A 130,212-nucleotide genomic window follows, 5' to 3' on the forward strand; every position below is an offset into this window, starting at 1 on the left:
AATCTTAAAGAAAAAAAAAAAAAAAGAATCAACCCAGAACTACCAAGCAACTTTTAGTCAGAGTCAACATGCCTGCCAAGCACAGTATCTTAAACCTTAAACTTTAAGTGAACTAAGCATGTTATCAATCTACACATACTCAAAAATTAGACTAACCCTGTCATCTCCAAACTTCACTTTCTGGTCATGCCACACGTGAGTTAGCATGATGCCCACCTGCCATGTTCCCCACTATTTCACTGTTAGAGCCCCCTCAGCTGTCACAATGTCACCTACCTTTTTTGTTCAACCCCATAAAAACCCTAAGCACTTTAACTCAGAAAGACAGATTTGTGGCCAATAGGCCTTCTCATTTCCTTGCCTTTGCACTTGGCAAGAAACTCTCTTCTCAAACTCCTGAGGTCACTTAATTGACTCACTGAAGCACATCGGGCAAGGACTCACTTTTGAAAAACAACAGTGGGTGGCCCGCAAGTTTATTTTGTTGGGGGACTTCCAGAGGTCAGTATCCAAAGGGATTTTCACAGTGACAATTTTTCAAAGAGAAATCCTTTAATCTTTCTTCTGGAGGTCTAATCCTTGTTGCCAGAAGTCTGGGGGCTAACACGAGAAAGGGGTCTTAGAGTCTGCCTTCCACGTGCTTTCCCTTAGTCCCTGTTTTCAAGGTTCATTAGTCCTCCTGCTTCCACTGGGCCTGTGTCTCTGATGCCTAAGCCACTCTGGTTCAATGTCTCCAGAGAATAAACTCCCATCTCCTGCCATAAATATCATGGATAGGGAGTAAGGGAGTTACTTACTTCTGATACATACTTTGAACCAATCTTCAGGCTTTCAGTCCTACCTTAATTCATTCTTCAAAGGTACCTAGTATCTCCAATTTTTGAGCCAATTCTGTTGTTGAAATTGACTTTCCTCTTTTTGGCATTCCCCTCTGCAGGTCCTTACATTTCAACTTTTTCTATTCAACTACTTCAGTTATTACTTCATCAGATTTTCGTTTTTAATTTTTATTGTGATAAGATATCCACAATTTAAATTTTCCCATTTTGATTATTTTCAAACATAGAATTTAGTGGTATTAATTGCATTCACAATGTTGAGCTACTATCACTACCGTACATTACCAAAACTTTTCTATCACCCCAAAAAGAAACTCTGTACCCATGAAGGAAAAACATTCCATTTCCCCTCCCAAACTTTGTCCCTGGTAACCTGTAATCTACTTTCTGTTCCTATGAATTTGCTTATTCTAGGTCTTTCATGGTGACAGTTTGAGATTATTTATGAATTCCAAAGATAGAAAGATTATGTTTATAAACTAACTATTCTGGGTGTGATACCCTTTGATTATATTGGATTTAGTTTGAGGGGTCCTTGATTAAATTAACTAGGGGCTTTGATTCGACCATGTCAGTAGGGCATGACTGAAGTTGAGTCCCCGCCCCTTCGGTGGGCTTATACAAACAGACACTCACTCATTCAAGGAGGCATATGGGAAGAGAAAGCTCAAAAGACACCGTAGGAGAGAACTTTGTCATGTAACAGAACGGAGAAGCCTCCAACAGCTAAGGCCCCAGGGAGAGATGAGCCATTTGCCTAATAGCCTACAGATGAGAGACCAGGCTGAGATCAGCAACCATCTTGCTTCAACACATGGCAAATGACTTTGCTGAGAAAGCAACCTTGCATTGGATGTTTTAGGGCCTTGTAACTATAAGCTTTTACCCCAAATAAGTACTCTTTACAAAAGCCAACAGATTTCTGGTATTCTGCAGCAGCTCCCCCTTTGGTAAACTTATACATTCATGTAAGTGTAATCATACAATATTTGTTCTTTGGTGTCTGGCTTATTTTTGCTAAATATGATGAGCCATGTTGTGGCATGTATCAGAACTTCATTCCTTTTAACTGCTGACTATTCTTTGTATGGATATGTCAGGTTTTGTTTATTCATTCGTTAATGAACATTTGAGTTGTTTCCACTTTTTGTTTTCTTCTAAGAGTTTTATAATTTTAGCAATTATATTTAGGTCATTGATCCATTTTGAGTTAATATTTGTACATGGTGTAAGATAGGGGGCCACTTTCATTCCCCTGCATGTGGATATCCAGTTTTCCCAGACCTCTGTGGTGTGGAGAGGCACAGGCCCCCACTTGGCAAACTGAAGCACCCCCCCCCCAAAAAAAAAAAAAAAAAAGACAATGATGAAACCAGATAGGAAAAAAAATCAATTTGTGGGGAACGGATGTGGCTTGAGCAGTTGGGCACCCGCCTACCACATGAGAGGTCCCAGGTTTGGTTCCCAGTGCCTCGTAAAGAAGATGAGCAAAACAGTGAGCTGACATGATGGGATGGCACAGCAGGCTGACTCAGCAAGATGACGCAACAAGGATACACAACAAGGAAACACAACAGAGACACAACAAGCAGGGAGAGGATGTGGCTCCTCCTCCCCACAAGGAAGGTCCTGAGTTCAGTTCCTGTGCCTCCTAAAAAGAAGATGAGCAGACACAGAGAACACACAAGGAACAGATGCACAGAGCAGATAGCAAGCGCAAACAAAAATGGAGGTTTAGGGGTAGAAATACAATAAATAAAATAATTCTGTATTAGTCAGCCAAAGGGGTGCTGATGCAAAATACCAGAAATTGGTTGGTTTTTATAAAGGGTATTTATTTGGGGTAGGAGCTTACAGATACCAGGCCATTAAGCTTAAGTTGCTTCCCTCACCAAAGTCTGTTCGGAGCAAGATGGCTGCTGATGTCTGTGAGGGTTCAGGCTTCCTGGGTTCCTCTGGACTCAGCTCCTCTCTTTTCTCCACAAGGTCAGCTGTAGACTATCGGGTGAATGGCTCTGTCTCTCTCCCTGGGGTTTCTGCCATGTCTAAGGAGCTTTCTCTATTCCTCTGAGTTCTCTCCTGGCTCAGGTCCTCTCTTCACAGGTCTTGCTTCTCTTTTCTCTGTGAGCTGACTTCCTGAGGCTTCAGCTTAAGACTTCAGCATCAAACTCCAACATCAAAAACCCTCAACTCTGTCCTTTGCCATGCCTTTTATCTGACATGCCCTAATGACATGGCCCAATCAAAGCCCTAATCATAACTTAATATTGCCCAGGTACAGACCAGATGACAAACATAATCCAATATTTAGTTTTTGGAATTCATAACGATATCAAACTGCTATAAAATCTTAAAAAATCAGGGAAACAGATATGGCTTAACCAATTGAGCATCTGCCCACCATATGGGAGGTCCTGTGTTCAGGTCCTGGCACCTCCTAAAGAAGACAAGCAGATGCCTGCTCCCCACCGCAATGAGAGCTAGATACCCACACCTGCTGCAATGAGAGATGCCACACCCCACCACAATGAGCAGATGCCACAGGTCAGCAGATGCTACAACTTGCTTCAACACAGGAAGTGGGTGTGGCTCAGGCTGTTGGGCATTCACGTCCCATGTGGGATGTCCTGGGTTTGGTTCCTGGTGCCTCCTAGAGGAGGTGAACAGACAGAATAATTTGGGGAAGGGAAGATAAAAGGAAATAAAATAAAAAAGAAATAAATCTTTTTAAAAAGGAAAAAAGAGGACAGCAAAATACAATGTGTGACCTTTATTTTTTTTTTAAATCAATGATGGGGAGCTGATGTGGCCAAAGCAATTGGGTGCCTGCTTCCCACACTGGAGGTTCTGATGTGTCCTAAAAAAATAAATAACAAGCAAAACAAAAAAGCAACTCAGGGGAGACAATGTGGCTCACCAGCTTCCCACATGTGAGGTCCTGGGTTCAATTCCCAGTTCCAGCACCTAAAAAAAAAAAATTCAGTGGGGAGTCGGTATAGTTCAGTGGTTGAGCACTTGCTTCCTATATACAAGATCTCTGGTTCAATCCCTGATATCTCCTAAAAATAAATAGGTTATAGATAAGTGAGTTTACTTCTTTTTTTTTTTTTTAAGATTATTTTATTTGTTTATTTCTCCCCATCCCCTTGTAGTGTTTCACCTGCTGAGTCTGTTCGTCTTCCTTGTTTCTTTAGGAAGCACCAGAAGCTGAACCCAGGTACACTGATGTGGGAGGGAGGTACTTATTCGCTTGAGCCACCTCATTCCCTGCTTGGTTGTGCCTCTCATTATATTCTTCCTCCCCGTGTCTCTTGTTGCATCATCTTGCTGTATCAGCTTGCCACACCTGCCTGTTGTGTCAGCTCACTGTCTTTAGGAGGCACTGGGCACTTCTGCTTCCTGCCCTGTTGTGTCTCTCATTATCTTTTTTCTTTTTGTGTCTCTTGTGCCACCTGCTGTCTTCTCTAGGAGGTATTAGGATCCAAACCAGCGACCTCCCATATGGTAGGCGGGAGTCCAGTTGCCTAAGCCACATCTGCTTCCCGAGTGATTTTATTTCTGTACTCTCAATTCCATTCCATTGATCAATATGTCTCTCCTGGTGCTACTGTCACAAGGTGATTACTGTAGCATAGTATGTTTTGAAATTGGTAAGTGTGAGCCCTCCAACTTTGTTCTTTTTCAAGATGGTTTTGGCAATTTGGAGCTTCTTCACTTCTATGTGAAAATTTGATGATTGGCTTTTACATTTCTGCAAAAATAAGTCTTTTGGAATTTTAACCAGGACTGTGTTAAATCTGTAGATAGCTTTGAATAGTATTGACATCTTAAAAATGTTGAGTCTTCTAATCCAAGAGCATGGGGTGCCTTTTTTTGTTTGTTTAAGTCTTTAATTTCAGTAATATTTTGTTAAATTTATTCCTAGATATTTTATTATTTTAAATGCTGCTGTAAATATAATTTTTAAATTTCTTTTTGGATTGTTTATTGCTGGTGTATATAAACAAGTGATTTTTGAGTGTTGATCTTGTACCACACAACTTTGTTTAATTTGTTTATTAGCTCTAGTAGTTATCTTGTGGATTCTTTGGTATTTTCTACATACCATGTCATCTGGGAGGTCCCGGGTTTGGTTCTTGGTGCCTCCTAAAGAAAAAACAGACAACAAGCATACAACAGAGCAAAGAACAATGAGCAGACAAGTACAAACAATGAGCAAACAGACGAGGAAGCCACCTCTGGGGCGGGGAGGAGGGGAAGACGTGGATAATCTCTGCACTAGAATGCTAAGAGCTGCACTATTCACAATAGTCCCAACTGAAAACCGCCCAAATACCCATCAAAAGTAGGACAAATTGTGACATATCCACACAATGGAATACCACACTGAATAGGATATAAATCATCTACAACACAGCAACATGTTACCAGAAAAATAATGTTAGGGAAAAGATTCCAGACATAAGAGTATATACGGTATAATCCCAATAACTAATATCAAATACAAAAACAGGCGAAAGTAAACTTGGGGGAGGGGGGTTGGAAGGAAGCCTAAGTGAGCCTTCTGGCATGTAGCATATTTCTTGGCCCAGTTGCCAATTACATGTTCCATTTGTGAAAAATTATCAGTCGGTACACTCATACTATGTACACTCTTCTGTGTATATATTTATACTTTAATAAAAACTGTTTTTTGAAAAGAAGATGTGGTTAATACGGAAAGCAACTGAGAGGTATGGAAAGAGGAGGACTAAATGTTCATTGGATGAATGAGAACTTGGAATGGTGCTGGGGACAGATGAAATTGTGAATCAATGTTAATGAAAGTCGATTGAGGGGTGAGAGTAAAATAAGCCAATCTGGAGACGTTTGTAAAGGTTAGGAAAAATTTAGTGGTAGCTAAAGGGAAGGTGAGATTGTGGTAGGTATTTTTTTTTTCTTTTCAGCTGGGATAGCTTAAGCCTGCTTAAATGTCGATGGGAAGAAGCTAGTATAAAAAAAGGAGATTCAAGATAAATGGAAGGGGATAGCAAGAGAGAGACACTGACTTCCTGAGTTGGCAGACGATCCTGTGACATGGAGCACAAGTGGACGGCCAGGCAGAGGCCTACCTCTCCCATTGTAACGGAGGATGGGGACACATAAGGTTAGCACAGGCACAGCTTGCACTCTTGTGACTGGAGATTAAGGGTGTGATCCTCTGTTGTCTGCAGTTTTCTGGATGAAAAGGAAATGAAATAATCTGAAATGAGATTATTATTTAAAATAAATTGTTATTTATCTTATTATTTAATAAATTACCTAAAAATTATTAAATAAAAATTATTTTACGACACAAACATATGCAATTTCTGGATATCAATATACAAAAGAAGGAAAGAGGACCCCTCTCTTATACAAAAATTAACTCAGAATGGATCAAAGACATAAATATAAAAACTAGAATCATGAAATTCTTAAAAGAAAATGTAGGGAAACATATTCAAGATCTTGTGGGAAGCGGGTGTGGTTTAAGTGATTGGGCTCCCACCTACCATATAGGAGGTCCCAGGTTTGATTCCCGGGTCCTCCTGGTGAAGGCAAGCTGGTCCTTGCCACGGAGACCTGGTGCAGCAAGATGATGCAACAAAGGGAGATGCGGAGGAGAGACAGTGAGAGATGCAGCAGACCAGGCAGCTGAAGTGGCTCTCTCCCATGTCAGGGGTCCCAGGATCAGTTCCTGGTGCCTCCTAAAGAGAAGATGAGAAGAGAAGAGAAGACAAGCAGACACAGAAGAACATGCAGTGAATGGACAGAGAGCAGAGAGTGAGTACAGGCTGCAAATGGGGGGGGGGGGGGGGGGGCGGGGGGAATAAATAAAATAAAAATAAACCTTTAAAAATAAAACTAAAAAAAAGACCACGTGGTAGATGGTGGTTTCTTAAACTTTACACCCGAAGTGCAAGCAATGAAAAAAAAAATAAAGAGGACCTCCTCAAAATTGAGCACTTTTGTGCTTCAAATGAATTTGTCAAGAAGGTGAAAAGGCAAACTGCTCAATGGGAGAAAATATTTGGAAACCACATATCCAATGAGAGTTTGATTTCCATGTTATATAAAGAGATCATACAACACAATGGTAAAAAGACAAGCAACCCAATTTAAAAATGGGCAAAAGACTTGAATAAACATTTTTCCAAAGAGGAAATACAAACAGCCAAAAACACGAGAAGATGTTCAACATCATTAGCTGTTAGGGAAATGCTGATCAAAACTACAATGAGATCATTTCACACCTTATAGGACGGCCATTATTTTTAAAAAAAACCAAAAAAACCACAAGTACTGGAGAGGATGTGGAGAAATAGGAACACTCCTTCACTGTTGGTGAGAACACAGAATGGTGCAGCCTCAGTGGAAGAGGGTTTGGCGTTTCCTCAGGAAGCCAAATACAGAACTATCATGTGATCCAGCAATTCCCATGACTAGGAATATATTCAGAAGAATTCAAAGTAAAGATGTGAACTGACATTTCAATGTTCATAGCAGCATTATTCACAACTGCTAAAAAATGGAAACAATCCAAGTGTCCATCAACTGATGAATGGATAAACAAGATGTGATACATACATACGACGGGATACTATTCAGCAGTCAGAAGAAATGAAGTCGGGATGCGTATGACAACATGGAAGAACCTTGAGGATATTGAGTGAAATAAGCCAGACACGAAAGGACAAATATTGTGTGGTCTCACTAATATGAACTAAGACAATGATTAAACCCATGGAGTTAAAATCTGAAGTATAGGTTTTTAGGAGATAGAATGGAGGTTGAGAAGGGGGAGATGATGCTTAAGGTATGTAGAATTTTTACTAAGGTTGATTGTAAATATGTGGAAATGGATAGAGTTTATGGTAACACATTATAGTTAACATAAACACCTCTGATTTTTAATTGTGATTGTGGCTGAAAGGGGTGGTCCAAGGATGTAAATGTCAATTGAAAGAAAGCTAGAGGATAAACTAGGGACTGTATAAAATAGTGAACCCTGTGTGTTGGTGGATGACAATTGTGGTTAGTAGTACAAATACAAGAATTTCTTCTATGTATGTCACTATTACTAATTGTTAAGAATATGATGATGCATGGGAAAATACAAATAATGTAACCTATGAACTATAGTTAATAGCATTATTGTAATAGTCTTGCATGAATGGCAAAGAAGGTAGTGTATCAATGCTAAGGACCAACAAAAGGGGGATATAAAAGGGTATGGGGAGAAGCAGGTTTGGCTCAATGGATAGAGCATCTGCCTCCTGACCCATGTGATGAGCAGGCCCACACGCAGTGCTGATGCGCGCAAGGAGTGCCCTGCCATGCAAGGGTGTCTGCTGCGTAGGGGAGCCCCACGCAAGAAGTGCGCCCTGTAAGGAGAGCCGCCCAGCGTGAAAAAAGTGCGGCCCGCCCAGGAGTGGTGCTGCACACACAGAGAGTTGAAGCAGCAAGATGATGCAATGAAAAGAGACACAGATTCCCAGTGCCGCTGACAAGAATATAAGTGGACACAGAAGAACACACAGCTAATGGACACAGGAGCAGACAACTGGGGAGGTAAGGTGGGAAGGGGAGAGAAAAAAAATAAAAAATAAATCTTAAAAAAAAAGAGTGTGGAATTGTTCCTTTCGGAGTAATGAAAAATTCCAATATTGACAGAGGTGATGACAGCATAACACTGATGAAACTGAGAGCCACTGAGTGTATACTTTTTGGGAGTAATGAAAACCTTCTAATATATATATATATATATATATTTTTTAAAGATTTATTTTTTTTTTGTTTCTCTCTCTTCCCCCCCGTAAAACCTTCTAATATTGACTGAGGTGATGACAGAACAACACTGTGATGAAGCTGAGAGCCACTGAGTGTACACTTTGGATGGACTGTAAGAGGCACAGGACCATATAATACAGTGAACCCCATGGTGGGTGATGGATTATGGTTAACAGTACAAATATGAGAACATTCTCTCATGAACTATAACAAATATACAATACTAATACATGGTGCTGATAATAGGGTGGTTTATGGGAAAATGCATTAAAAGTAAGCTATAGACTATAGTTAGCAGTAATATTTTAATGATGTTCTTTCATCATTTATAACAAATGTTCCGTAACAATGCAAGGGGTGGGTGGTGAGGTGATATGTGGGAATCCTTTGTGTTATGCATGATTGTTTTGTAAGCTCATAACTTTTCTAATAAAAATAAGAATTAAAAAAATGCATTTCTAATCCAATATGTTGTTATAGTGATTTCAATTCTAATAACCTACTACCTAAAACTTGTCAAATTACATTTCCCAAGGAAATTATAAGTAAAATTAAATATCAGGGAAGCGGACTTGGACGCCCAGTGGTTAGGGCGTCCGTCTACCACATGGGAGGTCCGCGGTTCAAACCCCGGGCCTCCTTGACCCATGTGGAGCTGGCCCACATGCCAGTGCTGATGTGCTCAAGGATGTGCGCCAGGAGGGCCACGCGGGGTGTCCCCCGCGTAGGGGATCCCCCACATGCAAGGAGCACGCCCCGAAAGAAGAGCCACCTAGCACGAAAGAAAGTGCAGCCTGCTCAAGAATGGCGCCGCACACACAGAGAGCTGACACAAGATGATGCAACAAAAAGAAACACAGATTCCTGGTGCCGCGGAAAAGGATAGAAACAGTCACAGAAGAACACACAGCGAATGGACAGAGAGAGCAGACAACTGGGGTGGGGGGAAGGGTAGAGAAAAAAGAATAGCAACCTTCTTTCTTGTAAAGCGACCACAGACACACACCACTAAAGCCATATGGTGCAGATAAAACATGAGAGTTTATTGGGGGAAGAAACCTGTAAGTAGAGAAGTAGCAGCGCCCACACCTACCCCTGGAGTCCAATTACTCCACGGGATAGGCCAAGTCCTGAGCCCAGCTCAGCAATAGGTTTGCACAAAGGGAAGGCGATGCAGAACTTAGGAAACAAAAGGACAGAAAGAAAGACACAAGAGAGAAAATAAAGATGGGACCAGGGGACTCAACAGCTTCTGGAACTGAGAGCCTCAACTCTAGTTTCCACATGGTATTTATTAGAAATTACAAAGCAGTAGTTATCTATGTTTACTTTCACGGCTACTTGTTATTAAAGCTGCAGCACCAGCAATACTAGGGAACAGGCCATACAAAGTTCAAAGGCCTCCGCATGCAAAGTTTTGGTGCTGATGAGACAGTGTTCCATCTAGTCAAGGCTGGTGTTCCAATGCCCACACTTTTCATCTGTGTTTCGGAAATGTTTCAACTTCCAGCTAGCTTCCCACGTTCAAATTCAAACTGTTTTCCCACATTTCCCCCTTTTTGTTTTTGCAAAGCAGTGAAGGCAGATTTGGCAGTTTCTTGCCGTGTTAATCCCCAGAGGGTATGTAGCATGCATCTGAGGACTAAATATATACAAAACAGACAGGAACAGATAATTAATATACCTTTTAGAAGACCCTCTCCCTAACTCTTAATTCATATCATAGGGCTCAGGGATCTTTTTTTTCTTTTTTTAAAGATTTATTTATTTATTTATTTCTCTCCCCTTCCCGCCCACACCCTGGTTGTCTGTTCTCTGTGTCTATTTGCTGCGTCTTCTTTGTCTGCTTCTGTTGTCAGCGGCACCGGATCTGTGTCTCTTTTTGTTGCCTCATCTTGTTGCGTCAGCTCTCTGTGTGTGCGGTGCCAGTCTTAGGCAGGCTGCACTTTCTTTCACGCTGGGCGGCTCTCCTTATGGGGCGCACTCCTTGCGCGTGGGGTTCCCCTACGCGGGGACACCCCTGCATGGTCTGGCACTACTTGCGCGCATCAGCACTGTGCATGGGCCAGCTTCACATGGGTCAAGAAGGCCTGGGATTTGAACTGTGGACCTCCCATGTGGTAGACGGACGCCCTAACCACTGGGCCAAGTCTGCTTCCCAGGTTCAGGGATCTTAAACCATCTGCAATTCCTGTCATAGTTTGTGAGGCAGGAAGCAATTGCAAATGAGCATGTTGAATGCTTGTTACTTGGGCTTGTAATTGAGAAATATCTAAGCTTAAATTGTTTTTATGACCATGCAAATGACGTTTCACTGATTCCTAAGGAATATCACTGCTACTGTATACACAGGGGGTCACACAAAAACTAGATATAGTCCAATCACATTGTAGGTGTTAAGCACATAGTTACAGTTTGTAATTCTTCTCCAAAGCTCAAAACTGCATTTTATACATAATCTATAACTTCAGTAGATTATACGACAATAAACAATAAGACTTCCAACTAGCAGACGTTTAATGAATAGACTTTCAATCTTCATGGGCTTAAGATTCCCAATCAGCAAGGCCATACAGGCCAATACTCGATCAAAAATGACCTCCTTTTCCCCAGTTTGTATAGTTTGAGGCATAGGCAGTGACAAATTATTGTTACTCTGTTTTGGGCTGTGGGGCACCTGGAACTTTAACCATAATGTCAATGCCTTCGTTGGTCTCGCTGTTAACATCAACTCAGTGTTGAATTTAAACTTAGTCCATTGTTTTGAGGATTCATTTTCTAGTCAGAAAATAGTAGCTGTCTTGTTATAAGAGTCCCAATGCAGTGTCTGCAGCAGTGAAAGCATACCTCATCCCTCCCAAGAGCAGAGGGGTCCAATGTCATAGTCATTGAAGAGAGCATGATGGACACTCATGGGTGAAGTCCATGAGCTGTTGGTAAGTAACAGGCAGCTGTAACTGCTGGGCTAGGCACCACAAGGTCTGGCACTCAAGATGTTTGCCTTTCCAGTGGAGCCACTCTGCTTCTTCCCTGGTCTCAAGGGTATGGCTCTGGATCTTCATGAAGGCATCTGCCTCAGCAGTCCTGAAAGGGATGTTAGAGGAGTGGACAGGGACGAGACAGTTACCTGTCATTGCTGGCAGGCGCCCCAGATGTTCCTCCACAGATCTCTCCCCCAGAGGGTGAGTCACAACAGTCCATTGTTTCTGTCTTGTGTTTAGTATTTGCAATTCATCCCTAGATAGGGATGGCAGTCTTCAGAGTGACCAGACACTACTGGATTAAGCCTTTTACTTTCAACAGGGCTTCTTATGCTGTACACAATTGCTTTTTTTATATTGTACTTTTGGCCCCTTCCCTGGGTTGTGACTAAAACCCAAGGGGTACTTGTTTAGAATGTTTCCTCTGCCACAAACCCCACCCAAAGCCAATACTGGTGCTGGCCACATCCAATTCACAGGCTAAGTCAATGTCCACCTTGTCCCTTTTTATTTTTTATCTTTTCAAGCAGCCTGCTGGAGGTTCTCCTACTTCCATGAAGGACCTTTCCCAATTAACACATACAATGATTTTAATATTTGAGCTAAGTGAGGTGTTGGAGATTTGAACCTGAAGGGTATTGGGAATGAAAGAAAAAGGGGGAAGGAACGCGCGAGAGAGCTGGGATCAGGGGGTCTGTGAGTAATAACTTCTCAGACAACTTTATTGTTTACAAGGGGCTCTCTATATACCCCAGTGTACGTGACAGCAAGCAGGAACATGTAGCCTACGTGACATCAAGCAGCATTATCCATAGTCTAAGGAATTTTAAAAAATCTTATCTCCAGGTACAAAGTCTAAGTGTTCTATTCCCTACAAAAGGTATGTGCTCATCTTTTCTTTCAGCCTTTAACAGCTTCATCCCATCTGCTGGGAACTTTTAATTACTGCATTCCTTAGGTTGTAAGCGTAGCCATGGAGACAGCACTAGCATGGAGACAGCGTGTCTCTCCTTGTGAGGCCACTGTGCCTCAGTTTCCAACAATGAGAGATGAAAGATTTTTAGTATTCCAACAATATTACAAACTACATTAACATGAGAAAACATTGTACTTTATTGATTACAGCAGAGGGTATAGTTTTGTCTTACCCATTCGAATAACATTTAAGAATTTGATAGAGCAGCAGGGACCTTGTAGCCTGTCCCAATTGTTTGCCTATTTCAGGCTCTTAAGATACTATTGTCTCTGATGTTTCTTTTAATTCTGAAAAAAAGATTACTGGTTAAGATAATGTCATCAGTAGGGTTTCAGTCACAGAGTTCTTCTAAGCAGCCAGATTCTTTGCCACCAGGCCACGGCACATGGCTGGGCTATGCACACAGCCTTGGGGAAGCATTGCAAAAGTCCACTGTTGACTTTTCTATAGGTAGGGCAGTGCGGGCTGGCTTGACTGGCTTGACTTGCCTAAGGAAATACTAAAGAAAGTCTTAGCAAGTTTTAAAACAAAGTGATAGTGACACAGTTGGATATTAATTTCTTGCAACAAACTAGCAATATTTGGGATTGCTGCATACTACAATGGTGTTACTTTAATTTACGATAAGAGGTTGTTTCTGTGATACATACTATTAAATAATTACAACCATGATCAACAACATTGTATTTTTGTCTAATATTATGCTGAAACTGGTAAATTTCCAGTAATTTTATATACTCTTTAAGTAGTCATATGAATTTTTTACTCATACTTTAATTAACAGAGGGTTAAAGAATCCTTTTAATTTTATAACACTTTTAAACAATTTCCATTCAACTTATAACATATTAAAGGAACTTAAATTTTATTACTTTAATTTTTTCAAGGTAAAAGAACAAATCTTTTGCAACAGTTTGAAATAAAAAAATACTTTTCAGGATCTGATTTTGAGAAAACAGGTTTGAACATTACATTCCTTTAAAAGTGATGACTTGTTTTTTCTTAAGAAAACCAAGGAAATGATAAGGTTAAACTACAAAAAGCTATTTTGATAAAAGGCTTTTTTTGTATACCGATTATTTAGGAGAAAAACTTTTTATAAACTTTTATTAAAACAGACTAATGACGAGAAACTTTGTCACACTAACAGTGAAAGAACAAAATTTTAACTTTGCATCAGTAGACTATGTGATACTAAAGCTTTTAAAACTTTATAGATAGACCCATCAAATCTTACTTAACTCTAACCATAAAAACTTCTTTTTCCATGAACCTTCTGCACTTTCTGTATTCATTCAGGTTTTGTCCCACATTTTACTCTTTCTTAATAACCAATCGTTTTATCTTAAGACAACATTATTTTGTTTCCTTAATAATAAAAACATATTCTATACACTTACAGACCTAAGCTACCAAAACCATTTTGGAAACTGTCTCCAGTCAAACCTTTTACAACATACAATTACCATTAACACTAAACAAACCTGTTAAAATAATAATTCAGTTTGGTTATATGCAAATATAACTTTTCTTTATTTCAAATACCTAGTAACGTAGTATACTAGAAACAGTCTTTTACACAACCAATCCAATGTCCACAGATAAAATGTGGAATGGGTGTGGGAAGGATAGCCATAGTGGCTGCTGGGTTTGGGGAATGGGAGGAAGAGATGAGATGTGGAGGCGTTTTCAGGATGAGGAGATGTCCTGGGTGGTGCTTCACGGACAATTACGGGACATTGTAGAGCCCCCCAGGGCCCACCGGATGGAACGTGGGAGAGTGTGGGCTATGATGTGGACCACTGACTAGGAGTGCAGTGATACTCAGAGATGTACTTACCAGGTGCAATGGATGTGTCACGATGAGGGGAGAGAGTGTTGCTGGTAGGGGGAGGGGGGATGGGGGCGGTGGGGTTGAATGGGACCTCATATTTTTTGAATGTAATTTTTAAAAATAAATAAATAATTTAAATTAAAAAAAAAAAAAGAAACAGTCTTTTAGAGACAAGTTGGCAGGAGAGGCTGGCTGCCAAGTTTTCCTGTTATAAAATTACTTTTTGTTATTATTATCAATTTAGTTTAATAACGACTTCTTGGAATTAGCCATTTAAACACTTTTAATTCACACAATGCTTTTACAAACTTCTTATAATTATTTATAACTATATAAACTATGATTATATTATTTTAAGACAAATTTCACCTTCACAGAACACATTCTCTTAAAGGTACCACAATACCTTTTACAACTTGTTCTATGCATTCAAGTTTTGTCCTGCATATTTCCATTTTGATTTTATGAAAACTAGCCATCTTCTTTTAGTACAAAACACTTTTCTTGAACAAACTTAATAAATTTCAGTCAGCACTCCCACAAACTTTTTACTTTCTTTAACATTCATTTAAGTTTTACATCTTTCGTTTTATCCTGTGAAGAAAAATAAACTATTCATTTCAATTTAGGCAAGAACTATTTTTTTATGAAGAGACTTATAGTAATTTCATTAATCAAGACTTACAATTTTTATTATTGTAGACATCTTATTAACATTTAAACTTATGTATTAAGTTAATATGTTAATACTTAAGAAGTATTAAGTAATTTAAGTAGCATAAGTTAAAATTTATCTATTAATGTAAGTGCTTATTTTTGACCATTTGAATAGAGCTCCTTCAGAAATTATTTATTTATTAATTTATATTACTGGGAAGCGGACATGGTCCAGTGGTTAGGGCATCTGTCTACCATATGCGAGGTCCACGGTTCAAACCCAGGCCTCCTTGACCTGTGTGAAGTTGGCCCACGCACAGTGCTGATGCGCGTAAGGAGTGCTGTGCCACGCAGGGGTGTCCCTGCGTAGGGGAGCCCCATGCGCAAGGAGTGTGCCCTGTAAGGAGAGCCGTCCAGCACGAAAGAAAGTGCAGCCTGCCCAAGAATGTCGCCGCACACACGGAGAGCTAACACAACAAGATGACGCAACAAAAGAAACACAGATTCCCGTGCCGCTGACAACACAGAAGCGGACAAAGAACACACAGCAAATAGACACACAGAACAGACAACTGAGGTGGGGGCGAAGGGGAGAGAAATAAATAAATTAATTTAAAAAAATTTATATTACCATCTGGAGGTATCAAATATACACTGACACTGAACAAACAAACACAAAAACAATTACAACACACCAATAGAAACATAAAGTTTACAATTTGACTAATAATTCTTACTTTTCTGGTATAGCTGTTTTTTAAGTTCCTCATCATTCCACATCTTAGATTACACTGCTTTTAAGATTTCTTTCGGAATTATGTTGCCTGTAACATGCAAGCTTGTTCTTGGAAATACTTTTATTAGTAATCAGCAACCAGTTAGGAAAACTTGAGCAGCATAAATGCAGGTAAGCTCTTATTTAGCAGTTTAGATAGACAGTTAACACACATTTTTTGGATTACTACTCTTTAACACTACACTGATACTTGAAGTTCAGGAGTAAGCTATTCATTCAAAACCGAAAATTCCTTTTAAAGCCTTGATAAAAATTTCGTACTAATTTTATTAATTTGGTTAAATAGGCCCAATCACAATCAGCATGGAAAGAAAACAGAACACCAATATTGCTATATTTTCCTCCTCTTCCAGCGGCTTTATTCTATCAGCCCTCACTAGCCCACAGCCATATTAATTATGTAGGTAGCAGGGGGTTTGCTCAGCTGCTGCCAGGATATTTTCTTTATAAGCATGATTTTACTTATAAGCATGATTTTTCTTACAAGCATGATTTTTCTTATAAGCATGATTTTACTAACAAGGGCCTTATTTAACATTTTTGCCTGTATGGGACATTTTATTTGTGAATTAACCTTTCCCTGCACAAGCAGCTCAACACAATTTCCCTCTGTTCTAGCCTGCAAGACGCCCTGTTGTAAAGCTGACAACTTTGGCTGAGCATCTCCGTGTATAGAGAGGGGAGGTGTTGGCGGAGGGGAAAGTGACTTTCTAAAGTCAATTAATGAAGAAGCTGAAGGCAAAACAACTTTAGATTTAGTATCAAAACAGATTTAATAATTGTCCAAGTAGGCCAAAAGTAACAGGGAGCAGAACACCTTGTATATGTAATTTTTAAACTCTTTTTCCTACTCTTTCCTAATCTCCTAATTCTAAACTTCCTATTGCTGGGAAATATGAGCAATATTTTTCTATAATCTGTAAGAGTTCTAAAATACGAGACTCACTGGCCTCGGCTCCTCTTGCCTTGAAGAGTTGGTTTAGGAGATAGACATAAGGGCGATATTTTGTTGAACTGTCTCTGTTTCCCATCGTAACTCTGCTAAAATACCCGACAGTGTCTTTACTCACCGAGGGCTTAGAAGGCCTTCTAAACCACTTGGGGATCTGTGTTATGACACCACCTTTAGTTTTGTTCAACTTCAAGCCAGGTTCCCATGTTCTAATTCAAGCTATTTTCCCACAGCCAAGCAAACAGGATTTGTACATTCTGTGGCCAAGGTTGCAGCAGGCTGGACATGTGAGTGAGAGCACCCCAAAAGAATGAGCCCTGCTTCCACATTGCCACACTTATGATGGGTTAGCTTAAGAGGGCTAGGGAACACTTGTTCCTCTAAGTAACAAGACCCAGGAACTATAAAGGGATAGTGCAGAGTGAGGGCAGTGGTCTGGATACACGGGGCCCTGGGAAAAGGCTTGCATGCCAGGGATGCTAACATCAGCCAAAGACCTTGTCTTTTCCCAGCTTCCTTAGTACACTGGAGCCAGCTCTCTGCTAGACTCCTGAAAGAAAAGGAAATGAATCTCCAGGACCATCCCGATGTGTCCCTCACCACCTTAAAACAGTCAAACACAAAAATACATTGTTATTTGCCTTTTATTATTGCTGGTTAATTCATCAAAATAATCAATTCTGCTTCCATTTACTTTAACTAATATACTGAGTAAAATCAGTTAAATTTCATTATAGGTATCAGTTAGTATTTGCTGATTTTATATATAAAAGCATGAAAAAAAGCTTAAAGTACAATTTCGTATGATTCAGCCTTCACTGTAATTAGGAATTTTGTGAAGAGGAGAAGTGATGTTTATAGGCTGAATTCCCAACAGCTGCTTAGTAGCAAACTCCCAATCCTTGCCCAGTTCAAACCGCGGGCAGACAGACGGATATTGTCCCTCAGTTCTTCTTACCCATTCACTTGCTTTCTTTATTTTCTCAAAAGCCCAGGGAATACACCTAGAATTTAAAAAGTTTCCATCAATTTCAAATATAATTACATATGAAATGTAACCCATACTAAATCCAGCACATTATCAAACAAAATGATTCTGTCAAAAATTAAGACATCAGAATACTGCTTTCACACAACTTCCCAGCACCCACTACATTTCACAGGCTTTCTTGCTCACGCCAGGACAACGCAAGCTTCTTCCTCCATGTATTTGTTTATTGTCATCTCCTCCGCACTCTTTTCAATCTCCTATCCAAACTCAAATATCTTTTTACAAACAACTTCCATTTCTCTCTCCTTTCCACTGTTCTAGGAATTCTCTATTTAATTAGTTACTTCTAGAATCCCTGAGCATAACCCATAAAACTGGCATATATTTAATTTTATCATGTAGATCAGGAACTACTTACTAGTAAAATGGGTACAACATAAAAACACAACTTTGACTTTGTGTCCACAATACGCTGTTTCTGAGATTTTTCATTAATATTAATTTGCTACTTCCTCATTTGTTTTTTTATCTGCTATAAATTGTTAGCGAACAAGCGGTAACATACACCAAAGTTTTAAAGAAAATTCTATGGGAGAAAACTTAAAATTCTGAAAATTCTCCCTGTCTTTCTATTTCTTTTTTAAAGATTTATTTATTTTGTAATTATTTCTCTCCCTCTCCCTCCCCCCACCCCCCTAGTTGTCTGCTCTCTGTGTCTATTTACTGTGTGTTCTTTTGTGTCTTCTTCTATTCTATTCTTGTCACCGACACGGAATCTATGTCTGTTTTGTTGCATCATCTTATTGCGGCAGCTCTCTGAGTGTGAGGCATCACTCATGGCAGGCTGGACTTTCTTTTGCGCTGGGCGGCTCTCCTTATGGGGCGCACCCCTTGCACATGGGGCTCCCCTATGCGGGGGACACCCCTGTGTGGCACAGCACTACTTGTGAACATCAGCACTGCACATGGGCCAGCTCCACACGGGTTAAGGAGGCCCTGGGTATGAACCATGGAACTCCCATGTGGTAGGCGGACACTCTATCGATTGAGTCAAGTCTGCTTCCCCTTCCTGTATTTCTAATCCCACCATGTGAATATCAAGAAGTGCTACCAGTATAGTGTGGTGATTAAGAGCTGGATTCAAATCCTAATTTTGCTAGTACTGGCTGTGTGATATTTTATAACTTTCATTCAACACTGGAAGCGTCAATTTCATCAATTATGATAATAATATGAGAGCTTATTAATCTCTTAGTTAATAGCTACTGAGCACAACAAAATTGATTTAAAATATTCTTACTAATTCAACTGGCCTTTCTTTAACCTGTTGACCTCTAAATTTTTATTTAACCATACCATTAGTGAGAAGATTTTGTTCACCCAGTCCCTTATAAATTATATACATGTGCTACCGCATTAATATTATATACTAGATAAGGAAATAGCAAAAAATTAAAAGTTTAAAATATATAATAGAGGAAATGAAAAATATTTAAATATTTCTATTTTATTTATTGAAAGGGCATTTGATCTCAAATAATAGTAATTTAGTAAGTGCAAAGTGATTGAATATATTTCATTATTTTTAAAAAATCTTGTTTTAATATTTTGTGTTTTGCAATTCCAAAGTCTGTTTCAAAGCTAAATTTAGGGACGTGGATGTGGCTCAACTGATAGAGTGTCTGCCTACCATGTAGGAGGTCCAGGGTTCGATACCCAGGACCTCCTGGCCTGTGGTGAACTGGCCCACGCACAGTGTTGCTGTGTACAAGGAGTGCCCTGCCACATAGGGGTGCCCCCTGCGTAGGGGAGCCCCACGCACAAGAAGTGCACCCTGCAAAGAGACCTGCCCTGCGCGAAAAGTGCAGCCCACCCAGGAGTGGTACCGCACACACTGAGAGCTAACGTAGCAAGATGACGCAACAACAAAAAATATATAGATTCCCAGTGATGCCTGACAAAAATGTAAGTAGACACAGAAGAACAACCAGCGAATGGACACAGAGAGCAGACAATGGGGGTGGTGGTGGAGAGAAATGAATAAAATAAATCTTAAAAAAAAAAAAAGCATGGTAGGGAGCAGAGGTAGCTCAAGCAATTAGGTGCTTCCTGCCCACGTGGGAAGCCCCAGGTTGGGTTCCTGGTACCTCCTAAAAAGAAGACAAGCAGAGAGCAAGTGCAAACAACAGGGTGGGGCGGGAATAAATAAAAACAAATCTTTAAAAAAATGCTAAACTTATATTATACTTGTGCAAAAGGCTATCAGAAGGGAGCAGATGTGGCTCAGTGGTTGAGTGCCTGCTTCCCATGTATGATGTCATGGGTTCAATCCCCAGTGCCTCCAAATAAATAAATAGAGGCTATCAGAGGTGGGAAATATCTGAATGGAAGCAGAACCTCTTTCGCTGTGCCTATTAAATCAAATACTGTTTTTTCAGTTCTATCCACCAGTCACTCAAAGTATTTAAGCTGATATTAATTTAATAAATTCCAATCTTTCTCAAGTAGCTGTTTTGGCAAACTAATGAGAAAGTGTTGCTTTTAAAAACTGAGGCATAATTTTTATATAGTGAGATGCTCAATTAAGAATTTTTTGGGTGGCTATTCTATGTGTGATGCTATTGGGAACAGAGAATTTAGTCTTTGTTAAAGGGTAAAAATTGGTGTTCTGATTATTTTCATTTTATCTTGAAATATTTCAAAGTGTCTCTCTAAGGGATAAGGACTTTTAAAAACATAACAAAAATAATTATCAATAATTTTTTAATACAGCAAAATATCAAGGTAATGTTTGATTTCCCTTGATTGTGTCATGTTTTTAAATACAGGAGTTTTTGTTCAAATCAGGATCCAAACAAAGCTGACATATTGCCTTTCGTTGATGTGCCTTTTACTCTTTAGGTTCCACTCTCCCTCCATTTTTCTCTTGCCATTTATTTCCCCATATTCCAGACATTGCTGATTGCATTCCCATGGTAGAACATGTTCCTCTATTCTTTGTTCTTTCCAATTCAAGGTTAGGATTCAAATGGTTTGCTTTTTCTCTTAAGTGAAAATACTAGTTCCTGAATACATACATGTTCCAAAATAACAAAAATAAAATGTATTAACCTAAAGAACTCTTTGTAATTCTTGTTACCCTTAGGATATATTCCACTAGGGAGGTATAGTCAAATTGCTATGTTTTAAAGTCACCTGAAATAATTCCTCTTTGTGTGGTTAAGCCACCAACTTGATCCACAGATTCATTTGTTCTATTTTGCTTTCTATTACTAGGGATTATTTGTTTCACTACTGTATTTAACTTTATTATTATGTAAAATATTTACATGCTTCCAAAATTTAAAAAAACAGCTATGACTAGAAGAAGCTTAGCTTCCATCCTTGTCCCTTCTACCCTATCTTAGCCTTGCCCCTATAGGTAATGATCTTTTTTATGAGTTTTATTAGTTTTTCCTCTATCTTGTCTTTAAAAAAAAAACAACATAAGCAAGTCACATATGTCTGTGTGTGTGTGTGTGTGTATCTATCCATACATATGCACATATGTACGTGGGGGGAACACTCTGGCTCTCCTCTAGCCAGGCCCATCTGTGGGATGAGGAGTCCACAAGGACAAGAGGATGTGCTCAACCAGAGCCCAGGCCCTCCTTTTTAGACACTTGAGTCCCAGCATCCCTTCACCAAATGGCCCTGAGTCTGCTCCAATGTCCTCCTGATTCTGAGCCATGCTGCCATATCACTAGGTTCACAGAGTGGCCAAGGAGCATGGGTATGAGTGACGTTTTGATGGGCAAGATAGGGTATTCATTTGTGCACTCAAAGCCTCTAGTGGTGCTAGCCAACGGCCAAGAGCTAGGGCCTCACCTTCTCTATGTGCTATGTTTTGCATGAAAGTCGAAGGAGTCACTTAATTCAAAATTCCCAGATTTTATGAAGTTGTATTTGTAAAGGTAGGAGAGTAAAAACATATTTAACATTTGTTAGTTTTGATTTTTAATTTTTAAATACTTATACGTATGGTCTGTGGGTTTCTCTGTATTCTTTTTTTTCCCCTTAAACTTTTTATTTTGAAATAGTTTCAGATTTACAGAACAGTTGCGAAATAATACAAAACCCATACAGAGGACTCCGACATAGCCCTCCAACCCTCTGCTGATTCCCAGATCTACCAATTTTAACATTTTGTCACATTTGCCCTATTATCTATCAATATAATCACCAATCCTATCTATCAATCATCTATCACTGTCTATCATCTATTGTCATCTGTGTATTTGAGAGTAGGTTTCATACATTATTCTCCTTGAACAAATACTACTTCCTTGTACATTTCCTAAGAACGAGGATATTCCCTTATATAACCACCTTAAGTAAAGTTAACAAGTTTAAGAAATTCTATATTCCATTTTCTCCATTATGTGGTGCTGCAGATAACATTATGAGGTTGCAGAAGAGGGTCAGTCTCCAGGTGGAACTGTCCTTGCACCACATCCTTCCATTTCATAAAGGACAGAGTAAATTGGGGGCTTTTTTCTCCTTTTGGGTAACTCTGGACTTTGGTTATTTTTTTTTGCTGCCTTCTTCTCTTCCTGGGTGGTTCTTCGTCTTCCTTAATATCATTCTCTTCTTTCGCTTTTACCTCTACTTCCACTTTAATTTCCTTCTTCTCTTTCTCTTTATTCACCTTCCCCAATTTTCTTCTTGGCTCTGAGGCTTCCTTTTCTAAGTGAAGTTTGTAGGTCTCATCTCTTGGGTCACCCTTGAATGGAATTTCCTCCTCACAGCTCCTCCCCCTCTTCTTCATTACTAATGCCACCTGGAGACTGACCCTCTTCTGCAACCTCATAATCAAGCTGATTGGTATTTGTTTCTGACTTGCAGATGAGGTGCAACGTATGGCCAATAGTCTTGGACCTAAAGCCTAGGGTGTTCTCTGTGTTACGATGGGCGGGTGGGGGACAGATGTCCTGCTACTACTGCGCCAGCCACAGCTAGGTCTAGTTGCAGCAATGCAAATGTTCCTTCATTCACAGGGCAGAATCTTCCTTCTCATTCTTTTCCTCGAATTCTTTATCAGTTGTTGCTTTTTCTACCATAAGACTCGTGGACTCTTGCCCTGACCTGGAGTTGGGAGCTTCTTCAGCCAGGGACTGCTGCCCTGAGGCTTCGGGAGGCCTGGCCAGGGCTGCTTCTGCTGCCTGTGGTTCCCGCAGCGCTGCCCTGGAGCATCGGCTCGCTCCTCCCTTCATGCCTCTTCTCCTTCCCCTCCGCCCTTCTCCGAGGGCAACCCTCACTCGGTCCTCCCCACTCAGGGTCGGCTGCCACCACAAGTGACATCTTGAACACGATCTCCTAAGGTAGGCAGGGCAGACACAGTGGCTGTGCGTTTGGGGTTACACAGATCCTGGGGCTCAGAGCTTTGAAGTGTAGCCTACATTGGAGCCCAGATCTTGTGGCTCCTGGTCTAGTACTCTTTTCACCATAGTACATTGTTATCTGCAGCACCACATTAAATACCGGCATTTGCTGAAGAAGAAATACGCATATCCCATCCCTCGTGTGGAGGATCCAGAAGCAACTTCTGTGACATGCCAAACATCATACAGATCAAAGGTATGATATTTGTGAATATGATGCTTGGGCCTTCAAGAGTTCCCACAATCTGGCAGTGCATCAGATGATTCACAGTGGCGCAAAGCCATTACAATGTGAGATCTATGGATTTACTTGTTAACAAAGGCATCACTTCACTGGCACATGAAGAAGCATGATGCAGACTCCTTCTACCAGTTCTCTTGCAATGTCTGTGGCAAAAAAATTTGAGAAGAAAGATAGTGTAGTGGCACACAAAGCTAAAAGCTTTGGTGTTGATTGGAGAAGCTCTGGCTGCCAGTGCAGGTGCCCTCATCACCAGCACCGCTATCTTGGGCTCTAACCCAGAGTCCCTGACATGACCTGCAAATGGTCAGGGTCTTCCTCTTCCTCCTCAACCCTTGAGAAACTCAACTTCTGGAGCAGGGCTTCTTCACCTCTTTTGTTCCACGGACTCCTTTGCCAGTCAGGTGAAAACCAGGGGTCCTTTACTAAGTCCACACTACAGTGTATATTATTTAATAAATTTATCACACCTACACCAACACGTCCCCACAAGAATTTTTTTTTAATTTACCTCAAGCTCATGGACCCTTAGGTAAGAACCCCTGCTCTACTGTTTGAAAATGAAGGGATGTCAAAAGTCATACTGCAGTGGGACAGAACAGGTGAGCCTAATGGCTGATGCAGAGATCTTTGTGGGAAGCGGCAGTAGTGGGGGCACTGAAGGGCTGGTCATTTACTCAGATATCCTCAGTGCTACCACAGAAGTTCTGATTGAAGATTCAGACTCTACTGGACCTTAGTGGGAGAAAGATTTTGGGCACTGGGACAGCTCAGACTTTGTATTTAAAAGATAAAAGGACAAAAAAAAAAAAAATTAAAGCATTTAAAATCTAGTAAAGGGAAGTGGATGTGGCTCAACTGATAAGAGCGTCCACCTACCATATGGAGGGTCCAGGGTTCGATCCCCAGGGCCTTCTGACCCGTGTGACAAGCTGGCCCATGTACAGTGCTGCTGTACACAAGAAGTGGTGCCGCACTACGCAGGGGCACCCACACGCAAGGAGTGTGCCCCGCAAGGAGAGTTGCCTCGTGTGAAAAAAGCACAGCCCACCCAAGAGTGGCGCCACACACATGGAGAGCTGACGTAACAAAAAAGAGGCACAGTTTCCTGGTGCTGCCTGACAATGCAAGTGGATGCAGAAGAACACACAGTGAATGGACACAGAGAGCAGACAACGGGGTAAGGGGAGAGATATAAATAAATCTTTAAAAATAAAATCTAGTAAAATAATGAAGGGCAAAAAAAAAAAAGTTGTGAAAAAATTCTCTTTGTACTTATAAAGGTAATAATTCCATGTAGCTTCTTGGAAGGTATGGTGGCTTGGAACTATGTACCCCAGAAAAATATGTTCTTCAACTGAATTCATTCCTGTGGGTGTAAACTCTTATAAATAGAACCTTTTTTTTTTTTTTTTTTAAAGATTTATTTTTTTTATTTATGTAATTCCCCCCCCCTCCCCGGGTTGTCTGTTCTCTGTGTCTGTTTGCTGCGTCTTGTTTCTTTGTCCGCTTCTGTTGTCCTCAGCGGCACAGGAAGTGTGGGCGGCGCCATTCCTCAGCAGGGTGCTCCCTCCTTAGCGCTGGGCGGCTCTCCTTACGGGGCACACTCCTTGCGCATGGGGCTCCCTACGCGGGGGACACCCCTGTGTAGCACGGCACTCCTTGTGCGCATCAGCACTGCGCATGGGCCAGCTCCACGCAGGTCAAGGAGGCCCGAGCACTGCGCAAGGGCCAGCTCCACGCAGGTCAAGGAGGCCCGGGGCTTGAACCGCGGACCTCCCATGTGGTAGACGGACGCCCTAACCACTGGGCCAAAGTCCGTTTCCCTAAATAGAACCTTTTGATGAGGTTCTTCAGTTAAGGTGTGGCTCACCTTCATCAGGATATGACTTAATCCTATTACTGAAGGCCAGATAGAGATGGTCACACAGAGAGAGAGAGGAGAGAGAAAGAGAGATAGTTGGCACTATCCAGAGGCTGAAGGTCAAAGAACAGAGAAGCCAGGAGGATCCGGCATGTGCACTGCCATGTGACAGAAAAGCCAAGGCCCAAGGATGGCCCACAGCCAGCCACAGAATGCCTTGATGATGCCTTGATTTGAACTTCTCCTAGCCTCAAAACTGTGAGCCAATAAATTCCCATTATTTAAGCCAAACCATTGCATGGTATTTGCTTCAGTAGCTAGGTTGTTTATTCCTAAATACAACAGAAGGTTTATTTAAGAAATGATTGGAAATATCACTGAGTTGTTTAACATTACAGTTTAAAGTCACCTGGAATTGGAAGTGTCATCCAATTTCATCAATGATTTGAAGACTATTCCCTCTCGTGTCAACCTGGTGCGAACGAACTGTAGAACCAGAAATGTGGCAATCAGGCACAGGAGACATTCTCTTCCTTTTAGACCTAAAATGAAAAAAAAACAAAAATCCTTTGTGTATGTTGGAAACTCTGCATATCAAACTGTGCCTATTTATAAAAGCACTTTTAAAGAATTAGAATATTTTTAAAACATAACACATTAGCAGACATAAAACTCTATATAATATTCTTCAAGGTCCTGCTATTTAAATAAAAAAAGAGGAAAACTGGAGCATGTGCCTATCATTTTATCCTGATGGCTGCTAGGAAATGGAGTTATCTCCAGAGCTCCCCTCCCTATCATCTTCAAAACCAGATGAATGTGAAGAATGAGGACAGAAATTCAGTTTCTAGACTTCTGCTACAAATAGCTCAGAAGAGTAAATTTTAAATGTACAACAGATAAACAACAGATATAGCTGATTATACTGCCATGTATCGAATTATCTCTAGTGAATAGTACCTATGGGTAACCAATGCTATTTATCCAAATGAAGATATATTACTCTATTATGAGATTCAAAAATTTAATATGAATGTTTAGGTATATTGAACCTAGAAATTAGCATAATTCTTTTTTAAATAATAAAAATAATATTTAAAATCATTTTATATAAAAGATTAGTTTTCAAATACTGAAAATGATTTTATTCAAACTTTTCATATCTACCTCCATTATTATTAGAGCCAGAGTTAGTCATCTGAGAGTTTCCCAGGTAAATCATTTTTATTTCCATGGAAGATGCTTGATATGCAGTACTATTTGTATCACCACAACATAACCACTTAATGTATTGTTTTCTTGATTATTAAATATTTTAAGCATACAGAAAAGTAGTGACAATATGATGAATGCCACTATCCATCAACAAGCTTGTCAACTCTTAACATTTTCCCACATCTGCTTCAAATTTTTCTTGCTGCTTTAAAATAAACAAGTTATAAAATTGAAGTTCTCCCTTGTTTATTGCCTCCAATCCATTTCCCTTCAAGGGAAAATAGTATTCTAATTTTGGGATTTACATTCCCATAATATATACTTTGCTTTTTTAAAACAGTTTTTAAAATATATTATTTACTTTCAGTGTGGTAAAACATTCATTACATAAAATCATTTAACCATTTTATGTGGAAAATTCTTTGACATTAAGTCCATTGACAATAATGGGTAACTTTCACCATTATTTCCAGATATTTTCATCATCTGAAACCAAAACTCATACTCATTTAATGTAACCATCTATTTCCCCTCTTCCCACCCTCCGGTAACTCTATGATGCTTTCCCTCTCTCTCTCTGAATTTGCTTATTCTAAGTATTTCATATAAGAGGAATTATATGATTATTTGTCCTTTTGTGTCTGATTTATTTCACTCAATATGATGTCTTCAAGGTTCAGCTGAAATCTCTGCTCAGCTCTTTAACTTCCTATATGATGCTTTTTTCTGTAATCCTTTAAATTGCAGCCTGTGCATGTATAGGTTAGAAGTGAGCTAATAATCTGAGGAAAATTTGTAGGCAGACTTTAGAGCACCCCTCCTTTCTAGGGTTTCCAGGCTCAATTTCCAGTCACTCTGGCAGCCTGGAACTCTGACCCAGGCCCATCCCATGAAGACGGTTTCTCTTTCAGTTGTAATCTTCCTCGTGCTTCGTGAACTGAGACGCATCCTTGCACACGTAGCTGGGTCAAGGTGGCACTCACCGAGGTTGCTTCCCTTCTTTTAGGGATTTGCCACCATGAGTTTCTGCCTATTTTTGGTTGCTCTCCAAGTCTGCAAACAATCGTGTCTCTTATTTAATATTTTGTCTGGAGTTTATAACTTGAGTTAGGTACAAGCTCTTCCCTTCTACCATTCCAAGAACAAAAACCCTCCCCTCATCCATATTTTCACCATTCCTTTTTAGTCTAGTGTAGGTCAACGGGTTAAGAATCTGCTACTCCACCTAGCCTGGAATATGAAAACTGTGACATTTTAGAGGTGGAGGTATAGGTAGTCTCAGCTATTCAGTACATCTATGCACATGTGTAGTCCTAAAGATTTTTTTCTTTTATAAAAAATCTCCTAACCCAGGGCTAGCATTTGGACTTCAAGCCACTTATTGGATGTCCAAGACCTCCTCATCCATTCTCTTCACTCTCAAGAAGAAGAAACCAAGATCCAGAGAGGTTGAATGATTTTCTCTGGCAGACAATGTGTATCTGGAAAGATACACATTCTCATGGATTGAATCATGTCCTCCACAAAGACATGTTCAACACCAAACCCGAAGTCCTGTGGATGTGAACTCATTTGTAAACAGGATCTTTTGAAGATGTTATTAAAGTGAGACAAGATTAAATCAGAGTGGGCCTTAAATCCAGTTATGACTGCAGTCCACATAAGCAGAGGAAATTTGAACAGTCAAAAGGAGACGGCAGGGAGAGTGATGGCCATGTGACAGAGGCAGAGGCTGAGTTATGGAGTGAGCTGGGAAGCCATCACCAGAACCCTGTCAACTTCAGAGAAACCACGATCCTGCCAACAGCTTGATTTTGGAATTCTAGCCTTCAAAACTGTGAGACAATACATTCCTGTTATTTTAGCCAACCAGTCTGTTGTACTTTGTTACAGCAGCTCTGTATTTATTCCCAAATTCCAAACATCCCTTTGATGTTTTGCCACCACATCAGCCCCACTTTCAGGGCTCATGTTCTAGCTGCTCTCCTGAGCTAAGGAAGCCTAAGTCCCCCTTACCCCCACGTATAGAGGCCCCCGTGCAGTTATGTGAGTGTGCCAAATTCAAACGGCCACCAATAGGATTGCCCGACTATGAACTCCGACTATAGACTCCAAGGCAGGCTGAAGTCTTTCTCTTTGTTCTCTCACTTCCACAGGTCCTGCATCTGGTTGTCCTCCTGGAGGCCCTGCATGGCTCTGCATGGCATGCTGTGTACTTCTCTGCAAACTGTAACCAATAAATCTGACCTGTTTCAAAACTTCTCTTGTCGTCTCTACACCTGACTTTACCATACTTGAATAATTTAAGTCTTTAACATTCTAAGATAGGCTCTGGCAAAGCAGGCACTCATCAAACCTGTTTTTATCATCCTGAGCAGCCCTTTGTATCTGAATGGGGCTAAGTGATTAGTTCTTGCCACATTTTCTCTTTTCTTTTTTTTTTTTAAGATCATTTATTTATTTCCCCTCCCCCCCCAGTTGTCTGCTCTCTGTGTCCATTTGCTGTGTTCTTCTGTGACCACTTCTATCCTTATCAGTGGTACCGGGAATCTGTGTTTCTTTTTGTTGTGTCATCTTGTTGTGTCAGCTCTCCGTATGGGCGGCGCCATTCCTGGGCAGGCTGCACTTTCTTTCATGATGGGCAGCTCTCCTTATGGGGCACACTCCTTGTGTGTAGGGCTCCCCTATGCAGGCCAGCTCCACACGGGTCAAGGAGGTCCAGGGTTTGAACCGCGGACCTCCCATGTGGTAGGAGGATGCCCTAACCACTGGGCCAAGTCCGCTTCCCTGATGCTAATAAACTTGTGCAGGTAATACCTTAATTAGTGGTAAAGACATGACTAGAGGGAAGCGGACACAGCTCAACTGATAAGAGCGTCTACCTACTATATGGGAGGGTCCAGGGTTCAATATCCAGGGCCTCCTGACCCGTGTGGTGAGCTGGCCCACACGTGGAGCTGCTGTGTGCAAGGAGTGCCATGCCACGCAGGGGTGCCCCCACATGGGGGTGCTCCATGTGTAGGAAGTGCCTCCTGCAAGGAGCCGCCCCGCGGGAAAAAGTGCAGCCTACTCAGGAGTGGCACCGCACACACGGAGAGCTGATGCAGCAAGATGACACAACAAAAAAGAGACACAGTTTCCTGGTGCCGCCGCCGAGGGTACAAGCAGACACAGAAGAATACACAGTGAGTGGACACAGAGAGCAGACAACGGGGCAGGGGAGAAGGGAGAGAAAAAATAAAAAATAAATCTTTAAAAAAAAAAAAGATATGACTATAAACTAGTCCCCTGAATCCTTTAATGGGTAACAATTATAACTTCATTTATATATAAACTACACAATTATTACATTAGTACAATAATTTACAAATTGCTTTATAACAATTAAGAGCATTCCATTCAAAAAGTGCTAGAAAGACAGTGACTTACCTAGAGATCGAATGCCTTTTTCTTCAAGAAAGCTATTTAAAATTTTTGTATTAAGTTTTAATATAAATCCCAGCTCTGGGGTAAGTTTCCAGAAGCCATCCTATGAAAAAAATTAAGTCACATTATTGGGATCGCATCACATAAGAAATAAAATAAGTTTTCATTCTTTTTAATTCAGTTAGCTAAAGCATATCTAAAACTTTTATTACTATAGAATCAAAAGTTTTTCATAGACTAGTGACAAAGTGTTTAGAATCTCATAAACACTATGCTGCATACTAAGTATCTAGTGGCATTTGTTAAAAACATTGGAATGAAGTGAATTTTAAAATGCAACTACACGTTTTTTTCTAATGATGTTTTGAGCCAGTGTTTCTTAAATATCATGATTCCTTTTGTGCAACATAAAAATTTTGCCCTTTGGTAGTCTGAAACTTGAAAATGACATTTTAAAAAATACAAAATTGTAATATGGAATGTGCTTTTTAAAACTACATTTACCCTTTCCCTGTATCCACCCCCTGTGTGCCCCGCTGCTAAGAGGCACTGTTGTAAAGGCTGAGCTTTAACACATGCTTATTGAAAGCGTGGTGAAGCCTGAACCTGGGATCCTAACCTTGAAGTAGACTCCAGATTCTAGGGGAACTAGGTAAGGAACAGAAAGGAGGATGCAGCTCTAGGCAGGTGCACAAATTAAAGGATCTATGACAACAGTTTAAAAAATAACAAGAGTAATGCATGTGCCAACCCAAACTGAGCTAGTGTCAGGTACTCATCTTTGATCTTTACAGCAGTGTTTTGCGTAGAGTCTATTATTATGCCCACTTTGAGGATCAGGAAACCGGGACACCGGAAGGTTAAGTAACTTGTTCAAAGTCACACAGCTAATTATCAGCAGAGCCAGGATTTAAACCCTGACAGTCTGACTTGGGGGTCCACACTCTTCAATGTCTGTGTCCTGTTTCCTATCCTACTTTCATATACATTGTCTCTCTATAAAGAAAGGTAGGCAGCTGTTACTCTCCTGTCTACACCTAAAAAATCACTCTATGAGGTAGATACTATTATTATCCCCAATATATGGATGAGTTAATTCAGAAAGGTTATCAAATTTGCCTAAAACCACAAAGTGGTAGGGCTGGGACTCAAAATCACCTTTTACTATATCAAGTTGTCTTTCCACTTTACTAAACTACTTCACATCAAAGCAAATAATTATAGATGAGAGTGCATCTTAAGGTGTTACTCCATGACTTGTGCAGGGTTATTAATTTTCACCTAGGAATATTAACATTCATTAGCATGATGTTCTAGTGTAACAGTTAATAGACTGATACCAGTGAAATACACTCTCAAGCACACTGTAGTTCAGCTAACTTTTTTTTGGTACAACAGTTTCTCAATGAAGGAAGCAGTGTGTTTTTACATTTTGGCACAAGTCCCTACTTCACCAAGGTGCGATAATAAACAGTTCCCTGACTAGCTGCTTTGAGTAGAACTGTTCTAAACTATGAAGCTAGCTAACTACAGATTTAAAGAGAATTAAGACCAAGACCTCAGTTTGTAGATTGAAGAGTTCAGTCCAAGGCACAAAATGCATCCAGCTTTGTTTGTAGACTCCGTCATCTTCAATTTTGCGTGATTGAAAGCTTGAGGTAAAGTCACTGCTTGTTGCATCAGCTTTCCCCACCATCTTTTGCAAAAAACAACTTGGTAGAAACACTGGTCTTTTATCACCGTTTTGTGTTTCAGGAACGCGTTCATCATTTGAGTCAGTCCAAACATGATGTTGGGGAGAATTTAATACTTCACCTATGACGGAAATATCCGATGGGGAAGAAAATCCTGGCTTATCATGAAGCACAAGTAAATCACTGGGTTTGTCACTAGTTCTTAAGGAAACTGGGGGACTTTGAGATGAAAATAAGAAGGAAGGAGAACGAAGAGGAAAGCTAAAATCTCTGGCAGATTGAGCTGTAGGAACTTGCCTGGGAGGAAAGTCCAATACATGGAAACCAGCACAACTGCTGACCTCTCCTTCTAGACGAATTCCAGAGTGTTTGGAGCCAACCACGGCAAGGAATGGAGCAGAACCAGGAGGGGAGTCAGCAGGGGGGCTCTGGGCAGGCAGCCTGAGAGAAGGGGGCAACCCCAGGGAACCAGCACAAACTCCAGGTGTTTTAGACTGTTGGGGGCCAAAGGAGGCAGGGAAAGAAGAGGAACCAATGCAGCGGATGGGAGTAAGTGGCCTCTCGGTAAACAGCCTTGAAGGAGAGAGCAACCGATCAGAAGAGGGCGGCCTGGGAGGAGGGGGTAACTCCACAGAACCAGCACGAACTCCAGGTATTTTAGACAGTTGGCAGCCAAACGCAATTAAAGAAGAACCACGGATGGCGGCACCAGGTGGGCTCTGGGCAAGAGGCATGGGAGGAAGGGGCAACGCAGGAGGAGAGGGCAGCCCGGGGGGAGGAGGCGGCAACCCAGGAGAAGAGGGCAGCCTGGGGGGAGGAGGGGGCAACTCCAGGGAACCAGCACAAACTCCAGGTGTTTTAGACTGTTGGGAGCCAAAGGAGGCAGGGCAAGAAGCGGAACCGGGGATGAGGGGACAAGGTAGGACCTGGGCAAGAGGCATGGGAGGAAAGGGTAACGCAGGAGGAGAGGGCAGCCTGGGAGGAGGGGGCAACCCAGGAGAAGAGGGCAGCCTGGGGGGAGGAGGGGGCAACCCAGGAGGAGAGGGCAGCCTGGGGGGAGGAGGGGGCGGCACAGTGTGAGGGGGCAGCGCATTGTGAGGGGGCAGCCTGGGGAAAGGCAGCAACCCCAGGGAACCAGCACAAACTCCAGGTGTTTTAGACTGCTGGGAACCAAACCCAGCTAAAGTAGCAGAAGCAGGGAGGAAGCCACCAGGTGGTCTCAGGGCAGGCGGCCTGGGAGGAGAATCCAACTGAAGGGAGAGGTCAAAAAGAGTAGTCTGAGGAGCTAAGTGGAGAGGAGAGAGGGAATCCGAATCAACACCTTGGTGGCAACTACTAAGAACTGTAGTAGCAAGAGGAACAGAAGACCTGGAAAAGACGTTTTGTGGTAAAAAGGATATACTACGTTGCTCTTTAATTTCTGTTTTTTCAAATGAATCCATCCAACTTAAATCCAATGGCTTCTCCATACTTCTGTATCCATAAGTGTGTGCTAAAGGTTGTACTGATTGCTGTGAGCCTAAATTAGCCACTTCCAAATTTTCAGAACCTCTCTGCTTGAATGATTTCAATTTTTTTCTAAAAAGAGGTTTATGTTGCAATTCTTCATTCCATTCAGAGGATGCTGAAACAGACTGCCCAAAAGGGAAAATTACAATGTAAAGAAAATGTAGAATAAAACTAGAAATCAAACAAACATACTTAAGACTTGGCTGTAATCAAGCAGTTGTTTACCCCAGAGGATGAGTCCCAGAATGAATCATTGACATGGGCAGCGACATTCACAATAAAGCCCAAGAGACCCTTAAGTTCATTTAAATACAGCCCTCTCATTTTATAGATATGAAATCTGAGATCTGGAGAAAATATCAGCAATAAATACATCAGGTAATTGGTACTTAGAGATCTTGATCTCTCTTTGTTCCTACAATCACAGAATTTTAATCATCCTTCATTTCACAGATGAGGAAACTGAGGACCATACAAGTAAAGTGACTTGCTCAAGATTTTACAATTAGCAGTACCACAGTGTGTAAGTTAGCCATAAAATAAACTAATGATTTGAAGTAAATGATTCTAATCATTTATACTGCTTTACAGTGATGTTATGAAAATGAGAAAATGGAAAAGATATTTGGAAAGTTTTAGAGTAAATAAATGAATGTATCTTTATACCAGATTATGAACAATATGTAAAACAAAGAGGAATGAATGTTTATGTTACCACTACGATTTGAATCTAAATGTAAAGAGTGGGAGACGGATTTGGCTCAACTGATAGAGCATCAGCCTGCCATATGTGAGGTCCAAGGTTCAAACCCAGGGCCTCCTGACATGTGTGGCGAGGCTAGCCCGCGTGCAGAGCTGGTGAGCGCAAGGAGTGCTGTGCTATGCAGGGGTGTCCCCCGCGGAGCAGAGCCTCAAGCACAAGGAGTGCACCCTACAAGGAGAGCCGCCCCACGCGAAAAAAGCACAGTCTGCCCAGAAGTGGTGCCATACACACGGAGAGCTGATGCAGCAAGATGATGCAACAAAAAAGGACACAGATTTCCAGTGCTGCCTGACAAGAATGCAAGTGGACACAGAGAATATACAGTGAATGGACACAGAGAGGAGACACCAGAGTGGGGGGGGGGAAGAAAAAAAAAAATCTTATAAATAAATAAATAAATGTAAAGAGTGTTCCTTTAAAAACTGCATATAAACCTTAAAAATTGCATATAAAAAGTTTCACAAAAGTTGCATATAACAGCTTTAAATGGATGATAAGATCTTGAGAGTTAGGTTACTGTTAACAAAAGGAATAGCACCTTCCTAGCTCAGTCAAGTATACATTTGAGTAATTAATTTTGCAGGGCATATGACAAAACACAAATTAGGAAATAATATTCTTAAGATAATGCTTACCTCGTTCAAAAACATTTTTTCCCTGGAATTAGACAAGCCTACTGGAAAAAAGAACAATAGCGATGCACAAGACCTATCAGGTTTTTATAAAACTGTAATAGTTAAACCTGACACCCTCATTTGATAAGGTTAATCACTTTAATTTTAGACATTCTAGTGGGTTTGTAAGTTATCTTGCTGTGGTTCCACTTTCTATTTCCCTAATGATTACTGAAGTTGAGCATCTTTTCATATGCTTGTCACCTGTATATCTTTTTTTTTAAAGATTTATTTTATTTATTTCCCCTCCCCACCGCCATTATCTGCTCTCTGTGTCCATTCACGGTGTGTTCTTCTGTGTCTGCTTACATTCTTTTCTGCGGCACTGGGAATTTGTGTCTCTTTCTGTTGTGTCATCTTGCTGCATCAGCTCTCTGTGTGTGCAGCGCCACTCCTGGGCAGGCTGCGCTTTTTTTGCGAGGGGCGGCTCTCCTTGCAGGGCGTCCTCCTTGTGCATGGGGCTCCCCTATGCGGGGGATACCCGCGTGACACGGCACTCCTTGCGTGCTCAGCACTGCACATGGGCCAGCTCACCACACAGGTCAGAAGGCCCTGGGTTTGAACCTTGGACCTCCCATATGGCAGGCTGATGCTCTATCAGTTGAGCCAAATCCGCTTCCCCTCCTTAGATTCTAAATTCCAAACTTTTGGAAATTTTACTTCTCTAACCCAAGAATCACATTAGCACGGTTTTGTTCCTTTGCTTTCCAGTTTTCATTTAAATCACATTTCTTTATTTATACTATATTTCTGGTTTGAAAACTGACAGTGTAGGGAAACGGACTTTGGCCCAGTGGTTAGGGCGTCCGTCTACCACATGGGAGGTCCGCGGTTCAAGCCCCGGGCCTCCTTGACCCGTGTGGAGCTGGCCCATGCGCAGTGCTGATGCGCGCAAGGAGTGCAGTGCCACACAGGGGTGTCCCCCGCGTAGGGGAGCCCCACGCGCAAGGAGTGCACCCATAAGGAGAGCCGCCCAGCGTGAAGGAGGGAGCAGCCTGCCGAGGAATGGCGCCGCCCACACTTCCCGTGCCGCTGACGACAACAGAAGCGGACAAAGAAACAAGACGCAGCAAAAAGACACAGAAAACAGACAACCAGGGGAGGGGAGGGGAATTAAATTAAAAAAAAAAAAAAAATCTTAAAAAAAAAAAAAAAAGAAAACTGACAGTGTAAAGCATTACAAACTTTAATAAATATTGGTGTTTACTTTAGATTATTAAATGGGACTTCAATTAAAAATTTCATGACAAATTTAGATTACCTACAGGACAAGGCCTTAAGTTTCTATATTACAGTTTGTCTATGAATGAAGCATAATCACAGATGTTCTCTTATTAGTGTAATTTTACAGTTACACTGAGACCATCAATTATATATCATAATGTATATATTATGGTGGTTTTCTCAGTAATACAATGTCATTTTAAAAAAATGTACAAATTGGGAAACAGATGTGGCTTAAGTGATTGGGTTCCTGTCTACCATATGGGGGGTCTGGATTCGTTTTCCGGGGTGTCCTGGTGAAGGCGAGCTGGCCCGTGTGGCATGCTGGCCTGCAGGGCATACTGGCCCACGGGAGAGTTGGCCCATGCGGAGAGCTGGCCCATGCAGAGTGCTGGTGCAACAAAAAAGAGACAAAGAGTAGAGACAGTGAGAGACCCAACAAACTGGGGATCTGAAGTGGCTCGAGTGACTGAGTGCCTCTTTACCACAGTGGAGGTCCCAGGATTGGTTCCTGGTGCCTCCTAAAGAGAAGATGAAGAGACGACAAGCAGGCATAGAGAGCACACAAATGGACGCAGAGAGTAGACAGCAAGTATAAAACAAGGGGGATGGGGCAGAATAAATAAAACCATAAATAAAATCTTAAAAAATATATGCAAATATTTTTCATCATTAGAGTGATTAACACTTTGTGTATATACAAGTAATAGGGTACAATTTTGCTAAGAGCTTCCCTTGCCATCTTGAAAGTATGGAAATACAATATCAACTTACTTGGTAATCAACATTTACCTGGGTTATGCTGGCTTCTGGTTGCTCTTCCTGCCAACTCATGTATGGCAGAAAGTCCACATCTTCTTTGGTAATAAGTTCCAGAATGTTTGGATTATTAGGAAGAAGTGACTCATTACCATCCTATATTGAAACACAATTGGGTGAAACCAAAACAGACATTATTATCTTAAATAACTGCTACACATTCTAAACCCTTGTGAGTGTTTGGGTGGAATATGTTCATGTAAGATTGGATCATTTGACCCAGGTCACAAGTAGGGGGGGATATAGATACACTCAGTAGGGGGACTTCCCCACTCCTGAGCACATTCTGGGTGCTGGGCATGGCACTAAGTCCTACAGATGGATTTCCCTCTTAAACTTATGAAAGAAGGGCATCTTGGAGGTAAGGGAAGCCCAGACCTTTTCTATTTTTTGAGGAGCTTGGAGTAATAAAAAGACGAGAAATGCCAAAATTGTAGGACATCTTAAAAATACAAATGTAACTAATTAGTAGTTGTAACACTAAAATAACAACATACTCAGCTGGGGAGATCATCATATGTCCACATACTGCAACCCTTTGTGAACATAAGCCCTGGCTTGGTGGCTGGACCTCCTGGGGTCGCTCTGTCCCCTCTCCTCACAAGCCATGGAAATGGGCATTGCTGCTAGCCCCATTTTACTGAAGAGAAAATTGAGGCTATGTAACATACATAAAGCCAGTAGACGTAACTAGAATTCAAGTCCAGGTCTATCTGACTTCAAGGCCCTTACTCTGTTGTACTATTGTACTACATCTACATTGTAAAGAGTGAAGAATCATTTGTTTTGGGACTCATTCTTTCATGTGAACTGCAGATAACCGAAGAGAGTTGTAGTCCAACACAGCATTGAATTTCTCTAAAAAGAGGTGATAGTGAAAATGCTGCTTGTCTTCTGGAACTGCTGTGGTGCCTGAGTCACAAGGTGGAAAAGGAGCTGCTGACTTTGTGGGACTGCTGTCATTGGACTGGCACTGCAGGCCTGTGTGCAAAGAGGCTGCCTCCAGTGCAAATACCACTAGCTTTCTTCTGCAGTAGTCAAACTATCATTCTGTAAGCTCTTAGAGGCATTAAAAACTCAGACAGTGATGGGCAAGGAGCAAAATAAGTAAAATCGCCAAGGGGAAAGTAACCCAGCACAGCTCTTGTGATGTTGGAAGAGAAGCTGCTACTCAGTCTTGCCACGTAATAATGGGATGCAGAACGAGGTGATTGGATTTTTCAAGAGAATTAAGAAAGCTTGGTTTTGGGGAACAATCTCCCATGAGTGTAAGTAATTAAACAGTTTTTGAAAATGCTGTCAGAACAAATAAAACACATCTGTGACCTGGATATGAAGAGAGCCACCACCCCATTTGATTCCACCTTAGCATTTTTAGGTCTTATCTAAACGCCTGGAAAATTTCCTAGGGAGGCAGGATAACATGGGTAGCTGTGCACGGCAGTCTCCGATTTTAAAAGGAGTTGCATATTTCTTCCTGCTAGGACAGAAGGCAATCCTCACTCAGCGAACAGGATGCCATTGCTGAGGAGAGCTATGACAAGTAGCTATCTGGAAAGTACGTTGGTATAATCCAACTCTATCAACTTCAAACTTCTAAGATCGCAGGAATGGGGAAGCAAAGTTCTGGGAATTTTGAGTGTGGAGTTAGGGAATTGGTACTTAGGAGAAATTTGCACTGGATGAAATATTAAAATAATAAGATTAAAATTCCTATTATGCATGAATGACTTGTATACAGAATTACAATTCTCAGCAAGGCTAACTCTGGTCTAGCCACTTTTTATTTTTCACATACAAAAGATACACTAGTGAGGTCTACTCAAAGATTTTTCCCCTTTATAATGTTTCTTACAACTGATAATGGAAATAAACAGACATTGATATGAACTCAACAAAAATGCATATATTAAAGTTAGGGCTAATAAACACTAAACCTTATAACATTACCCCAAAAAAATCCTTCTTAAAATTGTCATTTCAAATGTTATTCTAATGCATGGAAATGAAATTTCAAAATACCAATGGGGGGAAAAAAAGTTATTCTACAGTTAAAGCCATAACAATAGTAATGAGTAATGGTTTAATCTAAGTTGTACTTTTTTTATTGTTTAAGATTTAATCAGACTGAAGCTCATGTATGATTGACACTAAAACCCATGTGCTCTCAACTATGCCACAACACAGAAATGTGTGTTGCCTCAGTTGGAGGCTCATTTTTTCCCGTGAAGAGCAGATTAATAATCACAGCAAGAGTAATTTTCTTAATATATTAAAATGAATAAAATAATTTAACCATGAATTAACTACAATACATACCCTTTTCTCAACAGCCACAAAGCTTGTAAATTGTGTTATGAGAGAGTTTTCTTTACTGATCTTAATAATCAGAGACTTCAAGATTTGCTTCTTCATCTAGGATAGAATAAAACCAATGAATTTATACCCTATTTTATTTTTATTTTTTACTATTTAGCCATGCATGGCCAATTTGAAAAGTATTAGATAATCTACAAAGGTTTTTTTCTATGACAAGTAAATCATTTTATAATTAGTATTTCAAATTAAATTTTGAGTCATTGATTCTATCTAAACATATTAAATAGGTGGCTTAGTGTTCCCTACAAAATGGGATCAACTGACTAGCCAAGTCATAGGAAAAATAATTCATATTTATGTAGCTCTTTGTAGTTTACTCTCAGCTACAGTAAGCTTTCTCATTCTTTTACAGATAGTCTGTGTGTCGACATTCCGAGGAGGCCAAGTCTTGGTGAGATGAAGGGGCCTGTTTGGTAGTCAGTGCAGGGCTGGGCTGCCTCTCAGAGATAGAGGGGGGTCTTCGGAAAGATGGACACAAAGGCTGAGAATCAAAGGACTTCAGTGGGTGCAGTGAAAAATCACGAGGCAGTTCATCATCTGGCTGATGGTCTGCAAGGGCATCCAGGCCCCCCAAATGGCACACTGGTGTCTCCGGCTGGGATGGCATCAAGTACTAACACTAATGCCCCCCACTTCCACAGTCCATGACCAAAAAATTGAAAGCAAATACTTGTTCACCACTGTTCACGTAGTAGTATTCATAATAGTCAAAGTGTGGAAACGGCCCAAGAGTCCATCAACAGAGGAATGGATAAACAAAACGGTATATCCAAACAATGGAAAACTATTCGACCACAAACAGGAAGGAAGCTCTGATAAATGCTACAACATGGATGAACCTCGAAAACATCATGTTGAGTGAAATAAGCTAGGAAAAAAAAGGCAAATATTGTATGATCTCACTTATATGACATGACTAGCATATGCAAGTTCCTAGATAGAGAAAGTAAATTAGAGGTCACCAGGGTGGGGGTAGGGGGAAATAGGGAGTTACTGCTTAATGGACACAGTTTCTGTTTTGGGTGATGAAAAAGTTTTGGTAATGGAGGGTGGTGATGGTAGCACAACACTGTGACTATAATACCGCTGAATTGTACTTGAAAGTAGTTAAAACTGGAAATTTTATGATGTATATATGTTACCACGATAAAATTTAAAAAAAAAGAAAATGAAAAGATCATAGCCCACGCGAGGTGAGTGGGGCAGTCGTGCCGGTGGGGGCTGAGAGGGCCCCTCAGCACAGTGAGGAGGGCACAAGATGGGCTGTGGTCCCACTGTGTGTTCTTAGGCAGGTCACCCGCCCCTTCTCTGCCTGGCTTTCTTCACAGGTAAAATGGTCGTCCTAACACCAACACCACAGGGCTACTGTATGACTGAAACAACGTCCATTATGGGCACTTAGTAAATGCTCTTTCTGGCCTCTTTCTGGTGGACTAAATTAACACAAAATTCTCAGAAACCACTGCCATTCTTTCTTTAGTTAATTCATTCTGTCAACATTTATTGAGTGCCCCGTGCTCCATTACAGGGTGCCACAGACACAATCTTGAGCCCTCTCCAACACCCACATGAATCTCCATGTGGCTATCCCAACCTTCCACTTTCAGGGATAAATCAACTTAAGAGTAACAGAGAACAATGCATACTGGTCTTTTACTATGAAAACAACAAACCTCATGGTGAGTTTCATTGTCATGGAGAATGCCATCTTCATAGTCCCTGATGACAGCTCGCGCCGTCAGTTTGTGAATCATCTGGGTGTAAGAAACAAAGGGAAGAAGAGTCAAATGGCTTCGAATGAAAGACTCACAAAGCACACCCATTTAAAATCTGAGGTATCATTTATGTACAGAAAAATTCACCCTTTTAACATATACAGTTTGATGAGTTTTTATTTTTTTTAGGTACGGGGGTGGGGAATGACCCTGGGACCTTGTACATGGGAAGACAGTGCTCAATCACTGAACCACATCAGCTTCCCTGACTTGTCTTTTTCGTTTGTTTTGCTTGTTTGTTTTTTCAGGAGGCACCGGGAATGGAGCCCAGAACCTCCCACATGGGACCCGGGAGCTCAACCGCTTGAGCTCCATCTGCTCCCCAGTTTGATGAGTTTTAATAAATGCATACAGTTACGTAATCACTAATGAAATAAAGATACAGAACATGTTCTTCACCCTAAAAAGTTCCCTAGTGCCCCTATTCAGTAAATATTCCCTCCCCCAACTCCAGGTCCTGGCAACTACTTATCTATTTTCTGTCCCTATAGTTTTGCCTTTTTTTATAGGAGGCCATTTTGCCAATTCAATTTATTTCAAAATTTTAAGGCCATTTTACTACTGTAGAAAGAGCCAGTTTAGCCCTATAATACCTGATGTTAACATGTCATCCATTCCCAGGTAGGAGCAGCAAACATTACACTACAAGGGATTTTCTCTCAAATGATGATGAAACGCAACTGATACTAAATGGTACAATCTACATTAGACGATAATTTCAACTCTTGTGATTTTGTTATCAGTAAAGCTGCAGTTCACAGAGGAAGCACAACTATAGCATTGTAACCTTACAGAAAAAGATTTTTTTCTAGATAAAACCTTTTTATTTTATTTTCCCCTTATATTCAATTTTTAAAGCAATATATCAATTCTCTTAAGTTCTATACATAAATCACTGGCAGGTAATAAGTCAACAGTTATTGATTCAGTGATAAAAAGCAAGCCATATTTTATAAATAAAAACTTCAACAATGTCTGGGAAATGGCTTATCCGGTATACAAATACTCCTCTTAATAGCATGGTACATATGTAGCATACATAGATAAGAATTTTCAAAGTCAAACTACAATGGGGAGGGACCAGGTGAAAACTGGGGATTGGTGGGTATGTGGTTTTAAGTACAAAGTTGAGAACGTTCTTATGGCAATAGAACCAGGAAAGTTATTGGTTTAGGATGTTGGATGGGGGAGCATTCAGGACAGGGCGTGCCTGGAACAGGCTTCTAGGGAGTATGCGAGTGATCATTTTGTCACAGTGTGTTGTATCAGGGGCAGAGTCCCACATAATGAGTGGGAAGGAGCTGGACTCCCATCCTGGGGGTGACCAATATGCTCTCAAATAGAGGGGCGGGAGTCTCTTGAGCGCATAGGCAGTTCCTAATGGGGGAGGACAAACCAGTGTGTCAAGGGCTCATTGTTGCTGCGAGTAACTATGAATCTTGTCATCCAAGAAGTGAAGGCAGGTGGTTGCCATGGGCCCTGAGAGGAGGGGGTAGAGAGGAACAGAATAGATGGAACAGGGGGTATTTAGTAGGCAAGAACTGTTCTACATGCTCTTGTAATGATGGACACAGGCCATGTTAAATATCATCAAAATTTATAAAAGTGTACAGTCTAAAATATAAACCATAAGGTAAAATTGACCATGCTTAGTAGCTATGTTTCACTATTTGTATATTGGTTGTAACAAATGTACCATCCACATATAAAAAGGTATTAATACGGGGAAGCGATGTGGCTCAAATGATAGAGCTTCTGCCTACCCTATGGGAGGACCTGGGTTCGATCCCTGGGGCCTCCTGGTGGAAAAGAAGAAAAGTGTTCCTGCATGGCAAGCCAGTGCCCGCATGGTGAGTGTGAGGCGTTGTGAGCCAGTGCCCACTGCGTGGTGCCTGCGTGGTGACCCGCGCAAATAAATCAAGCAGCAAGATGAAGCATCAAAAAAGAGACAAGGGGAGAGTCAAGGTGAAGCTCAGCAGAAACCAGGAACTGAGGTAGTGCAATTGACAGGGAACCTCTCTCCTCATCAGAGGTTTCCAGGATCGAATCCCAGTGAATCCTAGAAGAGAGGAAATGAGAAGAGAAGACAACACAGACAGCAAAAACAGCAGGGCAGGAGGAGGGGAAGGGGGGGAAATAAATAAATAAATGAATAAATAAAAGGTATTAATATGGGAAGGGGGAAAAGGGGGAGGATGTTGGGTATGGGAGTCCCCTATATTCTGTATGTGACTTTACTGTGACCTAAACTTCCTAGAAAAAAAAAAGAAGGCATTGGTGAATGGAAGAAAATGTCACTATACATATAGGACAATAGATATTACAGTGATGAAAGGCAAAATGTCAAGAAAATTTTTAAAATATTTTTCTTTATTTTTAAATATCTCACTTTTTAAATTTTATTTTATTTTTAGTTTTTAAAAATTTTTATGCATTTTATTTCTTATATTTATTCATATTTTTATTTCATTTTCCTATTAATTATATTTGGCTATTTTATTGGCTTCATTTTTGAAGAAGTTTTGGATCACAGGAGGGTTATAACTGGGGCAGGGGAGGATCATTGGTGTGGAATGTCAGTAATGGGGATACATGGGAGGAAGTTCACCTGGGCATACATACAAGGTATATATATGTATTCAAGTGTTCACAGGGTATTGCCACAGTGGGTAGAGATTCACACAACAACCGAAAGAATACTGAATTCCCATCCTGGAGAGCTCTGCTACATTCTCTAATGGAACATCAACAATCCCCCTGAGCCTCAGTAGAGTTGCAACAACTACTTTCCAGTTCATGGGACTCACCCAGGACAACTAACAAGGTGAGGATGTACAACTACCATACCAAGGAAATAAAAGCTTACAACTGCAAGCAAGAGAGTCCCATTGATTGGCTATATGGGATCAAAGCCCCCTCTCAATTAGAGATGGAGTGGACATCACCATCCCAGAATCGAAAGGATTGGGGAATGAACTATGGACTAGAGTGGACTTCTGGTATTCTACTATAGACTTATTGTGATTCTAGTAATGGAAGAAATTACAACATTGATGTGGAGGCAGTGGCCAAGGAGAGGGAAAAACAGGTGTAATATGGGGGGAAATTCAGGACTTGGGAATCGTCCTGAATGACACTGCAACAACAGATATAGGCCATTATATATCTTCCCACAACCTACAGAATTGTGTGGGAGAGAGTGTAAACTACAATGTAAACTATAATCCAGGCTCAGTGGCAATGCCCCAAAATGTGTTCACCAATTGCAACAAATGAGGATATTGTTTATGTGGGAAAATGTGGGAGGTATGGGGAGTGGGGCATATGGGAATCCCTGTATTTTTTAATGTAACATTTAAGTAATTTAAGTATCTTTAAAAAAAAAATTTAAAAAAACTATAGTGGAGTCAGCACTAATGTAAATATTGCCAAATTTTTGGTGATTATTCATTTGCTTTTAATCCAAAAATGGCAAAAACAAACACATCCTCAACATACAATATGCTTTATTTTTCATCTGGGACTGTATTATTTAATATTTAAAAAATAAAAACAAAACATACACAGGTATACCTGTGGCACTTAACTTCTATTAGTCATGGCCCTCTTTGAGAATCTCCCTAGAAAAATTTTCATGCATAAGATGCCATATTTAATTTCATTAATTCACACCTATTGAAGCCCATCTCAGGACACACTCAGACTCAAAAACCCAGGTGAAAAACATGTCCATTAGAAATTGAGGGACAGTATCCGCATTGGTATAGGTAACAATCCTCCACATTACAGACTGAAACTTTAACACAGAAAAACAATGACAAAGGAATAAGTCCATGAAAGGTTATATATTAATATATAAAATTATGACTGTGGAACAATAACCCCCTATTTTAAGTTTTGACTCTTACAGTTCCAGTTGTCTTCTGCAGTTCAGTTGTTGACACCATCGTACAAAATTCCTTCTTTTGAATTAATGCACACAGAGTTGCCTAAAATGGGAAAATGCAATTCCTTATTAGCATCTCTACTCCATGGTGTCTCGGTTAATTTACCAGCGCTCTCCTCTCCCATTTGAAGTGGAAATTAAAAGGCTCTGGGGCATCCCTGGTGAACTACCAGCTTTGTTCCCAATAGGAAAAAATTTGCCAATAAATTTTGATTTGCAGGAATAGGGAGGAAAAAGAAAACAAAAAGGGAAAAGAAAATGACTAGCATAATTCATTGATCTTCCCACAGAAAAACAAACGCTGTGCCTTCCTACCTGTGTACAGTGAGGAATAAATCCGTAGACGAGGAGCCGGTCGTTGTGGAACAAGGACCTCACCTGGGCCGGGGCCTGCACGGGTCTGGGGGAGTTTGTACTCAGTTGTTGCCATTTGACAGAGATAGAGTGGCAACTCGGAGATCGGACTCGAGTCACTTGATCCTCTACCTATTAATAAAAGAGAAATTACTTCTCTTTCTATTTTTGCATCCAGAAAATAGAGTTCTTGTGATAGAACAACATTTAAAATACATTTACATTCTATCCTTGGGGATTTTGTAGTTCTTTGTTTTTTTTCCTCCTTTCTGCTGCAGGATACTTTTGCAAGAACATTTTAAATACAATTTTTAAAAATTGCACTATCACATCACTTAAATTTACAAGGGATCCTAAAATTATTTCACTAGCTAACACTTCCAACTTCAGGGATGGAGTAGATTCCAGTTACAAAAATTAATCCTAGCAAAATACGTATGATATTTCACTTTTAAAAATCAGTCCATGACACTTCATAAATCAGAAATAAATTATTAGCAAGGAGAATGAACTGTTTACTGTGTTCCTGTTAAATGCGAGAGGAAGGTACACAGACATTCCCTAGGCTTTCTAATCCCATGACTGAAAACACAGAAGTTACTGTAACTAGCCTTGTAAGAAGATAACGTTTCTATACATAAACATATGAATAGAGATAATACGTTTAAAATACATACCTGTTTTTTCCAACTATGTTTGGATTTTGAGTTAAAATACTCAAATACTCCAGCACCACACTGGGACAAAGTCCTTAAGATGTGACGATTTGCTGTAGAACTGAAGGCATTTCATGTTTTAATTTTCAAGACATTTTAGAAAACATTTTGAAGTCTATGTTTTCAATGTTGACAAAGCTCAAAACTCAAAAGAGGATACCTATGTTACCACAATGAAAAAAAAAACCTTAAAAAAACCAAAACTGTATCTGAGGTTAAAGAGAAAAAGTGCATACCAGTATGAAACATCTGAACCATCTTTGCATAATTTAAGGTCCTGCCTCTCAGAGTATGTATTCAACTCTGATGACAGCAATACTAGACAAAGAAGAAATTCTGGGTAATTGGGGGCCTAGAGGTTCAAGGGCACCGAAAGTAGGCCTTTCAACCCAGAAATGGCATAGCCCCACTCCAGGGAAGTGCCAAGGGGAAGGCATGGGAGGGATGAGACGGCTGCCATGCAGTGCCTCAGAACAGAGGGCTCTGAGCAAGTATTCGGAAATGGAAACTGTGTGTGGGAAGTACCTAGGGCAACTCCAGGGCAAGTACAGGCAGCATGCCCTACGCAAACACTGCTCTGGCCCCTGCTGCTCACTAGTTTCCTTACACTTGCACCACATGTCTCAGTGCAATCAGAAAAAGCAAACTGCAGTTGGGGAGGGGCTTAATCCCAACAACGAGAGCGTTTTAGACTCCATATAGCAAGATGCTATTTACACTACAGAGTTCGACAATTCAAATGCTCACAGCAGCCAGGAGGATGATGGGAACGAGCCAGGTCAACTGGGTGGGAACTAGGGCACTCTGGCCAGCACTGCTGTACTTGAGCAGGGGGTGTGCCCATCATTTAACAGATGAGAGGTTATACCACCTGCCCAAGGTCATGGCTAGTAAGCGGTTTTCTCCAGTTTTGAAAGCCAGGCAGTCTGGCCTCTAAGTCCTTGCCGCTCACCTCTAAGGTACACAGCTTCTGTATACCAGTATCAACCTCAAAACCTGCAAAGATCCTATGCAGGTCAACAAAATTAGCTGCCTGCAGGCTGCCATGTTACCCCTGGTCTCCCCACGTGATTAAATCTCTGACACTCACCCAACTCCACAGGTGAACAGCCTGGTGTGCTGGACGTGTCTCCTCACAAGCTGCAGGGTGAGGCCCTCATTCTGGACATGCCCATCGGATATGAGGAGAATGTTGCGTAACCCTTGAGAAGGGTACAGCAAACTTAAGTATCGGAGTGTTTTCCAGAAGTCGGTATTTCCCATGGTAGGTGTAGCAGACTGGAGGAAAGGAAGTGAAAGATGATGGTGTTCAACTTCTATAAGTCTACACGGTCGTGGACGAGATGTTCCTGGCCAGCGAGATCCGCGAGACCAGCCAGACGAAGGTGCTGAAACAGCTGCTGATGCTGCAGTCACTGGAGTGAGGGCCCACGAGCCACCCCCGGCCCCGGCCCATTCCTGGACTTGCCCGCTCGCTTGCCCCGCCCGGGCCTGGGGCCCACCCCCAGCAGCCCCCCTCAGCTGCCCAGGAGGAAGGGACCAGCCAGGTCTTGGACACAAGGGCAGAGGCTGCCTCCCACTCCCCGCTGGGCCCCAGCTGGGGGGCCGAGGTGTGTGCCGGGTCACCGTCCCGTTGTCCTGTGGTGCTGTGAGGGTGTGTGTGCAGCTCCAATAAACCCGCAGTCCCTGCCTGCCCCAGACATCTCTGAGCCCTTCCCTGGGAAGCACAGACCTTCAGGAGGCCACACCTCGCTCTCCTGCCTCCCTTTTGCCCTAATAAAGACACTTTGATGGCAAAAAAAAAAACAAAACAAAAAAAAAAACATGTCTTCCAATGCTGGGTTAAGAGATACCGTGGATGAAATGATTATTTTTCTAATTATACATTTGTGGAACAACTGAATTTATATCCTTTTAATTTATTTTCATATCACATGGTAACTATAATATTACCACTTTGCACTTAGTTACTTCTTTAAAGTTTTCAAAGATCTACCACATACATTTCATTAAAGAGAAGGAATAGCATATAAAAGCACCACTGAGTTTACCTGCTTAACTGAGGTGGTGACCAATTTTTCTCAGCTTGCCCCATTTTAAGGGGAAGAAAAAAAAAGAAGAAAGCATTCCCAGACTGTGAATGGTAGTTGCATTTAGGTGATGTTTTCTTTCTTTTTATTTTTTATTTTATTTATTTTTAAAGATTTATTTCTCTCCCCTCCTCCTCCTGCCACTTGTCTGCTCTCTCTGTCCATTCTCTGTGTGTTCTTCTGTGTCCACTTGTTTTCTTGTCAGCGGCACCAGGAATCTGTGTCTCTTTTTGTTGTGTTATCTTGCTGCGTCAGCTCTCCGTGTGTGTGGCACCACTCCTGGGTGGACTGCACTTTTTTTGCACGGGGTGGCTCTCCTTACAGGGCGCACTCCTTGCACTTGGGGCTCCCCTATGCAGGAGACACCTCTGCGTGGCACAGCACTCCTGTGCGCATCAGCACTGCGCGTGGGCCAGCTCCACAAGGGTCAAGGGGGCCCTGGGTTTGAACCCCGGACCTTCCATGTAGTAGGTGGACGCTCTATCAGTTGAGCCAAATCCGCTTCCCTGTTTTCTTTCTTTTTAATTTCCAATTTTTCTTTAGTGAGTACATACCACTTTTATTAATCCTCTATCTATTAGTAAAACACATGAAAACTGAAGAACTAGGGCAGTTCTGAAGGTGGCCTCACAGGGAGCACATCCTGGACAGTACCACAGAAAGATGGCAGAAAAAGACTCAGGAGACAAAGATGGCTGTGTTACTCACCATAATGAACTCTGTTGACATATTATTGCTTGTGATGGACTTAGGATAGGTAAATAATTCCTTGTAACCTGCATGATAAGATTGGCATAAGGTGTTGCCATGAAATATTCACTATATTGGCCATTAATAAATGATAATCCTACTTTATATCACCACTGTTTTCTTGAAAAATATATTGCATGCTTATTTGCATATGTTATTTCATAGAAAATTAATTCTACTTGATAAATTCAATGTACACAAAATTCACTAGTGTATTTCTTTAAATTTAAATTCTAGTGCACTCAAAATATGCACTTTACTATAGAAATGTTAAAAGTATTTCCTTCTAAGGTTTTCCACTATGGATGCAAGAAAATAGATGCTCTGATATGGCAGCTAAGATTGAAGAGGGGACTATAAAGAGGACTAAAAAAATTAAGGGGGGAGATCATTTTTGAGACTCAGAAATAACCTTGTAAACAGGGGAGAGCCTGCTTTCCTCCATAAAAGGAATCTTAAAATTTGAATTTACATGAGAAGTGTTGGAAAATTATTTCTCTGAAACCCTTGCCATCTGGTTGAATCCGCTTTAAAAAAGGTAAATTTTAATTTAGATTAAAAGCCAGTGATTCTTTCATTTGATGCTATGAAAGCAGGGTGAATTCAGTGACTTGACAATCTGGAGTTTGCCCTTGTGACTTCAAAGTCCATAGGTATTAAGCCTGGAAGCTTGATTAAGCAGGTTTTTACCTTGTGAAAGAATTGGTGATGACAGGTTTTACTAAGGAAATTTTGTCTCTAGACAAAAAATAAGAAAGTTATATGTGTCCAATTAAATGTGTAGGCCACAGTTCTAGACCATCACTCTTATGTAAAGTAGGTGCAGGGGTGAATCAAACAGCACAGGCGGTATGGCCCTGGAAAAGGGCACATTCTCCACACTTGGGGTGTCCCTGCAATCCACCCTGTGCTCCTTCTCTTGTCCCTAGAGTGCCTTCCTCCACTGGCTGGGATATCACTGAGGCCCTGCTGGAGAATGGGGTTTTCTCCTAATTGTGCTGATTGTAACATTTCCTGAGCCCATTCCTTCTAGACTTTCTGGGACAGTGCTGATTTCAAATACTTGGTTCTTGTTAAGTCCCTCATACTTGCTTTTGGTCCAGTTAGTAATAACAGTTTAAAAAGCAAGGGTCAGGCTTTTGGTTCAGCTAGTGGAAATAAAAATAGTACTATTTATGTAGCTCTTTTCATGGCACAGGCACAGATTAAAGCACTGAACTCAATCATCACAGCAACCCTATGAGGTAGGGATGGTTATTCCCATGTTACAGTTGAGGAAACAGGCACAAAAAGCTCAAGTAACTTGACCATGGTGCCACGTACAGCTAGTAAGTGGCAGAGGTAGAATTTGAGCTCAGGCCATCTGGCTCCAGAGCTCTTGTTCTTAAACCCGAGACTATGCTACCTCTCACTCTACAGATGAGTTCTGGTTCAACAATACTCAAGGGTTCTACCCATGAGTGTGCTAATACATTAAGAAGGAAGTGACTTTGGCCTAGAGCTGCAGAGCACTCACCTGTGCCAAATTTGATAATGTTTATTTTTTGCTTCTTATCCAGCAGGGACAGGGCATATAAGGCAATTTGCTTGGCTTGCACGAATGCTGCACCCTCCATAGAATTGGAGCAATCAAGACAAATGATTACTTCACTCTTCTCAGCTATTTCAGGGAGGGTATCATTGAAATCTGGCTGAAAGACAAGCATGCAAGCCTAAAAAGAGGAAAAGAAAAGGTTCATTATTACTGCTTCCTATCATTTTAAATGAGTCTGACATGTTTAGATTTATACAAAAAGGGACCAAAAAATTTCAACCTAAAAACCCACCCACACAATTTTTCTAAAAGGTGGACAAAAATTAAAGGTATGTAACTGGGATATTAAAGAGTGGCCCGCTAAAAACTGGTGAGGAGCCACCTGGGCTCAGGCAAAACACTATAATGGGATTTCAAACGCTGGTAGGTGTGTGCCACTTGCCAGTGGTAATGGCTGGAACGAAAAAGCCCATAGGCCTCACAGAAGGGAGACACATACCCCTACCAGGGTATAAGTATGTGTATGCATATATATCATATACATATACATACATGTATGCATATACTCCTTTCATTTAAAACATACCCAATGTGTGGAAACCTATGTTTACAGAAAAATAAATTAAAACGTGCTCATTTATTTTACTAAAAGGGCCGTCAATTTTTATATCCTTTAAATATCATTTCCTTCTCTATGTAAAAGCAGTTTCTGCCTAGTTTACTGTTCAGTTAACTTCAGTTTAGTGACTTTTTAAAAGTTGGCATTGTAAATAAAAACAACTTGGAAAAAGTTTTCTGAAATAGAAAAAAAATAAATAAATATGCACCACTGTGGCATTTGAAATATGCTGTAATTTATATATGTCATGTTTCAGGCATATGTCTAAGGTATAGAGCAAGATATAAATATAGGTATGGTTTGCAGAACTTGCCATAAATGTGTAATTTTTATTGGAAAAAGTCTATTTGTAAAATATGTAAAATTCAAAAACTGTCTAGTAAGGTTAAACACTACAATAAAAACAAAAAGAATAAGATTTAGTCAATAACAAGATGGTCTACTAAGAGTTCAAAAAGAAAGTATAATGCCAGAGTGCAATTTTCCCACATGGAGGTCAGAAACTCTGGAAAGGTCTAAAATTAATATAATGGTCTGAAAAGTCATATGTGTACCAACATTGCCTGACACACACACACCACACACTCACTTACCCACCCATCCACAGTTCTAAAAAGAATATACATGCTATTGTGATTACTAAAATACACCTTCCTACCTTTTATTTTATTAAGCAACCAATATTTAAAATACAACTACTATCACGTGTCAATTTTTATTTTAACTTAAGAGATCTTTCTTCGCAGTCACACAAAATGATCTTTAGTCATGAAGAAATTTTTGTTTTTACAGTTTCAATATTTAAAAACTATAAGAAGTATATAGAACAACTAATGCAATGTCTGGTGGCCGATTTTCTTTTTGTTGGAGATTACAGTAACAACTATAATCTCTACAGGGAATTATGCCACATGAGAGTTTTGGGTAAAAACTCAGAAGTTTGTTTTGGCTTGACAGCATAAATATTTGTAGTTGTGGAATCTTGGGGTGATGAGAGTTCATTTAATAATGCTCGTTTTTCAGGACTATCAGTGATTTCAAATTTTAAAAATGTATTTATTCTGAAATAGTCCATACCTCGCTTTCTTTCTCTGGATGTTTTTCAACCCACATTCTTGGAAGATATGCATCAGACAAACTGATGTGGAGAGAAAATCCATTGCTATCTATGGAACTACCTTCCATAGTGCTAATTACAGCTTTGCAGTCTGTCCTCTACAAAACAAAGACAAACAAACCAACATCAGTAACAATAAAATAGATGATGGGATATTATTTTATCAATTTTCACTTATCTATCCAAGTTTTGCATAATTATCTTAACAATTAACAGTGTAGCCACAAATAAATGACAAAACCATGAAATGTAATTTTGTAAGTGCTATCATATCAGTTACACTCCTGAAATTCTGAGGTTAAGTTTACTTAGTTAAATTTAGGTAGAAAGACTCAGTTTAGGAAATCAAGAGACAGCAGTATATTGGAAGAAAAAGCTAGAACATTCTGCAATGGTTCAGTCCCTGGGGGCTGGTCTGCAGGAGCAGAAGAGAACTTGCTTCTTTTGTTAGAAGGTGCTATTACTATTAGCTAGCTTTTTAAACCATTTTCATGTATGGCTTTGATAAAATAAAATTAACTTAAAAAATAAGAGTTCTGGGAAACGGACTTTGGCCCAGTGGTTGGGGCGTCCGTCTACCACGTGGGAGGTCCATGGTTCAAACCCCGGGCCTCCTTGACCCGTGTGGAGCTGGCCCATGCGCAGTGCTGATGCGCCAAGGAGTGCCGTGCCACACAGGGGTGTCCCCCGCGTGGGGGAGCCCCACACGCAAGGCATGCACCCATAAGGAGAGCCGCCCAGCGCTAAGGAGGGAGCAGCCTGCCCAGGAATGGCGCCGCCCACACTTCCCGTGCCGCTGACGACAACAGAAGCGGACAAAGAAACAAGACGCAGCAAAAAGACACAGAAAACAGACAACTGGGGGACGGGAGGGGAATTAAATAAATAAGATAAATCTTAAAAAAAAAAAAAATAAGAGTTCTGAAGAAATAAGAGATTTACTAACCTTTTGTTTCAGTTTATGTGTATCACTAGAAATGAATCCAATCACATATGGCATCTCAATGGACAGACTCAAGGAGAAGCTATCAAACATGAAGAGAACATTACCTTAGCCTAATGTCTTTGATTTTTACTCGTGCTTTTTCGAATGATTTTAAATGAAAATTTAAACCATATTGGTAATGTCCACTGAATGATTAGTTGACAGGTTCTATATTTTAGATACTAACCTTTGCTTTGCTCCTATTTCCTTTATACATATCTTCTCTACCGTTTCCTGTTCAAAGAAAAAAATAAGTGTATATTAAGTTTCACAATGAGACTCTAAGCTGAATGTAATTTAAGCAGGGCCCCCAACTGCTAGCAGCAACAATACAGCTGATTTCAGCTGATGTATACACAGAAACACAGTAACTTCTAAAATTCAACTGATATGGAGGGGTGGTGATTATTTATGACCATTTTGATAAAGATTTTCAACTACACATGTGTGTGTATATGTGTATTTATGGATATAAAAATAAGGTATACACATATAAAAATAAGGTATACACATTTAAAATGCACATACATACACACACCTTTTATGAATACATAAATAGTAAGACCTCTAGAAGAACAGCCAGTTGTTCTCTCTGGGTGAAGGAATTAGGATGGTTTTTATTTTCATTTGTTTGCATTCTGTATGTGTACCTAGATTCTTAATTTCTTATTCTGTTATATTACTGAACAGAATAAAAATATCAGGCCCATTGAGTCTATCTGACTCCTGGTCATTTTACAAACATTACGCCTATTTAAATGCTATAAACATTTGCAGTATTGATTAGATTACTTTAGATATTTTCCCCTCCCAATGCATAAATCTAAGAAACGCTTCTTCCAATCGCATCTTAAGCGCACTGACCTGGAGGTTTTCGTTCAGGGCTTTGTCCTGTTGCCAGGGGGCGACAGTGGCCGGCATGAAGAAGATGGCAAGAGGCCCTTGCAAGCTGAGTTCAGTGATGTAGGTAATTTTGATAAGAACCTTAGCCTTAGGGGGTAAGTTTCCAACACTTACAGTAAAAACATCCTGAAATAGAAACATTATTACTTAGTTTGCAATTCAAAATCACAGCCAGGGAGCAGATTTGGCTCAAACAGTTGAGCACCAGCCTCCCACACGGGAGGCCCTGGTTCCGTGGTGGTGCCTCCTGAAAAAACAAAAAAGGCAAACAAGCAAAAGAAGCAAACAAACAAAAAACTAATTCAGTTCAGTGGTAGAGTGCTGGCTCCCCACATAAGAAGTCCAGGGTTCAGTCCCCAGCCTCCCCGTACCTCAAAAAAAAACACAACAAAACTCATATTACATAACGCTACTTGAATTACAATCTGCCCGATTCTTCCTCAGAAAATGGCAATGGAACTCAGAAGACAAGTAGTGGTGGAGCCACTCAGCAGTGGTGGGGAAAGCGTGATGTCTATGGAGGGCTGAGGGCAAGGCCCCTCGGCGCAGAACGCTGTCCCGCCTGGGGAGCGTCCCCCGCGCACGCCCCACTCCAGGGACTCCCAGTCACCCTGCCTTGACCAGGGGACTCCCCACACCAGTGGCTCACCTTAACTTGTTTCTTTTATTTTTCTGGATGGTACCAGGGGATTGAACCCCGATCTTGTATGCGGGAAGCCAGCACTCAACCACTGGAGCCAAACTGGCTCCCCTGAGCTGGCTTTTTCATTTGTTTGCTTGTTTGTTTTTGTTTTTAGGAGGCTCCCATGTGGAAAGCAGACCATCACCTGCTTGAGCCACATCCACTCCCCAGCTTGATTTTTAAATGATTTTTCAAAAAGCCAAGCAAATAAATGGAATTAGTGCATTCCAACCAGAGGAACAAAGGGCAGAGAGAGAGCACAAACGGCATGATGTGTGGGGGGGAAAACAAATAGCTCAGGCTTTTTCAAGTATAAAGTGGAAGGAAGAAAGGGGTACAAGATGAGAGTGAAGAATCAGGCAGGGCCAGGTCCTGGAGGGCCCTCTGCACCGTACTAGTGAGTCAGGGGACTCGCTGGTGGGTACTACACTAAAGCCATGGCTATAGAGAGGTGGCAAGATGGGGCAGGTTCCACAGGTGCTTAGTAGGAAAATTCAACAGATGATTAACCGGATATGGACGAGAGGCACCGGGAGAAACGAAGGATGACTCCCTGACTCCTCCCTTGGCCGACTGCATAAAGGTGAAACCCGTCCTAGACAAGGAGTACAAGGAGAGGTGATGACCTCAGTTTTAGACATAGCACTTAGTAAGTGTGTGTCTTATTTTTTGTGTTTTTATATTTAATTATTGATTTACTTTAATGAATACCCCACTAGGTTCTTTGTAACCTGACTTCACAGTATATTAAATGAATGATTTATATACATACCAAAAGTAGACTAATATAAATTTGATTCTAGTAAATTACACAAAGACTCTTTTTGTACCTCAATCCAAGGACTCTTAGAGAAAAACAATGAACTGGATTAGCCTCACAGAACCAATAACATTGTCAGGGCACTTTCCCTAGCTATGGCAGCTCAGGTTCTTTTCTGCTTCCCCTTCTACCACCCAAAGGGCATCCTTCTACCACCCAGGGCAGCGTCCTTGGCTCATGCCCAATCTCTGTCACCAAGCCATCACAGAGACTCCCATGGTAACTCCTAGATGTCCACCTCCTGTTTAGACCTTGCTCCTGACCATATAGCCAGCTGCCTCAAGGACACATGCCCACAGTGTCCCATCAATTCCTCAGAGTACTTCCCTCCTCCCACCCCATCACCTCCATGCCCACATGGGATCTGCTGGTCTTAAATCCCTGCCTTGAAGCACAGCGAGCAGCAGCTGGTTACCAAGCCAGAACTGCCCAAGCACGGTTCTTGACTCCCTTCTTGCTGCTGCACACATCCCCAATCTTTAACTGGCTGTCCAGTCCACGCTGTAGCATTTTCGCATCTGCTACACCCTCTCCGCTTCCACTGTCACTACCGCACTTCAGGCCCTCGTTATACCTCTTGCTGTGATCTCCACAATGGTTGCTGAACTGCTCTCCCTGCCCCAAACTGCTCGAGCTGCTCCCCCTTTCTCTCTGCCACCTCAAAGGCAAGTCTCATCCATGGAGGACGAGCCAGGCCAGATTTACATTTTCTCAAGGAACTGTTCTGCCCCAGGGCTTTCACAGCTTGTGTACATGTGTTCCTTCTGTTTCCAATGCCCTTACCTCTTAGATTACCTGAGGAATTCCTATTTATCCAGTGTCTTTGTCCCGGGGAAGGCTCCCCTGACCCAGCAAAGCTGACTTATCCATCACACCGTGCCATTATTATATTAAATGCATGTCCCTTTTACTCTATCACTCCTCATACTTACTTGTTTAGTTTGCTTTCCATACAAGACAGTGAAGGTCATGTGTGGTCATTATACTATTTTTAAACCACAGCATCTGGCATAAGTACTAATATTGGTTTAATTGTTGAATTAAAGAAAGGGGGAGCCAACAATGTCAAAACTACAGAGGGGTAACCTAGAATGGCTGTTGTTTTGGCATTTTGGAGCTCACAGGAAATTGCAGTGGGAGCATTTCAGTGGCCTTGTGGGGAAATCTTTGCAGTATCCTGAGAAGTAAATGGCAAGTAAGAAAATGGTTAAGTCTTTTGCTGAAAGGAAAGAGAAAATGGGGTGACAGTCTGAGAGGAGAAGGAGTAAAGGAAGTGTTTCTTCTTATTTTCAGGCTAGATAGACCTGGAAATATAAATGAAAGGAAATAGCTGATGGAGCAAGGACTAGGAAAAGATGACTCAAGACAGGATAAAGAGTACAAGAAAAGGGATTAGCATTAGAAATAATTAGGGAGGAAAGGAAAGAGGAAACTGGAGGTATTTCTGCATTGGAGAGGAGGGGTGCTGAAGGAATTCACAATTTTTAATGGATTTCACTTGAAATAAAAGGGGTCACTGAATGATAGTAATGGAAATAGAGATGGGATTGCTAGTTTAAGGAGAATGATAAAGGACTGAAATAGTTGCTGCTGAGAATAAAGAATGGAGAAGAAGGACTGTGGCAATGAATGTGCGATAAGTGTACAATGAGAAAGTGCACTGCAGTGAGGCACTGCAGAGAGCGGAATGGGGACTCAGGCTCTTCAATATAAGACATACTTCTGACTTCATCCACATTTCTGACGTGTTCATTTGTAACCTCAATGTCTGCCTAACATTATGAGTACAAGTGATTTCATCTCAATCCCTTGGATATCTAAAGCCAATTTCTTAGTCTTCTGATAACCATGGTCTCATTATTGGCATTGGCTGGCAAAATACATTCTGGGGGCCCTGAAGGATCAGATTAGCCCTGGTTCTGAACAGATTTAACCTATAGACAATAGCATCTGTGAAGGTTGTTTTCCTATGGATAATATTGCTAGGGAGATATGCTAGCATCAAGGAGTAAAACATTTAGAGCAACTCATTTATGACTATAATCTTACACCTTTAAGTGGCAGTTTCTCAAATAAACCTCAGGCTTTTAGACATCCACTTCATTCAGGGGTAGCACTATTAACTGCTTAGTAACCGTCTCTTCATTGTTCATTGCCATTCTGCCAAGGGACAGTTCCAATGTCAAAAGTTAAGAGTTTATCCCTTAAATCTCTATTAATTATAAATACTGTGCACATCCATGCTAAACATTAAATTTTCATGATACTATGTCAATGTACCACCCTCTGAGGTGATACCTGAAGCATATGGACCATCTTTAACTCAACTAAAATATCTGTACTAGTGATACTGGTTAGAAAATGACTGGAGACAATCTAGCACCAGTCAAAGGCACATTTAAATGTCCTTTATTTAAGAAAAAAAAATCCAGTGGATATTATAATTGTTTCTTCTTCCAGATTCTTCTGATAGGTTCTATATAAAAGCTTATTTTATATAAAAGCTAATAATCCAAAAGCAAAGAACCCAGACCTCTCTCAGTACCCTGCAGAAATGTCCTCCTGAGTTTTAATTTGGTGGAAAAATGGGTATCTCTCTAGGTGAGCTTTGTTTCAGAAAAGTTTATCCTATAAGTATATAATAGTCTTTATCAGAAGATAAAAATTAGGTAATCCAAATGTTTTCTTTTTGTTGTCATTTTTGGGAAACCCATTAAAGAAATAGCTCTTGTTATTAGTCTAGCAATATTTACACCATTTCCTCCCTCATTTAGACAAGTAAAATATTCTGCCCAGCTTGACTTCCTAAAAGCAAACAGAACTCCAGGGCCTCAAATAATATAAATTATCTTGGTGTCTAGTATGAATTACGTATTTCAAGTCATTTTCCAATTTTTCCCCTTTCTAAGAGATATACTAGACTAATGGTTTAATCTCAAGTCATACAGGTGCATCCTGATCCATCAAGTAAGCTCCGTGGCCTTGAGTGATGGCTTCTCGGTATTCTCGATGGGCTTCTTCCTTCTCTTTAATCTGGAAAAGATGATTTTGCATCAGTCATAAGATGAACTGTGACTTCAGATTTTAATAAGGAAAACTTTATTAATTTTTATTAAAACTTAGACAAAAATGAAAAACTAAGGGGTACGCAAAACGTTCATCAAAATGTACTTGTTTGGTAAGAATAGGAACCAGAAAAGACCAATTAAAAAGAAGTCTCTAAATTGGGACCAAAATATTTCGGTCAATAATGGGAGAAAAAAGTTTGACCGAGACTTTATCTTGAACAAAAAATAATAAATTAAGCTTATCTTAAATGGGCTAATTCTTAGAGTAAACAAAGAATGAATCAACTGTGATTTCTTTTGGTACAGTTTTTCTTAAAAAGTTATAAAAACCTTCACTTCAGTTTGACTTTGTGGGGGAACAGTTCTGCAAAGATATGTAAGGACTTCACCAACTTTCCAAACGGGACTCTCTTACACTTTTGATAATTGAAATCACTCATTGTTGAAGTGCAAAAGCAAAGAATTAGTGAGACACTGGCCTACGAAGGCTGGACAGAGAGCAAGAGAAACCAGTTAACCAGAGAAGGATGTCTGAGTGGAGACTAATTATGTAAGTGCTTGGATCTTCAAGAGTACTTTTGTTTTGTGAAAAGGTTGTGACCCAACCTTATAGCTGTGGGGACTCCGATAATGAAGATTTGGGTAGTGAGAAACCGATTTTGAAATCAAAGTGTAGTCACAATGAAATTTCTCTCCTTACCTCTCCTACTATATGCTTCCCATTGATGAAAGCTTCAAAACCACACACAGCTGCCTTATCGTCCAAAGGAAAGATATATTTTGCCTCAATAGGCACATGACTTTGATTTGTGTATGTTTGAAAAACAACGACCTGAAGAAGGAAAAAAATCCATATACTTGATGAAGCAAATGGAACAATATTTGTAGGAGCAAATACTAATGTTAACTACTATGCATATTAGTTTCAAATTCCTTGAATATTTTATCATATCCCTCAAATTTCTGACTCTGGTTGGAGGAGATACCACTGCAACGCAGAGCCTATGTCACTTGATAAAATGTACCCAGATCCAAATTTCAAAAGTTCATTCATGTCCAACTGGAATATAAACCACTTAGGTATTATAAACGCTTAGCAGACACAAAGCTACTACTGTTAAGCTGGCCAGAAAAATACAGCCCCTTTGGTGTTGTAGGCCTTAATAGCTTCTTAGGGTCACGGAGACCAGGATACTATTGCAGAATGGTCCATCTATCCAACGTTGTTGTGTCTTGGTATTTTCTCCTTGGAAATGCCTCTTTGGCGTTGACCTCTTTCTACCAGTCTTCCTGCGGCTTTTCTAGTCTAAATCCTCATCTCTTTCTGCCTAGATGACTCCTGAATCAAGCCTCTCCCACTCCAATCTATCTTGCTGTCCATATTGTTAACAGAGTAATCTTTCTAAAAGAACAGTTTCATACATCACTCCTTGCTCAAGAAAAGGTAGGAATTGTTAAAGATTTGAAAATTGAAAAACAAAACCAAACAGACATATAATAAACAGTAAAACTGTAAACATGTTGCAATAATACCTGGAACCCAGAGAACAAATTGAAAAACAATTTTTTAATTAAAAGCTAACCTATTCCAAAATACTGTCCACAACTGAATTTTTCGTTCATAAAAAATTAAGTGTTGTAAGTTGGGTTGCCCCCATATGCCCCATATGCCCCATATGCCCCCTGTGGCTGCAAAGGGCTCTCCCTACATTCCTCCTTGGACATTAACGCTTTACCAAATTGCTCGAACACACTTTTTCTTGACCTGCGTTGGTGAATATGGTCACCCTCTAATCATACCCTCTAAACAGTCAAGTTTGATGTCTCCATCCTACTCCGTAGATTCCTGCCCACATGTACTTGACATACTTGTCTTTGCCGTGTGCTTGCAAAGTGTGGGGCTGTGTCAGCTCGACCCTCTCTGTTTTCACAGAGGATAAATGAGCAACCAAAACATGGAATTTTAGATGATGATGAACATACTTTCACTAGGTCTTAGAACAGAAACTAATCCACTCTAAATTTTTTTTGACATCCCGAGTTTTCTTCGTTAGAAGAAACTATTATATAAATAAGCCAAAAACATTCCATTCATTCCAAGAAGAGTCAAAACATGTAAGCCAAGCACATACAACATCCCAGCTGCTCAGCCTCCACTTGGACACTTGAAGTCCATTCCCAGGCCTGCTGTCTAATCATAAATTAATGAAAAATTCACTGCTAAATCATGCACTATTTGGGAAGCAAACTTTCCCATGAAGGAGGCTGCATCAGGTTTGAATTATCGAATGGTGCAAGTTTTAAAACCCAAAAAATAATATGTGGAGGATTTATGCCCCTCCTTCTAACATAATCATAATTTGTTTTGCATCTCCTACATGTCGAAAAAATGCCCTAAGTCCTCTGTCTTCATTATATCTAACAGCCACAACACAGCAAGCAGTTATTAATATTTACATGTGAAGAAACTGAGGCACAAAGAGGTTAAATGAATCCCTGAAGTCACAGCACTAAAGAAGAAGGAAGCCAGGGTTCAAAGCTAAATCTTTCTGGCTCCAAATCCTTTGCTTTATTCAATCAATACCATACCACACTACAGTATAGTGGTTAGGAACCTGGACTCTAGAATCTGAGTGATTTGAGCTCAAATTTGTGTTCTGCCCTACTATTTCATATTTCTGAGCATTTGGCCCACTTTTTTCAGCTACTGTCTCATTTTCTCTCCTTTCCTTCTCATTGCATCAGGCTTTCACCCTACCACTCCATCAAACCGGTATTTGTCAAGGTCACCAATGATCTCACTGCTAAATTCTGTGGTTAATTCTCAGCCTTCATTTTCCTTGATCTACCGGCAGCGGCTGACACAGCTGGTCATTCTCTCCTTGTTCAACTTTCCAGAGCACCTGGTTTCCCTTACCTAAATCACTGGCTGCTTCTTCTCAAGTTTTCTTAGCTGAGTCTGCCTCATCACCTGATCTCTAACTGCCTAATCAACATTTCCACCTGGATGTCTAAGCACCATTTTACAAAAATATGCCGAAGAGGAACTCCCCTCCAACATGTTCCCTACAGCCTTCCTGACTTCATAAGTGGAAACTCTATTCTTCCAGTCACTCAGGCCAAAAACCTTGGAGTTAACCTTGACTCCACTGGCAAATCTTACTGCTTCTACCTTCAGTCCATCGCCAGAATCCAATCACTTCCTACCACCTCCGCTGTCAACACTGTGGTCCTAGTCACCATCTGCCTTGACTGAATGACTTCAATAGTTTCCTGTATTTGATACTGCTCAGTTCCTCTGCAGGAACTGTCCTGGGTCAGGAAGAACTCCTCATCCAAGGTTATGACCCCTCCCCAGGCACAGCCCATATCCCATGATTGCTCCCTGAGGGGTACAAAGCCAACCCTGTGCATCTCGGCAGGGCCATCCCAGCTTCAGGGCCACCTCTGAGCTTGTGTGCGGTCGCTGCTGTGTCTGTGTCATGGTTCATCTTTTCCCCTACCAGGTCCTTCCTCCCTCTCTCCCTTAGGTGTTGCTTCCGAGAGCATCCCCAACAAACATCCTGCCAGCAAACTTCCATCCAGGGTCTCTTATCCAAGGAACTTGGCCTACAATGTCTCCTAACTGGTCCTCTTCAGACTCTTGTCAACAGGGCAACCTGAGCCATCTAGTTAAAACACAGGTATGATCATACCACTAATCTGCTAAAAATCTCCTAAAGCCCTCCACTGCACTCAGCCAGAGTCCTCTGACCTTACATCAGCAGCACTTTACCATCACCTCTCTGACCAATTTCCCGTCTACTCTCCCCTGCTAACTCTGCTCCAGCCACAGGAGCTCTTATGTCCCTTGACCACATCAGCTTACTCCACCTCAGGGCCTTGCCCTGCTGTTTCCTCTGCCCAGAACAAGCACCCCCTGACCTCACCAGGTATTCACACGGTTCAGTCTCAGCCTCCTTCAGGTCTGTACTCAGATGACACCTTCTCAGAGAAGCCTCCCTATTTAAAAGTTCAATTCTCTTTCCTCCGGTGTACTTCCTATTCCCTTCCAAGGTTGATTTTTCTTTTAACACCACCAACACACATATATCTACTTATATATCATACTTATAGTCTATTCCCCAATGGAATGTTTGCTTCATGAGGCCAGAGTTATTGTCGTCTTCTTTGATGTATGCCGAGAGCCTAGAACAGTGCTTAGCATATACTAGGTGCTCAATGAATTGTTCAATAAGTGAATTTTAGAAAAATACATATCTTGTTCAGTACATGCAACTGTAATCAATTCTCATTTATGGGGAAGTGGATGTGGCTCAAATGAAAAAGCATCCATCTACCATATAGAGGGTCCAGGGTTCGATCCCCAGGACCTCCTGACACATGTGGTAAGTTGGCCCACACACAGTGCTGTCATGTGCAAAGAGTGCAGTGCCATGCAGGCACCCCTGCATAGGGGTGCTGCATGCAAAAGGAGTGCTCCCCTAAGGACAGCCGTCCTGCGTGAAAAAATGCATCCCGCCCAGGAGTGGTGCCGCACACATGGAGAGCTGACGCAGCAAGATATGCCAAAAAAAAAAAAAAAGAGAGAGATGCAGTTTCCCAGTGCTGCCGGATAATGCAAATGGACACAGAAGAACACACAGCAAATGGACACAGAGAGCAGACAACAGGGGGGAATGGGAGAGAAATAAATAAAATGAATCTTTAAAAAAAAAAAAATTCTCATTTATGGAGTCAGAATCTAGAATATAAGTTACCAGGGGATAGGGAATAAGGCTTTAAGGCTTAAAATGTACAGTTTGTATTTGGAACAATGAAAATATTTTGGTAATGGATGGTGGTAATGGCAGTACAATATTGTGAATAATTAACGGCACTGGATTATATATCTGGATGTGGTTAAACGGGGAAATGTTAGGTTGTATATATGGTATTAAAATTTTTTTTAAAAATTAAAAAAAAATTCTCATTTATGATTTATGTCCATTTAATTTAACTCTCATAACCATAAATGGCATACCTGGGCTACAAAGTCTATTATTCTCCCCTTGATGTGGACGTCTTCAAGAGGCACTGAATTCCCGGAGATATCCTGAAGGCCGGCTTTGATGTTGCTGAAAGGTTTGCTATCTGGTAGTTGGTAATCTACATATTAAAAATTTTAACATTAGCTTTAAAAACATTACCGCATGGTCTATTTTTGTTGTCTCTATTCTTCCTCCTCTCCTTTATATGTTATACTGTAGATCAAATGGACAAACAGCACTGTATGAATTTCAATGGCAAATTCTGAAAAGTGAACTCAAAAATCATATTAGGAGAAAAATGGGGCAAAGTTTTCAAAAGACACTTTTGTCTTTTTAATCAAGAGACTTGGGGGAATCATTGCGAAAATGTAGAACTATGCTATTACTTGAAAGACATAGATTTAAACACACACACAAATATACAAAAGGTCTTAACACCTATAAATAAATGCAGCTTCTACAGGAATCTAGATATCTGTATGCATGGCTTGAAATATGGATTAGGTAGTCATTCTTATTTATTTTGCCACAAAAGCATTTTTGGAACAACAAGAAATGACATAAACTTTCAATCTAAGGAAGACTAAATCAAACTCCTAATAGAGCATATTGAAAAATGTTCAAGTTCAAAAATATAGACATGGTTAGATGTAGAAATACATACTGCTTTGCCAGACATTTCCTTTAATGACTCCCAGAGAAAAAGCTGGAGCTATGTTCTTGAACATACATGAGTTCATACACTTCTGAATTGAAAATTTTTTTATAGTTATGTGTTTTTATAATCCTAATAATATTAAAAAGTTTGGTGTTATAAAATTTTGGATTTTCTGAGATGCTACTGTCCTCCCATATATTTGTACTACTAATGATATACAAACCACACATGGTCATTAATGCAGTGCCTTCACTTATCCCATTCAGTCCAAAGAGCAACACTGTGAAGCAGGTCTTGCTATGATCACCATAACAAAGAAGCTGAAGCTCAGAAAGATTATGCAGTTTGTCCCTGATACTAGAGCCTAACAAGTAGCAGGCTTGACACACAAACTCAAGCTTCTGGATTCTAAAACTGAGTCTTCCTTCTTTTCTACCAACCCTCAATATATATTTTACACTCTGACATCTTAAAATAGTTCAGTGGGTTTTAGGATTGGCTCTTGGGACACAGACAGGTTAAACTTTCAATTTTGAGGTCACTTAACGTCTTTCAAGCATCCTGGATTTAATTTGTACAAACTAAAAAAAGAAATGCAATTTTTAGGTATGGTGTCTTAAATATACTTACTAAACATGAATATAAAGCCCACTGAAAATATTCTATAAATATTATCACATAAAACAACATTTAAGAAAATGATTTTACCTTCAACCTTTGAAACATTTGAAAACTCAGGTCTGTCTTCCTCTAATTCAATATTATGACCAGGATGAAAGTCCTTTATTGGATCTCCAGGAATGCAAAATTTAACAATATATTTCATTTTAATCTGATTGGTTTTATATACAACAAATTCATCATCCTAGGGCATGCAGAAATTAACAGGTGGTAAGACAAACCTTTATTGGCAGATGCTCTCATAAAAGCACAGCTTTATGTTAGCTGATTTAGAAAATATTGAATTCAGACAATAGATGTACAATAATCATTTAAACTAAGCATATGTAATAAAAAGAGAAGCAAACAAGTTGAGGGTCTGCTTCGGTAATTCAGGACACTGTTTGCCTGTTTCTGGATATAAATACCTCAAAATCCGTGATTACAGCTGCTTTTTCTGAAACTCCATGCACACTGTCATAACCAGGTGGTGCTTCAGTCAGTGAGAAATCCTTTTTGTATAAGTCCATACACTTTCCGAGGGCTACATCACAAATGACCAAGAGCCTAGTGCCCTCTGTCTCTCCTGGGTGTGAGTACTTTATACTTGTGCTGCATGGGAGAGGAAACAAGCATATATTTATAGTTTATAGGGAGATGCCAATAACTTTATTGTATATAACATTTTATTACACATACAGGACTTTCCTGGAGAACATTCCACTTTTAACAGTTATCAAAATATCTCTGAAGGGAAACGGACTTTGGCCCAGTGGTTAGGGCGTCCGTCTACCATATGGGAGGTCCGTGGTTCAAACCCCGGGCCTCCTTGACCCGTGTGGAGCTGGCCATGCGCAGTGCTGATGCGCGCAAGGAGTGCCGTGCCACGCAAGGGTGTCCCCCGCGTGGGGGAGCCCCACGCGCAAGGAGTGCGCCCGTGAGGAAAGCCGCCCAGCGTGAAAAGAAAGAGCAGCCTGCCCAGGAATGGCGCCGCCCACACTTCCCGTGCCGCTGACGACAACAGAAGCGGACAAAGAAACAAGACGCAGCAAATAGACACCAAGAACAGACAACCAGGGGAGGGGGGAAATTAAATAAATAAATAAATATTTAAAAAAAAAAAAAATATCTCTGAAGATTCAATTTAGAATGTTATTAACTTAAAGTTTTTATTTAAGAAATCCTTATGATGTACAAGGCAGTGCTTAAAGCACTTTGTTCCCAGGACACATGAATTCTACTTGTTCCTTCAAATCTTTATTAACTACTAAAATAAAAACCTTTGGCTACAGTAAACATCATGGTGATAAAAGAGAAGGGGAAATGGGAAGCAGACTTGGCCCAATGGATAGGGCGTCCGCCTACCACATAGGAGGTCCGCAGTTCAAACCCTGGGCCTCCTTGACCCACGTGGAGCTGGCCCATGCGCAGTGCTGATGCACGCAAGGAGTGCCCTGCCATGCAGAAGTATCCCCCCCATAGGGGAGCCCCACACGCAAGGAGTGCGCCCTGTAAGGAGAGCCGCCCAGCATGAAAGAAAGTGCAGCCTGCCCAGGAATGGCGCCACACAAACGGAGAGCTACCACAAGAAGATGCAACAAAAAAACACAGATTCCCAGGGCCGCCGATAAGGATAGAAACAGAAGACCACACAGAGAGCAGACAACTGGGGGGGGGGGGGGGCGGGGAGGAGAAAAAAAAAGAGAAGGGGAAAAACAGCACCTCATTAATTAGGAAAAAATAGATTAAATTCTCTGCACTAAAGCGCAGAAGGAACATTAAGACCAAGTAAGACCTGATCAAAGGGAAAGGCAGGCTTTGAGTTCTCATGAAGACTTCTGACTTCAAATAGAAAAATAGTATTTCAAATGAAACCTGAGTGAGAGGCTTTTTTTTACCTTTCTTTGAGACTCAGCTGTTTAAAGTATGTCTTTCCATTAGGAGTGACAGGCTAAGACACACTAATGGGAGCAATAGTTTCAGGACCTGCCTCAGTTTTTTTTTTAATATAAAGACCAAAATGTAAAAATGCAGCCTGAATGCTCTTCTTTGCTCCATCCTGTTAAGATTACTTTTTTTTTTTCAATTTAAATTTTATTTTTTAAAATCAATCCCTCCCTTCCTACTATAAGCCTCTCTGTTTCTACAGGCTCTTCCCCTCTAAGCATATTCTTTCTTTTATAGTTTTGCCACATAGGTATGTGTCCTTCAACAATATATTGTTTTGTTTTGTTTTTTTAAAGTTGAGGTGAAATTCACGTAACAGAAAATGAACCATTTTAAAGGGCACAGTTCAGTGGCATGTAGTATATTCACAATTTTGTGCAACTACCATCTCTACCTAGTTCCAAAACATTTTCTTTTTTTAAAATAAATCAATTTTATTGATACATATTATTATATAGTAAAGCATAAAATCCATCCAAAGCATACAATCAATGGTACTTGGTATAATGACATAGTTGTGCATTCATCAACTCAATCATTATTAGAGCATTTTCATTATTCCAATAATAACAATAATAATAATAATAATAATAATAATAATAATAAGCAAACAAAAACTCATCACCTCTCAATCTCTCTATGCTTCCTGGAAAACATTTTCATTACCCCATAATAAAGCCCATGCAAAGTCCTTAGCAAACACCAATCTGTTCTCTGTTTTCATGGATTTATGTATTCTGGGTATCTCATATAAATGAATCACACAATATGTGATATTTTGAGCCTGGCTTCTTTCCCTTAGTATAATGTTTTTGAAGTTCATCCATGTTGTAGCATGTGTCACAATTTCATTCCTTTTTATGGCTGAATTATATGATAGTGTATGGATATTCCATGATTTGTTTATTCATTCATGCACTGATGAACATTTGGATTGTTTACTTTTTTAGCTGTTATGAACAATGCTGCATTGAACATTCATGTAGAAGTATTTGTTTAAGTTTCTAATTTCAGTTCTTTTGGGTGGAAAATTGTCAAGTCATATAATAATTTATGATTAACTTTCTGAGGAACTGGCAAACTTTTCCACAGTGGCTGAACCATTTCACATTTGCCCTAGCAAAGTTTGAAGGTTCCCATTTCTTCGTATCCTTGTCAACACTTGTTTTTCTCCTTTATTTTTTTATTATACCTATCCAAGGGGTGGGTAGGGGTATCTCATTGTGATTTTTATTTGCCTTTTCTAATGACTAATAATGTTAAACATCTTTTCAAGAGCTGCTAGACCATATATCATTTTTGGAGAAATATCTATTCAAGTACTTTACTCATTTCTTTTTTTAAGATTTATTTTATTAATTTATTTATTCCCACCTACCCCTCTTCATTGTTTGCTCTCTGTGTCCATTTGCTGTGTGCTCTCTGTGTCTGCTCGTCTTCTCTTTAGGAGGGAGGCATCAGGAACTGAACCTGGGACCTCCCATGTGGGATAGAAGCCCTCAATTGCTTGAGCCACCTGTGCATTCTGCTTTGTTGTCTCTCTCACTGTGTTTCTTCTTTCTCTCTCCTTCTTGTGTCATCTTTTTTTTTATTTATTTATTTATTTATTTTTTTTTTTTATTGACTTTGTAATAATATTACATTAAAAATATATATGTGATTGTGTCATCTTGTTGCATCAGCTCACCATGCCAGCCCATCATGCCAGCTCACTGTCTTGCTTGTCTTCTCCAGGAGGCACTAGGAACTGAACCCGGGACCTCCCATGTGGTAGGCGGGAACTCACTCACTTGAGCCATTCACTTCCCTGCTCAATTTTTAATGCGGCTGTTGTCTTATCTTTGAGTTGAAGTGTTCTTTATATATTCTAGTTACTAGGCCCTATAGTTTTCAAATATTTTCTTCCTTGTGTAGGTTGCTTTTTCACTTTCTTGATCATGTCTGTTGATGTACAAACGTTTTTAACTTTAGGGGAATGGATGTGGCTCAAGTGGTTGAGTACCTGTTTTCCACAGGAGGTTCCGGGTTCAGTTCCTAGTGCCTCCTAAAAAACAAACAAAAGAAACAAAACAGGCAAAACAAACAAAAGGGTCAACACAGAGGAGCCAATCTGGCTTAGTGGTTGAGTACCAGCTTCCCATATACAGGGTCCTGGGTTCAATACCAGGCCCCTGCTACCTCAAAAAAAATTTTTTTTTTAAATTTTAATTGAGTCCAGTTCATCAACTTTTTCTCTTGCTCCTTGCAGATTTGTTGTCATTTTTAGGAAGCCATTGCCACTTACAAGTTCATGAAGACTTATGTTTTCATCCAGGAGTTTTATAGTTTTAGCTCTTATATTTAGGTCTTTGATCCATTTTAACTGAATTCTTTTTTTGGTTTTTAAAATTAATTGAAGTATATCACTCAGACATAAACATACATAAACAGTAAGTGTATAGTAATAGTTGTGAACTTATAAAACAAACATATGAAACATACAGGGCTTTCACACTTCACCCTACCACCAATACCTTACATTGTTGTGAAACATTTTTAACTAATGATAAAAGGGCATCCTCAAAATATTTTTGTCAGTTCACAACTTTTACTATATGCTTATTATTCATATGTTCATGTATAAATGATATAAAAATAATAATAGGGTGGGTTGGGGAAAAAATACACCAAATTTAAGATACTTTGGCTAGTAGCAAGATTTTCAAATTAATTTTTATATATGTGATGGCCTCCAAATTGGGAAGTGTGAGTCCTCTAGATGTGTTCTCTTTCAAGACTGTTTTGGCTATGGGGACCCATTGCAGTTCCTCATGAATTTGAGGATCAGCTTTACCATTCCTTCAAAAAAGACCACTGGGCAGAGTGGTTAGTTCAATGGTTGAGTACATGCCTCAATGTACGAGGTCCCAGGTTTAATCCCCAGTACCTCCTAAAAAAAAATACCAAAGAACCATTAGAATGTGATAGAGTGGCGCTGAATTAGTAGACTGCTTTGGGTACTATTAGCATCCTAACAATATTAAGTCTGCCAATTCAGAAATACAAGGTATCTTTTCATTTATTTAGACCTCCTTAAATTTCTTTCAGCAACTTTCAGTATACAAGTCTTTCACCTATGGGGCTAACCTTATTCCTAGGTATTTTTATTCTTTTAGATGCTACTATAAATGGATTTTCTTAATTTTCTTTACAGATAATTACAGATAATACACTTTTGTATTACCAAAAGTGTATTACAGATAATACACTTTTGGTGTATTGAAATAAAAATGATTTCTGCAAGTTAATCTTGTACACTACAACATTGCTGAATGTACTCTAGTAGTTTTATTGTTAATTCCTTGGGATATTCTATATAAAGGATCTTATTTTCTGTGATTAGAGATTGTTTTACATCTTTCTATTTTTGTATGCCTTTAGTTTATTCTTCTTGCCTGACTGCTCTGGCTAGGACTTCCAATACAATGTTGAATGGAAGTGGTGAAAGTAGGCATCTTGTTTTGTTTCTGATTTTAGAGGAAATGCTTTCAGTCCATCACTGAATATGATGTGAACTGTGGGTTTTTCATAAATGTCCTTCAGCATGTTGAAGAAGTTTCCAAGTTTGCCGAGTGTCTTTATTTTGAATGGTGTTGAAATTTATCAAAGGCATTTCTGCATCGATTAAAATGATCGTGTGGGTTTTTCCCTTGGTTCTATTAATGTTGTGCACTACGTTGATTAAATTTCTATATTGTACTACCCTTGCATTCCTGGTGTCATGTTGTATAATTCTATTAAATGTTGTTTGATTCAGTTTGCTAATATTGTGTTGAGGATTTTCACATCTTATATATTTATAAGGGATATTGATCTGTAGTCTTTCTGTGATGTCTTTGTCTTTGGTATTAAAGTAATGCTCAACTCAGAATGAGTTAGGAAGTGTTCCCTCCTCTTCTATTTTTTGGAAGAGTTTGAGAAGTATTGGTGCTAATACCTTGAATGTTTGGTAGAATTCTTGCTGAAGTCATCTTAGTCCTAGACTTTTCTTTGTTGGGAGGTTTTTGATTACTGATTCAATTTCCTTATTTGTTATTAGTCTATTCAGATTTCCTATTTCTTCTTGAGTCTATTTTGGTATTTTATGTGTTTCTAGGAATTTAGCCACTTCATCTAGGTCTAATTTGTTGGTGTGCAACAGTTCAAAATAATCTTTATTATTCTTTTATTTCTGTAAGGTTGGTAGTAAGCTCTCCACTTTTCTTCCTGATTTTAGTTATTTGCATCTTTTTTCTTGTTTTCAGTTTGGCTAAAGGTTTGTCAATTGTATTGATCTTTTCAAAGCATCAACTTCTGTTTTCATAATTCTATTATTTTTCTACCTTCTAGTTCACTTATCTGCACTCTCATCTTTATTCTTTCCTTTCTTTTACTGGCTGTGGGTTTCATTTGCTCTTCTTTTCCAAGTTCCCTAAGGTGTAATGTTAGGTTACTGCTTTGCGATCTACTCTTAATGTACGCATTCATACCTATGGATTTTCTACTGAGCACTGCTTTCACTGCATCCCATGAGGCTTAGTATGTTGTGTTTTCATTTTTGTTCATCTCAAAGTATTTCCTAATTTCCCTTGTGATTATTTATCTGATTCATTTGTTGTTTATGATGGTATTGCTTAATTTCCACATATATGTAGATATTTTATTTTCCCAGATGCAAAAAACAATTATTATACAATGGGCTGGCTTAAATAGTAGGAATATTTTGGCTCACAGCTTTGAAGCTAGGGGAAGTCCAAAATCAGAGGCATCAGCAAGGTGATACTTTTTGCCCAAAGACTAGTATTCTGAGACCGATTGCTGGCACACCCTGATCCTTGGCTTTTCTGTTACATGGCAATGCAGATGGCAGGCTCTTCTTTCTCTTCCAGGTTCCACTGAATTCTGGCTTCTAGCTGCTCCCCAAGGTTTCTCCTTCTGTGTCCAATTTCCTTTACTTATAAGGACTTCAGCCATAATGCATTAAGGTCCACCCTCATTCGGGTTTGGGCACATCTTAACTAATAACATCTTGCAAGTCCTATTTGCAAATGGGTTCACACTCATAGGGCTAGGGCTTGCAACCTGAACATGCCTTTTGTGGGGGACATGATTCAATCTCCAATGGTAGATTTTCCAGTTTTCCTTCTGCTATTGATTTCTAGTTTCATCCACTGTGGTCAGAGAAGATATCTGTATGACTTCAATATTTTTATATTTCGAGACTTGTTTGTTTTGTAGCTTAATAAATGGTCTGTCCTAGAGAATGTTCCATGTGCACTCAAGAAGAATGTGTACTTTTTTGTTGGTAGGTGTCTATATCTGTTAAGTCTACTTGGTTTAAAGTGCTGTTCAGGGAAGCGGACTTGGCCCAATGCATAGGGCATCAGCCTACCACATGGGAGGTCCGCGGTTCAAACCCAGGGCCTCCTTGACCTGTGTGAGGCTGGCCCATGTGCAGTGCTGATGCGCGCAAGGAGTGCCCTGCCACGCAGGGGTGTCCCTGGCGTAGGGGAGCCCCACACGCAAGGAGTGCGCACCGTAAGGAGAGCCGCCCAGCACGAAAGAAAGTGCAGCCTGCCCAGGAATGGCGCCGCACACACAGAGAGCTGACACAGCAAGATGACGCAACAAAAAGAAACACAGATTCCTGGTGCCACTGATAAGGACAGAAGGGGTCACAGAAGAACATACAGCGAACGGACACAAAGAACAGACAACTGGGGAGGGGGCTGGGGAAGGGGAGATAATAAATAAAACAAATAAATCGTTAATAAATAAATAAAGCACTGTTCAAGTGCTCTATTTCCTTATTGATCTTCTCTCCAGTTTTTTATCCATTATTGAAAGTGGGCTATTGAAATCTGCAATTATTATTGTCTATTTCTCCCTTCATTCTGTTAATGTTTGCTTCCTATTTTGCGGGCTCTGTTGTTTGATGTGCATATATTTATTTTAAAAGATTTATTTATTTATTTATCTCCCCCTCCCCCCGACCTCCCCTACCCTGGTTGTCTGCTCTCTGTGTCTATTTGCTGCATCTTCTTTTTTGTCCACTTCTATTGTTGTCAGCGGCAAGGGAATCTGTGTTTCTTTTTGTTGCGTCATCTTGTGTCAGCTCTCTGTGTGGGCAGCACCATTCTTAGGCAGGCTGCACTTTCTTTCATGCTGGGAGGATCTCCCTATGGGGCGCACTCCTTGTGGGGCGCACTCCTTGCGCGTGGGGTTCCCCTATGCGGGGACATCCCTGAGTGACAGGGCACTCCTTGCACGCATCAGCACTGCGCATGGGTCAGCTCCACATGGGTCAAGGAGGCCCGGGGTTTGAACCGCAGACCTCCCATGTGGTAGACAGATGCCCTAACCACTGGGCCAAGTCCACTTCCCATGTTGTGCATATATTTATGACTGTTAAAGCTACTTGATGAATTGACCCTTCATCAACACAGAAAATCTTTTTTTTCAATAACAATTTCTGACAAAGTCTATTTTATTTGATATTAGTATAGCCACTGCAGCTCTCTTTTTTTTTTTTTTTTAAAGATTTATTTATTTATTTAATTCCCCCCTCCCCTGGTTGTCTGTTCTTGGTGTCTATTTGCTGCGTCTTGTTTCTTTGTCCGCTTCTGTTGTCATCAGCGGCATGGGAAGTGTGGGCGGCGCCATTCCTGGGCAGGCTGCTCTTTCTTTTCATGCTGGGCAGCTTTCCTCACGGGTGCACTCCTTGCGCGTGGGGCTCCCCCACGCGGGGGACGCCGTTGCGTGGCACGGCACTCCTTGCGTGCATCAGCACTGCGCATGGCCAGCTCCACACGGGTCAAGGAGGCCCGGGGTTTGAACCGCGGACCTCCCATATGGTAGACGGACGCCCTAACCACTGGGCCAAAGTCCGTTTCCCGTGCAGCTCTCTTTTGATTACTATTTGTATGGAATATTTTTTCATTTTACTTTCAATCTATTTATGTCTTTGGATCTAAAATCTTATAGACAGCATATTGTTGAGTGATATTTTTTAAATCAATTCTGCCAGTATTCAATTCTGCCAGTATCTCTTAATTAGTGAGTTTACTCCATTTAAATTTAAAGTGATTTCAGATAGGAAAGGAGTTTAAATGTAGTTTTCCCAAATATTCACCACAAAGGCTGTCCTTTTGTTCATCAATAATTTACTGGGAAACTGGTTGATTTCCATGATCTGTTTCTTAGGTGAGAAACTCCCACAGAAAGAGAAAGAGGATATGGCAAGTACTGAATAATAATTCCTTGGAGATGAGTGTAACATGATTAAGGATAAAACATACTAACCTGAGTGAATCACTGAAATATATCCCACTCCCAAGATTTCCAATGTCTGTTCTATTCACACCATGATCTTCAATGACTTTAGGTAAAAGCAACCCTCTGAAAAGAAAAGGGCATTAAAATGAAGAATTAGAAAAAAAAGAATCTTGTATTATACCTTCTAGCATGGACAGATGCTATTTCAAAAACATGAAATGAAAAAGAAAAATACATTCAAAGTAATCCCAGAGAGAGAGTACTATTAAAATGTAAGATGTTATGGTTGGGTTTCTCATCATGAACTTGACCAGCTGTGGGCTGCCAGCCATTTTTTTCCTGTCTCTGGGCTCTGCCTACTTCAGGCCAAGGCCCCCCAGTACTCAGGAGCACACTGCTTTAAGCCTTGTGCTGACTACAATTCTCCCTTGCTCAAGAACTTATGTAGATCCTTATTTGGCATCTAGCATTCAAAGAACTCTCTGCAATCAAACTGTAATCATGGCTATCTTTGGAAAGGTGGATGAAGACATCTGCTTTATAATATATAAGCATCAATTGCTTTACTTTTATATTATGAGATTGAATTAATTTTGTAAAATGGCTTTTGAGTTTTGGTTCTCCTTAGTTCATTCCTACACAAAAATTATTTTAAAAATATTTTCCCATTTTTCATTTAGTACTTTTATGGTTTCATTTTAAATATTTAAACGTTTTCTCTAGTTTATTTAAGCATGAGGAACAAGGTAAGAATCTAACTTTTATATTTTTCCCAGGTGGTTACCTATTTATCTCAATACATAGTACTGAAAAAATTACATTTCCGCCCCAAAGATGAAAGCTATTCTATCATAAGCTAAATCCTCTATGTTTTTGCATTTATTTCTTTATTCTGTTGATTCATCTATTTAAGCATCACTTTTTAAATTAATACAGCCTTCAAAGATGTGTTAATGTCTGGTTAATTCCCCAGCATTACTCTTCTTTTTCAGAATTAGCTAGGTATTTTCAAATATTTAAAAAATATATACAGAATTAGTTTATTTCTTTCAAATAATCTTATTGGTACTTTTATTGTGATGGCACTAAATTTATAGATTAATTTAAGGAACACTGGCATCCTTCTGATTAATGCAGTTTAACGTTTTTTTCAGAAGGGTCTTGTATGTATCTTTTTAAACTTCTTAGATATTTAATTAAGGATCTCAATTTAATCATATTTTCCCGTCCCTATGACTTCAGTTTCAGCCCTAACATTAGCTGGTTGTTCAAAGAAAGCAAAAAATTACACTTATGTTTTGAATAGATAATTACATTAAATGGGTACTCTAATTTCTAGACTTTTCTCTTTAAATATTGTATTAAAAAGTGTATACTTAGATACACATGTAAGAGTCATGAAATACAGAATTACCTTTCTTCATATGATATTGTCTTCAAGAAGCAATTCATATCTAGGTACTATATTTTAAGAAGATGTATCATAATAAATATATAATTTAAATTACACACTTAACAATAATTTAAAAGGGAAAATTTTCCTCCAGAATGTAACTAGCTGGCTTCTTTTAACTGAAAAGATCCAGGTAGTATAGAAAAAAAAAAGCAAAACACTTCACATTTGTGAATCTAAAGTTTTGGAAAATAAAACGGCATGCTCTTACCGGGAAAGGATTCCTACAATGTTTCGTACGGATGAACCATGCAATAGGGACTTCACATTGCCAAGTTTGCTCAGAAACTCTGTAGTTTCATTCACTTTGCCAACTCTAAATATTTGCAAGATGTCCACTGGACTTTTACTGGAAAGAACGAGAAAAAGATTAGGAAGATATCACTGAGGGAGAGAGTTGTGGAGTAAGGAAGGGTTACAGGAGCCAGTCATGCATGTCACAATTCATATTAAGTGATTTCACATTAAATGATATCACGTGGGCAGCTTGAAATTTGCTGTGGTGGGAGCATTTATACCACAGAAATCGGCAAATGTTACAAATCAGGGTTTTTATTTCAGACAGCTGGTTTACCAGAACACCACTGAGTGAGGGGAAGAATCAAAAGTTCAATCTGGGGGACACGGATGTGGCTCAACCAACTGGGCTCCCATCTACCATATAGGAAGGAGGTCCAGGGTTTGATGCCCAGGGCCTCCTGGTAAGGGCAAGATGGCCCATGCAGAGTGCTGGCCCACGCAGGAATGTGGCCCTGCATGGGAAAGCCGCCCCGTGCAGGAGTGCCAGCCACACGGAGAGCTGGCGCAGCAAGATGATGCAACAAGAGACACAGAGGAGAGAGAATAAGAAGATGTAGCAGAGCAGGGGAGATGAGGTGGCGCAAAAGCGTAATTGCCTCTCTCCCACTCCAGAAGGTCTAGGATCAGTTCCCGGAGCCGCCTATTGAGAATACAAGCAGACAGAGAAGAACACACAGTGAATGAACACAGAGAGCAGACAATGGGAGGGTAACAAGGAAGGGGGGAGAAATAAATAAAATAAATCTTAAAAAAAAAAAAAAGTTCAATCTGGGATATGTTCTACACCAAAATAGTAACAGTGGCTTGGTTATGTCTGGGTGTTGAAATTTTGGGTGATTTTTAAATTTTTCATATTTTTATGTATTCCCTAAACTTTCAGCAAAGAACATGAACAATTAATGTGAAAAAAGTCATCATTAAGTGAGATGAAATGGAGAAAATCTAATTTTTCATAGCACAGAATCTCTCCCCAGGGAAAACCCACTTTTTCGGTATTACTACTTTAGTATTGGTTGCTAGATCTCCAAGGGTTTGCTTAAGTTACATTAGATAGTTGTTGAACTATAGCTCCCCTCCTCAGGGCTTGAAGATAGCTCTTTGTTCCCTTCAACTCCCTGGAGAAACCCAGTTATTGTTCTCCTGATTTCTACCTGCACTGTCACTAGTCCTTTAATTAGTGTTAGATCCCAGTAGACATCTGGGGGAAGGGTAAAAAATAAAATAAGAAGATTTTAATACTATATAAAAGCATAATCTGGAAAAGGTCTGTGAGAATGATTTTGAGGGTAACAAACCAACAAAGGCAGTCGTTAATTTTAGATAGGTCTGAACCTGTCCACCAAGGACAAGTGGCTCGGTGTGTTTCTAGTGGGATGATGGAAGACCAGCTCTCAAAACAAATGACAACAGCAAAACCCACACACAGTCCTAATTTCTAGCACTGGCTGATTTCCAAGGTGTAAATACTCCCATCATAGTGGATTTCAATGGTTTAACAGGCAGTTTTCTTAATTCCTAATAATCTGACAATTGTTTCCTGGGAGCTGGTACAAGCTGGCTCCAGGAACCACTGTTGCTTCTAAGGAGTTTAAGAGGCTGGTGAAGGTTAAACCTGATGTACTATAGAGAGAACTGAAATGCCAGAAATGCCCAGGAAAAAGACTTTTAGGAGTGGAATGAATGATAAAGTCAATGAAATTCAGCCCCATCCCCTGGAATAATCAACAGAATTAGTTTCTGTATGGTAAAGCTGAGTGGAGACTTGGGGCCAAGGTCACTCTACAGAGAGGTAATGACACCCAAGGAGGCCTCATCTGAGCAGCTGACCTATTTACATCTGTTATCATTTCTGCCACGTGTTGTAGAATGCAAGTGAGCATAAGAATGTGGATACATGCAGTCTGTGGGGGAAAAGTTGGAGATGACATTTAGGGATGCCTCATTTTCATGGTATGTTTTCCAAGTTTCCAACTTCATTTTTTCATATTTTATTTTAGAGGTTGCCACACACATGTTCTTGCCATTTTAATCTTAATTTAAGTGGATTTTCCTATGTAATACTCTTTAGTACACAAGCTCAACTGCCCTTTCTCTTTAAATTTTAAATTTAATTCTCAGCAAGAGAGGGTAACCTTGAAGTTAGAGTGAACTAATAAGGGGTATTTTCAAGCATAGAATATTGCCCCCGGCCTTACTATAGACACAGAAAAAAGTAATTTGTCATCACAACATAGTTATCTTGCTAGTGAACATGAACTTATCTAGGTATTGTGGTGAAATAGCATTACCTAAAAATGGATCTGAAGATATTTTCTTCATGCTTACCTGTGATTATTCTGCAATACCTGTTCTCTAACACTGCAAAATTCTTCAGTGTTCTGATCAACATGCTCAATTTTACATCTCAAAGCTCGGTATTTGGCAAGAGATGGTGGATTAGGTTTGGACAAATTAGTTTCACAGACATTAACCATGTCTCTTATTAGCTGTTGATGGAAATGATAAACAAATGTTAGAATAACCACAGAACAAAATTAATATTACAGTAATATTTTACCAAAAGTTTGGAAAAAATAAGTCCCCCCCCCCAAAGTTTTAGATCAATATCTTCCTGCACAGCTAGTGGTACATTAAAGTTAATACAGGCAGTGGACTTGGCCCAGTGGTTAGGGTGTCCATCTACCACATGGGAGGTCCACGGATCAAACCCCGGGCCTCCTTGACCCGTGTGGGGCTGGCCCATGCGCAGTGCTGATGCGTGCAGGGAGTGCCGTGCCACGCAGGGGTGTCCCCCGCATAGGGGAGCCCCACGCGCAAGGAGTGCGCCCGTAAGGAGAGCTGCCCAGCGCGAAAGAAAGTGCAGCTTGCCCAGGAATGGCTCCACACACATGGAGAGCTGACACAACAAGATGACGCAACCAAAAGAAACAGATTCCCTTGCCGCTGACAACAATAGAAGCGGACAAAGACAACGCAGCAAATAGACACAGAGAACAGACAACCGGGGCGGGGGGGGGGGGGGAGAGTAGAAATAAATAAATAAATAAATAAATAAATCTTTAAAAAAATAATAAAGTTAATACAGTTGCCTCAGGGATACAACAATATATAATAATAATATACTTCATTAAAATAGCACATTAGTGCTAATAAAGTACTTTCAAATATGTTGTTTTATTTCATTCTCATTATGACACTGTAAAGTAGGCCTTATTATCCTCATTGTACAGAGAAGGAATGAGAGGTTTTGAGAAGTTAAATCAGTTGCTCAGGATCCCCCAGTTAGGAAGGGAAGGAGACACTTGTATCCAGGTAAATGGGGGAATTCCTAGGGCCACACATGCATTTCCAGGAGCAGATGCATAGGCAGAAGCAAAAAGAAGGACTTATGCTCTGGCCTGGAGCTATTCTCCTAACTCTTTGCACATATAAACCCTGAAGGAAAACACTTGCACCCACGGGTCAATCTTCAAAGACAAGAAAAGGCGTTTACTTTTTTTCCTTTTTCTCCTTCCTCTTCTTCCTCCACCTTTTCCTCCTCTCCCCTCCCCCCTTCTTGTTAGTTCTTAGCTTTCAGGGAAAGCTCTGTCATACCACTAGCTGGCTCCAAGCTTAAGGAACAGAAGCCTCAGAGTCTAAACTCCAGCAATAATACCTAAAGCATCAAATATCCGTGTCATCAAAAAGTGTTTTTCAGCAAAAAAAAAAAAAAAACACGTGAAGAAACAAGACGTGAGGGCAAAGGGGAAGATTAGAACCTTAGAAAGAATCAATGAGCAGGACCAGATTTTCAACATACAGGCTAGGACTTTTAAAAGATGGTGCTAAAGGGAAGCAGATGTGGCTCAAGTAATAGGGCTTTCACCTACCATATGGGAGGTTTGATCCTGAGGCCTCCTGGTGAAAAAAAAAAAGAAGAAAAAGCATGCCCCTGTGGCAAGCCAGGGCCCACTTGGTGAGCCAAGTGCCTGCATGGCGAGCTGGGTGCCCACTGAATGCCTACACCATGAGCCAGTGCCCACGCAAGTGAGTCATGCAGCAAGATGATGATGCAACACAAGAGAGACAAAGGGGAGCGTCAAGGTGAAGTGCAGCAGAAACCAGGAATCTGTAGTGGTGCAGCTGACAGGGAACCTCTCTCCACATCAGAGGTCCCCAGCATCAAATGTCAGTTAAACCTAGAGGAGAAAAACTGAGAAGAGAAGACAAAAAGAGAAATAGATACAGACGATCACACAGGGAATGGACACTGTCAGCAAAAATAGTGGGGGAGGGGGGAGTAGGGGAAATAAATAAATAAGAAAATAGGAAATTTTTTAAAAAGGTACTAAATATGCTCAAAGAGCTAAAGGAAAACATGGACAAATAACTAAAGGAAATCAGGAAAATGACAGATAAGCACAAAGAGAATATCAATAGAGAGATGGAAATTATGAAACTAAACCAAACAGAGCTGAAGACTACAGTACAGAAATTTCTCATTGGAAACCAAAGAGGAAAAAAGGCAGTGGGAAGACATACGTGAAGTGCTGGAAGCAAAAAACTGCCAACCAAGAATTCTATATCCCTCAGAACTGTCCTTCAAAACTGTGCGAGAGATTAAGACATTCCCAGAGAAGCAAATGCTGAGGGAATTCATCACCACTAGACTAGCTTACAGAGATCCTAGAGCATGCTAAAGAGAGTTCTGCAGGTTGAAAGGAAAGGACAATAGGCAACAGATCAAAGCCGAATCAAGATCTCCAGTAAGGGTAACAACAGAGGTAAATATAAATGTCAATACTATAATATTTTTGGCTTGTAACTCCACTTTTTATTTTCTATAGTATCTAAAAGGCAAATGCATAAAATGTAATGATAAATCAGTGATTCTGAACTCAAAATGTGTAAAAATGTAATCTGCAATAAGAACTACATAAAGGTGAAAGGACATAGAGGATGGGAGCAGAGCGTGTGTAAACACTGAAGTTAAGTTTATATCAAGCAAGTAAGTTTGTTATAGGTTAAGAATTTAAATTTAAGCCTCATGATAACTACAAAGAAAATATGGGAGAATAGGTAACTCATAGAGACTTAAGTTAGGGTACTGGTTGTCGGGAAAGAGGGAGGAGAGTTAATACATGTGAGTGTAGGGTTTTAGTTTGGGGAGATGGGTAAGTTTTAGTAATGGAAGGGGATTAAGGTACTGCAACATTGTGAATGTGATTAATCCCACTGAATTGTATACTTGGGAGTGGTTGCGATGGAAATCTTTATGTTGTATGTTCCCACAAACGAAAAGGGGAACTAAAACAACAATGACAATTAAAGGCAATACACGACCCTAGATGGATCTAACAAGGGAGGAAAAAAGGCTCAAAAGGACATAAAAAAAATTGAGATATAGAATGTACGCTATATATCAATGTTAAATTTCCTGAACTTGATAACTGCCCTTAAGGTAGATACGTGAGTGAATATCCTTCTTCTTAGGAAATGTACATGACAGTATTAAGTGTTCAAAGAACATGATGTATACAACCTAGCCTCATGTATTCAGAAAATCAATTAAACAGACAAATGAATAGAGAGAAAAATGGATGGATAGACTGACTGATTGACAGAAGATTATGGCAAATGTGACAAAATGTTGAAATTGATTGGTCTAGGTATCTGGAGGGCTGGACTATTCCGTGTGGGGTTTGTATTATTTTTATAACTGACCTGTAAGTTTTTAAGTATTTCAAAATAAAAAGTTTAAAATTTCAAGCAAGCAAAAGAAAATATTTGGATGGGCACCACACATGCCCTTTCAGTCTTAAGACCAGTGCCTGAGGTTCTTTTTGTTGAGTGTTAGGCAACTAGTGACACTGGGCCCCTAGATAGTTAAAGTCATGGAATTTTTAATTTGGAAGGGACCTTTATCATCTTATTTACTGGTACACATCCTTAATTGGTTCTTCAGTTTTCAGATTATAGACTCTTTTGGGAATCCATCAAAGCTATGATATTCTCCGAACATACAATGACATTTTATATCTCCAAATTCCTTTGATGCCTAGGTTAAGGACCACCGATCTTGTCTCAATTCTCCCAGACACTCATCAGGCAACGCAGATGCAGAGAATAATAACTTCGGCCTCTTTGGAACAGTGGTACACTGTGGCTGCCTTACTCAACATTCCTTTCCACCCTCATCCCTGCCAACTGAGTCCTGATTCTGTTTCCCACACCACCCAGGAAAAGATAGTACATTTCTGTGTCAGTTGGGGTAATTCCATTTCTTTGCTAATGAACAGATACGATTCACTTATAACAAAGTAAGAGTCTGCCAGGGGCTTCCTCTAAGAGACATGAAATATTGCAAGACGTGATGATGTGAGCTACTGAAGCCATATCCTGATACTAATGTAGGGGGCAGGATGACAGTGGCACCCCTTCCTTTATTGGAAGAACAGGGAGATGAGAGAAGCTGGTTTTTTGACGGTGAAACTGAGTCTCTGTCTGAACTGGACCAGCAGCCACCCTGCACCTGAACTTCTTATTATATAGGAGAACACATGTCTTCACTGTTTAATTCAGCCAGTTGAGGTTTTCTATTTCTTGAGCAGAAAGAATTGTAAGTCATTTCATTATCTGGAAAATTATTTTACAATTGTAGCGATTCTAAACAAATTTCTGCATTTGTACTATACCAACATGTTCATGTTCAGAAACACGGTTTTAGAGAACCTCTTTAAGGACCCAAAACATTGTAAAGTGGTGCAGTTACTTTTTTTTTTTTTTAAGGAGGCACTGGGATTGAACCTGGGAGCTTGCACAAGGGAAGCAGGTGCTCAACAACTGAGCCATACCCACTCTTCAGTAATTTTTTTTTAAGATTTTTTATTTATTTCTCTCCCCTCTCCTCCTCCCCCCCGCCCACCCCACCCCACCCCCCGTTGTCTGCTCTCTGTGTCCATTCGCTATGTGTTCTTCTGTGACCACTTCTATCCTTATCAGTGGCGCTGGGATTCTGTGTTTCTTTTTGTTGCATCATCTTGTTGTGTCAGCTCTCCGTGTGTGCAGCGCCATTCTCGGACAGGCTGCACTTTCTTTTGCGCCAGGCAGCTCTCCTTACAGGGTGCACTCCTTGCACATGGGGCTTCCCTATGTGGGGGACACTACTGCGTAGCACGGCACTCCTTGCACGCATCAGCACTGTGCATGGCCCAGCTCCACACGGGTCAAGGAGGCCCGGGTTTTGAACCGGCCCTATCCATTGGGCCAAGTCTGCTTCCCAGTAATTTATTTTTGTGTACAACTATAGACACACCTTTTGTGGTTCAGTGTTATTTTAGTCATCAGATTTTTAAAGACTCCCCAAATAGTTTTAAGTTGAATTATACATTTCAGAGATTTACCTGGCAGAGGTCCTCTTCCTTAGATAATAGTCTTAGGCTAACTTCTTCAGTTGTTGCACCTTTGTGAGGTATTAATCTGTAGAATTCAGCCATTATCTTTTGCAACTGCCCTGTCGTTTCTCCATTTTTCAGAGCAGTCTTTGCTAGAAGAAGAATACCCTCTGCCTTGCTCACCTTTAAATGTAAGGTCAAACAGGATTATTAAAATTAATTCTTGGTAATCAGAGAAAACATAAAGGAACACATATAAAAACATTTAAATAATTGTTAAACATGTCACAGTAATCATGCCATAAAACAAATGCTGATCCTTATTGGGGATGCATTTCAATTGTGAAGATGATCCAGGATATTTTCACTAGCGGGCTCAGCTCAACTAGAAGAAAGAACCAAATTCTTATATGTCTATACATATATGTATAGACACTTACAGACACAACTACAGGAGACTTGTTTTACATACAAGAAATTTAGAAAGATGTCAGAATCAAAATGGGAACAAAACCCTTGGAACAAGTTTCTAATTACCCATGTATGTTTCTAATTACTTTCTAATTACTTTACCCCCAGGAAACCTTTTCCCCCCTGAAATAAATGAGTTTAATGCCATAGAGGAAAATTTTCTGTATTATTATTACTTTTTAGATTTGAATTATCAGACTTTATTTAACATACTGATAGTTTATCATGGTAATAAATTAATATGTACAAATAGAAAGAAATGTTGGGCACTTTCCAAAGAAAATGTTTTTGGAGGTGTACACTAAAGTATATGTAGAACCATTTAAACAGCTGCCTTTACAATTTTCAAATTCAATAGTGTGGTAACATCAAGCTTTTGAAGAATACAGTCTCTTCCTCTGTAATTTCACCATTTAGATCGTTTGAATTTATAACAGTTTCATATGCCATTTTAGTTCCTGCAAACTACCCAATCTGACATAGAACTGACAGTTCAGAAAGCCTCTGAGCCAATCACCTATCCACTGGCATTGCAAAAATTATAAGCTGATAAGAGGCAGAGCCTGGACTACAAATAGGTTCTTAGAATTCCCCGGAAATGTCTGTTGGGCTAAATAAGGCATATACATCACACAGACCTCTAGTCATCTCTAAAACGACCCTGGTTTTGCTTTATTTTTAAACATAGGATTGAATCCTGATGGTTCTTTTGTGGCTCACAACCAAATTTAGTGATTCAGTTGCCCTGGCAACAAAATCATTCCCACCACTGTACGTTATTACCAATCACTGATTGCCAGTGCTCTTTTCTTTTCTCCTGGGATGGTCCAACTTTGGCAACTGTTCTTCCTGTTCCTCTGTGCTCATTATAGACCTACATAAAGGGTGTCTGTTCTTGTTTCAAATTCAACAGCAGCAGAGGGAGCTAACGTTATCAATATCTAAAAACCATCAACATTTGAGTTTGGGGCAGTTAATTCTAATCAGAGTTATCATGTATTATGCTGTGCCTATTTGGAAAGTCAATGGTTCTGAGACCGGCTTTTGCAAAGCAGCTGTGGATTACTTCAGGGGTGTCAGTGTCCCACATAGCAATGAGATTTTTCAGGACATCAAGAATATGCCATGCAATGTTTCCCATGATATACCACTGTGATTATTATGTCTCAGCCTAATGGATGCACATAGCCATGGTGCAGCAGGCAAAAGGCTACCCACTTGTTTTAATTTAAACCCCAGTAAGTATGTGCAGCATACTCATCAATCAATAAAAGAATGTTCAAATTCTAGCAAGCCATTTTTCTCTTTAATTGCAGAATCCATTTCCCAAACAACCTGCCAGGAATCAGTTCATTTTACCAATTTTATATATACACAGAAAGTTGCATATATAAAGGAGATTTTTGAATTTCCATATTCTAATTTTGTGCTACTTCTCAGCACTGGAGCAAAGGAAGACTAACGGCTTATCTTTACATATTTCTTTTTCTCTGGGGGAACATTTCTCTGTAAGAGTGTGTGTCTAGTTTGGTTGTAGGTTATGGCACATTAAAATGTGTCCCCATGGACGTGTTTATTTGGAATAGACCTACGATTTTCAAGCTCTTCTTCGGCAGCAGTGTAGAGGTTTCACCTTTTAGCAGTAATGACATGATACTGTAATCAAGCTGAAAGCACTGCCTCCAGCCATAAAGGCTGCGCATTAACCCCACATGCAGTTCAATTTCATTAGCCTTTTTTAAAAAGAAACAAACAAAACCCAGATAATAGAAGTGCTATTTGCTGAGCTGGCAAAATTATTCAAGCATCTCATTTGCTAAGTTGACACGTTTGGTTCCTCTCATTCTGCTACCAATTTTGCAAAGAAACTTGATATTCTTTGACCATTTCACTTTTTTACTTTTCTTTCTTATTCACTAACTTTTTAGCTCGGGAGCTATTATGACCTCACTGTATTTTCTCTTTAATTCCACAACCAGCACTCTATACATGAAGCATAAGAGAAAAGGCCTGCTTAGCAAAATGTGAACATTCTAACAGTGAGGACACTAGTCTGGTGCAGGAACTAGAAATGCAGTACTGACAAGACAACAAATTTTCTTAAGTTTAGAATAGCAAAGTTGAGGTAAAATTTCAAAGGAAGGGCTCATTTTAATAACCAAGTAAAAAATACAACCCTTTTTTTTTTTGTCAAAGAATACTAATGACTGAGGTAGATGATTCTGTTATCAGATACTGAAGTAATTAGGTTTAAGATATAAAAAAGTTTTTTGCATGAAATCCTGGTATGTTATGCTGTGGACTGCTTCTTCATTTGATGGTGAATGTGGCAGTTTTCTTGGCTGTTTCTCTTGTCCTTACTGCACTCCATGTTCCCTTTTCTCCAGAATAAGAGGAAAAGCAGTGATGAATGAGGTCAAGAGTACAAGACAAATGAACAAAATTTGACCAGCACTAAAACGTGTTATTAGTTAAGCTAATACCAGGAGAGAAGGCTCATCTTGTTAGGGGTTATGCTTCAATAGCAAGCTTGACTTACGTCATTAAGACTAATTCTGTTCACTGGCTTCAGAAGTGTGTGCTCCAGATGGCCGAGAGCTTCTGTCCAGATCATCTCCACCAAATCACTCACCTCTTGGCTCAGAGTACTTGAACTTATTACATCCTCCAAAAGCAACTGCCACAACAAAACGGCAAAGAAACATCCATGAAAAGTCATCATGAGGGAGTTTGTTTAACAGCTACAGGGGGAGATGAATGGAGGTGTGAGAAGAAATTATTACAGCCCAGAGAGAGATGCCCCAGCCATGCAACTGCTGAACCTCTAGAACTCTCTTTTCCTCCACATCTTCATACACTCTTATTTCTCCCCACCCCCTTCCTTCCCATGGTATCTTTCCTTTTGCCCTTTTTCTGCAGTGGCATTAAATACCTGACACCTGGCCAAGGCCTTTTGAAAACTGTGAGGGTTTACTGCTGAAATAAGCAATGAGCTTTGTCTGGCTTCTCCTGGAATTCACTGCCCACTCAGCTTCTGCACTTCTGTGGGTTCACCTTTCTTTTCTATTAACTCCTCCTCTTCTCTCCCACCAGTTCTTTGTTTTGTTTTGTTTTGGTAATAAAGGAAACACTTCTTTAAAAAATATTAAATCAATAACAAAAGTATTATCGCCACAAGAACAAACACATGAATCAGTCTTACCGCCTGCAAATTTTCAGATGCTAACTGGGTTGCTTTGGGTGTAAAATTTTCTCTAACTAGAAATCCTCGTTTCTTCAACTCTTCAATGTAATTTTCATAGTATTCACATGCATCTGCAGAGGTTTTCTGTCGAGAGAACTGTCCTCTAGTCTGTGAATGAGAGCACAGATTGAAGTGTTAGGATATGAACTAATAACATACCAATCTTTACTGAATGCCTACTATGTACCATGAGAGAATATAAACATAAATAAGTCACTAGATCCCAGACATGAAGGAGTTTAGAAACCAGTTATTCAAATAATTATTTAGATCTTCAATTCTTCACAGAACAGTCTAAAACCTAGAAGTAAGGGGCTAGAAAGAGACACTGAATTCACAGGAGAGTCACTCAGAGGTCCTTCCATTCTAAGCCTGCATATTCTTAAACTCTATGTTTTTTTTTTTTGAGGTACCGGGCTGGGGATTGAACCTGGGATCTCTTATGTGAGAAAAGGCTCTCAACCATTGAGCCATACTGGCATCCCTGAGTTGGTTTTTTCATCTGTTTGCCTGCTGTTTTGTTTTTGATTTTAAGGAAGAACCGGGGACCAACCCAGGACCTCCCATATGGGAAGCAGGTGCTCAATCGCTTGAGCCACATCTGCTTCCCTGTGTTCTATTTTAATAAACTTTGAAGTCTGGCTTTCTAGCTTTTAGAAACTGAGAAAAATTAATTGGGGGAGGGAAAGAAAAGAAAAACACTTCAAAAAGGAGGTGTTAGGGACAGGCACACAGTCAGAAAGAAAGACCAGCCGAAGGCAAAGGAAAAGGCAGGGCACAAGGACACAAGCGACTTGGTGGAAGGCACAGAGGGAGGGGTCCATGGCTCAGGACATCAGCCCGGAGACTCTTTCCTTCCTTATTCCAGCCTGCCTATGAATGTGGCATCCTCCTCTCTTCATGCTAATCTCTGCCCCACAGTGGCCAGTTCTCCTAACATTAACCCCAGGGAATATGGGAGCGCCTGTCCCAGCTGGGCACCCTGGCGTCCTCGTAGGTGTCAGCCAAACCCCTGGCTCTGAGTGAGCACCCGGGAGTGGGTGTTGCTGCTCAGGACTCTTGATAAATCATCTTCCTAGAATGGCAGATAAAGGATGTCTCCAAAACTTGGAAAAACACTCCTCCACTTAAGAAGGCAGCACTTCCCCTTTATTTGAACCCATAAGCAGCACTACATCCATTAAATGTCTGTGCCAGGGACTTAAGTTTTTGGTCTGTTCATATGCCAGTTGAGCCCTGAATCTTAGCAGAGTTAGAGCCAACACCCCACTCTTCAATTCATTGGACTCACCCAGGATAATTAACAAAATGATGATGATGAACAATCCCCATCTTTAAAAGCAGAGTATCTACAACTGCAAGCAAAAGGGTTCTTTCCATCAGCCCCATAAGAACTAAACCCCCTTTCAATCTGAAGCAGAGTGGACACCATCATCCCCAAATCCTCATAAGGAATGAACAAACTTAAGGAGACTGCATCATGGGCCTACGTAGACTTATTACTATTGCAGAACTTTTAACAGTGATATAAGCAGGGGGAGGGAAGAATAGGTGGAAGATGGGGCATTTTTAGGGCACTGGAATTGTGCATGATATTGAAGGACAGATACAGGCCATTATATACATTTTGTTAAAACCTGTAAAATTGTACAGTATAATATGTAAACCATAATGTAAACTACAGACCAGGGTTAGTAGCAATACTTCAATATTTTTTATCAGTTGTAATAAATATATCACACTAATGTAAGATGTTACCAATAGGGGGAAATGTGAGAGGGGGGTGGAGTAAATGGGAATCCCCTATATTTTTATGGAACTTTTCTATAATCTAAAATTTCTTTAAAAATAAAGGTAAAAAAAAGAAAAAAAAGTGAACTATATGGTATTTTAAAAAAAGAAGGTAACACTTGATGTAATTTTTTCTTTATCTGGTTGAGTCACTCTCTTGAGAAATGAACAAAAACAAGGGGGGAAGTGTAACCGCTGACCAAAGTAGATTTATTGTTATTGTAGTTACCTTGTGTTAACTGAGTAACCTGTAAAATTGATATAAAAAATAAATAAAAAAAATAAAACCTCTTCTCCTTTTTGGACAGATTTGACATTGGATTATCATTAGCTTTGTTCTAATGGAAACCTGATAAAGGTGGAATGTCAGCTGTGGTATAAGGAAAGCTGCTTAGGTAATAGTGACCTTGGATTGGTAATGTACATCTGGACTGGGAGTTCTAGGTTTGAACCCTAAGCACCTGGTAAGAGGCCTCAGCATTGCACTAAGAGCCCTGACTCCAGTAACTGGGAACTTCCCAGCGGCATCTGGAAGCTGGGCCAATGTCACTAGAGATATTGGCTCCCGTGGGTGGGGCTTCTATGCCAGCAGCATCCTGTACCATATGAGGTCTGTCTCCTTCCCCAGCACCTGTGCCGACTCCTGGGGCAAATAGCTCTTGAGCCTCCAGGAACTGCTGAGGACCCCCCCCATGCCCTGGTGCTACTGGGACCTGCTTCTCCTCGGCCTTTACCCCTCCAGTTACCATGGGAGCCCATGGTAGATTTGAAAGTCGGACAGCCTAATTCAGAAGACATCCTGATGGGAGTTGCAACATTTTATTTGAACTTTAGGCACTGACTTTGAATTTATTTTATTATTTATTTTATATTTTTGCTGGTGAATTCTGTCTTTAAGTTTTAACAGTCAAAAGTAATGCATGTGGGGAAGTGGATGTGGCTCAACTGACTGGGCTCCCACCTACCATATGGGAGGCCCTGGGTTTGCCTCCCAGGGCCTCCTTGTGAAGGCAAGTTGGCGGGCGCCCATGGAGAGCTGACCTGCGGAGAGCTGGTGCAGCAAGATGACACAACAAAGGGAGACAATCAGACACAGAAGAACACACAGCGAATGGATAAAGAGCGCAGACAGCAAGCAAGCCACAAGGGGAGGGGGGGTGAGGAAATAAATAAATAAAATCTTAAAAAAAATGTGATTATGCAGATGTGTTTAAAATAAATGTAAAAATCAACATATCTCTGAATTTAAATTTGCTTCATCACTTTAGATTGGAATTGTGCTCTTGACTTGATATTGACCTACTTCAAAGGGCACAGTCCTCTGCAAAGCCTTCCTTGACTTTCCCAGGCCATCTTTGACCCATGAGCTCACAATACTTGATATAAAATGCAATACCATACAACTTACCATGGATTATAATTATCATTTTTGTTCCCTCCCAGATGGTAAATTCTAAAAGGCAGGGTGCCATGTATTTTTTTTAACTTTTGGGTCTCCTATGAGATTGCTTAGTACATAACAGATGCTTAATAAAGTCTACTCAATGAATTGTTTCTAGAGATGTATATATTGGGAAATATTTCATCAGCGATTTGGCACATGCACTGCATACCAGTAACTGATTTTCTATGAAAGGGACCCTGTGCTTTTCTGTTCTCTTTATCACTTCAAAAGAGGGCACATTTTCTCTTCCCAAAACTATTTACTAGGTAGGAGGTAAAGATGTTAACAGATGGGTTGTTCATTAACCAACTGTGTGTATGTGTGTGTATGCGTGTACGTGTATGTAGTTCTATACCACTTCATTGCATGTGCAGATGTGTGTAACTGTGAAGTCAATCAAGATAAATAATTAATCCATCAACACAAAGAGCTCCCTCCTGCTACCTCTTTCACCACTCTACTTCCCTCACCATCCCTAACATCATCTCTGTAATTCTGTCATTTCAATAATGTTGTATAAATGGAATAAGGTAGTATGTAGCTTTTTGAGATTGGCTCTTTTCATTTAACACAATGCCCTGGAAATTCATTCAAGGTGTACATATCAGTAATTTGTTCCTTTTTTTTTTTTTAATTTTTTATCATGGTAACATATATAGAACACAAGACTTCCCACTTTAACAATTTTAGTGTACCACACAGTGCTCTTAACTGCATTCACAATGCTATGCTATCAGCACCACCATCCATTTATTTTTTTTTTATTTATTTATTTATTTATTTTTTTTAAATTACATTATGAAAACATTTATTTTTCATCACCCCAAATAGAAACTCTACACCCATTAAGCAAGAACTTCCCCTTTCCCTGCCCCATGTCCCTTGATAACTTCTAATCTAACCCTCCCCCTCCCCCAAATCTTCTTTTAACTTTATTTTCAAATGATCATACAATTAGTTGACTTATTTGGTGTATAGCTCTGTGATTTTTTTTCTTAAACTTTTTAAAAATAACTTCAAACTTAAGGACAGTTGCAAAAATAATACAAAACCCATTCAGAGAGCTTCAACATATACTACTGCACCCCCAAGTTACCCAGATCCACCAATCCTAACATTTTGCCGTATTTACCGTATCATTCTATCTCTTTCCATCTTTCTATTATTCCATTTATCACTCTCTTACTCTCTTTATCTACCAATATTCTAAACATTTCAGTGTAGGTTGTATATATCACACTCCTTGAACACACAGTATTTCCATATACATTTCCTAGGAACAAGGATACCCTCTTAATGTAACCACTGTAAGTACAGTTATCAAGTTCATGAACTTTAACATTAGCTTACAGTTCCAAACATAAAGATTATAATCTATATTCCAATTTTTTCATATGTCTCAATAATGTCCTTTGGGGCTTTTTCTCCTCCATGAGTAGATCCAGCCCAGGATTATGTATTGCATTTAATTGTCCTTGTCTCCTTAATTGCTTTTCTTATTAAAAAATTGTGGAAACGTATCTACAATATTAACTTTCGCCCGTCAACCACTCCCAAGCAGTTCAAATCAGTGGGATTAATTCCATTCCCAATGTTGCACTGCCCTCGCCACCCTCCACTCCCAGAACTTTCCCATCACCCCAGAGAGAAACCTGACATCCATGAGGTGTTCATTCCCCATTCCCTTTTCCCCTAACCCCTGGTAGCCAGTACTCTACTTTCTGTCTCTATGAGTTTGCATATTTCAGCTATTTCATATAAAAGAATCGCACAACTTCATCCCTTTGTGTCTGATTTATTTCACTCAATGCGAGGTTTTTAAGGTCATCCATGTGGTGATATATATCAGGCTTCCAATCTACTTTCTGCCTCTATCAATTTGCTTATTCTGGATGTTTCGTACGATGGAATCACATGATATTTGTCCTTTTATGTCTAGTCCTTAACTGCTTTTTAAGGAAATTAATGATGGATAGGGTGAATAAACACATAGGACTCAATATAAAGACAATTACCTCAGTGCCATCAGCTGAGAGGAATTTTGCGGCTATGAGGAAAGAACGGTCTTGGGGATCCTGAGAACACTGTAGCTCTACCACCACGATGTTCTCACCTTCCCTTGCCCCAATCTGCAGAAACAGAAACTACATTAGTTACGCAGCAAACCATACAGACCATTTTAAAATATTTTACAATATAAAAGTTGCATTTGTCCATTTGGAGATGTAATTTAGAAAATACAGAGAAGTGTGAAAGAAAATAAAAGCCACCTGAAGTCTGGCTACAATATATAATAACTATTAAAATTTTGGTATTTTCCCTATCAATACATTTGTATATGTTTAAACTGTATCACTTATCATGCTTTCTTTATTTAAAGGGAAATGTTATTTTCAAATTATATTTTATGAATATATCTAAAAAATAAAAATGGAGCTACATTTTGAACTCTAGCATTCATTCACATTCGTGTGATTTTCAAAGAAGTTTTTTTAAAATTTGTAAATGCAAAAAGGATTGGTCATCAATACTTGGGTGTCAAATCTACTTTTAAAATACAAGAAATTAACTAAGAGGAGGAATTTTTATTTTTAATGTTATAGTAATATTCTTTGTTTATATTTTATTTTGAGCATATATTACTTTGATAATAAAAACACTAAAAATTAAAAATTACATTTAAAATGCAAAAGTTTTCTTGACTATTAAAACCCAGCTCTTATAGATTAAGGAATAGTTATTCAGGATATGAGCAGTTTTTCAAAACAATGAGAAAATTATTGAACAGGAAAGACAATCAGGAGACATTCAAACAAGTTTATTTTTTCCCAAAAGGAATGAGGGACTTACTTTTTCCAAAGCGTTATATTTTGCAACTTCAAAATCATGAGGAAAATAAGGAATTTCAGCATTTTCTTCATAAACCCTGAAATTGACCATGATTAAATTTTTAACATTAAAATGGATTTTTTCAGCAAACAGAATTTTTATAAATTTTTTTTGTGAATCTCCTAATTCCTTACAAAATGAAGTATAAGTCTCTAACTAATGTCTCCTTTTAGGTAGTCTAAAAATGGTTAAAAAAAGTGTATGAAATGAGTCAATTCCTAGTCTACAAATTCTCCAACTCTGATTAAAAATACTGGGAAGTGTGCATTGTAAGGAAGTCTGTATTGCAAGCAGGAGACATAGAGGAAAGAGGCCAGCTGGGTAAGGAAAGATACAGATACAGACACCTGTATCCTTAGCCAGTACAAAGTGAGAAGGCTTCCCAAAGCTCATCGCCAGTGATTTTTTTCTTTTAAGACCAATTAATCTAACAATTATGTCCAATCTCATATAGAAATAAAAGATAGAAAACAATTATTATTCTAGTAGTTGAAGTAAAGTCTTAAATAAGATATGGAAAATAAATCAAAATATTACAAAAAGTAAATTCATATATAAAGAGTGTGCTAACACTGTGCTTAGGTTTACAAAACATTTTGCCAACACTGCACAGAGTCTTAATGATCAGAAATAGATTATTTGGCAGATAACTCAGAAGTTTGGCACCCTGACAGTGGGCCTTACCTTGGAATTTATGTTCCCAGTGTGACAGATTTGGACTCATTTGTGGTTTCCCTACACATGGCTCTTCTGCCCCTTCTACATGAACCTAGAGTTAGTACCATACTTGATAGGTGTATGTCCAAGAGACTTAAATCTTTGGTCATCCATGTGCCAGTTGGGCCCTGAATCTCAGCAGAGTTGCAACACCTACTCTCAGTTCACTGGACTCACCAAGGACAACTAACAAGGAGATTATGGCAGACAAAGCCCATCCCAAGAAACAGAGAGAGTCTACAACTGCAAGCAAGATAGTTCCATCCATCTGCTCCACAGGATCTAAGCCCCTTTCAATTAGTGGCAGAGTGGGCACCACCATCCCCAAATCCTCAAGACTGGGGAATGAACAATGGATTAAAGTAGACTTACTATTATTCTACTATAGACTTACTGTTATTCTAGCAATGAAGAACTTTTATCATTGATGTGGAGGCAGTGGCCACCAGAGGTTTGGAGGAGAGGGAGAGGAAAAACAGGTGTAAAATGGGGGCATCTGTGGGACACTGGAATTGTCCTGCATGACAGACATAGGCCATTATACATTTTGTCATAACTTAAAAAATTGCGCAGAGTGTAAACTATAATATAAACTATAATCCACAGTTAGGGGCAATGCTTCAATATGTGTTCAGCAATTTTAACAAATGTACCACACTAATGCAGGATGTAGTTAATGTGGGAAAGTGTGGGAGAGAGGAAGTGGGGCATATGGGATTCCCCTATACTTCTTATGAACATTTATATAATTTAAAGCTTCTCTAAAATTAATTAACTTTTTTTTTAAAGAAATGTTAGTGGTTGCTTAGGACTGGGGCAGGGATAACGGAAGGATAGTGGTACCAAAAAAAAAAAAAGGGGGGGGAAAAAAGAAATAGATTACTTGGCAGGTTCTACAACGTTTTCCTTCTCTGTTGAATTGTCCAAGGATAGATCATCTGTTTCCAAGTCTAAAATTCAAACAAACAAACCACTTGTTTAAAACAAAATATGGAATATACACACTATAGAATATTATTCAGCTGCAAAAAAGGAATGGCATTCTGATAATTGCTACAACATGGATGAACGTTGAAAACATGTTAAGTGAGAAACGCCAGACAAAAAAAAAGAACATTGTATAATTCCACTTATAGGAAATATTTAGACTAGTCAAATTCATAGTCAGTAGGTAGATTAGAGGATTCCAGGGGTTGGTGAGAGATGAGGAATGGGGAGTTATTGTTTAATGGGTACAGAGTTTCTGTTTGGGGTGATGAAAAAGTTGCAATGGATGGTGGTGATGACAGCACAACACTGTGTATGTAATTAATATTACTGAATTATATAGTTAGGATTGGTTGAAAAGGGAATGTATTAGTCAGCCAAAGGGGTGCTGATACAAAATACCAGAAATTGGTTGGTTTTTACAAAGGTTATTTATTTGGAGTAGGACCTTACAGACAGCAGATCATAAAGCATAAGTTACTTCCCTCACCAAAGTCTATTTTCACATGTTGGTGCAAGATGGCTACCAACATCTACAAGTGTTCAGGCTTCCTGAGTTCCTGGGTTCCTCTCTTCTCAGGGCTTGCTTCTTTCCAGGCTTAGGGTTCCTCTCTTCCTGGTTCTTCAGCTTACGGCTTCAGCATCAAACTCCAACATCAAACTCCAAAATCAAAAACCCATAACTCTGTCCTTTGCCATGCCAATGCCCTAATGATGTGGCCCAATCAAAGCCCTAATCATAACTTAATCATGCCCAGGTTCAGACCAGTTTACAAACATTATCCAATACCTACTTTTGGAATTCATAACTATGTCAACCTGCTACTGGGAAATTTTGTGTTCTATGTATTTTACTACAAAAAAAATTTTTTTTTTAAATTCCTGATGTCTGGAGGGTAGGAAGGAGCAGTTATTTATCACTCAAAGACTGATTATCATTAGTTACGAACAGTCAAAATTGCTAAGATTATTGAATATGGAACACATTTTTCATATCATACTATTTCTTAAGATGTCTTGTGTTTTCAAATTAGCTGTAGTTATTGGTGATTTAAGGGCCATACAATGAGAAAACAGGAGTATAAGATACTGAGAAGAAATAATTCTACTTTAATAGGCATAGAGGAAAAATCTAATGTAATCTGAATTATTTGAAACACATTGATAGGCTTAATTTTTTTTAGGATAAAAAGAAGTTTATTAGGGGTAACACCTAGGAAAAATTAAAGGGGGAGGAAAGAGGATTGGACAGGCAAAATCTTCATTCAATAAGGCAGATCTGACCACTTCGCTAACTTTATAATAGCTACAGCCTGCTGACCACCCAAGAGTCCTCTTCAAATGTCAAAATGATTGTCCAAATGGAGGAGGCTGAGGCAGTGAAGTCCGTGAGGGAGACGGTATCCCATATCTCAACACTGGGGATGAAGGGTGATTCTGAGGAGGAGGCCCTCTTGCTGCCATATTAACAGCTTCTAGAGATGCAGCCAAAGATTACAAACTGGGAATGGAAATGCCCTCATGCTCTGGGGAAAGTTTGCCTGCCCTCTTGTGTCTCTTCAGCAAGGAATGAGCTTCTAGAGGTGCTGTTCCTCACAGGAGCTGCACCAGGTCCTGGATTTTTCATTGGAGGGTCCTGAGAGTCAAGTCTTTCCCTCTGGAAGCTTATTCGGGGCTATTTCTAATCTGTGTTCCATGTAGGCAGCTTCCTGGGAATGCTCAACCATTGCTTTCTCTAAAGCATGGGATCAGAGTTAGTTCTCATGAGCTTTCTTCCCTTGAAGAGCAATCCAATGTCTGAATGAGCTTTCTGCTTGCGGTGGTTTTATTCCATTTCCTCAATTCTTCACTTGCAGTTCTTGACTTTTACAGCCATATTGGCTTTTTCTTCTGCAGCTGACAGTCACATCTGGCTTTCCTGCCTCTCATGCACTTTCAGTTTCAGTTCCAGTTCCGCAGCCCTGCTCACAGATTTTCTCAAGAATCTCTACTTCCAGCCTTAGGGTTTTGCATTCTGCTTCTCTTGCAGCTTTTGCAGAACTCAGTAAAAAGCATTTGCCTTCCAATACCTCTTTATATTCTTGCAGGTTACATTTAGTGGACATAAAGGCTCTTAGCTGAAATTTTAATTGTTTCACATCATCCTTAATTGCTGATATGGTAGTTTTTGCCCGACATCCATCATCTCTGCCATTTGAATTTTCATCTTCCTGTTTAGGTCATGTTTTTGTTTCCTAGCTGCCAAAACAAATACCATGAAATGGGTTGGTTTAAACAATGGGAGTTTATCGGTTCACGGTTTTGAGGCTAGGAGAAGTCCAAAATCAAGGCATCATCAAGGTGATACTACTGCCCTAGAAGACTGTGGTATCTGGGGCTGGCTGAGGGAAATCCTTGGTGTTGGCTTTTCCATCACATGGTAAGGCACATGGTCACCTCTCCAGAGTTTTCCTTTCTCTCCTTTCAGCTCATGGCTGCTTCCTCTGACGTTCTCTGTGATCCTCCCTATATCACCTTCAGTAATAGGAGTCAGTTGGGCCTAAATTGAAGTAACCTCATCAAAAGGTCCTATTTACAATGGGTTCACACCCAAAGGAATGGATTAAGTTTAAGAACATGCTTTTCTAGGGTACACAGCTCCAAGCCACCACAGGCCACCTGCCTGCCAGTTTTCTATTCATGCTGTGTTTGTCCTGAGACACACTTTCATAGACCCAATCCATCTGGAAATGCAATCAATAAAGCACAGTATTATTATCTTTTTTAACCAGGAGCTCCTTCCAAAAGTTTCTGCATGTTTTCTAAGGCTTTGATTTGTTCCTATAACTCAGTGTGCCCTTTTCTCTGGCATTCAATTTCCTACTGCAAATGCTCCTTCTTGGTCTTTAGCTGAGCATTGACCTTCCATACCCTTTCACCTTCTGACTTAGTTTTTGCCTCAGTGATTACAGCTTTGTGAAGGGCAATTTTGACCTTGGTCATGCCCATGGCAGTAATCAAAATACATCATTTCACCTTGGTGTGATTTTTTTTTCTTCATTATCAAGTCTTGATTGTTTATATTCAGAAGTCTCTCATTATGCAGGGTAGTTTGGTATACTCAAGGATGGCCCCCAGCATTTCATTCCTCCTTTCAAGGTCCTGAGCTTATCCTTAAATTTATTTATTTCATCAGATAGACTCGTTCTGCCTTTTCTCTAGAAGTTTGGTGTTTTCCTCCACGGATTTCATTGACTTCAACAAAACTGGCTGCTAATTGGCATGATATATTTGAGGCTCTATAGCAAGGACAGAGCTCCGGCTGAAAAAAAAGCAAATAAAGCGATTCCCAAGTAGGCAGCAATATGACAGGCTCCCAAGGAACTCCAGAAAAATCGGGACCAGGATGAAAAATCCTCAGGCAGAAGATTATCAACCAGATTGATTGCACTGAATGTGAAGCATAGGCCTTCTTTTATATAGTCATGAACTACATGAATAAAATCCTTTGTAAAATTTCCAAAAATACACTCAACATTGGTGGTTAGGTGACCTGGAGACCCATGCAGGAATATCCAGAAGCACATCAAGGGCATCTTCATATCCTGGTCCCCTGGGGGGCACTTAGGGTATGCAGGAGGAGGTAGAGCAGGGCTGGGGAGGAGTCTAGGGTGGGGATGTGGCCATGGGCTGGGATAAGGAGGTGTGTGAAAAGGAAGGGGCAAGGGGGCTTGAGTTTCTAAGAGAAGAAAGAGGTGGGGGTGGGGGGTGATCAGGGGAAAGGAGTGGGGTATATGGAGTGGCACAAAATTTTTCGAATAGCGTGGGGTTTTTCCCCCAAAGATTATGTCACACATGGTTATGAAATGCATTTCTAACATACAGTAGAACCAGGATGGGTTCCTGAGTATTTTCATGCCACAAATGAAGCTACTGGGAACTGTTAGTTTAGAGAACAGAAATTCAAGGTTCCCACATGAGGCTGAGCCATTTCTACTTTATTATTTTTCTTATAGAAGAACAATAACACTATCACATTACAGTGTAGGAATAACTTTTAATGTAAGGGCTTTTTCCTAGTTTTAATTATATCATCAAAATTTCAAAGATCATCAATTTATTTGTAGCAGTCTGAATCTGCTTGTATTATTCTGGATGTTGAAAAACCTGTTTACAATGTGAAAAGAATCTTTATCCTGCCCAATTCTCCTTTAGCCACCATTCTCTGAGATAGTAAGAAAGTCTGATGACAATAGTCACATGTCTGGACAAGTGTCTGTCTAAAGAGGCTTTGCCATGCCAGTGTATTTATTATAATATCTATCAAATATGTGTTTAATATAAATTAATATTGATCAGACTGGCTTGACTTATGATCTGATTTAGTAGAAATGCATTTCTCTATGACCAAAAGACTGTCTCTTCTTCTTGGCCAGATTCCAAAATAGAATCTGAGTTAACAAAATGCTGATCATAAAATTTCCACAGTCATTAGGTTCTGGTGATAATTTTCCAACACTAAGTGTATCCCCCTCCCAGCTAAAAGTACTCCTCAAGTTTTTTGAGATTGTCAGGGTCTTTGTAGTCATTCTGAATCTGACCACACTAGACTGGATGTTGAGAAATCTACAGCCATTCTCATTATTCACAGATTCTGTGCTTGCAAAATTGCCTACTCACTAAAATATTTGTAATCCCCAAATCAATATTTGTGGAGCTTACATGGTTTGTTGTGGACATGGGCAGAGTAGCGAAAAATCTGAATTACCCTACGTGCATAGTCCCAGCTAAGGTCAAACAGAGCCACACTCTGCATTCTTGTTTCAACATTCAGGATATAAACAAGCATCCTTTTTCCAGGATATTAGGTGCCATATTTTCATATTTTTGTACTTTTTGTTGGTGATTTCACCGTGTAAAATGGTCCCCAAGATGGGAGACAAATGTGGCTCAAGCAACTGAGCTCCCGCCTACCACATAGGAGGCCCCAGGTTTGGTTCTCGGTGCCTCCTGGAGAAGATGAGCAAGACAGAGAGCTGGCGTGATGGGCAGGTGCAGTGAGCTCATGCAACAAGATGATGCAACAAAGAGAAACAAAGAGGAAAAACAATGAAGACACAGCAAACCAGGGAGCTGAGGTGACTTAAGCAATTGAGCACCTCTCTCCTACATGGGAGGTCCCAGGTTCAGTTCCTGGTGCCTCCGAAAGAGAAGACAAGCAGACAGCAAATGCAAACAATGAGGGGAAGAAAAATAAAAAAATAAGTCTTAAAAAAAAAAATTGCCCCCAAATATAGTGCTGAAGTGCTGTCTAGTGCTCCTAAGTGCATGAAGCGTGTGATGTTCCCTAAGAAGAAAACACATGTGTTAGATAAGATTTGATCAGGCATTAGTTATAGAAATAATGTTAATGTTAATGAGTCAATAATATACATTAAATAAGGTGTCTTTAAACAGAAACACACACCGAAACAAGGTTATGTATTGACTGGTTGATGAAATGTGACCAGAGGCTCACAAGAACCTAACCACGTATTTCCCTTAGGAGCAATGGTTCACTAATTCAGTGTTTGAGGCAGCTTTACAGAACATTAACTAACACAAATAACGAGAATTGGCTGTATTTCTATTGCTTAAGCAGTCTTTTGTCTTTCACTATTTTTGCTGCCCATTTTCTGAAGTAACATGAAGTCTATTTATTAAATTTGTAGCATTTTGGAAAATCCTTTATCTACAATATCTTCAACAAACCAAAATATTTACCATAGCATCTCTGCTATATTTAATGTGTAATGTGAAATAAATACTTACCTAAATTTCTTGCTTTTTGACCAGGAGGCAGCATGATGTCTAGTGATCTATTAGTAACATAATTCTTGACATCCAAAAGTCTCCTTTCTTTGATAGATTCCCATATAAAATCTGGGTTTGCAATATGGATATGTTTTTTTTGAAGAGATTTCAGTTGATACTCACTCAGAACATCAACATTGTCTAAGATCACATGTGTGCACTAAGAAAAACATAATCAATTCATTATGCATTAGTAGAATCAAAATTTAAATAAATTATTTGCATCTATAATTTCCACCCTTAAAAAGTCTTGATTTCTAAAAATTTTATAAATAACATAATTTCCATTTACATAAGAGTTAAAAAAAAAGTTTTAAAGAGTATGGATGTACCATAATTGATTAAGCAACTCTAGATGTTGTTTCCAAATTTTCACTGTTGTAAACAATGCTGTGATGAACATCTTTGTGCACTTGTTCAATTATTTCCTTAGGAATGAAATGAAAGGTTCACAGGGTATTTATTCTTTATCGTTTTAATTTGATAATTAGTCACCACGTTAATTTATTTTTGACTAAATAGTATGTGCACATTGTAGAATATCTAAAAAGTAGAATAATAACAGTAATATATTAACACCTTCCCCACCTCAGTTCCCAGTTCCTCTTCCCAAAGTTTCCTTTCCTGGTATACTCTTTTAGAGAGGTTCTATGCATAGGCAAAGACATAAATACAGAGCACTTTTTTTGTTTTTAACTGAAATAGCATGCCATACACACTCTTCTGTTCTCACTTTTCCACTCATGATTTATTTTGGCGATCAACCCTCGTCATGACCTATAGAGCTGTCTCCTTCGGAGTAGCTGGTTTACAGATTTCAATGTCTATAAACACTGACAAAATAATCTCTAAATATGTTGCACTACAGCAGGTGAGAGTTTCTAAAAATTAGGGACTTTGTTGGCATGCTCCATCCAGGAGATAAACTGGAAGTTACAACAGGTGGAGTTATTGATTCACCTTCAGAAATGGTAACAACAGGTAACTGAGGGTGGCCCTGTGAGGGAAGTACATCAGTTATAGGGACATTCCATTTCTGATATTCACAGGCAAACCACGAAACTTCAAGAGGCTCCACCTCCTGCTGGAGCTGAACTTGATTCACAGAATCTACAAGGTCTGCCCATGCTGAGCCCCCGGGCTGTGGGTTCTCAGGAAGGTCAGACCCCTGAGCTGGCCAGATCAGCTGAGGGGAGAACCACTGAAGGCCAGGCCCTCCATTCCCAGCCCAGTAACTCACCCCTTTAGACTTCAACTTTTATTTTTTGAAATGAGGTGGTTAAAAAAAAAAAAAAAGAGGTTGGCCTTGATTATTTTCAAGATTTCATCCAGCTGTGAAATTCTATATCAAAACTGTCAGGCCTACAGTTAAGTTCAAGAAATGGAAGATAGCTTCCTTCAGCCTTTAAACAAACAACATGAATAGAAATACAAAGTTTGGTTTACACTGCGTTTTTCTATCCTTTAGGACCCACACTTATAGGTATCACTCAGCATTAATAAACTGTTGAGTGACCACTGCGTTATTTTTGAAAATGCTGTGCACTATGGCTTTTCTCCTTTGAAAACAGATTTGGTTGGCCTGAAGTTGTTACAATTTGTGTCTTCAGCTGGGCTCTAATATCAGATCCACAGGCATCTAGGATTGTCTGACAGTGAACCAAAGCTGAAGATGGGGCAAGCTGTGTCCCCTCGCCTGCCTCTCCTTGGCCTAGCTTCTTGCCTGCTGCTGCTGTCAGTTTCTCTTGATTCCTAGGCACTCTTGTGCTGCTACATTTCTCTGCTCACTCTTACAACCATGACCCATGCTCCCTTTAATGCATGATGTTGAACATACAGTTCTTTTGAAATTTTCTCGTACCGGAGGATTTAGTAAAAAGGAAATTTTGCCACCATTTTTGTAAATGTCAGTCTGCAGCTTTTGCTTCTGCTGACGCGGTAAGTGCTTGACTTTCAAACAGAAGGTACAATCTGCAAAGATTCCCACAGTCATCCTGTAGAAAAAAAAATTTAAGGCACAGTTTTTAAGGATTCTCTTTTCAGTGAATCTAAATGACAGTGAATTTAGTATTGTTTTCATGCAAACTGTGGGAAAATTGGCAATTTTTTTAAAAAGATAGCAGTCATGTTATAACCACAAAAACTGAACATTATTCCTTCTGGCTTGCAATATGTACATTAGTTTTAGAACCATTTCTAACTTTTATGGATGATATTATGACACCAAAACTCCCTTTGCACATGCTTTTAATATATATCATAATGAAAACAGACAAATATCAGTTGCAGATCAAGTGTGGCTGAAGAATATAAAAACACTTACAAAATTTCTAAATTAAAAGTTAAAATTACGTGATAGTGATACCATGGATTTTTATATATAACCCTTCTATAAATTCAAAGGGGCTCTTTCATTAGGTATTACGTGGGTTTCTTTTAAGCCATCCTGCAGAAATACTGAACAATTAGTAATAAAGAAAGCAACTTATGTTTATTTCTTTTTAAAAGATTTTTTTATTTATTTCTCTCCCCTTCTCCCCCCACCCTGCTTGTCTGCTCTCTGTGTCTATTTGCTGCATCTTCTTTGTCCGCTTCTGTTGTTGTCAGCAGCATGGGAATCTGTGTTTCTTTTTGTTGCGTCATCTTGCTGAGTCAGCTCTCCATGTGTGCAGCGCCATTCCTGGGCAGACTGTACTTTCTTTCACTCTGGGCGGCTTTCCTTACAGGGTGCACTCCTTGCGCGTGGGGCTCCCCTACACGGGGGACACCCCTGCGTGGCACAGCACTCCTTGCGCGAATCAGCACTGCGCATGGGGGCCAGCTCCACACGGGTCAGGAAGCCCAGGGTTTGAACCACGGACCTCCCATGTGGTAGATGGATGCCCTAACCACTGGGCCGAGTCCGCCGCCAACTTACATTTAGACAGCTGTATATTTTTGAATGTACTCAAAGGTAATTTATTTGACTGTATCATACATTCCCACATACAGAAAAGAATTACTTCTAAGAAAAATAAACCTATTTCTAATTGAAAGAAATTTTTAAGTGGATTTAACAATAGACTAATAAATGGTAAATTATTCTGTTTAATTCTCAATGGTTTTAAAAATTATAGTCATTTCTAACAGAGTTACCCAAAGTAAGCTAATTTTACTTGAATAGTGTTTCCTTGGACTAAAGTTACTTTAATGGAGGTCAACAAGTGTCCTTTATGGTTTTCTTGCCATACAGGGCAGCGTTACTCTCCCCAGGATATGCAGTATTTCCCAACCTTCTTGGGCACTGTTCTGGAACAAACCATGTCCCCCACAAAAGGCAAGTTCAAGTCCTAACCCCCAGTCTTGTGGATGTGAACCCATTTGTAAACAGGACCTTTGAAGATGTTATTAGTTAGGTGATGCCAAACTGAAAGAGGGGGGACCTTAATCCAGTATGACTGGAGTCCTTATAAGCAGAGGAAATTGGATGCAGGGGAGAGGAAGAGACAGACAGGGAGAGAGACAGAGGCAGAGACTGAGGAATGGTTCACAAGCAAGCCGTCACCAGAATGCTACAGACTTCAGAGGAAGCATGGCTTTGCTTATGCCTTGACTTTTTACTTCTAGCCTCCAAAACTGAGAAAAAGAAATTCCTGTTGTTTAAGCCAACAGTTTTGTTACCTTTGTTCTAGCAGCCCTGGCCAACTAAGACAGGCACAAAATCCCTGACGCTAGAGTTGATGATGGCATATGTAAGGTTCTTTGCCCCCCTTCTCCTCTACCTGCACTCCAAACATCCAGTTCTTCAAGGCTGAACTCTGCGCTCTATTCCCTTGGCTTAGGTCACAGCATTCATTCCCAGAGGTTCTGGATCACATCTCTGACAACTTGCACCCATCTAAGTCCTGACCCAAGACAAATGCCCACTGCCTCCCTGGAAACCATCTCCAGGCTCACAAGCACCTCCCGTGACCCTATCCCCTACCTGGGCTTTTCCCCAGTGTCCCTTTGGTCCATGCCTGCCACTATCCAACTGGCTGCTCAAGCCACAAACCTGGGTGCCAGCCCTGATTTCTCCCTCCCATGTCCCTTTAGCCATCAGCATCCCCTGTCACCACTACTCCTAAATGCAACCTAATTTATCCACAATTTTCCAGCCCTGCTGCTGCCACCATGGTCTACATGGCTGTGGCAGGCTCACCTGAACCACGATCACCATCAGTCTTGACCTGCCTCCCTGCTCCTGCTCATTCTCTGCCTCCCATCTTTTTCCAGCCTGCAGCATGAGGAATCCTCTGTGAAATTACATTTCCAATAAGTTGCAAATTCCTTATCCCCATTCAAGTCTGGCCTCTCTTTCCAACTCATCCTGCCCTTCTCTCCCACTATTTCCTGGCAAAGGGGTCCATGGAACAAAAAAGGTTAAGAACCCCTGCTCTAAGTATATGTACTGTAATGGACTATATTTCAAACTTGAAATCATACTATATATACAATACCTATTCTGATTTTGTTATTAAACATTCTTGTAGAAATTTTTTAATAGTTTATTTTAGAGCTATACCATAAATGAACTATTTCTCTATTGTTGGACAATTAAATTATTTCTAATTTTTGGTATCACAAAGGTGGGATGAACATCTTTATATGTAAAGCTTTGTTTGTATTCCCAGGGATTTTCTTAGAAAACAATTCTTAGGTAGAACTACTGAGTCAAAGAATTTGAAAAATTTTTATTCTTACTTAATTGTATTACTTTTCATTTTGCTTACCTTTCCTAATACATTAGAAAATCACTATACATTTATCTTTTTCAAGATAGCTTCCTCCCAAATATGTATAGTTATAGAATATAAAAAAAAAAGGAAAAGCACCCACAGTGATAGAAATTTTCTAAACTGATTGTGGGGATGGTGTACAACTTATTAAAAATCATTGTACATTTAATTTAAATGAATGCATTTAATGGTATGTAAATTATGCCTCAACAAACTTGTTTAAAAAAAAGGATCCATATTCCCTGCATCCAGAGATAATAACTCCACTGTTGATATTTTGATAATTCTTTTCACAGTATTATTTCCTATAGCATTATATTTATTGTTAGTTTATGAAATATAAACTACTGATTAATATTACACATTTAGTTTTATAGATAGTTTCTTTTTGGCTTTTATCAAGAAAATCCCCAAATTACTAAATATTCTTTGAAAATATTTTTGGTGACTATATAAGCTTTGTTTTTATTTAACTCCTCCCAAGTCATCAGCTATTGGTTTATTTTAAATCGTTCAGTCTTATAAATTCACTTTGGGGGAGCTGTTTATATACACATTTTGGGGGTGGGGAGTATATGGGGACCTAATATTTTTTTAATGTAATATTAAAAAAATAAAGACAAAAAAAATATATATATATATATATACATTTTGACTAAACCTGCCATTGTTTCCACAGAATGGATGGCTAAAAATGGAATTACCAAATCAAAGAGTATAAACATTTTTAACATAAATCCCTGGCCTGTTTTTTGCACCTGAGGGGACATAGGAAGTAGAGAAACTGAGGCACTGAGTTTTGTGAAATCTCACAAGTCTGGCCTTGACTTCATTTTTTTTTTTAAGATTTATTTATTTATTCCCTGCCCCCCCCATTGTCTGCTCTCTGTGTCCATTTGCTGTGTGTTCTTCTGTGACCGCTTCTATCCTTATCAGCGGCACTAGGAATCTGTGTTTCTTTTTTGTTGTTGTTGGGTCATCTTGCTGTGTCAGCTCTCCGTGTGTGTGGAGCCATTCCTGGGCAGGCTACGCTTTCTTTCACGCTGGGCGGCTCTCCTTATGGGGCGCACTCCTTGCGCGTGGGGCTCCCCTACACCGGCGACACCCCTGCGTGGCAGGGGCCTCCTTGAGCGCATCAGCACTGCGCATGGGCCAGCTCCACACGGGTCAGGAGGCCCGGGGTTTGAACCGCGGACCTCCCATGTGGTAGGCGGACGCCCTATCCATTGGGCCAAGTCTGCTTCCCTGGCCTTGACTTTTGTCATGCTACAGTCTCCCCATCTCTCCAAGCCCCCTTCACCTTCAGCCCACTGCCTTGGCGCAGGTCTGGGCTCAGGCAGACACTCAACTGGACTAGCATAACACCTCCTGACAAGCGGCTACCAGTAGTTTCTGCCTTTCAAACCACTTACACAATAGCCAGAGGTTGTTTATGTTTTCACTGACTACCTGTTACGTGCATAAAGATTTGCACAGACACTGGGGAAGGCCTCAGTCAGGCTCTACATCTACATCTGCACAAGTCACTCCGGTCCGCCCCTTCCCGGCCGGTTTCTGAAAGAACATTCACTGAGTGTCTTGCACCCCTCAGGCCCTGTTCCAGGGACACAGGACAATAAGGTGTGGCCCCAGCCCAGGAGATACTCATCACCCCCCTCTAAAAAATCCCTGGCTACTCTATCTATAAACAGTTGCTGTTGGGAGCAAAAGGCTTATTGCTTCCAGAGTCCCCAGTCTTAGAACAGGCATTTCCTTCTCTCCCACAGCCCCAGGCATTACGTTCTTAAAGAGTCAGTTCCGGGGTGGCCCCATCCAGAAAGTCTTTCCTACCTGCTGACTAAGCTGCCCAGCACCCGGTGGCTCCAGGGCCCACAGTGTCGTCACACACCACTGTCCAACCACAGATTCTGCAGGAAGGCCAGGGCTATGTGAGGGGCCAGGCCTTGTTCATTTTGTAATTCTAGAAGCTAGACCACTTTTGGTATACAGTAGGCATTCAATAAAACCTAGACTTAGAGAAAACCCTTCTGACACTATTTGCATATTTGGACTCGAAGGGGATTTCTACCGCACCTCTCTACATGGCCTGCTGAACCCCTAAGAAGCAAAGGCATCGCTTTGGTAACACTCCCACCCCCACGCCACCCTGGGCCTCAGCACAGATCAGGTCCAAGGGAAGCACCGCGCAGTACCCTAGCTGATCCTAGTTCCTTTAACAGCTCCCTTATCCTAGCACCACTTGGAAAGTGCCAGAGCTGGAACGTTCCGCTGAGCCTCTTTGCCCGGAAGCTGAAGTCTACTGGCTTTCGTGACTCTCGTGACTCCACAAGTGAGTCATGGTGCCTTCTTCACAGGAACTGGCTAAGTGATTTAAAGGTTTTCGACTTTGTATGTGAACAAGTACGTTGCGTGTTCCTATTATTGTTTACCCGATTACTCAAGACCCGTTTGGATTATGTTTCCCGATGAAATACTGTCAAAATTGTACTTTGGCACACATTTCCTTTGAAATCTAGCTTTCGTTTTTGCGAGTAGGGGAGGGGTCCCGGCCGGCGTCCGACTGCACCCCTCCGCGTCCTCTGCGCGCGGGGCTCGGCCTTGCTCGGGCCGCGGTCCCTGGGGCGCACTGAACTTTCCGACGGTTCTGGAAAGCCCGGCCGCGCCGTCGCGCCGGCCGCCCAGGCCAGCAGGCCCCTAAGGCGCCAAGGGCGGAGCGCAGTCAAGACGACGGCGCCGCAAGGTGGGAGCGGAAAGCTGGGGCGAGCGCGCTTCTCCCCGCAGAGGGCCCTCCCGCCCGGGATGGCTGCGACCCGGCCCACTCGGACGCCCACACACCTGGCAGAGGGTCCGCGCCTGCTCCAGGTGCTCGGGTTCTGGCGCGCCCGCACTCAGGGCGCTTCCAGCAGCCGCCCGATTCCCGGCGCTCTCCGCTCGGGCGCGCGCAGCCTCGCGCTCGCAGGCTGACCCGGGCGCGCCGGGCTGGGCTGGGCTGGTGCGATCCCGCGGAACCCGCCCCTGCCGCCGCCACCGCCGCTCCGCGCGTCCCGAGGGCCCAGCGCCCGGCGCTTTTGGTTTCACTTCCAGGGTCAGCCCGCGGGTTCTGGACGTTTTCAGTTTCCCTTTTTAGGCCGGCTATTCCCAAGGAGGATAAAACTCCAGAATTCAACTTGGGACGGGCGGGTGGACGTTACTGCCATTTAACTACAAAATGAGGGAAATTCTGGAAGCGGGGAAGAAGCAAATTTCGGACTGGGGAAACAGGAAGATAAGATAAGGGATTTAGTTTAGGATTCCCAGCATTCGAGGTTTGTGGTTGTGTATTTAGGTGGAAATAAGTATCCACGACCTTAGATAGGTGGCAGCTGGAGAAGCAGATCTGTGTTCATTAAGTAGAGGTAAAGTAGTGGAAAGAATCAGATTCCCCAGGTACTGAATAAAATAAGAAAAGACAAGCACAAAATCTTGGATCAATATAAACAGGTGATGTGGAAATTTTGTTTTATATACATATAAATAGATAACCAAACTAAATTTTTTAAAAGTTGTTATGAGATAAAGAAGGAAATTTTATGTTCATAAGAGTATATCCATTGAGAAGATACAATTATGAACTATACATACCCAACAGCAGAGCCCCACAATATATGACGCAAAAATAGACAGAAATGGAGGATTGTGAGAAGATGGCAGAGTAGGGAGCTCCAGGAATCAGTTGGTCCACACCTGAACAACATTAAGTATGCAGAAACTATCTGAAACAACTCCAGGGACAGTAGAACACTGTACAGCATTCAGGGAAAAGCATGCGGAAGAAGCTGGTAAATTATGGTAAAGACCAGTAAATTTCTCTCTTCACTCAGGGGGTTACTGGCACCCATCCCCCACTCTTGCAGCAGGCAGCCCTGGTGTCCTCACTAGCTTTCTGGTGACAGAAAGGGGCATAAAAATCTTTCCTAAGACCAGGGATGGGCACAGCCAATCGCTGACGGTGCCTTTTGATGAGTGACATTGGATGGCTGGGAGTCTGGTTCTGAGGGCAACCATTGTTCCAGCTGACCCCAGACAAAGGGATCAGTAGGAGACTTCAAGATACTAGCCTCTTCAGAGCTGCAGGGGGACAAGTTCAAGGTCTGCTTTTCCAAGCAGGTCAAGATAGTTCATCTTTGGGGAGCTGTGAAAGAAGCTCCTGGTGCCCTTCCTGATTCCCTTCCCATGGCATGTTGGAGCCTGTCTGCAGCCCCTTCCTGGGTCCTTGGCCCTGTTCTAGCTGGGAAAGACTGACCTGGAAAGTTCCTCTCAGAGTGACCCCCTACCAGAATTTGCCCTCCAGGTGAAAGCAGTTTGAGACACGAAAGGAGTATGAGAAACTAAAGAAGCAGAAAGTCTGGGGCAAAGGCTTGCCTGTTTTAAATACCTGGGACAGGGAGGTCTGTCTCCTAGGAAACAGAGCAGGTGTTCAAACTCTTGTAAACAGAGGAACACCAAAATGACTAATAGGCACAAACCCAGGACAAGACATAGGAACAGAAAAGACAGGGAGGACCCTAACACTGCATTCACCTTGGTCAGACCTTCCTGATAGGAGAACTGAAGCTCAAGAAAATCTCTCTCTGGTCCACGGTTCAAACCCCAGGCCTCCTTGACCCATGTGGAGCTGGCCACGCGCAGTGCTGATGTGTGCAAGGAGTGCTGTGCCACGCAGGGGTGTCCCCCATGTAGGGGAGCCCCCCACACAAGGAGTGTGCCCCATAAGGAAAGCCGCCCAGCGTGAAAGAAAGTGCAGCCTGCCCAGGAATGGCGCCGCACCACACGGAGAGCTGACACAACAAGATTACACAACAAAAAGAGACACAGATTCCTGGTGCCGCTGATAAGGATAGAAGCCGTCACAGAAGAACACACAATGAATAGACACAGAGAGCAGACAACTGGGGGAAGGGGAGGAAAGGGGAGAGAAATAAATAAATAAATCTTTAAAAAACAAAACAAAAAAAGAAAATCTCTTATCACCAGCTACTTACAAAATCAAGAAGCAGCCATATTAGGGATAAACCCCAGAGTTCACATTTTAAAATATTAAAATGGACAGTGTGCAACAAGAGTACAAAACATACAGGAAAGGGTGGCTCATCCAAAGGAAGAGGATAAAAATACAGAAAAATCAATGAAGAAGACCAGAATGTGGACATACCAAAAAAGACTTTTGGGAAGCAGACTTGGCCCAATGGATAGGGCGTCCGTCTACCACATAGGAGGTCTGCAGTTCAAACCCTGGGCCTCCTTGACCCATGTGCAGCTGGCCCATGCGCAGTGCTGATGCGCACAAGGAGTGCCGTGCCACGCAGGGGTGTCCCCCGCGTAGGGGAGCTCCATGCGCAAGGAGTGCGCCCCTTAAGGAGAGCCGCCCAGTGTGACAGAAAGTGTGGCCTGCCCAGGAATGGTGCCACACACACGGAGAGCTGACACAACAAGATGACGCAACAAAAAGAAACACAGATTCCCGTGCTGCTGACAACACCAGAAGCGGACAAAGAAGATGCAGCAAACAGACACAGGGAACAGACAACCGGGGTTGGGGGGGGGGGGGCGGGGAAGTGAGAGAAATAAATAAATAAATAAATCTTTAAAAAAGAAAAAAAAAAGACTTTTAAAAAGTGATCTTAAAAATGCTCAAGGAAATTAAGTATACAGAGAAAACCTAAGGATATCAGGAAAACAAAGAATGAGCAATATGAGAATCTTAGTAAAGACATAGAAACTTTAAAATGGAACCAAAGAGAACTACTGGAGTTGGAGACTACAATAACTGAAATGAAAGATGTCCAGTAAATTTCAACAGTAGATTAAAGCTGGCAGAAGAATCAGTAAACTTGAAGACAAGACAATGAATTGAGTCCGGCAGAGAAACAGAAAGAAAAGAATTATAACATGTGCAAAGAGCCTAAGAAAATCTGCAACAACACCAAGCAGACCACTATATCCATTATGGGAGTCCCAGAAGAAGAATAAATAGAGAAAGGGGCAGAAGCCCTTCCTTCCTTCATTTCTTTATTGAAAGAAATGACAGAGAACTTCCCAAATTTGGCAAAAGATGTGAATATGCACATCCAAGAAGCCCAGAGAACACCAAACAGGATAAACATGAAGAAAAACACACCCTATCATATACTGATCACACTATTGAATGTAAAGGACAAGGAGAGAGTTCTGAAGGCTGCAAGAGAAAAGCAACATGTTACGACAAGAGAGTCTCAGTTAGATTGAGTTCCAGTTTGCCCTCAGAAACCATGGGGGCAAGTGGATGGTTGGTCGAAATACCTAAAGTGGTAAAAGAAAACCACTGCCAATCAAGAACTTTATATCCAGTGAGACTGTCTTTGGGTATATAATATACAAAGATATAAGTGGTAATATGTATCAAAAAAAGTGGAGGGGTAGGGATTTAGGAAAAGTATATATATATGCTGTTGAAGCTAAGTTGGTATCAAACCAAGTATAATTGTTATATATTCAGGATGTTACATTTTAACCCATAGTAATAACAAGGAAAATATATGAAAAATATAGTCAGATAGAAAAGAGAAGGCACCCAATATGTTACAACACACAAAAATCAAATAACTATGAAAGTAGGCACAGGGAAGTGGACTTGGCCCAGTGGTTAGGGCATCTGTCTACAACATGGGAGGTCTGCGGTTCAAACCCTGGGCCTCCTTGAGCCATGTGGAGCTGGCCCATGCACAGTGCTGATGCGCACAAGGAGTGCCATGCCATGCAGGGGTGTCCCCCTGTAGGGGAGCCCCATGTGCAAGGAGTGTGCCCCATGAGGAGAGCCGCCCAGCGTGAAAGAAAGTGCAGCCTGCCCAGGAATGGCACTGCACACACGGAGAGCTGACACAACAAGATGATGCAACAAAAAGAAACACAGATTCCTGTGCCAGTGACAACAACAGAAGCAGACAAAGAAGAACACGCAGCAAATAGACACAGAACAGAAACTGGGGTGGAGGGGAGGGGAGAAGGAGAGAGAAATAAGAAATAAAATAAATAATAATAAAAAAAGAAAGTAGGCATTAATGGAAGACTTGAGAGACAAAAAAGATGTGAAGACTTGCAAAGTATAAGTAGCAAAAGGGAAGAAGAAAGTCCCGTATTTCAGTAGTAACTTTAAATGTAAATGGATTAAACTCTTCATTCAAAAGACTGACGTTAGCAGAATTGATAAAGAAGCATGACCCAACTATATGCTATCTGTAAAAGACTCACCTTAAATTCAAAGATATAAGTAGGTTGAAAGTGAAAGGATGGAAAAAAATATGTAAGTAGTAACCAAAAGAGAGCTGGGTTAACTATAATAATATCAGATAAGTAGATTTTAAGTCAAAAAGAGTTACAAGGGGCAAGGAAGGTCATTATATACCAGTAAAAGGATTAATTCAACAAGAAGATGTAACAATTATAAATATATGTGCACTGAACATTAGAGCCCCCCCCAATATGAAGCAAACACTGACTTTAAAGGGAGAAATAGAAAGTTCTACATTAATAGTAGGAGACATTACTATACCACTTTCAGTAAAGGATAGAACATCCAATCTAAGATCAATAAGGAAATACAAGACTTAAGTGATAATCTAAACCAACAAGACCTAACAGACATATTTAGAACTCTTTATCCAACAAAAACAGGATATGCATTCCTCTTGATTGCACATGCATATTCTCCAGGATAGACCATATGTTAAGTCACAAAACAAGTCTCAATAAATCAAAAAAATATTGAAATTATATGATGTATCTTCTCTGACCACAAAGGAATGAAGGTAGAAATCAAAAGAGAGAGAAATGGAAAATTCACAAGTATGTGGAAAGTGAAGCGTGTACTTTTAAAAAAAATTTAGTGTATAGTAAAAGTTGTGAACTTAATAAACTGTGTACTCTTAAACACCAATAGGTTAAAGAAGAAATCACAAAGGAAATAATGAATTATCTTGACAAAAATGAAAACACAGCATACCAAAATTTACGGGATGCAGCAAAGGCAGTGTTGAGAGGCAAAGTTATAGCTCTAAATGCTTACATTAAAAAGAAGAAAGACTTCAAATCAGAGAAGTAACTTCAAAACTGGAAGAGCTAGAAAAGAAGAGCAAGCTAAACCCAAAGTGAGCAGAAGGAAGGAAATAATAAAGAGTAGAACAGGGAAAAATGAAATAGAGAGCAAAAAAACAATAGAGAGAATCAACAAAACCAAATATTGGTTCTTTGAAAAGATCAATAAAATTGACAAACCTTTGGATAGACAGACACAGAAAAAAAGAGAGGGGATACAAATAAAATCAGAAATGCAAAGGTTGACATTACTACTGACCCCTCTAAAATAAAAAGGACCATAAGAGGATACTGTGGACAACCATATTCCAATAAATTAGAGAACTTAGATGAAATAGACAAATTCTTAGAAACACACAAACCACCTCCACTGACTCAAGAAGAAATAGACCATCTTAACAAAGCACGTACTAGCAAAGATATTGAGTCAGTAATAAAAAAACCTACCAAAAAGGAAAACCCAGCATCAGATGGCTTCACAGGGGACTTTTACCCAAAAATCCCAGAAGACAACTTCAAGTCTGCTTAAAATCTTCCAAAAAATTAAAGAGGAGGGAATACTCCAAACTCATTCTATGAGGCCAACATCACTCTGATAACAAAGCCAAATAAAGATACCACAAAAAAAGAAAATTATAGACCAATAAGTAATGAATATAGACACAGAAATCCTCAACAAAACACTTGCAAACCAAATCCAAATGCACATTAAAAGAATTATACACACAAGCAAGTAGTTTTTATCCCAGGTGTGCAAGAGTGAGTTCAACACAAGAAAATCTTTTAGTGTAGTGCACCATATTGATAAACTGAAGAAGAAAATTCACATGATCCCCTTGATTGATGCAGAAAAAGTATTCAACAAAATACAACACTTTCTTGATAAAAACACTCCAACAGATAGGAATAGAAGGAAGCTTTCTCAATATGGGAAAGTGCGTATGTGAAAACCACAGCTAGTATTGTACTCAACAGCGAAAGCCTGAAAGCTTTCCTACTGAGATCAGGAACAAGACAAGGATGTCCTGTCACCACTGTTATTCGATTTTGTGCTAGGAGTTTTAGCTAGAGCAATTAGGCTAGAAAAATAAAATAAAAGATACCCAAATAAGAAAGCAAGAAGTAAACTTCCACTATCCACTGATGATATGAGCTTATATTTAGAAAATCCTGAAAAATCCATAACAAAGCCACTAGAACTAATAGACAAATTCAGCAAAGTGGCAGGATAGAAGCTTAATACACAAAAACTAATAGCATTTCTAGGGAAGCAGATGCGGCTCAAGTGATAGGGCTTTTGCCTCTCATATGGGAGGACCTGAGTTCAATCCCTGAAGCCTCCTGGTGAAAAGAGGAAGCATGCCTGCGTGGTGAGCCAGTGCCCGTGCGGCAAGGTGAGTGCCCGTGCGGCAAGGTGAGTGCCTGTGCGGCAAGGTGAGTGCCCGCCCAAGTGAGTCATGCAGCAAGATGATGACGCAACAGAAGAGAGACAAAGGGGAGAGTCAAGGTGAAGCGTAGCAGAAACCAGGATCTGAGGTGGTGCAGCTGATAGTGAACCTCTCTCCACATCAGAGGTCCCCAGGATTGAATCCTAGAGGAGAAAAAATGAGAAGAGAAGGCAAAAAGAGAAATAGATACAGAAGATCGCACAGCAAATGGACACAGACAGCAAAAACAGTAGGAGTGGGGGAGAAGGAGGGGAAAAATAAATAAGTCTTTTTAAAAAATGTATGTGTAAATTCAGAAAAAAAATTTTATTAAAATAGCATTTCTATGCACTAGAAATCTGAGGAGAAAATAGAAAAAAATTCCATTTATAATAGCAACTAAAAGAATAAAATATTTAGGAATAAATTTAACAAGGACATAAAGGACCTGTATCCAGAAAACTACAAAACATTGCTTTAAAAAAAATGAACAAGACTTAAATAAATGGACAGATATTCCATGTTCACAGATTGGAAGACTAAATTGTTAAGATGTCAATTCTACCTAAACTGATTTACAGATTCAATGCAATCCCAATAATAATCCCAACAGCTTTTTTTTTTTTCAGAAGTGGAAAAGCCAAATTTGAAATTTATTTGGAAGGTTAAAGGGACCCAAATAGCCAAAAATGTCTCTTAAAAGTAACGAAGTTGAAAGACTATCACTTCCTGAGTTTAATGCATATTACTTAGCTACAGTGGTAAAAAGAGCATGATCAGCATGATACTGGCATAAACACAGACAGATTGACCAATGGAACCGAATCGAGATCTCAGAAATAGACTCTAACATCTACAGTCAAGTGATTTCTGACAAGGCTGCCAAGCCCTCCCAGCTAGGTCACAACAGTGTATTCAACAAATGATGCTGAGAGAACTGAATATCCGTATCCAAAAGAAAGAAAGAGGACCCCTGTATCACACCTTATACAAAAATTAACTCAAAATGGATCATGAACCTACATATAAAATTAACAACCATAAAACTCCTAGAAGAAAATGTTAAGGAAACATTATCAAGATATTATAGTAGGTGCTCATTTCTTAAACCTTATACCCAAAACATGAGAACTAAAGATAAAAATAGATAAATGGGACCTCCTCAAAATTAAACACTTTTGCACCTCAGAGGACTTTGTCAAAAGGGTGAAAATGCAGCCAACTCAACAGGAGAAAATATTTGGCAATCACATACCTGATAAGGGTTTTAATATCCATGATATATAAAGAGATCATACAACTCAACAATAAAAATACAAGCTACCAATTAAAAAATGAGTGAAAGATTTGAAAAGACAGTTGTCCAGAGAAGAAATACAAATGGCAAAGAAACACATGAAAAAATGTTCAACAACACTAACAATTAAGGAAATGCAAATCAAAACTACAATGAGGTTCATTTCACACCTATTAGACTGGCCACTATTAAAAAGTCACAAAACTATAAGTTTTGGAGAGGCTGTGGAGAGATAGGAACACTTATTCACTGTTGGTGGGATTGTAGAATGGTATAGACACTGTGGAGGACTGTTTGGCAGTTTCTGAGGAAGTTGAATATAGACTGTGACCCAACAATACCATTCCTGGGTACATACCCAGGAGAATTGAGAGCAGTGATATGAACAGACTTCTGCACATCAGTATTCACAGCAGTGTTATTCACAATTGCCAAAAATTGGAAACAACCCATGTGTCCATCAACAGAAGAATGGATAAACAAACTGTGATGCATACACACATTCTAACACTATGCAGTAGTAAGAAGAAATGAAGTCGTGAAGCTTATGAAAATATGGATGAAGCTGAAGCACGTTATGTTGAGTCAAGCAAGGCAGGCACAAAAGGACAAATACTGTATGATTGTGCTATAATGAACTAAATATATTATGTAAAGTCATAGAGTTAATCATTAGAATATAGGTGACCAGAAAATAGAATGAGGGTTAACTTGTGAAGAATTGGTACAAAGGTTGTTTTCAATCTTTGGAAATGAATGAAAGTGGTGAAAGCACATCATATGTTTTTAACTAGCAGAGCCATTACATGGGTATGACAGAGTTGGGTTGAAAGGATAAGTCTAGGGTCATGTATATTACCAGAAGGAAAGCTAGAAGATGTATCATGGGACTGTGTAGCATAGTGAAGTCTAATGTAAAGTACAAATATGGGTGATATTGAGTATATAGGTTGTTTTTACAAAATATAAATACAAATAAACTAGAGAGACAGAAACAGAATAGCAGTTATGTATGGCAGGGGAAGCATGGAAGGATTGAGAAGTGATTTTTTTTGGTTAGTTTTTTGTTTATTATTATTATTGAAATAATGAAAATCCTCTAAAAATGCTTGATGTGATCAGTGCATGACTGTGCGATTATACTGAATACCAGTGATTGTACACTTTGGATGGATTTGTGCATTATTAATATGTATCAATAAAATTGATTTATTAAAAAAATCAGTTGAAAAGAAAAACTTAAAAAAAAATAATAAAGCAAGAAATTTGAATAGACATTTTCTCCAAAGAAGATACATAAATGGTCAATAGACATATGGAAGTTTTTCAACATCATTAGACATTCAGAAAATGCAAATCCACAACAAAATACCACTTTGCCCCCACTTGGATAAGTATAATTAAAAAAATAAAATGGAAATAAAAGTGTTGGAGTAAAAAAAATAAAATGGAAATAAAAGTGATGGAAAAACCAAACCAAAATGAAACAAAACAAAAAGCTCCCAACAATGAAAGCCCATGACTGGATAGCTTCACAGGGGAATTTTACCAAATAGTCTCCGAAGATAACTCCAAGTCTGCTCAATCTCTTCCAGAAAATTGAAGAGGAAGGAATACTCCCTAACTCGTTCAATGAGGCCAATATCACTCTTATACCAAAGCCAGATAAAGATACCACAAGAAAAGAAAATTACAGATCAATATCTCTTATGAATATATATGCAAAATTCCTCAACCATATACTAGAAAACTGAATCCAAAGGCATATTAAAAGAATTATACACCATGATCAAGTGCAAGGGTGGTTCAGCATAAGAAAATCAATTAATGTAATACACGACATTAACAAAACAAAGGAAAAAAACTGCATCAATTGATGCAGAAAAGGCATTTGACAAATTCCAGCACTTCTTCATAAAAACATTTACAACAGTAGGGATAGAAGGAAACTTCTTCAATAAGAAAAACCCATGGCTAACAATGGTAAGAGACTTAAGGCTTTCCCTTCAAGATCAGGAACAAGCCAATGAGGCCCACTGTTACCACTGTTATTCAACATTATACTGGATATTCTTGCCAGAGCAATTAGGCAAGAAAAAGAAATAAAAGGAACCCAATTCAGAAAGGAAGTAGTAAAACTTCCCGCTTGCAGATGACATGATCCTATATACAGAAAATCCTGAAAAATTCACAATAAAACTCCTAGAGCTAATAAATGAATTTGCCAGAGTGGTGGGGTACAAGATCAACACCTTGAAATCAGTAGTGTTTCTATACACAAGCAATGGACAATCAGAAGAAGAAATCAAGGGAAAAAAAATTCCATTTATGAGAGTAACTAAAAGCATCAAATATCTAGGATATTTTTGCTAAAATATTCCTAGATATACTTACTCAAATATTGTTGCTAAAAGAAACCAAAGTAGATCCAAATAAATGGAAGGACACTCTGTGTTCACGGATTGGAAGATTCAATATTGTTAAGATATATATCCAAAAAGATCTATAGATTCAACACAATCCCTATCAAAATTCCAAAAAACTGGGAAGCGGATGTGGCTCAACTGATAGAACATCTGCCTAACATATAGAGGGTCCAGGGTTCGAAACCTGGGTCCTTCTGACCCACGTGGTGAGCTGGCCCAAGCACAGTGCTGCTGCGCGCAAGGAGTATGCCCTGCAAGGATAGCTGCCCCAAGTGAAAAAAGCACAGCCCGCCCGGGAGTGGTGCTGCACACACAGAGAACTGATGCAGCAAGATGACGCAACAAAAAAAAAGAGATGCAGTTTCCTGGCGCCACTTGACAATGCAAGCAGATGCAGGAGAACACACAGCAAATGGACACAGAGAGCAGACAACAGTGGGGGAAGGGGAGAGAAATAAATATATAAATAATAAATCTTAAAAAAAAAATTCCAAGAAACTGGGAAGTGGATTTGGCTCAACTGATAGAGTGTCTGCCTACCATATGGGAGGTCCAGGGTTCCTGACCCATGTGGTGAGCTGGCCCATGTGCAGTGCTGATGTGCACAAGGAGTACCATGCCACTCAGGGGTGTTCCCCACATAGGGGAGCCCCATGTGCAAGGAGTGCACCCTGCAAGGAGAGCCGCCCTGCGTGAAAAAAGCACAGCCTGCCCAGGAGTGGCACTGCACACACAGAGAGCTGACGCAGCAAGATGACGGAACAAAAAGAGACACAGATTCCCGGTGCCGCTGACAGAGAATGCAAGTGGATGCAGAAGAACACACAGGGAATGGACACAGAGAGCAGACAAGGGGGGAGAGGGGAAGGGGAGAGAAATAAATAAAAAATAAATTAAAAAAAAATTCCAAGAAACTTTTTTTGCAGAAATGAAATTACCAATCATCAAATTTATATGAAAGGATAAGGGGCCCTTGAAACCCAAAGCTATCTTGAAAAGGAAGAATGAAGTTGAAGGACTCACACTTCCTAATCTTAAAACTTATTACAAAGCCAAGGTAATCAAAACAGCATGGTACTGGCACAAGTTCAGATGTATAGAACAGTGGAAATGAATTGAGAACTCAGAAATTAACCCTCACTTTACGGCCAATTGATTTTTAACAAGGGGGCAGAGACCACTCAATTGGGAAAGAATAATCTCCTCAGCAAATGGTGCTGGGAAAACTGGATTTCCATTTGCAAAAGAATGAAAGTGGACCCCTACCTCATACCCCACACAAAAATCAACTCAAAATGTTGATTAAAAACCTAAATGTAAGAGCGAGAACTGCCAAACTCCTAGAAGAAAATGTAGGGACGCATCTTCAAGACCTAGGTTAGGCAATAGTTTCTTAGACTTCACACCCAAAGCACAAGCAACAGAAGAAAATATAGAAAAAAACTTCTGTGCTCCAAAGAACTTTATCATGAAAATAAAATGACAACCTACATAGCGGGAGTAAATATTTGAAAACGACATATCTGATAATGGTTCAATATCCAGAATATATAAAGAAATTCTTCAACTTAACAACAAGTAGACAACCCATTTTAAAAAATGGACAAAAAACTTGAATAGACATCTCTTCAAAGAAGATATACAAATGGCTAGAAAGTTCATGAAAAGACACTCAACATTATTAGCCATCAGGGAAATGCAAACAAAACCACAACAAGATACCATTTCACATCCATTATAATGGCTGCTATTAAAAATAGAAAAATGGAGCAGCTTTAGCTCAGTGACTGATCGTCTACTTCACATGTATCAGGTCCCAGTTTCAAACCCCGGAACCTCCGAAAAAAGAAAAAAAAAAAATGTAAGTGTTGGACATGATGTGGAAAAATGGGAGCACTCATTCATTAATGGTGGGAACGTAAAATGGCGCTGCTGTTCCAGAAGACAGTTTGGTGGCTCCTCAAAGAGTTAAGTATAGAATTACCATATGACCTGACAATCCCACTAGCGTTTATATCCAAAAGCATTGAAAGTAGGGACTCAACCAAGTATTTGCACACCAATGTTCATTGTGGCATTATATACAATTGCCAAAAGATGGAAGCAACCCAAGTGTCCATTAATGAATAAATGAATAAAAATGTGGTAAATACATACAATGGAATATTATTTAGCTATAAAAAGGAATGAAGTCCTGATGCATGTAACAACTTGACAACATCATATTGAATGAAATAACTCAGTCAGAAATATTGTATGATCTCACTGATATAAAATAATTAGAATAAGAAAATTCATAGAGTCAGAATCTAGAATATAGATTATCAGGGGACTGACTAGGGATTAAAATATACATGCTTCCTATTTGGAATAGAACTGTTTTGGTGATGGATGGTGGTGATGGTAGCACAACATTGTGAATGTAATTAACGACACTGAAACATATCCCTAAATGTGGTAAAAGTAGAAATGTTAGGTGTATATATACATATATATGGTAGCAGAATAAAAATTTAAAATATATATATAGAACTACACTACACAAACAGTGGATCCTAAGTTAAGCCATGGGCTGTACTTAATAGTACAATTTTTAAAATGTGCTTTCACCCATTGTAACAAATGTTCCACACTAATGCAAGGTAATAATAGGGTGGTATATGGGAAACCTGTATTTTATGCATGATTGTTCTGTGAACCCACAGCTTCTCTAATAAAGAAAACAAGCACAACAAAAATGTGAGGAGAAATAGATGTTTTTATAATAATATGTGAAATCTTCAAATTGCACTTTAATAATAGATATAAGTAGTAGACAGAAGATTAAGGAAAAAGAGTTTTTGAACAACACTATAAACCAAATAGACCTAGCAGACATATATGTAACACTCCACCCAATAGCAAAATACATATTATTCTAAATGTATGTGGAACATTCTCTAGGTTAGACCACACAACAATTCTCAATAAGTTTAAAAAGATAGAAATCCTGCAGAGTATTTTCTTGATAATAATGAATGAAACTAGAAATCAATAAGAGAAGGGAACTTGAAAATTCACAAATATATGAAAATTAAACAACACATCATTAATCTATGGAAAAAAATCACTAGGGAAAATTAGGAAATACTTTGACATGTGTGAAAACAATAACACAATCTATGGAATCTTATGGCATGCAGTGAAAGCAGTACTCAAGGATATATTTTAGCTATAACTATAGGCCCTAAATTTAAAAAGAAATAAGATCTCAAGTTAGTGACCTAACTTTATACCTTACTGTGGTGGTTTGAAGCTGTATGTACCTCAGAAAGGTATGTTCTTAAATTTAATCCATTCCTGTGAGTATGGACCTATTGTAAGTAGGATCTTTTGACATGGCTACTTCAGTTAAGGTGTCACCCATCTCATTGAGGATGGGTCTTAATCATCTTATTGAAATCTTTTATGAATGGAATGAATATACAGAAAAAGCCACAGAAGCAAGAAGCCGAAAGCAATGAAAGCCAGAAGGAAAGGAAGAGACCAGAAGACACTGCCATGTATCTTGCCATGAATTGCCAGTCTTTCAGAAGAAAGCATTGCCTTGATGATGCCTTGATTTGGACATTTTTCTCAGCCTGAAAACTATAAGCTGGCTCTCTCCACCAGGCGCATTATGGGGACCCAGGCCACTGTCACTTGAGGGAAGTGTGAAGAGGCCATGACAGGGAGAAAACACTGGATTTGCCACCTAGAGGACTGGACTCTCCAGCAGCTTCAGCTAGAGAGGCTGGCCCGCCCGCTCACCCTCTCGCCGGCCCCTAACCATGATCACATTGCAGCCTGCTCCTGCAAAGTGGTACAATGGAAGGGATTATGTCTTGGTTGAATTTTGTGTTGAAGACAACAAAGATGTTAATGTAAATTTTGAAAAATCCAAACTTACATTCAGTTGTCTTGGAGGAAGTGATAATTTTAAACATTTAAATGAAATTGATCTTTTCCATTGAATTGATCCAAATGATTCCAAGCATAAAAGAATGGACAGATTGATCTTATGTTATTTACGAAAAGGAGAATCTGGCTAGTCATGGCCAAGGTTAACAAAAGAACGGGCAAAGCTGAATTGGCTTAGTTTGGACTTTAAAAATTGGAAAGACTGGGAAGATGATTCAGATGAAGACATGTCTAATTTTGACCATTTCTCTGAGATGATGAACAAAATAGGTGGTGATGAGGATGTAGATTTACCAGAAGTACATGGGGTAGATGATGATTCATAAGACACTGATGATGAAAAAATGCCAGATCCGGAGTAAGGAATGTTGTCATCACTGGGATTTTGAGAAAGAAAAATAACTTCTTTGCAAGATTTCATTATTGATAGAACTTCTGAGTTGATAGCTCTAAAGGCAAATGCTGTTTTGCCTCCTTTAATCCATTTTTTTCAAGCTGTTTGTTTTACTAAGGGTTGATATATACTTTTGTATGGAGCAATTTTAAGTCTGCTAAGGCAGTAACCTTATGCAGGAACAAATAACATTTCACCTAAGTCTCCTTTCTTCATAACGTTGATACTGGCATGATGGGAAGTTTAGAGAAAAGTAACCAAATTTTAGATTTTAAAACAGGGACTCAAAGTGGCTGAAACAAATTGGCTGACACCTTAAACTGTTAACCTGCTATTCCTCTGGTGTATTCTTCAGGGTTGCTCCATTAAAGTTTCATTTTCCAAAAAATTTACTTCACATTATTGTATGTAAGTGATCACTTGTCAATGTTCCAGATGTATCTTAGCTAAAACTAGTGAATGCCCTAACTTAGATGGTTTTTGAAGCCTGTATGTTCTGTATTGTTTACTGTATAATGTTGCTTGAGGGTGTATATTAGATCAAATTTGTATTTGCACTGACAGTATGGCAAATGAGTAAAAAAGATGTTAAATACATGATTGGATTTTTTTTGTTTCTTTTTTTTTTTAATTCAGATTATGCCAGGGCTGAAAAACCTCAATTTGTGCTCTTGACAGTGGGAATTTTTTTAAATGTCTACATTCTTTCTAATAAGCCGTTGGAAAACTTCTTGGCTGTCCTTTTAAGTGTCTGGATTACTGTAATTTCATGTATTATTACCATTTACTGGAATGGAGGTTTTATTTTTACTTGAGGAAGAATTTGAGAATATTCTTCTGTTTGAAAAGAGGCTTGATGTAATGTTCATAAGAAACCTTTTAAAAGTGGATCTGGGGAAGCTGACTTGGCCCAATGGATGGGGTGTCCACCTACCACATGGGAGGTTCGCAGTTCATACCCTGGGCTTCCTTGATCCGTGTGGAGCTGGCCCATGCGCAGCGCTGATGCGTACAGGGAGTTCCCTGTCATGCAGGGGTGTCCCCTGCGTAGGGGAGCCCCATGTGTGGGGAGCGCGCCCCGTGAAGAGAGCCGCCCAGTGCGAAGGAAAGTGCAGCCTGCCCAAGAATGGCGCCCCACGCGCAGAGCTGACACAAGATGACGCAAGAAGGGGAAACATGGATTCCTGGTGCCGCTGATGAGGATAGAAGCAGTCACGGAGGAACACAAAGCAAGTGGGTGCAGAGAGCAGACAACTCAGGGCGGGCGAGAAATAAAAAATAAATCTTGGGAAGCGGACTTGGCCCAGTGGATAGGGCTTTCGTCTACCACATGGGAGGTCCGTGGTTCAAACCCGGGTCTCCTTGACCTGTGTGGAGCTGGCCCATGCGCAGTGCTGATGCGTGCAAGGAGTGCTGTCATGTAGAGGTGTCCCCCATGTAGGGGCAAGAAGTATGCCCCGTAAAGAGAGCCGCCCAGCGCGATAGAAAGTGCAGCCTGCCCAGGAATGGCACCACACACACAGAGAGCTGACACAAGATGACGCAACAAAAAGAAACACAGATTCCTGGTGCCGCTGATAAGGATAGAAGCGGTCACAGAAGAACACACAGCGAATGGACACAGAGAGCAGACAACTAGGGGGGGAGGAAGGAGAGTGAAATAAAAATAAATAAATAAATAAATCTTTAAAAAAAGTCTGACTAGACCTAAAGCAAGTAAAGAGATTGAATCAGGAATAAAAAAACCTTTCAACAAAGAAAATTTCAGGATCAGATGGCTACACTACTGTATTCTACCAAATATTCAAATGAAAATTAATACTAGTCTTTCTCAACCTTTTCCAAAAAAAAAAAAAAAAGGAGAGGAGGAAACCTTTCTTAACTCATTCTGTGAGACCAGCATTACCCTGACACCACAGCCAAATAAAGACAATATTTCTTATGAATACAAATGCAAAAATCTTCAACAAAACAAGCAAGCTGAATTCAGCAGCATTTTATAGCTATTATACATCATGACCAAGTGGGATTTATATCAGGAATGCAAGGAGTTTTCAACATATAAAAACCAGTGAATGTAAAATACCAGATTAATATAGTGAAGATAAAAAATCTTATGGTTATCTCAATTGCTGCAGATAAAATCCAACACTCTTTTATGATAAAGATACTCAACAAACTAGGAATAGAAGGAAACTTCTTCAACATGGTAAAGGTCCTATACAATGAAAACACAGTTGACATCATACTCACTGGTGAAAGGCTCAAGAAAGCTTTCCCCCATTAGATCAAGAACAAGAAAAGGAGTCTTACTTTTACTAGTTTTATTCAACTTTGCACTGGAAATTCTAGGCAAAGCAATCAGTCAAAAAAAGAAAGAAAAGGTATCCAAATTGAAAAGGAAGAAGTAAAACTATATTTGCAGATAAAATTATCTTATATATAGAAAATCCTAAAGAGTCCAGAGAAAAACTATTACAGCTAATAAATTCAGCAAAGTTGCTAGGGACAAGATCAGCAAACAAAAATCAGTTGTAGGGAAACGGACTTTGGCCCAGTGGTTAGGGCGTCCGTCTACCATATGGGAGGTCCGCGGTTCAAACCCCGGACCTCCTTGACCCGTGTGGAGCTGGCCATGCGCAGCGCTGATGCGCGCAAGGAGTGCCGTGCCACGCAAGGGTGTCCCCCGCGTGGGGGAGCCCCACGCGAAAGGAGTGCGCCCGTGAGGAAAGCCGCCCAGCGTGAAAAGAAAGAGCAGCCTGCCCAGGAATGGCGCCGCCCACACTTCCCGTGCCGCTGACGACAACAGAAGCGGACAAAGAAACAAGACGCAGCAAATAGACACCAAGAACAGACAACCAAGGGAGGGGGGGAATTAAATAAATAAATAAATCTTTAAAAAAAAAAAAAAAAAAAATCAGTTGTATTTCTATAGACTAGCAATGACCAATGCAAAAGCAAATTAAGAAAATTTCATTTGCATAATATCCAAATGAATAAAATACCTAGGAATGAATTCAATCAAGGAAATGAAAGAGTTGTATACTGAAAACTATAAAACATGCTGACAGAAATGAAAGAAAATAGAAATATATGGAAAGACATCCTGTGTTCATAGATTGGAAGACAATATTATTAAGATGTCAATATTTCCCAACATTATCTACAGATTCAGTGTGATCTCAGATCAAAATCACAGTACTTTTTCATTTTGAATGGAATGGAAAAGCAGAATCTACAATTCATATGGAATTGAAGTGGCACCTGAATAGCTATAAGTATTGAAAACTAAGAAAAACATTGGAGAACTCATAGCTTCCCAATTTGGAATTTTACTTGCAAAAGTAAAGTGATCAAAAAGGTGTCATACTGGCATAAAGAGCGACAGAACTGAATTTAGATAAACCCATATATCTATGGTCAATTTAGTTTTGACGAGCCAAGAGCATACAATAGGGGAAAGAATAGTCTCTTCAACAAATGGTACTGGAATATCTGGATATCCACATGGAAAAGAATAAAGCTGGACTTCTACCTCATATCATATATGAAATTTAACTCAAAATGATTCAAAGACCTAATTATAATAGCGAAAAATATGAAACTCTTAGGAAGAAACTGTGGGAGTGAACTTTGTGATATGACACTAAAAAAATAAGCAACAAAAGAAAAAATTATATAAACTGGACTTAAAGAAAATAAAAAAATTTTTATCATTCAAGGAATAAAAAGACAAGAAAAAGAAAAGTTAGCCTCCAGAATGGGAAGAAATAGTTGCAAATCACTTATCTGATAATGGTCTACTATCCAGAATATAAGAAAAACTCCTGCATCTCAACAATTAAAAAATAACCTAATTAATAAATAGGCAAAGGTGTTACATAGACATTTCTCAAAAAAAAAAAAAGGTACAGATGGACAAGAAGCATATGAAAACATAATGTCATTAGTCATTCGAGAAATGCAAGTCAAAACCACAATGAGTTACTACTTCACAATCATTAGGCTGGTTGTTATTAAAAAACAAAAAAAAACAAAACAAAAACAGGATGCGTTACAGAGGATGTGGAGAAACTAGAACTCTCATGCATTGCTAGTGGGAATGTACAATGGTGTGGATGCTGTGTATAACACTTCAGTGGGTCCTCAAAAAGTTAAACATAGAATTACCATATGGCCTGAAAATTCCATACCTAGGTGTACACACAAAAGAACTGAAAACAGGGTCTCAAAGAGATACTCGTTTGTTTGCATACTGATGTTCATAGCAGCATTATTCACAATAGCCAAAAGGTGGAAACAACTCAAATGTCCATCAACAAATGAACAGATAAACCAAATGTGGTATATACATACAAAGAAATATTCAGTTATAAAAAGTGATGAAGTTCTGATACATTCTATAACATGGATTAACCTAGAAAATATTAAGCTAAGTGAAATAAGTAAGACACAAAAGACAAATATTGTATGATTCTACTTAGATAAAATATATAGAATAAATAAATTCATAGATACAGGAAATGGATTCGAGGTTTTCAGGGGCTGGGGTCAGGAGAAGGGATTGCTTAATGGGTATAGAGTTTGTTTGGGGTGATGAAAATGTTTTGGAAATGAATGATGGTGATGATTATACCTTGTAAAGGTACTTAATGCTACCAAATTATATGCTTAAGGACAGTTAAAATGACAAACTTTATTTTATATATATTTGACCACAGTAAAAACATTTAAAAGGCTAAATGGTAAAATTTGTTACGTTTTTACCATGTGCAAAAAATATAAACTTAGAGAAAATATGTGAAAAATGCCTGACATGTAGGAGCCACTCAAAAATATTTTAAGGACTGTGCAGTGGAACAAATGTGAAAGTTTTTTTGGACAAGCTTGGCCCATTGCAGTTAAGGTATACTTAGGATGTGCCCATCACTGGTAATTTTTGTATTTGTGGAAATATACTGCTTTAAAAATGTGTAATAGAAACCTATAGTGTGCTTGAAGAACCACCGTTTACGTAAACATTTCAATTATCTTGAAGGAGAAAGTAAAAAAATATAGGAGTGACAGCTATCATGGTATTGCTCTTCTGTGATCACAGCAAAGATTCAGGCCAGAATTCTCCTTTATTATCTCAACATCATTGGTCAGTCATTCTAGACTGTAGTGGATGTGATTATTCCTTTGTTGGATAGATGCTTAGGTTTTAATGATCCTTTGCCGTAAGTTCGGTGTGCCAGCAAAAGATCTATCTGCATTAAATAACCAAGATTTTCAAAGAATGTCTTTTGGCATCAAATGTTGATGTTAGAAATTTTTTTACTAAGGTAAAAATTATAGAATTTTGAGGTTTGGGGGCCTCGGTGAGGAACTCTTCTTTGCTCTTAAACACAGGTGAGGTGGGCTATGTGCTTTCTTGCTGTTTGACAAGAGGCTGGGTACTTCCATCTCTCAGTGAGTCTCCCACCTGTCCGAGTCATCCTTTCTATCTTGGATAACCCAGGTTTGGGGATCATCTCTTGGCCTGGCCTGCACTTCCGCCTTCTCTTGATAGAGATATCAGTGCGACTTCCAGGTCAGCAAGGAAAAATTCTCAAGGAACATCTTTCATACACAGGTTAACTATGTTAAATGAATAGTTATTACCAAATTGAGAATAGAAAAAGTGTTATTTCTATCTTGCAAAACCATTTGACATGACCTGTAAGACTGGGCTTTGGCAGACAACCTGCCAAAGTTCATCATCTGCTGACGTCATGCTAAGGATGAAAACACCTGTTTGTTGAATTTTTAGGTGATAGGTGTTGTGCTAAGTTTTAAAAAATATATACTTTATTTTCATTTAAGCATCTTGACAACACCTGTATTGTTATCATCCCCATTTTGCAGATGAGAAGAATGCGTTTCACAGAGGTTGAGTGATCAAGACTATTTTTTTTAAGTTTTCAAGCTTGGATTTGATCCCAGGTCTGCCTGACTCCAGAGCATGTGATTTTTTTTTTTTTTTTAAGATTGATTGATTTATTCCACGCCCCCACCCCCCTCATTGCCTGCTCTCTGTGTGTTCTTCTGTGTGTCTGCTTCTCTTCTCTTTAGGCTGCACTGGGAACTGATCCTGGGACCTTCTAGAGTAGGAGAGAGGTGCTCAATCTCTTATGCCACCTCAGCGCCCTGATCTGCTGTGTCTCTTTTTGTTGTGTCATTTTGCTGTGCCTACTCTCCGCTTGGGCCAGTTTGCCTTGTGGGGCAGCACTCCTCTCGGGCCAGCTCACCACATAGGCCAGTACTCCTGCGCAGACTAGCTCACCATGTGGGCCAGCACTCCACTCAGGCCACCTTTCCTACGTGGGCCACCTCGCCTTCACCAGGAAGCCCCAAGAATTGAACCCTGGACCTCCCGTATGGTAGACGGGAGCCCAATCGCTTGAGCCACATCTGCTTCCCAGCATGTGCTCTTAACCATTACATTATAGTGCCCTCCTGACTCCTACAATGCCATAAAGGATTGTATCAGAATGGGCTATTTGTTGCTATAATCCCTGTGAGGGAGTTCTTACTCTAACCTTGCTCTATAGCAATATTTGCAGATGCATCAAGTATAGGAGCAGCTGATGAAGTTGAGCCTTTCATTGTCTGGCAGAATAGAATTGGAAGTTCCTCTCCACTCCTTCTGTGATGTAATGGATTTAGCAGACCCTTCATGCTTAGAGGGCAGTTTTGAGAATTATGTGGGCTATAGGTGAAAACATATAGATCAGAACCTAAATTTAGCAGCTGGATAAAACTTGAGTGCAGTAAAGGTCCATTTATTCTATCAGCAAGTCACGTGAAGAGCGGTACTGAATACATTATTTGAATAAAAATATAAGAATATAATATTGGCACAAAAGAGAGGATCTTGTGACTGTCCTCAAAGATACATAACATTTTAGAAAAACAATGAGACTTTTTGGGCAGGTTCTCAAGACAACTGCCTATCTTAAATGAAGATGAAACTGTTTGGGTCCTAAATTGACAGGAGTTCTAGTCCTTGTCTGGCATCTTAAAATAGTTGTGTGATCTTGGAGTTGTAGGCTCGAGCATCCTCATCCATAATGAAAATTAAGCAAAACCTCCAGCAAAACCTAAACCTTGATTTAGGGAAGCAGGATTGTTTTTTAAATAGAAAGTAAAAAAATTATTTTTTTGGCGGGGAGTGAATTTCTATGAAAAAGTTAAATTTATTTTAGTTTTGGTGGTAATTTGCAGCAGCATACCATAAATGGTACTTCATCTGATTTCTTTAAATATTTTACTTTAATTACTGTTGTTTAAACAGACACGAAACCCAGCTCTATACTCATGCTAAATTT

General features: G+C 40.0%; 1 protein-coding gene, 2 long non-coding RNA genes and 1 pseudogene across 4 annotated transcripts; 3 read left to right on the forward strand and 1 right to left on the reverse strand.

Annotated features, from left to right (window-relative positions):
• The first annotated feature begins 6,560 nt into the window (after positions 1-6,560).
• Positions 6,561-40,771, forward strand: LOC131273402 (uncharacterized). The gene is made up of 3 exons (XR_009180594.2): positions 6,561-6,644; positions 39,419-39,457; positions 40,674-40,771. It is a non-coding gene; the product is annotated as an uncharacterized lncRNA (long non-coding RNA).
• On the reverse strand, positions 17,474-108,347 carry PARP4 (poly(ADP-ribose) polymerase family member 4). Of its 2 annotated transcripts, XM_071208196.1 has the most exons (35): positions 108,107-108,291; positions 102,376-102,508; positions 100,473-100,674; positions 94,579-94,645; positions 94,090-94,212; positions 92,940-93,015; positions 92,105-92,218; positions 86,813-86,962; positions 86,150-86,287; positions 83,149-83,322; positions 78,092-78,252; positions 75,678-75,815; positions 74,041-74,136; positions 65,202-65,385; positions 64,822-64,978; positions 63,449-63,573; positions 59,126-59,257; positions 58,304-58,390; positions 53,817-53,981; positions 53,140-53,186; positions 52,914-52,992; positions 51,928-52,065; positions 50,214-50,409; positions 48,656-48,723; positions 46,948-47,135; positions 45,819-45,918; positions 45,103-45,273; positions 44,750-44,830; positions 40,740-40,820; positions 39,007-39,102; positions 36,661-36,783; positions 31,563-33,332; positions 30,008-30,107; positions 25,773-25,905; positions 17,474-17,851 (listed from the first exon to the last, which is right to left on the reverse strand). In XM_071208196.1, the coding sequence occupies exons 9-35, from the start codon at positions 86,222-86,224 to the stop codon at positions 17,656-17,658; spliced, it is 5,061 nt and encodes a 1,686-aa protein (XP_071064297.1). In that variant the 5' UTR covers positions 86,225-86,287; positions 86,813-86,962; positions 92,105-92,218; positions 92,940-93,015; positions 94,090-94,212; positions 94,579-94,645; positions 100,473-100,674; positions 102,376-102,508; positions 108,107-108,291; the 3' UTR covers positions 17,474-17,655. The 2 variants fall into 2 exon arrangements, with proteins under 2 accessions (XP_071064297.1, XP_004446762.2); XM_004446705.4 differs by lacking the exon at positions 94,090-94,212 and having other exon boundaries at positions 108,107-108,347.
• On the forward strand, positions 28,330-28,840 carry LOC131273403 (uncharacterized). Its single transcript, XR_009180595.2, has 2 exons — positions 28,330-28,415; positions 28,735-28,840. It is a non-coding gene; the product is annotated as an uncharacterized lncRNA (long non-coding RNA).
• Positions 108,348-122,339: 13,992 nt separating the features above from the next.
• Positions 122,340-122,831, forward strand: LOC101429809 (prostaglandin E synthase 3-like; annotated as a pseudogene).
• The last annotated feature ends 7,381 nt before the right edge of the window (positions 122,832-130,212 follow it).

The sequence above is a fragment of the Dasypus novemcinctus genome, chromosome 15 (assembly GCF_030445035.2).
Source record: "Dasypus novemcinctus isolate mDasNov1 chromosome 15, mDasNov1.1.hap2, whole genome shotgun sequence".
Classification (NCBI taxonomy): Eukaryota; Metazoa; Chordata; class Mammalia; order Cingulata; family Dasypodidae; genus Dasypus; species Dasypus novemcinctus.

What these genes read in the sequence shown, in the direction of transcription:
- PARP4 (XM_004446705.4), bottom strand. Translation starts at nt 102,507, where the DNA reads ATGACTGTGGGAATCTTTGCAGATTGTACCTTCTGTTTGAAAGTCAAG. An exon ending in CTGTAATCACGGATTTTGAG is followed by an intron (nt 64,979 to 65,201) that starts GTATTTATATCC and finishes TGCATGCCCTAG; the next exon opens with GATGATGAATTTGTTGTATA. An exon ending in AAAAGGCATTCGATCTCTAG is followed by an intron (nt 25,906 to 30,007) that starts GTAAGTCACTGT and finishes TTTTCATTTTAG; the next exon opens with GTCTAAAAGGAAGAGAATGT.